Source organism: Phyllostomus discolor, chromosome 13 (assembly GCF_004126475.2).
Source record: "Phyllostomus discolor isolate MPI-MPIP mPhyDis1 chromosome 13, mPhyDis1.pri.v3, whole genome shotgun sequence".
In the NCBI taxonomy this organism is placed as follows: Eukaryota; Metazoa; Chordata; class Mammalia; order Chiroptera; family Phyllostomidae; genus Phyllostomus; species Phyllostomus discolor.
The window spans coordinates 74,850,565-74,994,743 of record NC_040915.2 but is presented as its reverse complement, the minus strand read 5'-3'; the positions used below and the strand labels follow the sequence as shown (position 1 = coordinate 74,994,743).

The following is a 144,179-nucleotide window of genomic DNA, read 5'->3' as shown; positions in this document are numbered from 1 at the left end:
TTCATGCTGTCCTTGGACAAGTGTTGATGCACATTTAGAGTTTCGACACCACTGAATTTAGTTACAAATATGTGACAGTCCTCATTAGGCTGCGACAATGTCCACTGTATCAGCTCAGACCACAGTTTCCAAAGACACATCCTTGGGGGCAGGTAGCGCCTCTCCAGGGAGGACTGGTGGGGTGGCCACGGCCAGTCTGCTCCAGTCCCTGAACTCTAAATGCCCTTCAGACAAGAACTAACCAAATTCTCCAGCAACAGTCTCCCACTGATTGGAAGTAAATCATTTCTTACCACTCTTCACAGGAAAATGAGCAATGGGAAGCTCCTTGTGTGCCGTTTGGTTAGGAATAAGTCTTTTTCCTAAATTGATAAAACTTTGAATCAGTACAGCAATGTTTAGTACATTCAATCAGTAGCTCACATGTTCTCAAAAGGAGTCATATGACAGATTTTAAACCCCAAATCCATACCAGCTTGAGGTGTCAGGCTAAGTATTTGGATTATGGCCTAGCAGAGAAAAAAAGTGTTTTTGCTTTTCAAAGCCTTTTAAGATATTAGGGGAAATCAGTGGTGAGATTATCCTTTGGCATATGTATAGGTATATATACTTGTACATATATACATATACATATATATATATATATATATATATATATATAGTTTTACTATGAATCTACAAAATAATTATATTAGCTCTTTATCCCTCAATGGGTGAGTTTCAAGGGAACATTTATTGGCTTCTAGCTTTAACTCCATGGAAAAGTTGCTTATCTGAAGGCTCATGTGGTTTGTGAAGCTCTCTGGAAGGTAATCTGTGTCCATTTCTTTGAACACTAACTCTACCAATTTGTAGAGAGTACATTTTAATAGCCTTGGAATCTCGGAAAGTAAAACAGAAAAGCCTTCACTGCTGTAAATAATGGGAAAATTGAGAGAGAGAAAAAAGGAGAGAGAGAATAGAGTTTCTTCTAAAATGTGTGATCCCTGTTACCTGTGCACCAAGAAAACTGAGCTTGTCACTTTAAGCATCAATTGTTTTTGTCTGGAGTGTGTTATCCAAGAGCCAAGTTATATTTTGGTCTAGGTTCCCTGCATTCAGTTACTAGTTTTAGGCTGGCAAGCAAAGAGGCATATTGCTACCCCTGGGATTTTGAAGACTGAGATAGCTAAGCCAAGAATCTAGGGAAGATATGTAATAAAGGATACAGTCTAGCAACTTGATGAGGGTTGTTTGTGTAGGTGAGTATTTTTTAAATATTTTATTTATTTAATTTTAGAGAGGGGGGAAGGCAGGAAGAAAGAGAGGGAGAGGAACATCAATGTGAGAGAGAAACGTTGATTGGTTGCCTCTTGCATAATGCCCCAACTGGGACCAAATTGGCAACCCAAGCATATGCCCCAACAGGGAATCAAAGTGGCAACTCTTGGCTCTGCAGGATGACACCCAACCCACTGAGCCACACCAGTCAGGTGTTTGTATATTTTTTGAAACTGCTATAAAGCCTGGAGAAAAAGAGAGAGGTAGGGAAAGAGTGAGGCTTTGAAAGACAAGAGTGTTCTCATCCCAGATCCAGCCGTATTAATACCATGGTTCCAAGAGACATCTTTGCTGACAAAATTAATACTCTTTAGAAGATCAAGACTGTTTTATAGCATTCACCTTCTCAGAGTCTCTAAGTACTTTCTTGTGTAATGGAGAGATGCACCCACATTGACAGTCCATTATTCACAGGAGATTGGATTACAATTCAGATTTCTGGGTTTCTGATCAAATTCATAGTGTTGTGTCTCACCTTTTCATTAGTGGTCATAAAATCACTTTTAGAGTTGTCAAATCTTTCAGTCTTTTCTGATTCTTTAAAGTTATTTCAGTTCTAAAGTTTTAGAATAAGAAGAAGGGGAAGTAAATATCCTTATATCATTTCACTATTTCTGTTTCCTATTTGGGAATTGAAGCAATTAGTGGCTAAATACTTTCCCAAGAAGGTTGTTATAGCACTGAGAACAGAATCTAGGTCTCTCAACCCAGCTGTTGGGAAGAAAAATGAACTAATATGTATGATTTGCCTTGAGTTCATTCAAAGTGAATTTGTGTAAATCCAACACATCATTAATAATACCCTGTGCATCTTGGTTTCCTCCAAGTAGAGCAGAGCTTCAAAAATATACAATTAAATTTACTTGCGCATTTGTAATGCATGAGTTTCAAAAGCATCAGTGTACAGAGTTAATATAACTAAAATAATATAGAAACAAATTTTGATACATATCTTTGGGACTGAGGTGCAAGGGCAATATCAGAATTGCTGCTGTGGTTACAAAGCACAGTGTGGTGAACAGGGGGCCCTCTGGGGAACTGCCAAGGAATATATTGAATGTGGAAACTGCTACTATGGAGACTTTAAATTTGGCACATTGGACACTTCTCGAGAAGTCTCTTTATGATACAAATAGCAATGATGTGAGGACCTCAGGGAACTATGTCAGAGGGAGCAAGGCTTACCCCAAAGGGTCTGATGCTTGGCCTTTTAGGAATGTGGGACTGTGTGCTCTAGTCCAGGCTGGCACAGAGCAAAACAGCTGTAGTTAGGGACCCATCTGCACTGCCAAATGGGGGCAGGTTAAGTCAATTTTTTTGTATTCTTAAGTCTTTAAAGATTCATAGTGATGTTTTGACTACTTACCCTAAGTCTAGGTTGTTCACTTTGTGGGCCCATGGATCTATAAACTTAGGTCTGTGTGATATTTACATGCACTGAGTAAGACTTGCACTGAATTAGATTCTGCTCTACTTAGCATTGTGCTTGTCACACAGTAAGTGTTTTACAAAGTATTGTTCATTCTGTACTCTCATGGGTATTTAATGTAACCTGGGATCATACTGTTACGTAACACAGGCCAATCAACTAATTATATATCGTTAAGCAATCTTTAATTAATGATTTTGCTCTCCTGCCATGAGTTTTATTACCTAAAACCCATATCTTAATCTTTATGGAAAAGTAAGAAAATTTCCAAGGCAAGAAAGGTGGAAAAGAACTTCGAAAATAAAATGAAAAATATATATATATAACCAGACACACTGAAATTAAAAACAAATTCATAGTAACCAGAGGGGAGGTAGGATGGGATAATGGGAGGGGAAGGGTGAAGGGTTTTCAGGAACATGTATAAAGGACATATGGACAAAGCCAAAGCAGGGTAGAATCAAGGGTGGGAAGTGGGGATGGCTGCTGTGGGGGGGTAGTGGTGGGTGGGGGTAAAATGGAGACAACTGTACTTGAACAACTATAAAAAATGTGGAAAAAATCTGGCTGATGTTCGGATTCTGTTTAAAATGTTAGTGCTTTGGGTGTTCCTTAGTAAACATTTAGGTGTCTACCTGTCAGTGTCTTTTTAAAGCAAAGTAAACAGAGGAAATAGGTTCAAAAACCAAAGTAAGGGAGAAAATGATTGGTAAACAATATCTTTGTCCCAACTAATCTGCACCTGCATATTTTTCTGGGTCCTAATGACTTTCTTTTCTCAGTACAATAAGACCAGTTTGAAGCATCAGGAAATCAGCTCATTCAGAGAATTCAGAGAACTGATGAGGAATCTAAATCTGGGTGTGGACATGGAGGCAGGGGAAAGATCTACAGCAGGCTCTCAAATAATGTTGTCTATTTCGATGTCTTTTTTTATGATGTTGATGAGATGCTGCAGAAGCTTTACTCTTGTTTATATCAATTAGCTTATGGTGAAATTGGTGTCATTATCCATCATATTGTTTAAGAGTTGCTGCAACTATCTACAACATTAAGTGAGAACTTATTTTGTAACTACTTCTTTTCTGTTTAAAACAAGGAAGAGATTATGCTTTAAAATGGCAATGTATCAAATTAACTTCTCTGCCCTGATCCAACCTGTTGTCTTCTCTGACTCCTTCAGATGCCTTCAGTCTCTCTTTCCTCAGGGCCCCTGCCCCTGCCACCAGGCACTGTAAGCATATTCACTCCAGATGTGTCACCCTGGGATTGTAATTAAGAGACTGCGATACAGCCCTGTATCTCTAGACCACTGCACAATGTCTGGAACACAGTAAACTCTGTGTTAGTTAAATATAAAATGAGTAAAGTCAGCATGAAGGTGAAATTTAAGAGTGATAAGATAACATGTATGTTCAATGAAGTTCAATTAGATCCAGACTCTGGGCTGGGTCTCATGCAACTGAAAGAGAAAAAGAAGCTTCACAACCATGAATTCTTCATGCTCCGTGATGAGTCTGACCGCTGGCCAAGTTATGCACAGAGTTGGAATCTGACCCTGGGGAAAACCAAAGTTTACATACACTTGTCTGGTCTGCTCCCTTGATCTTCAGATTCTATTTCTGGTTATAGTGATCCACTACACGTTGGTTTACACATGAACCAACGTAAAGAATATAGAAGTGAATGTTAAAGAGATATTGGACCTTGGCTTAGCTCTGTCACAGTAACCTTGAATGAAAGTTTACCTCTCAGATCATTAACTCCTTCAACTGTAAAATGAGAGTATTGGACTAGATGAACTCTTAAGTTCCCTTAGGGAAATTCTAGAATTGCACAGACCCATTTCTCTGTGTATATTCTATTTTCTTACAAAAATATTTTCTTAAAAGTTATTATATAGATTAAATTTGGATTTAGAAAATAAATAGAGCATATTAGGTGATGTTCAAAACTATTTAGAGTCTAAATATACAAAACAAGAGAAGAGAAATGTTAAATTTCTAAAAATGGGGTACCTCATCATAGTCAATTAGGTAATAGAAAGGGTATCCCCACTTGCCTGTCTTCAAAATCTCCTCACCCTTAAATGGAACAAAGAAAGTTTGACAAGATTCTTGGATAATAAGAAAGCATGTTGTTAGGAAGGGATAAGAATTATTCATTGCACTCAACACAAAGGGAAATGAAAGTCTAGAAAAACACAGATAACTCATTCAAGATCACACTGTAAGATGAAGTCAGGCTTGACCCCAGGGAACCTGCCTCTCACTCAGTTATGTCATCTGATGAAGACACCACCCTGGTTTCCTATAACCACCAGAGCATGGTGTCTTGGCCCAGTGGGACTGGGCAGCCCCCTGGCCAACTTGACTTTCATTAAGCCCTGCTGAAATCACACCTGCTGAAAATTTCTGTAATGTTGACTGTGAGAAAAAGCATGCACAAATGACCCACAGGCCTCTTTGGAAGGTTTCTTATGGTCCAAGGCACTTGCCCTGGTTTTAGGTCAGGATATTTGATTTTCATTCCTTCCTCTATCACTTTAGGCTTTTGCACATAAATTTCTTTCTTTAGGATTCAAAAGACTAAAGAAACTTCTGAAGGATACAATGATCCAATTCAATATACATGAAATATTTTAGAAGAACTTTTGTCTGATATTAATAGCTACCTTAAAAAATTACCCTTACCTACTTTTTATGCATATGTATACACTTTAATATCTATATTATAATATACATATGGATGTCTATTAAAATATATATATAGATGTTTATATACATGTATATATGTATGTATATTAAAATGTATAGAGTATACACACATTCTAATAAAAATTCTAATTTTTATTTAGAATTCTAATTCTAAATTCATATACCATTCTAATAAAAATTATAAATGTATAATTACATGCACACACATTCTCAATTAACACAGCTCCATTCTAGGAATAGCCATAAAAGAACTTGATTGATTTCTCTTTATCTTTCTCCACATTTCTCTGCTGAAATATTGCCTTAACTTTTAAATGTAAAAGTGAAAGGAAAAGAAAAGGAAACTGAATAGGTTTGCTTCTTTAGGACCATGTTTATTTTCCCCTCATTTTTTTAAGAATGGGCTTGTGTTGGGGTATCTATGTTGTTAAGGAAAGAGAGATGATATGTTTCCCAAGATTTTTATGCAACAGATTTCTTTATATTAAAACCTGTGTTTTACATAAAATACTTGACACAGTACTATATAAATCTCTTCTCATTCTCTTATAGCTTGGCCAGTCATCTTTTAAAACTGCCAAGACTTTTTGGCAAACAGTTGCTCCAGTGTTTCCAGGAGCATACTCAGTACGTAGGAATATAGAAAATGTTTATTTTTTATTATATTTTCCTGCCTTAAAACCAAAATTAAGTTCTTTAGATGCAGAAAAGTCTTTACTTGTAAAGATTTCAGGATCCCCATGCAGTTTAAGAAATGTGAAAAGGAGGCTCTGCAAGCAGCCTTCCTCCTTCCTTGGCCAAGGTTATGGCCAGTCAAGGTCACTGGGGATTCATTGCCTGGAGGTTCCACCAGACTTCTGCAATGCCCACCCCGTGACTGTGGTTCTGATTATAGGTCAGGGGTGGGATTCAGGTTATAGAAAGAAGCAGAGAAAGGGGATACTGGACAGGCTTAAAGGAAAAACCCCCAAACACCTTTTCCATTGTCTTTTCTTTATCCTCCGCCCATAGATTTAGCTCTTACTCTAATAACTAAGTTCATAAAAGACTAATAGAATTTCTATTTCTTTCAGTAATCTTTTTTAGAATCTACAGCTTTTCCTATAAAGGAAAAGAAAAGATTGACTTATTTACAACACAATCACGATCTGATTCTTCACTTTGAGCAAATAAAGACGCCTAGTAAATGGATTGTGTTATTTAAAATTGAAAGCTTATGTGAACAAACCACCACTCAGAAACAAGCTTATCAAAAGTACAGAAAGAAAACGAAACCCTTTCGACTAAACAAGGTTAGAATGACGTGCAATGCTGAGTGTACACTTTAATAGAGTGATTGTTAACAGTACGACAGATATCTATTGCCAATGCACAAATTAAATACACTCAAAGCCATGAAAGGACAGTGGTGCTGCCCTGAGGTTTAATCACAGGGTTTTTTGTTTGTTTTTAGCAAAATATATTTTTCCCATGAATTTGCAAGCTTAGTTTTAATTAAATGTCATTTTACTTTTTACTAGCCACTTTATCTTTTTTTTTCATTTCCTTATTTCTCTGCACAATTTGAATTAAAGACAGTGATTTGGAAGCATTATGGGTAAAAGTGGTTAGAAAGGCATGCTAAGAATTGAGTCATCTTTTTGAAATTAAGTTTATTTCTGTGTTGTGCAGCATAAAGGATAGGGAAAATTTGTTCTAATACTTGCTGTATCTGTCCTAGCTCATTTCTTTCATAGGTCCTCAGCAGAGGAATTATGTAGTAATGCAACTGGTGTTTTGGTTAAATAAGAAAGTCTCTGGAGTACACTTTCAGGAGCAGCACCCACGTTACAGAGGATCCCAGATTGCACATTGCAAGAGGAAACACTACTTCCTTAGACAACATCAGCTCTTTGTTGAAATTGGCAATAGCGCTCCAGTTGCAGGTAAGAGAGTGCATCCTGCCTCTGGATAAGCAACTCAGGGCATACTCTCAGCTTAGAATCTAATAGAAAGTTCTCTCCTGGACTCTGGCCAGATCCAGACAAAGCACAACACAGTCACTACAAAATGAAACTACCACTTAAGAAAGTGCAGAGTTTAACACCATTCATTTACTCATTCATTCAAAAAAAAAGTTTTTTATAAGGTGGCTCCTAGGAACTGTGCTTTGCCCAAGCACAGTGCTAACTAGAAAGAAAAACAGGGTTATATACTGCTCCCACTCCTACTATTCCCAGCTCTTACTACTCCTTGCATTTTCCTTGATATCAAGTGGTTAATCGAAAACACTCAACCAAAAACGCTTTTGAGGGTACATGTATTTATTCTATCTTCTACCTTCTTACCTTCATGTAGAATATCATTTGTCCAGGTTTGCATGATATACATTATTAATTAGTGTTAAGTCTCAACAATGTCCTTCTTTCAAAGCTTGGTGCTCAGACCACAAACAAGCTAGATCTACTGCCAAAAGTAAGAAAGATCTCCTACATTTAAAAGGCAGGGATGCTTTCTGGATTTTTTTACTAATGTGACCCATCCTGACAATACTTGCTTTATTTTTTAGTCAGAAAGAACCTAGATCTTCTTCTTGTGTGGAATATAATGAACAAAATAAACTGATGAACAAAATAAAACTAGAAGCATGGACACATGGAACAGACTGACAGATCTCAGAGGGGAGGGGGGTCGGAGGGACTGGAAGAGTTTAACCAAAGAACATATACGCATATATGCAAAGTTCATGGGCACAGACAACAGTTTGGTGAAGGTGGGGGCAGGGGTTTGGTGGAGTGGGACAAAGGGAGGGGAATGGAGGACATCTATAATAATGTCAGCAATAAAAAAAATTAAAAAAGAGAAAAAAGAGAAACCTAGAGTTGTGGATGCCTAAGAGAATCATTCCAACAGAGACTAAAATTTCAAGAAAGAATTGATCAGCTCTCTTGTCTGGCTCTCCTAAATGATCTCCTCAATGATGTGTTGCAAACAACTTCCCCAGAGTAATAGCACATTTCTGACCACAGTACTGTTTACAAATAAATAAATACTATTTTTTTTTTACATTGGGGATGCCTCAGAAGCATCTTGCTTTAATTGGTAGGCTAAAAATCATAGAAAAATGTGTATCTTCCTTTCTAGTTCTTTGGTTAAGATGTATTGGTAAATGGTACATTATTCACATTTATAATTGGGGAAAGCCCGGTTATCATACACAACCAAGATCTAGGTGACTTGCAGAGTACTATTGTGTTGAAAGAGAAAAGAGCCTGAAGGTTGAAGCATCTGAGTTAACAGCAGCAGAGAAGCAATATGATGGAAGCTTGGGTTTCATATACCTTGTGTCAAGGCATACGGAGAGGTAATGTGCCTTGCATAAATTAGCCCACAAAATTTTCTAAACTGAACCCATATGGAGCACACATAAAGATAACATCAGGTCTAATAAAAGATCCTCTCTTTTCACACCAAGCCATGGAGATTGCTTGAGTTACCATAGCCTTGACCTCTCAATTCCCTTTATGCTCTTCAGGTAGGGATTCAGGAACCAATTATGGCCAGTGATGTTCCCAGTGAGCCACATCCAAAATGCAGTCATCTGATGTCATCAAATGCATGCCATGGTGAGGCACAGCACACTTGGAGAGTAGTCTGCTTTGGATCTTCTATGCTACTTCTGAACATTTATGCTGTAGGCAGAGCAAATACCCTGGGAATACTTGGGTATTTTTCTAAGCTACAGAGATTCAGCTCTCAATTTAGGGGGACAATAGAACATTCAATTTTATCAAAGTTTAAAGGTATTGGGGAAGTCCATCAAGTGTCATATAGAAGAACAAATGGGCAAAAGTATGACTGAACCAAGTACATGGATAATGGGATCATTCAGACTTGGATGTGAGACCCAGATCTGCCACTGAATAACTTTGTTGACTTAGGTGAAGTACTTAACTTTTCTGAGCCTCAGTTTCCTAACCTGTAAAATGGGGATAATGGCTTCTATGCATAATTATTATAAGGTTAAGTGAGATAAGAAATATAAATTGTTTATCACCATGTCTGATACATAGTAAGCACTCAGTAAGTTAGTTCCCTTATTTCTCTTCCTTTATTGATACATGCTTTCCCAGTTTCCATTCAATGTCTCTTCTCTGAGCTCATAGAATATTGATTTTTCTGTTCTGTTCATCGAGTATATTTGATAGTTTCAAAAATTATTCTAAACATATGACATAGGAATATGAACATCAAATAATATTTCCATTATTGTAAAAGATGCTCTAATCTACTGAGAAATGTTAGAAACCTGTTTCTATAAGTATAAATTAGACAACAATAAATGGAATAATGTAATACTTAAGCATGAGAATATTCATTATGTGCCAAGTATCATCCAAAGAGGGAGAGATTCAAAGGTACGCAGGATGCAATATTTAAACTTCAGGGTGCTTATTTAGTATAGGGAGAGACATATGGACAAATAACCTCGAAGGAAGGTGGATAGGATAAATTACACACATAAAGTAGTGGCACAAAGGACGAGAAATTACCTGTATTGGAGGTGTCAGGTAATGTATCACAAAAAGAAGATATTTAGACTAGGTGTCAGAATTCAGATAAAATTAAAAAATTCTTGAAACATAAAACTGACACATATGAACCAGAAAATCTAAATAGCTTTACATAAGAGAAATTCAATTGATTATCTAAACCTTCCCACCAAGAAAATTTCAGATCCAAATGGCATCAGTCACTGGTCTATCAAATATTCAACTAATTTAAGAACAAGAAGAAGCAAAATAAAAAGAAATAAAACAAGTCACTACTCAAAAAAATGCACTGGCAATAAGTATGTAGCTATCAAAAATCAGCTTGAATATAAATAGCTTAAATGCTCAACCAAAAGACAAAAGGTAGCTGAATGGATAAAAACAAGACCCATATATGTGCAGTCTCCAAGAGACAACCTCAGACTGAAAGATACACTCAGAATACAAGTAAGGGGATGGAAAACGATATTGCATGTAAACAGAAAGGAAAAAAGCTGGGGTAGCAATATTTATGTGTAACAAAATAGACTTTAAAACCAAGGCTATAGTAAGTGACAAAGAAGGACACTACATAATGACAAAGAGAACAATCCAACAAGAGGCTATAACCATAGTAAACATTTACACACTAACATAGGAACACTTAAATATGTAAAGCAGATCTTCATGGACATAAAGGAGAGAGTGACAGAAATACAGTCATAGGAAGGGATTTTAACATCCTATTGACTACAATGGAGATATCTCCCGGACAGAAAATCAGCTAAGAGACAATAGCCTTAAACAACCTACTAGATCAAATGGATTTAGCTGTTATCTTCAGGGCATTTCACCCCGAAGCAACAGAATAGACATACTTTTCAATTGCACATGGAACATTTTCTAGGATACAGCATATGTTAAGACACAAAACAAATCTCAATAAGTTTAATAAGATTGAAATCATATCAAGCATCTTCTCTGACCACAATGCTATGAAACTAGAAATCAATCACAAGAAGAACACTGAAAAACAAGCAAAGACATGGAAGCTAAATAACATGTTATTAAACAACAAATGGGTCAACAATGAGATCAAGGAAGAAATCAAAAGATACCTTGAATCAAATGAAAATGGGAACACAACAACCCAAAATCTGTGGAACACAGAGAAAGCAGTCCGAAGGGTGAAATTCATAGCATTAAAGGCATATCTCAAGAAACAAGAAAAAGCTCAAATAAACTATCAAACATTACACTTAAAGGAACTTGAAAAATAACAATAAACAAAGCCAAAAGTAAATAGAAGAAAATAATAAAGACCAGAGCAGAAATAAACAAAATAGAGTCTACAAAACGATACAAAAGATTAATGAATCCAAGGCCTTGTTCATTGAAAAGATAAACAAGATTGACAAACCTTTAACTAGACTCATCAAGAAAAAAAGAGAGGACCCAAATAAATAAAATTAGAAATGAAAGAGGAGAAATAACAACTGACACCACAGAAATAGAAAAGATTATCAGAAAATATTATATACCAACAAACTGGGCAACTTGGATGAATTGGATAAATTCCTAGAAACATACAATCTTCCAAAACAAAATCAGGAAGAATCAGAGAATGGGAATAGACAGATTACACCTAGTGAAACTGGAGCAGTAATAAAAAAATTAAAAAAAAAAAACCTCCCAACAAACAAAAGCCCTGGGCCACATGGCTTCACAGGTGAACTTTACCAAACATTCTGAGAGAACTAACACCTCTCCTTCTCAAACTATTGTTGGCCAAAAAGTTTGTTTCTTTTTTTTTCTGTAAGATGGCTCTAGTAGTGCTTAGTTGTCTTTAACTTCATTTGAAACAATTTTGTTAGATTGTATTGAGACAGCTGTCAATCAGCATGCATTTTAGAAAAAAACTTATCAAAATTGGTGAATTTTTGTGTAACCACTTTAATATTTATTTATTTTAGAGAAGAGAAGGGAAGGAGAAAGAGAGGAAAAGAAACATCAATGTGTGGTTGCCTCTCGTGTGTACCCCACAGGGGACCTGGCCTGGAACCCAGGCATATGCTCTAGACTGGGAATCAACTGGTGACCCTTTGATTCACAGACCGGCACTCAATCCACTGAGCAACACCAGTTAGGGCCCATTTTAATACTGAAGGTGGAAGAAAATACACATTTTTGTCATATTATGTTTTTTATTTCAGGAAAGCTAAAAATGCAACTGAAATTCAAAAAAAGGTTTCTGCAGTGTATGGAGAAGGTACAGTGACTAATTCAACGTGTCAAAAGTGGTTTGCAAAGATTTGTGCTAAAGATTTATTGCTGGATGATGCTCCATAGTTGGGTAGACCCATTGAGGTGGATAGCAGTCAAATTGAGACATTAATTGAGAAAAATCAATGTTATCCATGCAGTAGATAGCTGACATAATCAAAATATCCGAATCAATAAAGTTACTGGTGAAAATGAAAAATGTGTCTTTAGTCCTGGCTGGTGTGTCTCAGTGGATTGAGTGCCGGCCTGTGAACCAAAAGGTTGCTGATTTGATTCTCAGTCAGGGCACATGTTCCCTGTGCCCTGCAAGCAAGGTCCCCAGTTAGGGGTGCATGAGAGGCAACCACCCATTGATATTTCTCTCCCTCTATTTCTCCCCCACGTCCCCTCTCTCTACAAAAAAATGCATAAAATCTTTTTTAAAAAAGAACAGAAAAATATGTATTTTATTTTACAGAAAAAAACCATACAGACTTTTTGGCCAACCCAATATTTAAAAAAATTCAAGAGAAGGGAAGACTCCCAAGCTCATTTTAGAAAGCCAGCACTATCTTAATTCCAAAACTAGACAAAGACATGACAATGAAAGAAAATTATAGGCCAATATCCATGATAAACATAGATGCTAAAATCCTCTAAAATATATTAGCAAACTGAATATAACAATACATAAAAATATATGCCATGATGAAGTGGGATTAATTCTAGGGATACAAAGTTGGTGCAACATTTGCAAATCAATCAATGTGACTCAACACATAAACAAAATGAAAAATAAAAAGCACACGATCATACTGATAGATGCAGAAAAACCATTTGATAAAATCCAGCACCAATTTATGATAAAAAACTCTCAGCAAAGTGGGAATAGAGGGACCATACCTAAACATAATAAAGGCCATTTATGATGAACACACTGCCAAAATCATACTCAATGGGCAAGAACTATAGACATTTCCCTGAAGATCGGGAACAAGACATGGAAGTCTGCTTTACCACTCCTATTCAACATAGTACTGGAATTCTTAGCCATAGCAGTCAGACAAGAAGAAATGAAAGGCATCCAAATTTTGGAAAAGAAGATGTAAAACTTTCTTTGTGTGCAGGTGACATGATACTATACACAGAGAACCCCAAAGATTCCACCAGGAAACTACTATAGTAGTTTCTTACATGGCACATAAGAATAAATTCAAACTGAATGTATTAATGACTTAAGTGAATTTACCAAAGTAGCAGGATTTCTGAATAAAATTAATATTCAGAAATCAGTTGTATTTTTATATGCCAATAATGAACTATCAGAAATGGAAATTTAAAAAGCAGTAGCATTCAAGATTGCTTCAAAAGGAATAAAATACCTAGTAATAAATCTAACCAAGGAAATAAAAAAAAACCCTGTAGTTGGAAAATTGTAAGACACAAGAAAGAAACTGAAAAAGATACAAATAAGTGGAAGTAAGTACATACCATGTTCATGAATAAGAAGAATTAACATCATTAAAATGCCCATGCTGCCCTGGCTGGTGTGGCTCAGTGGACTGAGTGCTGGCCTGTGAACCAAAGGGTCTCCAGTTCAATTCCCAGTCAGGGCACATGCCTGGGTTGTGGGCCAGGTCCCCATTAGGGGGTGTGTGAGAGGCAACCACACATTGATGTTTCTCCCCATCTCTTCCTCTCTCCCTTCCCCTCTTTCTAAAAATAAATAAAACCTTAAACACACACACACACACACACACACACACACATACAATGTCCATGCTACCCAAAGCATTCTATAGATTCAACACAATTTTTATCAAGACTCCAATGAGTATTTCACAGAACTAGAACAAATATTTCAAAAATTTATGTGGAACTAAAAAAGGCCTTGCATAGCAACAGAAATCCTGAGAAAGAAAAACAAAGTTGGAGGAATCATACTACCTAATATCAAACCATATGATAAGGCCATAGTAATCAAAATAGCATGGTACTGGCATGAGAACTGGAACATAGATCAATGAAACAGAATAAACCCAGAAACAAACCCAAGTTTTTATAGTAAATTAATATTTGACAGGGTAAGCAAACACAAATAATAGTCTAAATATGGTGTATTCAATAAATGGTGTGGGTGAAATTAGACAGATACATGCATTAAAATGAAACTAGACAACTTTCTTACATGATATATAAAAATAAATTCAAAATGTATTAATGACTTAAATATTAGACCCTAAGCCATAAAAATACTAGAAGAAAACATAGGCAATAAAATCTCATATATGCTCATAGCAATATTTTATCTGATATATCTCCTCAGGCAAGGGAAACCAAAGAAAAAAAATAAGCAAACAGGAATACAACAAACTAAAAAGTTTTTACGTAGCAAAGGAAACCATCAACAAAATAAAAAGACAACCCACTGAATGGGAGAACATATTTGCTGATACATCTGATAAGCAGTCCATATCCAAAATTTATAAAGAACATATAAAACTCAACACCAAAAAAAAAAAAACAAACAATCCAATTAAAACATAGGTAATGGACATAAATCAACATGTCTCCAAAGAGGACAAACAGATGGCCAATAGACATATGGAAGGATGCTCAATATCACTAATCATCAGAGAAATGAAAATTAAAACCACAATGAGATACCATCTCACACCTGTCAGATTGACTATCATCAATAAATCAATAAAGAAGTGCTGGTAACCATGTGGAGAAAGGGGAACCCTAGTGCACTGTTGGTAAGAATGCAGATTGATACAGCCACTATGGAAAGCAGTATGGAGATACATCAAACAATGAAAAATGGATCTGCTTTTTGACCTAGAAATCTCACTTCTGGGATATATCCCAAGAAACCCAAAACACTAACTTGAAAGAACATAAACACCCCTATGTTCATTGTAATGATATCTAATTCACCAAGATATGGAAGCAGCTCTAGTGTCCATCAGTGGCATTAACACAGTGGAATACTACTTGTCCATAAAAAAGAAGAGAATTTTACCCTTCGGACAACGTGTATGGACCTGGAAAACACTATGCTAAGTGAAATAAGCCAATAAGAGAAAGACAAATATCTTATGATTTCATGCATAGGTAAAGTCTAATTAAGAAACTGAACTAACAAGCAAAACAGAAACAGACTCAGAGAGAGCAGGACAACAGCTATGAGTGGTGGTTAAGAAGTGGAAGGATCAAGGAAAAAGGACCCATGCACATAGACAACAGGGTGGTGATTACAGAGGAGAGGAGGTTATAAAGGGATAAACAGTAATGGAAAAAAGTACAATAGAAAAAAAAGAAAAAATATTCAAGTAAGAAATAGCACCGCTCTTACATAATTCTTCCCAAAAATAGAGAGAGAATACTTTCAAACTCTATTTAACCAAAATTGGACAATTAAATACAGACCAATGTAATAAAATTGGCAATTACAGACCAGTATTCTTCATAAACATAGATGCAAAAATTATTTAAAAATTAATAAATCAAATCTAACAACATGAAATAATACATCATTACCAACTAAGATTTAATCCAAGAAACTAAGCTTGGTTTTATATTTAAAAATCAATGTAGTTCAGTTGTCTAACCTCTATGCTACACACCTGAAACAAATATAAAATAATATTGAATTTCAACTGTAATTGAAAAATAAAATAAAAAATCAATGTAATTCACTATATTAATAAAAATAGAAAAATCATTATTTTGATAGATGTAGAAAAATAATTTGATAAAATTGAACACCCAGTATTGATTTAAAAGAAGAAAACTCTAAGCATAGTAGGAATAGAAAGAAACTCTCCCAATCAGATAAAGGACATTCTGTAAAAAAAAACTATTGTTAACAATATCCTTAATGGTTAACTATACAATTATTTTCTCCTAAGCCTGGGAAGAAGGCAAAGATGCCTGCTCTTCCAACTTCTAGTCAACATTTCACTGGACATCCTGGCAATTGTAATAAAGAAAAAAAAAGCCACAGATAGAAAAAAAATTCCCACTATTTGTAAGCAGTACATTTGTTTATGTAAAAACATTCTAAAAGAATATATAACAATCACCAGAACTAATAACTGCATATAGTAAAATACAATGTTAATATATACAAGTCAATTAAATATTTAAATATCAGCAGCAAAATATTGAAAAAATTTAAAAATTCATTTATGTGCTCTTACATGCAATAGATTCCCTTTTGATTTTGTTTATGATTTCTCTAGCTGTGTAGAAGTTTTTGAATTTGATGCAGCCCCATTTGTTTGTATTTCCTGTTTCCCTTTCCCTAGGAGATAGAACAGCAAAAATATTGCTATGCAAGATGTCTAAGATTTTACTGCCTATATTTTCTCCCAGTATTTTTATGATTTCACAACTTATGTTTAAGTCTTTTATCTACTTTGGGTGTATTCTTGTGTATGGTTTAAGTTGATGGTCTATTTTCATTTTTTTTGCATGTACCCATCCAATTTTCCCAACACCATTTATTGAAGAGAATGATTTCACTCCGACATAGGCTCTTTACTGCTCTGTCAAATATTCACTGACTGACAATATAGCTGTGGATTGATTTCTGGGCTCTCTGTTCTGTTCCGTTGATCTACATGTCTGTTCTTATGCCAGTACCAGGCTGTTTTAATTACAATGACTTTGTAGTATAGTTTGATATCAGGTATTGTGATACTCCCTACTTGTTTCTTATTTCTCAAGATTGTTGAGGCTATTCAGGGTCTTTTTGGAGTTACATATAAATACTTGAGTATTTAGTTTATATTTGTGAAATATGCCACTGGTATTTTAATAGGAATTAAATCGAATCAATAGATTGCTTTGGGTAGTATAGACATTTTAATTATGTTAATTCTTCCAATCCATGATCACAATAAATGCTTCCACTTGTTTTTGTCTTCTTGTATTCTTTCTTCAATGTCCTATCTCCTTATATAAATTTATTCCTAGGTACCTTATTTTTTTCTTATAATGTTAAGTAGTACTGTTTTCTTAGTTTTTCATTGTTGGTGTTCTTTTTTAAAAGATTTTACTTATTTATTTTTTAGAGAGGGAAGGGAGGGAGAGAGAGAAACATCAATGTGCAGTTGCTGGGGGCCATGGCCTGCAACCCAAGCATGTGCCCTGGCTGGGAATTGAACCTGCAATGCTTTGGTTCACAGCCCACGATCAATCCACTGAGCTACGCCAGCCAGGGCTCATTGTCAGTGTCCTTTATTGGTGAGTAAAATTGTGATGGATTCACCAATGATACATATTGCATTAGTTTTCAAAATACATAAAGAACTATTACAACTCAACAACAGGAAGATAAACAATTCAATTAAAAAAATGGGCAAAGGACCTGAATACACACTTCTCCAAAGAGGCCATACAGATGGCCAATAGACGTAAGAAAAAATACTCAACTTCACCAATTATCAAAGAGATGCAAATTAAGACCATAATGAGATATCACTTGACACCTACCTGAATGGCCATCATTAACAAATCAACAAACAACAAGTGCTGTCAAGGACATGGAGAATAGGGAACCCTAGTGCACTGCTGGTGGGAATGCAGACTGGTGCAGCCACTGTGGAAAACAGTATGGGACTTCCTCAAAAACTAAAAGTGGAACTGCTGTTTGATCCAGGGATTCTACTTCTGGGAATGTATCCTAAAAATCTGAAAACATTAATCAGCAAGAATATATGCACTCCTATGTTCATAGCAGCATTATTTTCAATAGCCAAGATCTGGAATCAGCTCAAATGCCCATTGGTTGATGAGTTGATTAAAAAAAGCTGTGGTACTTTTCCACAACTGAATGATACACAGCTGTAAAAAAAGAAGAAATTTTTACCTTTTGAGACAACATGATTAGACCTGGAGATTATTATGCTAAGAGAAATAAACCAGTCAGAGAATGACAAATACCATATAATCTCACTCATATGTGGAATGTAATGAACAAAATAAACTAACGAGCAAAATAAAACCAGAAGCATGAATACATGCAACAGACTGACAGCTATCAGAGGGGAAGGATTGGGGAGCACTGGAAGAGATTAGTCTAAGAACATATATGCATAGCCCAAGGACACAAAAAAATGTGGTGAAAGCGCAGGGGAAAGGAGAGGGCTGGGTAGAGGTGTGCAAAGTGGGGAAATGGAGGACATCTGTAATAGTGTCAACAATGAAAAAAAATCCACTTATAATAGTACCATACAATTTAAAATTCTTAGAAATAAATTTTCAAAAATATCTTTGTCACGAGTTAAATTTGAGTGTCCAAAAGATACGTCTACCTGGAAACTCAAAATGTGAATTTTTTTTAGCAAAAGGTCTTTGCAAATAAAATTAAGGTAAAGATTTCAACATGAGATCATCCAGGATTAGTTTAGTTCCTAAATCCAATGGCAGTGTCTTTGTTAGCGAGAGAAAAGGAGAAGACATTGAGCTGTAGAAGGAGGAGACTGTGTGGAGAAAAGCCTGTCCAGGCAAGGCTGAGGTTGGCTGGCAGACCCCTGGAGCTAGGGGGACAGAACAAGCTTTCCCTCAGAGAGTCTGTAGGAACAAACCTGCCAATACCTTCCTTTTAGACTTTTGGCTTCCCACACAGTAAGAATAAATTTCTGGTGTTTTAAACTACCCACTTTGTGATAATTCCTAATAGTAGCCCTACAGACAAATATAATGTGTAAGATCTTTAGAGTGAAAATGACAAAACATTGCTGAAAGTTAAAGGCCTAAAGAAATGCAGAGATATAACAGGTTCAAAGACTGGAAGCTTCAGGATCATTACGATGTCAACCCCACACAAACTAAGCTATAGAGTCAAAACAATCTCATAGTCAAAACTTCAGCAAGGTTTATTTTTGGAAGAAATTAATGAGTTAATTCTAATATTTATACAAAAATACAAGGGCTCCAAAATTTTTACAGTAACTTATAAGAATGGAGGTTTTATACTATTTTATTTCAAGATTCACTATAGGGGTATAATAATAAATCCAGTGTGGTATTGGAGGATAAGACAGACACAGATCAATGGAAGAGAACAGAGTCCAGAAATAGATCCATACCTATATTGCCAATTGACTTTTTGGCAAAAGTGTTATGCCATTTCAATGGGGAAAAAGTCATTTCAACAAATGGTGCTATAAGAAGACAGATGTATATAAAAAATAAACATTGAGCCTATTTTTCTCCATATATAAATAATAGAGTTGAGTGTATAAGCTAAAACTAGAAATCTTCTAGAAAAAAATAGAAAAAACCTCCAAAATTGGTCAGTTAGGCAAAAATAATTAAGATAACACACAAAAACAAAGAACCGTAAGAGAAAAATTTCAATAGATTGGACTTGATCAAAATGTAAAACATTTGCTTTTTGAAGGACACCATTAAGAAAAGGAAAATACACACCACAAACTGAGAGAAAATATTTGTAATACAGATTACATGACAGACTAGTATCTAGTATATATAAAGTTCTCTTACAATCCAATAATAATGACAACCTAATAAAAATATAAATTTAAAAAAAGCATATCATAAAACAAATGGCCAATAAACACAAGAAAAGATGCTCAAAGTTATTAGTCATCAGGAAAATGCAAATTAAAGTCACAATAATATAAGGCTACTCACTTATTTTAATGGCTAATTTAGAAAAAACTGGCAATAACAAGTTTTCACAGAATATAGAAAAACTGGAACTCACATGGGTTCTTAGTGAGAATGTAAAATGATAATCTCTGTGGACAACTGGCAGTTTCTTACTAAGTTACTATACATTCACCATGTGACCCAACAATTTTAAACCCTCACAAAGATTTGTACGTAAATGTTTACAGCAGCTTTATTCACCATAATGAAAAACTTGAAACAGTCCAAATGTTCATCAACTGATTAGTGAAGAAACAAAGTGTTATAGATCCATCAATAGTACTCATCAATAGAAAGGAACAAACTCCTTACACATGCAACATATATGAGTCTCAAAATCTTTACACTGCATGAAAGAAATCAGACACAAAAGAACACATACTATATGATTCCACTTGCAAAAAACCTATAAAAATTCAAGCTAATCTATAGAGACGAAAAGCAAATCAGTGCTTGCCCAGGGCCAGAGCTAGAGGGCGAGTAAACTGCAAAGCAGTATAATGAAACTAGAAACTATGGGAGGGGGCCAAATTGTTCTGTATCTGGATTGTCATGGCTGTTTTATGGATATAAGCCTATCAGAACTCATCAATGAATGAAGCTGTGTATAAATATTGCATGTAAATTATATCTCAATAAATTTGCTGACCGTAATGAGTAGAAGGGTAACCGGTGGACAAGGGGCAAAGCAGGGCCTGCAGAGAGGAGCACATGAACAAAGTCACATAAGTGTGAATGCTTTCCCTCTGAAAATAATTTACAAATTCCCTCCAGGCAGCACGTCTGTCTTGTATGATATCAACAGTCCTTTCAGTGTCCAGAAACAAGGAAGGCAACGATGTTTCTGAATTGCAAGGAGTCTATTAACCATGTACCCATAGACAGCTGCTTAAAGAATGCCAGATCTGTTATCAGAAGACAATGCAAATCACAACTCTTCTCTATGCTTTTGAGACCTTGGGAAATCATTTTACCTCTCAAAGCCTAATCTGCAAAATGAAGATAATAATACGCTCATAGTGCAGTTGTTGTAGTTGTTAAAATAATACATATAAAATGCCTAGTAACATTTAAGTACATGATACATATCCATGTCAAATAGCAGAACTTCAAAGAACTGTTATTTCATTATTCATGTACTCAAATCTCTTATTATCTGATTATATTTCCCATATCAAATGATTTTACTATGACAGACACACTTATTTGGGGTAGGGCACAAGTAGGTTTAGAGTGGTAAGTATATAAAATACAGTTTACTCTTGTATTATTTATTATTGTATTATTATCCATAGCACAAGTATAAATCTACTTCTCCCCACTCTTCTTATCATGTTGGTCAATGGAATGCCCACAAATTAGAGTTCATTTTCATATTAGGATGGGTAGAACACTATCACCAAGGTAAATTTTTGAGAGACTTGGGGATTGCCCACACAGGGGTGTCCAACCTTTTGGCATCTCTGGGCAACACTGAAAGAAGAGTTGTTTTGGGCTACATGTTAAATACACAAACACTAATGAAAACTGATGAGCAAAAAAAAGGTTTTAGGTAAATTTATGATTTTGTGTTGGGCACATTCATAGCCATCCTGAGCCACAGGTTGGACACCCCTGCATCATCTATAACACTGCTGTTAGTGCAGGCAGTGGGAGCAAACTATTGTCTAAACAAAAAATAAGTAAACAAAAGATAAACAAGAGGTGGGAAAATTGGCTCCAGTGTGAATATTTCAAGGAGAAAGGAAAATCATGGTTGTCTCAAGGGTATACAACTGAAACCCAGCGGCAGGAGGTCCCCTGCTCACAGGAGGAATACATGTTGAGGGAAATTGCTAGATTGCTGGTAAGAAGTGACCAGACACACTTAGTAAAGGAAACATAGGCATCCCTTCTCCCAGAAACAAAATGGCTAATGCAATTAACCTTTCAAGATTGATTTATATGAATATTGGACTAAAATGGCAAAGTATGGAAGAGCACAGTTGTATTTGTGGAGAAATTCTGTGATTGAAGACTTCTAGTGAACTTTGTCATTTTTCCATGTTTCTCAGTATACTGGGGAAGAGCTCCTCATGAAATATAGGGAAATGTAGGTTGTTTTAAAACATTTTTGCTAATAAACTTCTTGCTTTTAATTATAATGCCTTTTCATTTGATAGCAGAGTTGAGTAGTTGCAACAGAGATCGTTCAGTCTGCAGAGCCTAAACTGTTTCCTCTGGGCCTTTATGAAGTTTGACATGCCCCTGGCCTAGACAACACAAAGGTAGATCCAGACATCGAAAAATCTACACTGATGTTATATCAGGAATAGGTGAGTTGTGCTCACAAGAATAAGAATGGCACTTTGGACTTAAAAGAAAACTATCTATGTCCAATAATAGGAATACAAAACAAAAATGAACAAAAAAAGGGCCAAATATATTTTTAGTTCTTGGGTCCTCAAACCACCTCTGCAATCCTACTAGAGCCAAAACCTTTAGGGAGACTGATTAATGTGAAGCTTGTGAAAATTGAAAGTACTTAATCAGCTCAGCCAAAAATGTCTTGTCAAATTTTCCTTTCTTCAGCATAAGATACACTGAGTAAACTGACCTTTCTTTTCACAAAGCAGAACCTGAATCTCAGCTTGGTGAATAGTTAGTTGTCAAACTATGCTCAATGCCAGATTTTTTGTCAAATATGAGATTCACTCATTTAAAGGGGTTGATAATATGGTATAGTGCAAAAAGTTGTGGCCTTGGAAGAAACAGACTGGTTAGCATCAGATCTTGGCTCTGTCTTTATAAATAATTGTGTGGCGTTGAACAGACTACTTAACTCTCAAACCTTCACCTGTAAAATGGAAATAATAATTCCTCAATGATGGTGTTTTGGGAAGGATTAAATATGGAATGCAAACAAAGTAGCTACTCAATGAATGTTATGACTCCCCTTCTCTGTCAGTATTCTAGGGGCAATCATACTCATTAAATGGTTATTCTGTCAACATCCCAGAGGGACAACTGCTCTCTTTAAGCTATTTATTTTAGGGAAGAGATTAACTTTTAGATTTGGCCTTAATTTGAATTTTTACCTAGATATATGATTTTTGTCTCTTCCTAGAGAAGTATATGTGTTTTGAAATACCCACTATGTTTTCCTAACTATTTTATACTGAATATGTGAACATTTGCAAAATTAATTTAAAAATTACTTTTCTTGAATAAAAGCTTTCTAGAAGTTTTTTTCTTCGTATGGTGTTATTGGGACTCTTTTTAGAATCAAATTCTTTAATCTTTCCTGCAACTATTTCATTAAGTGAAAGAAAAGGCTTTTGAAATACTGCAAACATATTCATAATTTAATGGAAGAAATTGTGCAATGAAATGGAAATTTAGTTTCAACATGCTGCTTAAATAGAAACAACTATGAGGCAATCTGTGTATTTCTGCTCTTGTCTCATTGAGGGGCAGGATTCATCTTTGGACTTCTGTCTGACTATGATTAATTCCTGAGGCCCCAAAGTCACTTGTGTCAGCAAACAGCATATAACTAAGCTCAAAGGAAATCTTCCATTCCTAAGACTGATTTTCATTTCCACCTTTGCTTGCTCACATATCCCCATTTATCACCTGACCTTTAGAATTTGGAACCACATCTATTTGCTTAGATTCAGTCCTCTCTTCTAAATTGCTCCTCTGTACTTGAACCTTAGTCTGCTGCCACCAAACCTCTCTGCTTAATTGAACTTCTGTCTCATTCCTTTCAGACAGTCCCGGTTTGTTGCTATGCACATCCTAGCTCTGTGGTGGTGGTTAGACAGACATGAGCAGAGCAAGATGATGAGTCAGGTACAGAGCTCGCCAGCAGGTAAAGCCTCAGGTGTCTAGCAATGAGAAAAACTGGAAAAACAAGAACCTCACCTCCAAGATGACCTTTCCTACCCTAGCATATCGCTGGTCAGGAGGTTCAGACCATCCCCTGACCTTTTTTCTGTCATGTCACTTGTCATGCAGTACACCCCATTGGAGGAGGAACAAGGGGCACAAGACTGGCCCCATGAGGCTCCCATCTGGGCCTTTTCATAACTCCCTGAACTCTTAACCCATAGGGGTAACATCAAGGCCTCAGCTGTGCTTAAGCCCCAGGCCCAGAAAAGAAGGAAAACCAAAGCTGACCTCAGGACCAGCTGCATTGACTAAGGGTGCCTTATCCTGGAGGCAGCCAATCAGTGGAGACGGTGACCCTGAAAGACACACCTGGAAAGCTGATGAATAATCTATTGAGATGTCTCCTTGGACCTCCCCTACAATCTCCACCCTTAAAAGCTCTTAGGATGGGGGTCACAGTGCAGTATCCCTCTAGGAAGTGCGCCTATACCTGTCCTGTCCCCCTGTTCTTTTTCCCAGGTGTGTCACATTGTCTTTCTGTCTCCTAAGCTCCAAAGGCCCATATTTTGTCTCTGTAGTTTGTTTCTTGAGCTTATTTCTTCTACTGCTCACTTCTTCCACTTCTATAACTCTCTAAATAGACTTTCTCTTATTGTTTGAGTCTTAACTCTGAATCCTTTCCCAGCCAGAACTCCAGTACTGAGGTCTGACCCCACCAGTCTAACACATGGTGTTGTTTTGCTGCCAATGGCATGGTGCTGGGTCTTTGGTCCCCCTTGGTTTCTAGTGTAATTATATATAGAATGGGAATGTGGTGCTCTCAGGCACTCTGCACAGATCTGTGAAAGACAAAAAGGCCCATTGGAGATAAACACTAGTTTAATTTGAAAGTAGAACAGACTCTCTTATTGATGGTGTTACTAGAGGTAATCTGAATGGTATCTTTGATCAAACTATTTCTATATCAGTTTTTTAAAGCCAATCTAGGAAGTATAACAAATTTTAAATCTCAAAATATTTTTTTCCTTTTTATAGTAGTAGCCTGGAGAAAGAAGAGTATGACCACATGCACATTCTTAGAAGAACCTAACAATATCAAAGGAAGAAAGGAATGCTACATATCACCTGACACATGAAAAGCCCACCTCAATACCAATAGGGACTCACAAATAACCCTCAAGAAGTTTAAAATAAACCCTGACTCTCTGAGCCAGCCCTGGTACTTCTTGCTCTTCTAGTATTAAAAGAGTTGTGAATTTTCAAAGTGACTCCATTTTCCACCTCTGCCCAAAGGCCACGTGTCTGGCTCTGCCTCTTTTGTGTGTGCCCCTCAGAGCACTGTTCCATGATTCATGGGACTGCCACTCTTTGGAAGCAATGAAAACAACACTATTCACACTGGTGGAATAAAAGAAACACTTTGGTTTAAGAAAATGACCATGAGTGAAATTTCAAAAAATATTTTATATGTATGTGTATATTTGGGAGAAAGCAGCCAAAATGGTAGTAAAATATTTATCTTTATTTTTAGAATGTCATATTATACTACATTTATATTTCATCAGATTGTTTATAGGATAGTCTGTATTTGTTCTCTATCCCTGAAACATATGCTAACTTTTGACCTAATACTCTGTACTGTAAATAGAACAATATGTCCTTCCCTCTTCTCCAAGATCAGTATTTCTTCAATCTTAACTTCCTAGAGCCCACCCTAGAGTGCAGAAATAAGTGAATCACACATTTTTGAACACACAGAGTCGTAAGCTGAGTGTTTCCCATATACAGCTAAAAACCTTTCTTTCAGAGTCCCACTCAGAACTGTACAGTGACTCATTTCACCTATACTTTATGACAATCTTGGTTAAGTTGGTTAACCAAGCCTGAAGATATTCTGGAGTAACAAATTACGAGTGAAGTGAGAGAGGAACCAAGAGGCAGGCACAAGAACACTGGGGAAATCAACAGCCAACAGCTGACTACAGAAATGAATAAAAGCTTTGGGTAGTATGGACATTTTGATGATGTTAATTCTTCCAATCTATGAACATGGTACATGATTCCATTTTTTTGTGTCTTCCTTAATTTCTTTCTTCAGTGTTTTGTAGTTTTCTGAATACAGGTTTTTATCTCCTTGGTTAGGTTTATTCCTAAGTATTTTATTTGTCTCATTGCTAGATCAAATGGGATTTATTTCCTGATTTCTGTTTCTGTATTAGATCAAGTATTTTTTTGGTGGAGTCTATAGATTCTCTGTGTACACTATCATGCCATCTGCAAACAATGACAGTTTTGCTTCCTCTGGTACATCATGATGGAATACTACATAGCAGAAAGAAAGAAGGAACTCCTATCCTTTGTGACAACATGGATGGAACTGGAAGCATTATGCTAAGTGAAATAAACCAGGTAGTGAAAGAAAATACCATATGATCTCACCTATAAGTGGAACCTAATCAACAAAACAAACAAGCAAGAAAAATATAACCAGAGACATTGAAATAAAGAACAAGCTGATAGTAACCAGATGGGAGGTAGAAGGGGATAATGGGGGGAAGAAGGGAGAGGGTTTTCAGGAACATGTATGAGGGACACATGGACAAAACCAAATGTGGTGGGATCAAGGGTGGGAAGTGGGGATGGCTAGGGTGGGGGTGATTGGTGGGGGTAAAATGGAGACAACTGTACTTGAACAACTAAAAAAATTAAAAAGAGTGAGAAGCAAAAAGCAAAGAGACACTTTGAGAGCACAGAGTTAAACAATGGCAGTTCCTAAGTGATAACCCTTAGCTATCAAGTGGCTGGTACAGGAAACAGTTGAAAGAAGCTGAAAAGGTAGAAGTAGTTGTGATAACTGGATAGGTAAGTTTTTGTTCTTATAAAAATTTGTTTACATGGAAGGTTTTGTTCCTGATAAAATGGAATAGCTGAGGCAGTACTGATATAATTGAAGAAGGGCTCATTCAACACTTTTGTTAGGCCACTTTACATTATTTTCTCTCTTGCTCTTGCATGTCAATCTTACATGCTCAGAGGGGACAAACCCATGTGGTGTTTACCCAGTGCATGCATGCTTACCATGAGCACAGTCAGTCAGGTGCTTGATGAATATCTGGTGATGATGATGATGGTGATCAAGAGTTTAATAACAAAGTCTCCTCTAAAGGCTGATTAATAGGCTTTTGAGTTAGGCTCATTTTATGATTTGGACATAATTTATCTTAGCCAACTTTGATTTTCAAAATTTTTATAACCACATTCACCATTTGCAACATTTTAAATAGATTTGCAAAGCTAAGAGATCCTTGGTTCAGTCAGAAATATTTCTTTTACAATAATAATCCATCTATGTGCCAGGAAACTGTTGGCATAGGTAACTAAATATTAATAAGAAAAGGGAGCAAAGAAAATCAGACATTATTAAGCATAATCAACTAGGACACCAGTCCCTAGGAGGCAGAGCTCAGGTGAGATTTGCTAGGAGCCGGGTTCCTAATAGACCATGGGAGGATACCAGTGGTTTGGGACCCCAGAACTAGGGGACATAGGCTTGCATCCTAGGAAGATACAGCTTCACACAGTCGCAAGGGAACCACCAGTCTATTCCCCACAGATTACTGGGGGAAGAGATAGAACGATAAAGGGGGAAGTAAGCACATGCACAAGAGGAGCAAAAATGGTGACCATAGAGGCCTGTCAGTCTAGCCTGGGAAAGGATCAAATTGGATAAGAGGCAGAACCCCAGGTGATTTAGGGAGTGGATTATTTAGAAGGTGGACCCAGAGTAAGCCTGCAAAATCTTGGGAAGTTGATTGGTTGTTTTGAAAATTGCCTGTTCCATCCCAAGCCTGAGATAATATAATCCTGGCTAGCAAAGACCTTCTCTCTCTTGCTGTGTAGTGTGAACTCACCCATTTGTTTCCATGTTTTCTTCTCTTAGCAACCATGTGGCCTTGGCAGCCACAGGGACCCCAAAGGTGGGCCCCAGTTGAAGCACAGCCTGGAAAACAAGCTAAGCTAGCTGGATGGTGAGAAAGGCTGGCCTGCACCAGCCTTGCCATGGTACAAAATGCCTGGATGCTGGTCCTATTTCTGGGCCTGATGAAAGCAAGATTAGACTTTCGACATGGCAGGATGGATGGAGATAGGACATTGGAAGCACAGGAAAATCCTATGATTTTGCATCTGGCGCCACAAATAAATCTTATCACAAGACCCCATTCTCCCTTGTGGATCCCCTGGAATGCTTTCTTCATGACACCTTAGAACCCCAGTTCCACTGGCAATAAAACCAAGGGATATTGACAGCTACTGAGGTCCTACTGTTCTGCCATGTCATGAAGGAGGCCATTTACATTTCCACTTGAATACAGCATTCCTCAGAAACCCCCTCTCTGTGCTAACTTAGGAGATGCAGTCTTAGGCTCCCATTAAGAGTAACTCTAGTGCTCTGGTTGGTATAGCTCAGTGGGTTGAGCATGGGCCTGCTAACCAAGGGGTTGCTGGTTTGAATCCCAGTCAGGGCACATTCCTAGGTTGTGGACCAGGCCCTCAGTGGTGGGTGCACGGGAGGCAGCCACACATTGGTGTTTCCTTCTCTTTCTCCTTCCCTTTCCCTCTCTCTAAAATTAAGTAAAATCTTAAAAAAAGAGAGTAACTCTAGTCTTTATCACCATTAAATCAAACACAAGAACAATAAAACCAATCTCACTCCAGACAGGATTTCCTTTACCAATTCTTTTGCTGCTGCCTATCAAGCCACCATTATTCCCGATTTAACCTATGGGAGTTTTATTTGATTTGCCCAAACTTCTCCTTCCTCAGATCCAATTTTAGTTACAAAGTTTTATTGCTCTTCTGTGGAATATGTGTCTTTTAGCTGTTATTTCCTCTCTACCTTTTACAATTGTATTTGGGTAAGTTCTTTGCCTTTGCAACCCCTGGATAACTCCAGCAGCTTTGCCACTAGCTTCCCCTTCTCCAGGTTTTTCCCCCTCCAGTTCATCTGGAGTGACATTAACAGAATACTATGCTTTAAATTCTGCTTTTATTTGACATTCCCTAGCCCAAAATCTTTATTGGTAACTTATGATATACCATTTTATATCCACATGACCATGATGCAAGAAAGCTCCACAACCAGTAAGATGTGACAGAATTGCTGTCATTAGCAACAATGATTATTCCTGGCTTCAGGACATGACCTAATGTGACCCATCTTTCCTGAAGTGTAGCCTGATTGGAAATTGCTCTCCAACATGCCACCTCATGGTGGCATTGGCTGGGTCAGGCTCACATTGTCCATGGGCATGTCTTGTTCCTCCCTCACCACAGGTCCTCTCTGTGGTGAGACACAGAGGCTGTGTCTCCCTCACCACAGGTCCCTCTCTGAGGGAGACACAGAGGCTGAAAGCACAGTGCAGGTGGGGCTTTCTAGATCGTGAAATGACCAGACACACATGAGTTGCCCAAGAGTTCTATTCTTGACCTTGTCTAGTTTATTTTATTAAAGTTTGGAAGAAAATAGATTATATTCTTATCAAATATGCAGATATTAAAAGCTATACCAGACAAAAAACAAAGTTCAAATAGAACTCTATCAAAATATGACAGAAATAAGTAAGTTTTGAATGTTAAGTTCAAAACTGCAACCTAACTGGGTAGGGAAAAACTTTTGTAATAATTTAGCAATTAGTTTTTTAAAGATTTTACTTATTTATTTTTAGACAGAGGGGAAGGGAGGGAGAGAGGGAAACATCAGTGTGTGGCTGCCTCTTGTGCTCCCCCTACTGGGGACCTGGCCCACAACCCAGGCATGTGCCCTGACTGGGAATTGAATCACAAGCCAGTTCTCAATCTACTAAGCCACAACAGCCAGGGAAATTCAGTGACTATTTAAAAATATTTCCAGGGGAAAAGGTTAGGATGAAGGTGAGGGCACAAGAAACCTGGTGAGGAGGAAATGAATTATTTATAAGGGAAACACAAACCAAGCCAATGGCTTTTCTTCCAAAAAAGCCAAAGCAATCTTAAGCTAAATTAATATAATTATGTTGTTAGAGCAAGGGATAAACTAGTTGTATGTTAGAATGAGGGATAAACTGGTTGAATTAATATAATTATGCCATTAGAATAAGGGAGAAACTAGTTGCATCGTTAGAATAAGGGAGAAAATAATCTCTCTAGATGACTGGACAGATTGAGGATATTTTCAATTCTGGTTACTGTATCAACTGATAAATACATGAAGAATAGTGAAGGATCTAGAAATCACACATAGTAGCTTATCTAGTGTACATTTTCTCTATAAGCACATCACAGTTTTTTGTGCTTAGAAACACTAGAAACACTTCAGTGTTAAACCTAGAGGCCATTTGAAACAGTAAAATCATCAATAAAAAGGGGGAAAATGTGAAAAGCAGTGTGTATAAACTAGATCTCAAGAAGGACAGAGTATGAGAGCTGTAAGAAGAAGGCAGATCATCGCCTTGTTTGACTTCAGCCAGGACTGTGTGCATCAGTTGATTGAAATTTCTCATTGCTCCATGCTTGTCTGCAAACAAGCATAAAGGCATGGCCAGTATCAATTTGGGTTTAAAATAAATACATTTTAGTCAGCTGGCAAATATGCAAGTATAGGAATTCATAAATAATTAGAAGTGATTGTACCTTTAAATACATGCATTGATTGTAAACTTGTATGTCCTTGCTTTCAGTGAATAAGTATACTGTTTGCACTTGAAATGATAAATTTAATTTTTGAAAAATTACAAATGGAGAACTCTTAAGTTGGCAGACCTGGAAGAAAGAGTGGGACTTCCTTAGTAAGACTTGCCCATTTTAGTATCACAATTTTCTTGGAGGTGGAGACAGTTCATGGAAATTTGTCTTTGAACCTTCATTCAGTTGTGGCTGTTTTAATTTTGTAATTTAGTCTATCTCACTTTATGGTCTTTTTTTCCCCACCTTACGTACACTGAGGGTCTTTCACGAACCCTAGCCTCATAAAATGATATTTATCTCCTTTCCATTTTTTCATCATTACATATGGTCATAAACCTGAACTTTATCATTATCTGGAACTGTCTCAACCTCAGGAAATCCCCTCTTAATTATTACATATCCACTCCTCCCTTCTATTGGATCTATTAAATTTCTATTTGTGACATAAAGACTCCAAAATTCCTCTGTTACCCCAGCCAAATCACCCTCTTTTAGCTGTATTCAATTATCTCTGCCTAGTCGGCAACACTTGTGAAACCATTTCAGTGATGTTTTCACTAGCATCGAAAGGTCTGTTATTTTTTTACCTTTTACACCTTCTCATTTTCCAAACTACAGTCTTGAGTAATCACCATTTGTTTCCTTTCCTTCTATTTCTGGCCAATGGAGTTTTTCTGAAAAAGTTTACACCACCATTCCATTTAAATCCAAAATGTATTAATTTACTTAATCAACCTTCAACACATTTTTACTATTTTTATTCTTATTCATCTGCCATCAAATCCCAATTCCACTGACAGAATCTGCCAAATATTCCCTCCTTTCTGCACACAGTGTCAACACTCCAGTTCAGACTGATACCCAGATCACCTGTCTATGATAATAACTTCTTAACTAGTCTCCTCACATCCTCTCCTGTCCACTTTATAAGGTAATTAATCATTTTAAAGTAGAGAGATAGTCAACCAACACGTTCCCCATAGCTACCTGGCAAAACTCCAAACACCTTTACATGCCATTCATATTCTTCCATAAAATGATTTCAGATTGTCTGTGTTAACCTCAAGAATGAATGTACCTGTTAAAAAAAAAAAAGAAAGAAAAACTAGTGGTTAATGGGACTCAAATTTATCAATAGAGCCTAGCAGTCATTGCTAACCAGGGCCCTCTCATGCATGCTGCATTTCAGGGAAAAGCCACAGACTGAACTGCAAGCCTCCTGCACTGTGCTTCTGCTGAGTTAACGCTTACTGGAGCATTCCTAGGATTGAAATTCAACTAATGAGACTGAGACTTTCCCTGTCCAATCAGAGTTGTGAAGCTATATCCTCATTTGCATCTTCACTGACTTACCAGAGTGGCTGTATTTTGGTCAGTCAAGATGGTGCTATTTGGCCCTGATTGGTATGGCTCAGTGGACTGAATAACAGCCTGTGAACCAAAAAGTCATTGCTTCGATTCCTAGTCAAGGCACATGCCTAGGCTGTGGGCCAGGTCTCCAGTAGGGGGCGCATGGGAAGCAACCACACATTGATGTTTCTCTCCCTTTCTTTCTCCCTACCTTCCCCTCTCTCTAAAAATACATATATATTTTTTAAAAGATAGTACTATTGGAGTCCTCATTTGTATAGAAATATCGCAATAAGGGGCTGGGGTGGGCACTCTTTCTAGATAAGCCAGATTTGCCTCTGCCTCAAGGAGTGCACTTTCAGTTTCCATCAAAATCTGCATTTCCCCAGCCAAGCTGTTACAGTGGCAATGTGACACCAGAGCCACCCTTCCCAAGGTGCCTTGCAGCTGAGCCTGTTTGACAGAGCTTTCTCACAGCCCAGTTATTCCACAGAATGGGTTGTTTCACGATTGAGCTGTTTTTACCTAGTAATTCTCCCTCCCTCACTGAATCCCAAATTGGGGACTCCTTTGGCCTTGAATTGGTGGGGACAACACTTGGTTGAAACCTTTTTTTTTCTACTAAGTAAATGTGCATCTTATGTCTAAGCCCAGATGGACTATTTTTGTTCCCAGATGGGTATTATGTCTCCCCAATCAAGTCCCGTATTTACTCTTTTCTCTTTATCAGCAATATTTTGCTTCCAATCTCTGTCACCCCAAATCTTACCTGTTCTTCAAGCACCAAATCAAAATATATGTCTTCCACAAAGCCTCCTTTGATTCTACAGTGGGAAATCCTCTCCTCATCTGACTCACCACAGCACTCTGGAATTGTATTTAATGCATTTGTATTTGTGAAGTTGTTATTTTGTAATTATTTAATTCTCCTTACTACATGTCAAGATATTTGAGGGCAGGAAATATATCTATCTTCCATTCACCACAATGTCTAGCACAAATGCTCATTAAAATACCATTTAAGAGTTGAATGAATAAATATAATATATATCTAGTAGAGTAGTCCACCTTATCTGTGGGGGGTACATTCCAAGGCCCCAGTTTGATTCCAAAGACCATATATAGTACTGAAACCTGTACAATACTATGTTTTTTCCTATGTATGTATAGGCATAGTAAGGCTTAATTTATGAATTAGGTATAGTAAGAGATTAATAATAATAACTAACAATAAAAGAGAATAATTACAATGATGTACTGCAATAAAAGTCATGTGAATATGGTTTTCCTCAAAACATCTTCTTGTACCTCAGGTACATGTAGATATGATGGACAAAGGAGTAATTCATGTACCACCAGGGTGGAGCGGACAGGACAAGATTTCATTGGAATACCATGCAATATAAAATTTATAAGTTGTTCATTTCCAAAAATGTCCATTTAATATTTTCTGACTGTGATTAACCATGGTTAATTGAAACAGTGGAAAACAAAACCAAAAATAACATTGACTACCCTATATGCCTAATGTGGGTATGTGTATAACATGTAAAATGTATGTATAATATAACCTATATATAACTGAGAAGACTGAACACATTGCTAATAGCCCATATTATTGATAAATTAAAATGTAAAATAGCCCTGGCTGGTGTGGCTCAGTGGATTGAATGCAGGCCTGCAAACCAAAGCATCGCAGGTTTGTTTCCCAGTCAGGGCACATGCCTGGGTTGCCAGCCAGGTCCCCAATATGGAGCACATTAGAGGCTACCACACACTGATGTTTCTCTCCCTCTCTTTCTCCCTCCCTTCTCTTCTAAAATAACTCAATAAATAAATCTTTGAAAAGTGTAATATAGACATGGTGAAAAGAAAATGTAACAGTAGTAAATTAATAATTATTTGATAAAGTGAAATATAATTGATTGGAAAAAACCAGTGGTCAACTATTATAGCACTAGCCCTTTAGATAGGGACTGTACTGAAATCCTTCCAGAGAGACAGATTTATTCATTTCATCCCTGTGATTAAAACAATAAAATATAATGTAATAAATGTATGCAATGAATGCTTAAATTGAATAGACATCACTAGACATAATAATGTAATGGCACATCACTTAATCTGAAGGACTTTTTAATTTTGATTAAGAGAAAAAAGTGAGTATCATCCATTCCATTCATACAATGAATACTAATAATTCACCATTATTTCTATCACTAATGTCTTCATCATAAAATATATTTTTTAATTAAAAAACATGAAAACTGTACTAGAACTGTAGCTCAGTAGGAAGCTACAACTGTGAAAATTCAGTAACATCAAAGCAAAACCATCCATTATCTTCACAACCATGATGGTTTTATTTACATCCAATGAGCAACGAAGAAAAGGGAACACCACGGAAAATTTCTTCCCCAGTAAGTTTTGTCCCATTTCAGGAAAATTACATGGGATTGCTCTGAAATAAAAATAAGTAATGAAGCTTAGTCAGTTCTGCTCTGATAAGTATTAAAATATTCCTTAGAGGCTTATTCTATGTACCAGTAGTTTAATGAACCCTTTAGTTTCTGGGAGCTCTCAACATCCTAAGGAAACTTTCTAAAAGCCAAGCTTCAGTTGTATCTCATTTTGACTTGACTTTAAAACAATTTCAGATTCAATCTTGTGCACTGAAACAACAGCAAAATGAAAGGAAAAATTTCTATAGATGCTATAGAATGTACTGCAGACCTTAAATGTGGGGTACAAACGTTACTTGAGTTTATCATTTACTGAATCACAGAACTGTAAAAATTATTTACTGAAGGAAAATATGGTTCAAGTAATCAACACTTATTAAGCAACTATTATGTGTCAGCCTGGTACTAAAATAATGATTAAAATGGTATTCACCACATCAAAAATATTCACAAAATCTATCAGTAAAATAGACATATGTAGCACTGATATAATATAATAGGGTAGCTGTTCGAACAAAGTTACTGTGTGAGGACAAAAGAAAGATCTGCCTGAAAGAGGTGAGAGGGGAAACAAAAATAAAGTGGCTTTTTAGTTAGACTTTGGAAGGTATATAAATAGCAAAAAATATATAATGTATCCTCAACCATGAACGCATTTCTAAGCAGTAATAAGTTGTAGGGCTACTATAATACCTGAATTATGAAAGTAATTGAGATAAATGATAAATTATAGGTAGACACCAAACTGAGATAAGTTAGTAAAATGACCTGTGCTCATGAGGGTGATATTTTCACTTAAATTCTAAGACTACAAAATGAAGACTATACACTACATTACACAGTGAATTTATCAGGGGAAGGGACCCTGAGAGACAGAGTGGGTGGGAGTGACCTTCTGGGGTTTTCAGCACGTACCATAAGAAAGCCTATAGAAAAATGATAATTTTTAAAGAAATGCTTTCAATTAAGGGTAAGCAACATGAACAACAGTGCAATAAGCAATAGAATGTCAGAAAGTGATGCATTATATTCATATGGCCATTCACCACAGTGCTGAAATAGTAGGGACTTCCAGATGTAAATCAGGACTGAAAGCAACAAACAGAAAAAAAAATTATTCAGAAGAATAAGAATTCTTAAAGAAGAATTCCTCAGTACCACCATTTTCATCACAAATGGTCAGCATCTATAAATCTTCTCTGAAAATAAAGAATGACCTCAAGTTAATCAAGTTGTCTTAAGAACATCATATATTAGCAATATTAGGATTCATCGTGTTTTCTCAATTGGCACATCTTACCTACATTCTTCTAACCTGTGTATGCCAGAGTGAGTTGGGCAAGTAATCTGTTGAGAAAGTAGCCCTCTGGAAGGAAGATCTCTTGATTGTCCCTATATTTATTTTAAGAGGGCATGAAATCAGATATGGAGATTTGATTAATAAAATTAAGAAATGTCAGTAATGACAATATACAGTTTTTATTGTTAGTATCATATAGACAATTCTAAGTATTACCTAATGGGGAAAACATAAAATGTTTGTACAACATAGAGGGAAAACACAATCTTTAAACTTGTTGTCTATGCCAACACAGTCCTGAGGAAGCCACTCTTTTATGCAAATATTGACCTCCCCCCAACTACTTCATTTATCTAGATAAATGTAGCCCAAGGCACAAAACCAGAATCTTATAAAGTAGATGCACAGTGATTATGCTTTATTTATCATATGTGTATTTTTCTATAAATTTTTATTTTTCTATCATTCCCAACATTTTTCACTTTCCAAGTACCTGGGATAGAATGTAAAATTAGAACAAACCAAATTTTCATTGAAGAGCTTGGTTTATTGATTTAACAGGAGAGCATGCTTATAATTTGCAGGTGGCAGAAAGCTAATTCATTTCAGGGGAATTCTGACATGTAAAACCTACACGTGAAGATGTGAGAGGGAAACTAGAGAGAATGTCTATGATTTTTATTCACTTACCCAATTTGGAAAAAAGTCACTTTAGTCATCCTGGCTCACTTTTTCTTAGCATTAGTCATACTGCATTTCCTTATGCTTGTGAGTGTGTTTCTATGTAAATAAACCATGTAGTTCACTTGAAGATAAAAGTCACAGTATTTAGAAATTATAAAGACCTATTAGATCATCCACTCTGGCCCACAAGAAATAGTCCCTAGATAGGGAACTTAACTGTTGATTTTTTCCAAGAGGCCAAAAGGAAAGAGTTGGCAAAACAATTTTCCACGTCTTTCCTTCTTTCTTTCTTTCTTTCTTTCTTTCTTTCTTTCTTTCTTTCTTTCTTTCTTTCTTTCTTTCTTTCTTTCTTTCTTTTTTTCTTCCTTCCTTCCTTCTTTCCTTTCTTTCTTTCTTTCTTTCTTTCTTTCTTTCTTTCTTTCTTTCTTTCTTTCTTTCTCTCTCTTTCTTTTCTTCTCTCTCTCTCTCTTTCTCTTTCCTTCCCTCCCTCCCTTCTTTTTTTTCTTTTTAAACTCATCTAATAGTGCTTTGTTCACTTCCCAAGAGGACCAGTAAAATTATCATTAAAGAGTTTCACTTATCAGGGAGACACAAAGTTAACTTATCTGAGTTCACAATGTTCCAAGCACTTCCATTTTTTTTAAGAAATGATCTTGCCTGAAAATATGAAGGGTGGGGAATCTGCTCTTTGAACTAGCTAGGCAGTTTCTTCATAGTAAAGAATACCAAAGGACAACAATGACCTGTCTTCCTCAGTCTATTTTCACTAGTTTCAGAGCAATTAGGTATTAAAACATTGTTTTGCACAAAGTAGGAAAAGAATATACTAGAATACAATATGATAGTAACTTACAACTTTAAAATCAGGTGTTTTCCATTTCCATTTGCTGTATTTCATGAAATTTGGAATAATTTTTAAAGTATGGAGAAATTTGGCATTATGGTAAAAGTTGAATAGCAAACCAGCAAAAGGAACCCCAAAGAAATACTGAAGGTACCTATTCTGGTAATTATTCTCTTTTACTCTGTAGTTTTGTTTCAGATGCCATAAACATTTTGTACTAGTAATTTTGCTACACATGTAAAAATTAGTCCTATAATACTACAGAACTACTTACTATTCTTAACATAGTTTAAAAAGTTTCAGTGAGCTCTGGCTGGTGTGGCTCAGTGGATTGAGTGCCAGCCTGTGAACCAAAGGATTACTGGTTCAATTCCCAATCAGGGCACATGACTGGGTTTTGGGCCAGGTCCCCAGTAGGGGGTACGTGAGAGGCAACCACACATTGATGTTTCTTTCCCTCTCTTTCTCCCTCCCTTCCCCCTCTCTAAAAATAAATAAATAAAATGTTTAAAAAATGTTTCAGTGAGAAAAGTAGACAATATATGATTATATTAATAATAGTGCAGTGATAACTGTTTAAACATCAAATTATTTTAAGCATCCATGTCTTGGCTTTAATATTGTACATATTGGCCTCTATAGCACTGCAAGCAAACACCTGAAAATATTTCCCATTTGCATGTGCAGGTATTCTGTTCTAACACCATTTATAAATTATTATGGACAAGGTAACCTTTGCAAAAATTAATATTCACTTGGACAGCCATGATTAAGTGAATATTAAACAAGCAATATATAGGCTATGTGCAATATGCTCCAGATGTTGTTATAACATTTAATGTTATTTAAAACTTAATTTTTTATTTTTCTTTAAAAGGGTATACTTTGTACATGTAGATGCTCAAATGAAAACAGGAATGCATTCTTTGACCATAATAACAAAATTCACATGCAACAGTGTGTTTGTCTCCTGTAAAAGAAGTAATGCAATTGCTCACATTTTCTCCCTCCAGGCTTCATGTCTCATATTATTAATGAAAGTGCTTACAAGTGCCAACTCCAAATTCTGTCTTAAACAATAATGGTTCATTATATTTAAACAAAGAAAGTGAAATTCTAGCAACAGTAATGCTAAAAATGAATCAGTTAAGTTTTTTAGCATTCATAATATATAACATTTCCATAAATTTTCTATTTATTTTCCTTAAGAAGTAAAATGAAGTTAGAATAGTATAGTCTGTGGTGTGGTGATGCCAGTAACTGCCAGTTCTTGCCCATCAACAAGTCCCAATTCTTTCACTGTCTTGGAGAGATTTGGCCTTGTTTGTTCTTCAATAGAAGTTACTGACTGCAAGTAAAGTGTTCTATTTTCCCCCTCTAATGTGGCTGTGATGACTGGAGATTTCACCTTCAGAGAAGCCCTATTGGTTAGATAATCCAAAACTTCCTGTAGTTTAGCTGATGGATAAAATGGAATATTTTGTGGAAGCTGGTTACAAGCTAGGTAGTTTTCCTTTCTCTCGGCTTCAAATGTGCATGTGTGCAGTGCATTCCACCACTGAAAACCAAGCAGCTACTAAGGTGAATATATGCACTGGTGGCTGTTTTAAAAACCTCAGTGGCACACACAGCTGCAATAGCTGCCTTTGGCTTCATTTCACTACCCTTGAGTGAGTCTAGATGCAACACCTCTAATATTATATTGTGATGCTCTCCCCAGGGATTTTTAGAAAATCCACTGAATATAATCAGGATCATCCCCATCTAATGGAATTCCTTCTCCAACAGGTTGTTCCTTAGGCCAAGCAATATCCTTGCATACTCTATACAGTGTTCTAGTAGCTTGGGCATAAAAGCAATGGTGCACATGGGAAAATTAACCTGTGGAGGATTAAGTTCCCGTGTGCATTCAACACAAGCAGTCATTCTAGGCAGAATCACTTGGGCATTTCCTTTAAAACCTTCTATACCCCAATCGATCAAAGGGACAATGGAGCTTAGATCTAATGCAGCATCTTCATAATTTAGAAGAGATATCAGCATGCCATTTGTCCATCTTCTGGCTATGACAGAATCCAGTTTACATACAATTATATGAAATTGCACATAGAAAGTATCACTAAAATCCTGGATCTTGTTGAAATGTGGAGCTATATTGCAGTTAGAAAGTCTGTCATTTAGAAATGCTGCAGCAACTTTAGCTTTTAATTCTTTCAGCATCTTTAGGCCTAAATAAAAACAGCCCATTTAAATTGGAAACATCTACTTTGGGTCCATGTTTGTAACATGAACCTGCCTAAAACCAGACAATGCCAGATTTTCCAGGAGCTCACATCCTAAGCTGCCAACTCTAGTGACTAGAACTTCACATAAATCTAACAAAAACTAGAGAGATTCATTGCTCAGTTCGAAATCAGGGTGTGTGTAGGGTCCAGGTTGCTTGAGGAACTTCTTCACATGGTTCTTCCCAGTGACCTTCACAGTGACCTTCCCAGTCTCCAATGTCTCCTCACCCATCATCAACAGCCATTTTCTCAGCCAGCAGCTCCTCTCTTTTCCTCCTTTTTTTCTCCAGCTCCTCGCCATCCCACTCTATAATTTTTAAATTCTATTTCAACTACACAGCTCTACCCAGAGTATATTCTGAAAATTATCAGTACTACTGAAGAGGTGAACATATATTTATTTATATATTTTAATATATAATAAGATTACATTATAATGCATCACATATTATATACTATTATATATAATACATGATATGTTATAAAACATATGCATTCTATAATATTATATTATATTAATATAAGTAAATATATTAACAATATTAGAGATGGGAAAAACTAACATAGCAAGAGATGAGTTGCTTATGTTAAAAAAAATTAGATCTAAATATTTTAACTAGAATTATTTCTCATCTATTAAACCAAAATTAACCTAATCCATGAAGTTAATCTTTATTTTTATCCAGGTAGAATTATCAGAGGGGCAATGATATTTGTGTCATGTGAGATTATTAAACATGCCATTGAAAAAAAAATGATGTGGTCCTGACTTCTTGAAGTCTATATCCTGAATCAAGAGCTTACATTCCATTTAAGCCTATAACAAATTCGAGGATTTCAGAGGAACTCAGTAAGACTCTCCAAGTGCACCGAGTGTGCACTGTTAGCTCAGCCCTTTGCAAGTATTGTAAAGACTTATAAAGGAGGTATTTGATAGGGTCCCTGCCCTTCTACAGCTTACTGTCTTATGGAAAACAACTATCTACTCCCCCATCCCTTATCTCTCACACAGAATGGAAATTGAATCACTAATTTCTATTTACATAGCTTATGTTGGCTTTAGGTAGAAATTTAGAATCCAGACAAGAAAAGAGCATACTCAAATGGGGAAACTGGGGAAGTTTAGAAAAAGAATTACAGTTGACCCTTGAACAACATGGGTGTTAGTACCTGAGGGAGATTGGTTCCAAGACCCCTACAGACACCAAAATCCATGGATGCTCAAGTCCCTTATATATAATGGAGTATAATAATGCAACAATCAGCCTCTGCAACTGCAATTGATTGAGTCCTAATGAGAAACCTGGGGATCTGGAAGACTAGCTGCACATTCATTCAAAAATACCCACTTGTACGTGGACCTACACCTTTCAAACCTGTGTTTTTCAAGGGTCAATTGTATTTATGAAGCTTGAGTGGAGTTAAGAGAGATCAACAAGGGATGGCAAAGTGTCCTAGAACTAACAATAGTGGAAAGTTATTACCACACCTAGGCCGGAGAAAACAAGAAGGAGTGGTTTTCAAGAACTGAAGAGAGAACTGGAATTACAAGATGCAGCCATCCTCAGTAGGGCGTGAAGCCAGGTCAGCCCCATCTCCTCCAGAAAGAAAGTCAGGGCTATCAGACACCCTGACCTCTACACTCTTCCTTGGGTCTCTGTGGGTGCTTATTTTTGTGTGAACACATTCAGAAGCCAGAAGGAGGGCACAAAAGATTGTTGAGGCAGCCCATGAAGGTCAATCACTGAGAACAGAATGGGATAACATAGAGAGATGATCTTGCAAAGGCAGAGAATAGTAAAAAGAGCTGGCTAAATTCATACAAATTCACAGAGTAATATATGAGGTCTGTCCTGAATAAGTCCAGCCATTGTCAATATAATGAGAATGGTTGGCATGACATCGATGTTACCTGGCAGCCAAGAAGAGTGGACTGGAATGTAATACATGAACAATGATGACTTCACTGTACTAGTCAGTGGAGGCAGTAGATGCCACTTACTGAGAATGTATACTGTGTGGCCATTACGTTCAAAATGACTGAGGGAGTGGAGCAAAGAATCTGCATCCAATTTTGCGTTAAGCTTGAACATTCCTCTGCAAGAACAACTTGAATAATTCAGAAGGCTGCAGTTATTAGCAACTGGTGATTGGCAGCTTTATTATAACAACACCCCTGCTTGTACATCACATCTGCTGAAATTTTTTGTGAAACATCAAATCACCGAGGTGACTTAGCCCCCTCTACAGCCCAGATTTGGTGCACTGTGACTTCTGGCTTTTCCCAAAACTAAAATCACCTTTGATAGGGAAGCAATTTCAGACCATTGATGAGATTTAGGAAAATACAACTGGGCAGCTGATGGCAGTTGGGAGAACTGTGTGAGGTCCCAAGGTGCCTACTTTGAAGGGGGCTGAGGTGTCATTGTCCTATGTACAATGCTTCTTGTTTTTTGTACCTTCTTCAGTAAATGTCTCTATTTTTCATTTTATGTGGCTCGATACCTTCTGGACTGACCTCGTATGTGCTGCATTCAGAACTAATTATTTTGGTGGATTGGTTAAGAGTAGCATTTAATTTACAGAAGAATATTTTGGTACTTTTCCATTGGATGAGATCAAGCAGTCAATATTAACATGAGTTTTCAACTTAAGTCATAGAATATAAGTGGCAAAATCTAATTTAACAAATATCCTGCCAAGTTGAGATCAATAATTGGCACTTCTTCATGCCAATGAACTTTAAGACATAAACTTAGCTTTATAATGTTGATCTTGAAGCATATAACATTCTGAATAATTTATAAATCTTAAATATTACATTGTATTTATAACACTTTTAGCTTTAAGCAGAATATAATCTTCACTTTTTAAACTTGTTTTTCATGTATTTTATATACAGCACTTTTGTTTAAAAAGAGATACATTGATTAACCAGAAAACTCTGCTTCTTGGTTTACTTCTCAAAAATTCATTTCATACCTTTCTGTTCAGTCTTTGGGAATGTATTCTCCTTTAGTTATGCTTGATTTAATCTGTTCTGGATATTTGTTATTATTCAATAATAAAAGGCTACAAAGAGATGTGAAGACTCTGGAACTTGAGAGGGTACAGAACACATGTCCTGAGTGCCCCTTTGTGTTTGAAGCTGCTGAGGAGCAGGTGACCAGGGCAGCATTTGTCCTAACACTGCAGCCTCACCATCAAGCATGATTTCCTGAATTTGGAATTCCAGTTATGATTTGAATTCTATATATTTTATTCACATTTTAAAGTGGCAACCACAGAACACTTGGGGTCTTATTCATTAAACAATGAGTCATTCTGGAACTCCTTTCCCTCTTTCCTGAAGTTGATGAATTTTACACATGAAATTGGGCTATATGTCGCATACAGCAAACGCGAGAACAAATATTGGAGACTTTTAGGGTATCAAAGATGTTGCTTTATTGGCCAAGTTTAACCTGTGCAGGGGCAAACTCTCAAAGTGTCTGGAGACACGGTACCCACAAGGGCTGCAGACGAGAGTCGCGCTGAGTGCTTACAGCTAAGTTCTTATATAGGGGTTTTGGTGCGAGCAAGCAAGCGTTTTACAGAAGCTGATGTGGCAGTTAGCTATTTGCTTACAGAGACCACGCGCGCAGGAACAGGGTAAAATTTAAATTTTTAAAACTAAACAAAGCATTGCTTATTTAGCATACCCAGGGGAGAACATTTGCACAACACAGGACGTTTGCTTAACTACATCCTGCACTCTGTCTCCCTTGTTAGTTCCTTTTAGCTACAATGTGGTTCCTATTTACTAAGGTCACATTTAGTTCTTAATTTCCTTGTTCCCAACACTATACTTGTTGCAACTGAACCAACAATTACAGTAGTAGCATTGCAGTACATCAGTCTGGTTTTGAAACATGTCTAAAAGTTTTCAGTTCAATGTGAAGCTGAATGCAATCTCCACTTGCTAACCACCATCTCAAAAGCCAGATTGACTTGTAAATGATAGTGTATGTCCTCCAAATGTTTCAAAGACTATTATAACATAGAAAACTTGATAATTACTTGATATATCTAAGCTGTGTAGAGAATATCCCTCAAACAGATTTTTGATCCAGAATTAATTAATTAATTAACTTATTTATTTATTTATTTTTACCACAGAGTGAAATCTTTAGGTCTTTAAGAAATGGAACATTTTAATTTTAGCTTCTGATTCATAATTTATAAACTATAAAACAAATTTTGTTTTAAATTCTATAGGAACAAGAAGATGCCTTGACCAAGATTTCCCTAAGGGACACTCTCAAGTGAATGAATAATAAACCCACTAAAATATGTTTGCATATGGTTTTTATATGGCCACAAAGAACACAGTCTACATTCAGGTAATTTTTAAGTACAAATCTCAGAGTAATTATAATGCATTGTTTTTTTCCATGGTTCCCTTTCACAAATACATTTACAGTCCCGATCCCTGAAGCATACAACAGAAAAGGCAAGATATACAAAAGTAAAATAGGAAAGAAAGGGGCAGCTGTGTCATTATATATGACTTCTGGTTACATTTTAGGAAATTCCCCATAAACTTCCACCATCCTTAGCTCTTTCCCCCAGTTTGCACCTTCAAAGGTTAAATCCCACATTCCCCTACCAGAACTGAAACTATTTATCCAACTAACAGAAAGAACATAGATGAGACAAAAACCTTCTTCTAGACAAGGCTTAAATCCTACCAGGAACAATGCTACATGAACTTCTACCCTCCTCTGTCCTTCTGTAAGCATCATACAGAGAGGGCTCTCATATTGTAAAGATGTCATATATATTTTCTCTTCACCCAGAGCTTCCATAAAAAGAGATCTATTTGTCTCCATGGTGTTTTCGCCATTAACAGTATCAGAGCCACAGAAACACAATGGGAGATGTGTTTTCTGTTAACCTCTTGACTCAGAGATGTCCTAATGCTAAACGTTATTGCACTTCACATTAGCACAGAACAGTGGGAGTTCTGTGACCAACGTGAAAGGATTGAGAATGGCCACAGAGCCTCTCCTGAGCTCCCCTCTGCAGTTGGTGATGGGCATGAAGCACATAATTTTTGTTTAGAAAAAGCACAAAGGAGAAGCAGGGAGGGAGGTGGTGAATGTCACATATTCTCTGTGTCCCTCTCCAGCTCAGCACTGAGGTGCTCTCTGCCATAAAGTGACATTTAGTGCTCTAACACACTCTGTGCACAGATACCTACCTGGGAGAAATTAATGTACTTTTATTTACTACTCTAGTGATCTGCAAGTCATAGAAGGAACAAGGGGATTAGTATTGACTGTTTGCTTAGGATACTTTTTCCATTGCTTTAATGTGGTTTTCAGTGTTTATAGCTTATTGTGGAAACTATTATTCCAAAGTGTTCCTTACCATGCTGTTCATGTCTCTTTCACCATACAGAAATGGAAATGGGAAATCCTCATCTGCGTTACAAAACAGAAGGATATGGAGGCTTATATGTAAGATTCTCGTCACTGTTATCTAAGATTCCTGAACAACAGTCCCAGAATTGCAAAATATTCTATATTAAAGACACCTCAGAAATTATCCCTTCTGGGTCTACATAATTGGATACTGATGTTCAGAAAGCTTAAATGATTTGGGTATTGCAGAACCAGGTTTGGTACCTGCACTCATGCTCCATCCTCCCACCCCACCCCCAAATAAATTCTGTTTACATGAACTATTGAAGGGTGCTTCTGTTGAATGACTGAAAAATTCTTAGGACTATACTCAATGTCACAATGTCACTACTTCTAAAATGCAGAGTTCACAGTGCTGCATCTTAAGGTTCTGTACTAGTAAAATGTACTAAGATATTTTTAAAAGATAAGCTGTGTGACTACAATTAAAAGAGAAACTTGCTGTACCTTTCTAAAGATGAGAAGCTGTCTCCAAATTTCTTATCCTCGCTTATATGCCTGGACATCTGGAATTTACAGGCATTTGATGATGTAAAACCTTGCTATCCAGTAGTGTGTCCCAGGCACCCACAGCATCAGACTTACTTAAGGATTGGGTGAGATGTGACTTTAAGGCCTCTTTCAGACCTACTTAATCAGAATCTACATAGTAACACGTTCTCAGGGGATTTACACTACTAAAGTTTGATAAACACTACTGAAAGGAAGCTTTCAATAGAACTTGGAAGTAAAACTGTTAGAGAAATGATCCATCAAAGACCACCAGAGATATGTTTAACTCAGAATAGAAAAACAAGTGTTTTGGTGGGGTTAGGATTTGGAGAGCAAGAGGTAAAGGGAAAATAGTCTAGTGGGATGAGAATATTAATGAGGTAGGGTGTTACTGTATTTTCAGTCAAAGCTTGCCATAGGTATTTAGAAAACATATATTGGTTGAAATAACAAAAACTCAGTCTACTCATTTCTCATTGGGTCTTCTGAAAGCTCAGAGAAGACAAGGAGCCAAAGTCAACTTTGAGAAGGTGAATGTCCATATGAGAATGTCTTTGTAAGTGAACACTTACCCAGTACAAGATGGGGACTAATTGCACTCTCACTTATTAGTTCAATGTATAAACCAAGTCAGGAAGAATGTGATGTGAAAATAAGGAACTGCAGATGACCTGTCTTCAAGAAAGTTTGTAAACTCACTACACTAACTGGCCAGAGCCTCTTTAAATTGTGTCAGCAAAACACTCCCTGATTGGTGAAGAAGGTCAAGATTTCAGCAATGCATTTATGTTTTGAAGCTTATTGATGAGCTAGAAAAGAGCCAAATCAAATGACCACATTTCGAAAAATTAAAATAATATTTACTGGGCATATACCCTAAGAATCCCAAATCACCAATTCAAAAGAACTTAGTTACCCCAATGCTCATAGCAGTACTATTTATAATAGCCAACTGCTGGAAACAGCCTAAGTGCCCATCAGTAAATGAGTGGATCAAAAAACTGTGGTACATTTACACAATGGAATATTACATAACAGAAAGAAAGAAAGGAGGAACTATACCTTTTGTGACAGCATGGATGAAAATACAGATTATGCTAAATGAAATAAGTCAGTTTGTGAAAGACAAATACCATATGATCTCACCTATAAGTGGAATGTAATAAACAAAATAAACTAATGAGAAAAATAGAACCAGATGCATGTAAACATGGAACAGACCGACAGTGACCAGAGGGCAGGGTGGAGGGGGATAATAGTGGAAAGAAGGAGAAGGGACTAGTCAAAGAACATGTATGAATGACCCATGGACATGGACAATGGTATGGGGATTGACTGTGGGAGAGGGGATTTGGCTGGGCTGAGGAGGACAAAAGGGGAAAAATTGGAATAACTATAATATAATAACAAGTTTTAAAAATTAAAAAAACAAAAATTTTAAAATGTGAAAAATAATATCCATGTATATTATTATTATTTATATCACCATGTATACAGATATCATCATTTCTTGATATTTTTAAAAAATGTAGCACTCTGCAATATTTTATTTCCTTTTTTTAAATCCTAGGATTAATTCTCAGAATATACTATGGTTATTTGTATTAATGGTATGTTTGGAATATATGGGACAAAAAATTTTTCTTATTATTTTTTATTGTTCAAGTATGATTGTCTCCATTCACCTCCACTATACTCCCCCAGCCCAGCCATCCCCACTTCCTATCCCTGACCCAACCCCCACCTTGGTTTTGTCCATGTGTCTTTTATAGATGTTCCTGAACACCCTTTCCCCTTTTCCCCCATTATCCCTTCCCATCTCCCCTCTGGTTACTGTCAGTTTGTTCTTAATTTCAATGTCTCTGGTTATATTTTGCTTGCTTGTTTGTTTTGTTGATTAGGTTCCACTTATAGGTGAGATCATATGGTATTTGTCTTTCACTGCCTGGCTTATTTCATTTAGCATAATGCTCTCCATTCCATCCATGCTATTGCAAAAGGTAGGAGCTCCATTGTCAGATATAAAATTCAGTGAAGAGTTTCTAAAAAGAAATACAACATGTGCTCACTAATGAAGAAAGTAAAGAATGAACACTTTGAAGAACACTTTAGCCATCCATTACTGCTAAAACTGACACAAAGATATGTCTAATATGGCCTCCAACTTTTCTTTTTCTTTTCTCTCCCTATCCCTCTCTTTCCTTCCTTCCTTCCTTCCTTCCTTCCTTCCTTCCTTCCTTCCTTCCTTCCTTCCTTCCTTTCTTTCTTTTCTTTCTTCTTTTCTTTCTTGTAGTTCACAAACTCTTTGTCCTATCATGGATATTTGCTGAAAAACACAGGAGTATGACCCCCTAGACACCATAGCCATTGTGAAAGCAAACAGGGCATTATTTAAATTCTGGTAGATATAACCTTACTACCAAATTGCCCTTAGGAAAAATGACTGTATTAAACCACTCAAATTTATGTCTCCCAAAAGACAAAACTTCATTGCCTTGTACAGGAAGGTAACTTGAATAAAAAAATTTTATAAATATATAAACAGCACTAAGTAGGTCCTTATATGTCAAGTGGCTACAGATGTTTAATACACAAACTCTTAGCAAGCACAGATACAGGTAACAGCTATGGTTCATGTCAAACTCATAATAAATGTGACAAAGTAATGACAGTATCTTTTAGAGCAAGGCCACAGGCCCTTCCAAAGGATAAATGAATGAGCTAACAGATGAAGACTGTACAGGAGACTTAAAGTCTTGTCCCCAGTTCTGTGAGCAGACTTTCAGAGTGACCTAAAACTAACCCTGAACCTTCAGCTGTGTTTCATCATGAAACTGGGGCTAGTTATCCCTGACCTGTTAGTACAGCAACAATCACTGCAACTCACTGTGAGAATATTTGAGCATGGAATCACAATGGTAACAATATTGGGATCTCATTTTTTTAAGGTAGATTAGAGTGAGCTATAGCTAGAAGCTATAAAATCATTACCTTTTATATATGTTGTATATTAAAATGCTGGAAAATAATTAAATAACCTCATTAGGTACCTTCTGACTACCTGTCTGTATTTCTACTAAAATGTATCAGGGCTTGGAGCAACCTTAATCTAGCCAACACTGTTAGATTCTAGTGCTGGTTTGTTGCTCATGTATTCTGTGGAGATTGTGTGAGTTCTGTCCAACTCAGGCAAAATGCCCATAGTTCATAACATTGCTTATCACTGTGAAATGACTAAGCCTTATATTCTAATATAATCAATCCCCACATTATTATCATTCCAGTCTCTTGGCATTTTTTCCAAGAAGTTCATTGGATCATGTCTCATTAACAGGGATATAAATAGCATTCATACAAAGACCAGTTTAGCTTAAAACCAGAAGTGTGAATTCATAAATATGGCTCTTGATCTTGGGAGCTTCCTAGGTGGAGGGTGTGCAATTACTTGCATTTGATGAAATTTGAGAAAGTGCAATGTGATTGCAAAAAATGGCTCCCATTTGTGATACGTTCCTCAGTTCATGCCCTTTGCCATAAAACTTTGTAGTGTCTCCCACTACAGCTCCAGCCTTGGTCATGTGACTTTCTTCGATCATGATATATTAGCAAACAAAACAGGCAGAAACTTGCAAATACTCAAGTCATTTGGCTTGTTTTTGTCCTTGCTCTTCTGCTTTTACCATGAAAATGTGCTAGGAGGAGCCTCTTGGAGGATATAACACATTGAGTAGAACTGAATTGTCTCTTCATCCAGGTGACCCCATTCTACAGCTTACAGCCAGAATGAATGAGAGAGAAAATCTGTCCATTCTATGTCTCTTAGCCACAGCAAGATGTATATTTCTTGTTGTATGCCACTGAGGTCTTGTGTTATTATTATGCAGCATTATTGTCACAATGGATGACTTATATATTGATTTTCTCAAAGTCTTCCATTTTTGGTAAAACAGAATTCAACCCCAAGAAATAGAACATGAATACAGCGTGGGTACAAGAATTAAGCAAAAATTGAATTCTAAAATACCAGTAAAGTGATTGTACCCAATCTTACCTTTCATAGGCTTCCCTAGGGGGAAAAAAGACCCGAAGGAATCATGCTTTGTTCTTGGCATGTTGCTTTGTGCAAGACCCAAGGAAAGCTAGGAGGCTGTACAGTTATCTCCCTTGATGTAATTCTAAACTATACAACCTACTACCTCAACCTGGGAACATGCAGTCACAATGGTTGGAAAGCTACTATTTCTTAAGCAATAAAATTGGAAGTTAGTCTTATGAATATTCTTCATATTGTCACCTATTTGGGCCATTCATAAAGGACAACGCATGAAGGGGTCTGACATTAGGGAAAATAACACAAGAACCTTGGTTTTAGATTATTGTGCAGACAAAGAAAAGAGGAAGTACTTGGGATTGGTCTTCTTGACATTCTCTGTGCTTGAAAATTATGGTAATTTTATATAATGGCACTTGTCCTGATCAATGCAATATTTAGACTTGGACAATTGAAAAAAGGATTAGGAAAATAAATGTTTCTATTGTGAAACTGAAAAACTTGAATTTCTAAAAGATCAATTAACAAGGTGAAACAGCTTAAAAGCCAGAAACAGTGAAAAGATATAGACAAGATTCTGAGTAAAGTAAGTATAAAGCACTAATAGAAGATATTTTGGACATTCACTCAATAGTATCAATCATATATATTACATAATTCATATAGTCATAAAGTGCTCCTCCTTCCAGAGTTGAACGTTTCAGCACTTTCCATAAAGTCTGTCCCCAATAGTTTATTTAGCAACATATAAAATGTGGCTGTTATCGTCTTTATAATGTATGATGGTAAATTTCCCTATTTGTTCCACTAATTTTTAATCTGAGCCTTCCTTTGTGTTCAGCCCCAGTGAGATGCTGAAATAGTAGACAGGCTCACAAACTTGGTGACATCCCACCTCCATGTGAACTCATATTTAGTCAGGTTTGTATTTTCCGTGAGGACTGCTCTGTGGTCTTTGATGGTCACCATTCTTCATTGCTTTGCCTGAGCCTGATCTTGCCTTGTAGAAGCTGTTCACAAAACATCTGGGCCTAGGCATTTACAGATGGAGGAGTCTCTGAGAACATGGGATACCAAAGGGTGATAATACTACGGTGCTCGTTGTGTTGAAAAGATAGATCCAAAAGCTGTAGATTTAGCATTTCTCCACTAACCTGGAAAAGGATTATTTTCTACCCCTGTGTCCTCACACCACTATCACAGGGTGGGCAACTTCTTTGAGGAGGTGACCTCTGGTGCCTGGTTTGGGAGAAGCACTGGGAAGTTAGTTTCATCAAGCAAACTCTCATGCATCCCTCAAACCTCAACTCAAACAGTTCTTCCTCTGATAATCTCCCACTTTCACATACACATGCATAAAATAACCTAACACCATGGCATTGTTTATATGTCTGCCTCCTTCACTAGATACTGAGCTTTTTGAAAATAGGGATGAGCCACTCACTTTTGCAAATTCAGTACCAGCTGCATGCCTACTACTTAACACACAGTAGAGATCTAAAAAAAATATGTTTGTGTACTGACTAGTGTGGCTCAATTGGTTGGATGTCATCTCACAAAGTAAAAGGTTGCCAGTTCAACTCCTGGTCAGTGCACATGCCTGGGTTGCGGGTTTGATCTCGGGTCAGAATGCTAAGAGAGACAACCGCTCAATGTTTTTTTTCCATTGATGTTTTTCTCTCTCTTTCTCTCTTCCTTACCCTCTCTCCCTGAAAGAAAGAAAGAGAGAGAGAGAGGGAGGGAAGGAGGAAGGAAAGAAGGAAGGAAGGGGGAAAGAAAGAAGGGGGGAGGAAATGTTTGTTGAATGAAAACAAAAATATGAATGAATGAATGTAAGAATGAATGAATATGTATGAATGAATGAAGTGCGAGTACCAACCTAAAGTTAGGGGCCAGGTGATTTTTATTTTTGTGAGGTCCTTTGTTCTTCCACTTATATTGTAACTTCAGTTAGAGTAAAATGAATATGCTATTGAGATCCGGGGGGGCGTGGATGAAGGATGGCTAAACTCAACCTGGCAAGTTTGCCTTAAGTCCTGATCTCATGTGGAAATTCAAGAGGTTAACTGTGCTCTGGCTGGTGTGGCTCAGTGTATTGAGCAACAGTCAGTGACCAAAAGGTCACTAGTTCAATTCTCAGTCAGGACACATACCTGGGTTGTGGGCCAGGTCTGAGGTAGGAGGTAAGTGATCAATATTTCTCTCGCATATTGATGTTTCTCTCCCTTTCCCTCTCTGCCTTCCCCTCTCTTAAAAATAAATTAAGTACAATATTTTTTTAAAAAGTTAACTCTGAGTCTTCTGCCTCTAGGTACTTATATATAAGATTTTTATATTCGCTGGGATATTAAAATAAAATATAATTCATTTTCATTTGAATTTTTTCATTTTTCTTGTATTGACTATTTCCCTGATTCTGTAATCACCCTTTAGAATGAGAAATAAAGCAATAGAGGGCAGATGAGAGTTAGCAAAAGAGGATACAATAAAGAGAGGATAAGTTTTGATGTGCTAAAGTGCTAGTGCATTAGCCTAAACGTATAACTTACAGATCTTTCAAATGTCTGAAAATAAAAAGAATAAATCTTTCTCCATGTATAACTGCTAGTGGTCAAGATAAAAGGATGTTGGTCCTGGAATACTAATGGCTTTCAATACTCTGCTCTTTTGCTTGTGTGAATTTTCCTTGTTTATTACAAAAACCGCTTTTAGCCTATTACCATGTATTAGTGCAATTATGGCTTATTACATAATTAGTGTAAATATTGTAAGACATGTAATAACAACATGTCATTATGATATGGAATGATGTGACAAAATGTCTCATTGAAAAGAGGAAATATAAACTAATATAAGGAGCATTATAGGAGAATCGTAGTTATAATATTTTTAGTATAGAAAATCTATTGTACTTTTAACTGTAAAAAGATATATCCCAAACGTGTTCTGAATGCATGGAAGGAGACCTCTCAGTCTATGGACAATTGCGGTCTTAAGCACTACCAGTATCAATCCCCCCAGATGTAGAAATAATGACCTCAAACAACACCACAAGTAGTTGGAATTACAAAAGCAGGGACTCCCCATGAGTAAACATACTCTGTATTTGATTAGGTTCTCGGAATTGGACAAATGTTAGGAAAACACATGATTCATTAAAACATCTGTAAGAATGTGAGACATGCAATTCTGCCAAGGGGGCTCCTGACCAGATAATTAGTTTTTTGAAGTAAGAGTTATAGCTTAAAGATTTATGTTGGGAAAACAATATACATTCTACACCTAGATAGTTCCTCTTAATAGTTCTAAATTTAATGTGTGAAAGATTCCATTCTTTTATAAAAATTAGTTTATAGCCCCAATCTTTAGCAAAGTGCTGAACAAATAGTAAGCATATTACAAAGGGTTTGTTGAATTAATGAGTGAATGAATCTTAAAAATTTTCAAGCTATAATGTAATATATCAAAGAAAATATCACTCTATTATAACTCACACTTCATTGATGTATGATGGCTATAATAACCTTTGAAATTTTTGAAGAGTCTTTATATTGACATCTCTGTAAAATTACAGCACCAATCACGGAACAAGAAATTCAAAAATCTTTAAATTACAGAGGCTAGGTGACATTTGAGGAGGTTAATACTACGGTCAGGAAACAGGATCCACGGGACCTAACAAAAACTGAGGAATGATTGGTAAGCACATTAAAAAGTAAATTATATTAACTTAAAATTCAAAGTTAATTCTACCCTATACATGCCATTTTCTCTCAAGGTAGAAAATTCAATTTATTGATTTGGAATACAGACAAGTACTCCTTTCATAGCTAAATCTCAGTTCCCCTAGCTCCCTCAAATTCTGGTGATGAGCAGTGAATTACTTTAACAAATGAAATTCCTGGAATAATTTTTTTTTCTATTTAAAAAATATCTAAATTATTTTTCAGTAATACAGTACAATCAATGTATTTTGATAGTAATGATTTAAACATTTTAATAAAACAGTTTGTTTTATCCCTATTCTCTCCACACCTCATGCAATCATGACTACTGAAATATATTTCAGTGTTTTGGAGGAAAACCAGAAAATCTGCAGCTTCCTGTAGAATATTTTGTCCATACTAAGGGAGTCCCAAAGGAATAATTAGTATTTATAGCACCATTCATTCACATCGAAGAAGGGAAAAATACTGAATTTCTTCATAATGTAAAATATTTAATATCCTGTTCCTCGTAACAAGTGTCCAGGGGCTTTGAGCTTTCCACTAGAATGTTTTCTAGCCAGGCGAATCAAATGTCTTAGGCCTTTAAAAAACTTTGAAAAAATTGACTGTACTGTGTAATCATTTTTCTTTTGGTTTAAAAATGCTCATTAAAAGAAACAACCTGCCAGTCACTTACTGGCCATCCTGCAGTCCTATGTCATCCTTGAGCAGGGCACATGGGCACCTACTGTCCATCCTGCAGTCCTGTGTCATCCTTGAGCAGGGCACAAGGCACCTACTGGCCGTCCTGCAGTCCTGTGTCATCCTTGTGCAGGGCATATAGTTAGCTCAGCCTCTTTTGGATTCATGAACTCCATTGGTCCCACTGGTAGCACACTTAACAGCAAGTTAAAGAGATGATGAGACATGATTTGCCTTTATCAAATGTACAGTGTTTATCAGAGGTAGGTACAAGTTTAATTTGCTAGAGCAGTTTATCCATTCTCCGTCAACCACATCACAAAGAGGCAATGTAAAACCAAACAAGTATGTTGCTTGCTTAATGGGTGGATAAAGGCCTTGGGCAAACAATATACATGATACACACCAATGGGGACAGTGTTGTTGGCTTCTGGATGTAACAGTCCATCACTCTATAAAAAAGCAATGACTTCCTGGCACGTTGGGAGTGAAATTAACAGACAGCCCTCCTCAATGCTATGCAGAACAAACATAAACAAAATGCATATTCACAATATCCTCTGGGTGTAGCATTTGCAGAGCTTGATATTCTACCCTTCAAACATATGTGATGTTATCAGGGCCTTCCTAATTCTAACATACAAAATTTAACTTTTATATACTTTATAAAAGAGTTCTAGTTGTCTCTGAATGATATGGCTCTTAAGAAGAGATAGCATTTAATGAAATGAAATGTATTTTTATTTCAAACTTTCTGCTGATGTTAATTCAATAACTGTTGTACCTTATATTGACTATTTTTGTTATTTTAAAAAAAACTTCACATAAATGAACAAAAGTTAAGGGGAATTCCTGGCACTATGTTGGAACGCAAAAAGGAATACAAAAGTTAGAAGTCATTCAAATGGATCAACTTTTCACCCTGGATTCTGTTTATAGACTCTCAGCTCACATTGTTGGAATGAGACAAATGTAGCCAGTTTTGCTTGATCTGTGGTCAGTTCGACTTTCCAATCTTGGCACAAGTGGTGACATTTAAGAGGCAAAGGAGGAAAATAATTTCAAATCCAGGCCTTTTACACATGGTGAAGACACTGGCCAAATATGAAGTTGGGCCTAAACTGGCCATTACTTTTTTATAATGTTTTCTTACAGTACAGGATATATACAGAAATATAATAGCAAAGCACATTTATTCCTCTCATTAATTTTATTTTTGAAAGATAAGGACGGATTAGAAGTCACTGAGACAACAAAAATGTGAGGAAGAATTGCTACAAAGTACAGCCCAAAACAGAGTGAAAAGGGGTCTTGTACACAAGTCAGTTTATTGCCGAAAACAGATTATAACTTTAAAAACATTAATCAAACTTACAGAAAACCAAACAAACCCTTGTTAGTGTATCTATTTTCTCATCACTCAACAAAAGGTTGTCTGAGTAACCCAAATTTTTGCTGCCTCATCTGCAATCCCAGACTCTCAATTTGATAGGGACATTAGTTATAAGCGATAAGAGAATTGAGGTCACAGTCTATAAATTAATTATTGAAGAACCTCATTCATTCAGAACAGAAGTCTCCATTTCTCCACATCAGGCCCTCTCTCTCATGTCTACCATTATTAAAGGAATCTAGGGGGAAGGGAGGGAGAATAATGGAAATTTGAAGGGATATTGAGTGAGACACAGGCAAGGCCCATGGTCAGTGAGATTGCCTAACAGACACATACCTATAGACACAAGCTTGTGTGGACTATCACCACAAGTTCGGAATCTACGGGTTTGTGGCAACAGGCCTCAGTATCTTTCTACTCTCGTTTGGGGGTTTGACAATGTCTGAAAATAAAACGTTAAAGCCATTATTTCCCAACCAAAGATCCTGACATCCTATTATTTTATGCTAGAAATGTAAAGATATCATCTTGGCTCTTAGAGAGCAAAAAGTTAAGCAGCATCATCTAAGCTCCTCCCCATATACATCCCTTTGTTTTCACACACTACAGATACAGTGGCTTAGGTGAACCTCAACACTGTACTGTTGAATATTACAAAACACTAATTTAGTTCAGTCCTCAACACACAATTTTGGCAAAGTGATATCAGTATAGGAAACGCAGTGGAATAAAGGAAATTCTTTAACTTGTAGGAAAGAAAAACACTTCAGAGCCCACAGGCAATTCCATGTTTTAAAATATGTAATTACATGAAAAAAAGATGGTGAAGCTGTCCGTTTGCATTTGCATTCTGATAAACAGCTGGAAGAAACTAGCAGCACCCACCAATGAGGCTGTAAGTATTTTTTAAAAAAAACTATTCTAGAGGAGATTTGCAGCTACATTAAATTGGAAAATTCATCTTTAAGAATAGTATGTACTTTTGTTCTTCACCCTCACCCTCACCACCATTATTCATTCAAACACCAATACTGAGCAAGTGTTGGCATATTTAATAAAATTTGTTCCAGGAAAGAAATTATTTAATTGCTTCCCCCCAGAACTGTTTGAGGATGTGTGGAATGAATCTGTTTCTGAATCTTTCTCATACTAAGATTTCATGTGTCAACATAATATCCTTTCTTCAAAACCAAATTTCTAGTTATGAGAATGGAACATCCAAGACACCAACCTTTCATTAAATGGGTTACTTTTGTGAATTTTATTGAAAACAACGGTTTTAATCATAAGTACTCTTCAAGGACACATGATACAAAGTGAATAATCCCCCCTCCCTATATATTGGGAAAAACATATACCATCATCCCTTTGCAGGACCTACATAGAAACATATTTTCATTTTGTTAGTAACATCTACAAATCCAGGCTCTCAACAAATTATCTCCTTTGCCTCAACATATGAACATTCATTCCTTTCTTAAGAATCCATGGAACTTCACTAATGACAAACAAGATGAGATTAATTTGGGAATTATTCAGAAAAAAGAGCAGGCCATTTTTTATAGAACCTAAAGATGAAAGCGAGAACACAGGGACCCAGCAGTAGGAGGAACAGAGAACCAAGATGCAGTCATTCAGAATGGCTTCCATGTCTGCCTGCTTCATCATGGCAGAGCTGTCTGTGGGCATATAGTTGCATGGAATCCACTGGTGATGTAAAGTTGTCAAATCTCAGAATTTAGTTGCAGCTTTGTGACTTGACTTTTAGATCCAAAACTGACAGTATCCCAAGGGGAGGAGGAGGGGGATAACAGGACAGAAGAGGGAGGGTCTAGTCAAGGAACATGGATAAAGGACCCACAGTAACGTACAATAAGGTGGGAACTGACTGAGGGAGCAGGGGGTGGGCAGGGCAGGGAACAGCAATAAGGGAAAAACTGGGACAACTGTAACTGAACAACAATAAAAAAATAATAATTTTTAAAAAGAAAAAAGAAACAACAATAGTAGGTGGAAGTGTAATCCTAACCAGTCTCCTCAAAATAATCTTCATTTTATCTTAAAATGTTCCTTTCCTTCACAAAATACAAGATTTTAAAATAAACTCTGAGCTTCTTGTTTTCCTTTGATCTCTCTGACAGAGGCATGGGGCCGGAAGCATTTGTGGATGGGCACAGTGAATACAGTTAGGGGTTGTTAAAACATGTGTGACATAGGAGCTTTTATTAAAACACAAACAAATAGGCCCAGCTGCCAAAGTGATGAGAACTAATTGTTATTTTCAAATTTATTAAAATATATAACACAATATTTGTTAGCAGTGGACAAAAAAATTGTCAGAATGTTACATTTAGTCATTTAGTGGCACCACCTTCATAAATTTGCACCTCAAAGTTGATAGAAGGGGGTTGAATGCTGTGTTTCAATTGGGACACATCTCTGAATATTTTTATTTTTTGACAAATATAGGACAGAGAGAAATTATATATTCCAAATGGTTTGCAGCACTAGCGTCTAAACAATCCAATTTTAATCTCAGAAAATAAAAGAGAAATCAGAAGATGCTCAGGCTACAGGAAGAAGAAAAAAAGGGAGGGAGGGAGGGAGAGAAAGAAAGAAAAAAAAAAGAAAGGAAAAAAAAGAAAGAAAAGAAAGAAAGAAAGGAAGGAAGGAAGGAAGGCAGGCAAGCAGGCAAATACTGACCTAGTAGAAGAGTGGTTTGTTTGGGAATAGCTATTTTCCAAAATGTTAATTGAATATCTCCTTCAGGAACCTTCTTTGTGTTGAGGAGAAAAATAAGGGTTCTTTTCAGAGCAAAGTTTGTCTTGCTTTATTAAAGCAAAATTTTGTGGGGCTCTTTTAGATAATAATATTAATACTTAAGTTGGAATATAAGGCAATTCCTCTAAACAATGGCAAAATCAGTATACAGTAATTTGCCAAATGCTTAATTGATACAAAGTTCTTCAATAACACTAAAAGGAAACTATGTGCTGAGCTATGTCCAGAAAAAGTCCAGCCATTGTTAATGTAATGAGAACGGTTTGCGCTACATCAATGCTACCTGGCAGCCAAGGAGAGTGGACTGGAGTGCACATGAGTGAACAATGCTGACTTCACTGTAATAGTCAGTGAGGGTGGTAGATGGTGTTGAGTGAGCATGTGTACTGTGTGACTGACGCATTCAAAATGATTGAGTGAATAAAAAAATGAATCTGCATCAAATGCGTCATTAAGCACAAACATTCCTCCCCAGAAACTATTCAGATGATTCAGAAGGTTGCAGCTATGGGCAATTGGTGATTGGCAGCTTCATCATGACAATGCTCCTACTCATGCATCATACCTTATGCAGAGATTTTGGTGAAACATCAAATCACCCAGGTGACTCAGCTCCCCCAACAGCCCAGATTTGGCACACTGCAACTCCTGGCTTTTTTTTAAACTAAAATCATCTTTGACAGGGAAGACATTTCAAACTATTGATGAGATTCAGAAAAGTAGGATGGGGCAGCTGATGGCTATTGGGAGAATTGGGTGAGGTCCCAAGGTGCCTACTTCGAAGGAGACTGAAAGTGTCACTGTCCTGTGTACAATGTTTCTTGTCTCTTGTATCCTCTTCGGTAAATGTTTCTATTTCTCATATTACATGGATGGATACTTTCTGGACAGATCTCATCTATCATGATAGTTGAGCTCGAATTTTAGTCATGGGACATGCATGGAGAGAGTACCATAAAATGTATACAGTATTACCAATCTAGGACTAGAGTTAAAGTATCAATATTATTATTATGCAATTTATATAATAAGCCCAATCTTCCAAAAATTTAGATCATATGAGGGAGTTTTTAGACACAATTCTCTAATATTTACATTTTTAAATTTAATTACCAAAGATAGAATACATAAAGTTAAAGGACAGTACCTACTGGTTTCAGAGTGAGTTCTGCCAAAACTCACTGTCAAAACACATCAGCAAATGTTAAGTATTCACCTTCAAAAAACTTTGGAACCCCCATATAATTGAATGCCAGGACTGCCATACTCATTGGCTATGGATATTATCAAAGTAGTTGCTATTCTTGAACATCAAGTTTAAAATGCAGTTATTCTTCATAATTACATCACTCAAGCACACCCTAAAAATTTGCAATATTTGAGGATAGAAGTTTGAAGAAAATTATAGGAAAATACTATTACCTGAAAAAGTAACTTCTTATGAATTTTATTTTTTAAGCCTGTTGTCATCTTGGTAGGCCAATATCTTCAAACTATCCACCCGTGTCTGGAAAATAGAATGATATTAAATGAATGAAGATTTTTTTGCCCTGTTTTTGGTTGGTTTCTTTTTGTCATCCAGTTGTTTTGTAAAGATGAATTAGAATTAATGCAGAATGATAATAAAAAGGAACACCAGAAACTGAAATAAAAATAATGTTCGAAAAATACTGAGAAGCATTATGTTTACCTCATCTCCCAAATGACACATGGCATAAAGGTTCTGAAAATAAGTGACTTTCACATTTTTCCTGGAATTTCCCTGGCTACAAATGAACCTTGAGAATAATTTTACCAGAAAATGATCAACTAGAAATATGAGGTGTTAGGATACTCTCAAATTTCAGTGTTTTATACCAAACTGCTCATTTGCTAAACATGATTAAGAGATAGACTATCAATAACTAAGACTGAATATGGTATAAGTTGGACAATCATTATTACCTGACATGATATAGCATCATTGAGACATCGTTTAAACTTTTTGATTCTGAAATTATTCCGGAGTCATTATTTCTCTCTGCTGAGGGAGCTGTTAAGAAGTGCAATATCTGACTGTGGTAGACTCATAAGTCTGCCCTCCGTCCACCACAGCAGGATTCTTGGCTTCCATTCCACCATTCCTTCAATGATGAAGACACAGGGCTTTCTTTTTCTTCATTGTTCCTTTACCAATGGAAGGCACACTCACTATGCAGTTGATTGCAAAATGGAAAATGTGTTTGAGTTTTCCCTAGCTCCTGACTTGAACACCGCATCCATGGTGATGTCCTGAGAACGACACCAACAGAAAGACGCCCTGCCCTGCACCATTCTTCTTTAAAAGATGTGCCTCTTGTACAGGATTTGAGCAGATCTCCTTTGCCCCAAGGGGATAGAGCTTTGCCACATAACAACTTTTTATAAGGTAAGAACGGAAGGAAGGGAGGGAGGAGGGAGGAGAGGTAGGAGGGGAACAGAGAGAGAGACAGAGTGAAAAGAATTAAGAGAAATAAGAAAAATGAAACACAAAGTGAAGGAAGGGAAGGGAAGAGAAGGGAAGGGAAGGGAGGGAAGGAAAGAAAGAGGAAGGGAGGCAGAGAGGAAGGAGAAAACCTCAGTTCTACCCTTTGGCATTCACTCTGACATCATGAAGCTGGGGTGACAGCTAGTCTTTGGTCTCCCTATGGTTTTTCAGTTTTCCTGATATTTTTTCTCTCACTCTTTCAAGCCCTTGTTTTTTTTTGTAGCAAAATCTAATCACTTTAACAAAAAACACCAAGCAATCCTTGTTTGAGGGTAATTCATTGTTGCCATGTGACACACATGCTGTATCCACCTGTGATACTGCCACCACAACACCAGACCCATATGGGAGTGTCTTTCAAGCATTGCAATCAGAGGCTTCTGACACCAAAGCAGCTAGCTGAGGTAGAATTGATCTGTGCACAGGACAAACTGACCAGAAGTGTGCAGGGGAGAATGGGGACAGGTAAAGCAACCACCATGTTTTTGTGTTCCTTTCAAGCAAAGGAAAAATTAGAAATTAATATTTATAATCTCTCTACCACACAACCCTCATATTAATAAGTAAATATATAAATAAGAAAAAAATGTGGGTAGGTTGACTAAAGAACAAAGACATGAAAATGGCATGACAGAATAAGATAGACTGAATAAAAACAAAAGATGCCCTTAGATTATCTTAGCTTTTTTGTAATTTAAAAGCAACATTAAACCTACTAAATATTCACTTACCACAGATGTATAACAGAGATCAACTATTTAAAAGAAAGGAATTGGAGGCAAATTTGCTGTTGACACACTGCATGAAACAAAAAGGAAAGAGGCTGCCAGTAACAAGTTGTTTCGCAGGCAGCTGGCTCAAGAGACTACTTTCACTTTTGGAAGTGATCAGTTTGCTCCGGATGACAGCTTCTTTTTTTTTTTCCTTTAAAAAAGGCAAACATGAAGCTAACCTACAATTTCCTGTATTGGTAAAAAAGCCAGAAAGTTTATAAAAAATAAAATTAAAATACAGAAGGCCTACATTTTGATATAGAAACATGAGATATATATTGTTAAAAGTCAGGTGTCTGTCTTTTTAATATAAATGAACTATTTGCTGCACAAGGCTTTCTATATGCCACCTAACTTTAATGCTTCTATATTCAAAACTATGGTCTGCTCCTGAGAAAGCACAACACAATTAGATTAGAAAGCTATGAGTTAAACGAGAGTACAGGGTAGTTTAGAAAAGAACTGAGGATTAAATCACTTGAATTCTATAAGGAAAGAGATGTGCAATATGCAAAGAGTTAGTATTGTCTTAGAGCCTTGACTGTATAACAGTGGGATTGTTGTTTAGGAAAAAGTACAAAAGAGCCTGGAACCGCCATAATACTTTCAAAAAGAATCAACTATCAAGCATAAGACATTAAGTTCAGCTGAAATAGAAAAGCCTTTGCCTTACTCACTTTAGGGTATAAACTCCTTGGAGGAGGCCCCTGCAGGGCCAAGCAACCTCTCCCTGCACTTCCTCCTAAGAGAGGCCAGCTTGGCTCCCCCAAGGCTGGTCCAGCCACTCATTTCCACACCTCCCTCTTGGTGTAGAGCAGCAACACACATCCAAATAAAATATGATTTTTTTATAGGGTTCCTCAACTAAAGTTTGGAAAGAAAAAGTTATTATCTAAGTTCTTGCTCTATACTTCCGCCCAAACCTATGGATCCCATCTCTGCCTCCCAGCCCTCTATCTACCCCTCAACACAGTCCCACCCCAAGCCTCTGCTTTCGCCCCTCCTCCACCATCCTTGCATTCCCTCCCCACCCCCCTCACACACACTGTGCTTCTGGTCCAATCTGGTGGCCTGCTTAACAACAGAATGACAAGCAACATCTGTTTGTCAAAGAGCCAAAATCAAACCTTAATTTTTTTAGCTAGGTTTCTTTTCCTATTTTTCCCTGCCTTTAGAAAAAATATTAAGACTTTTATTCAACATCAGCTCCAAGGAGGCACGACTACACACCACCTACAGCTATTGTGAGGTAAAACAGTTTTCAGTAAAATCATTACAGTATTTCTAGTTGTCTCCCCTGAGTGAGCTTACTCGCCATCAAACCAACTAACTAGATTCCTAAAAGTATTTTTTAAATAGTTTTAAGATATTCACCTTCTGAGTAGAATCATGGACCTTTTGTGTTTGTGTGCATGGAAAAAAAAAAAAAAGGGAGAAGACCAGGCAGAAGAAGGAAAGCAAGAGGAGGAAGGGGATTCGGCAGTGTCTGCCGGTCTGCAGCAGACAGGCGTGGCTACAGCGCATGGGCACGCAGGCGGCAGGCGGAGACCGCTCAGCTGTGGCCCTCACACCCCGTCGGTCCCCCTCGGAGACCAGAGATCGCAGTCTGCAAAGCTACCAACAGTTCGCAGGATCACAAAGTAAAGGAGCTACCTAGGAGAGGGAGGGTTTTTTTTTGGTGGGAGAAGAGCTGCAAGGAGAAAGGCTTTGCTAACCAACTAAAATAGTTTCATCCTCCAGAAGAGAAATAGGGGGATGCTAGAAACTCAACTCCTACTTCATCCAGGGTTTGGAAGAAACCCACACACATTAAGGGAAAAATAAATTCGGACAAGTTGCCAAGGAGACTTATGTAAACTCCAAGCACAGAAACATTTCTTTGCTCTCCCCCCATGCTCCATCTTGTATTCTGATCACGCTGCTCTGCGGCAACATTGCACTTACTTTCTGCATTAACCCTGGCCTTCACAGCGCAGACAAGCAAAGCACACTGGCTGTATATATTATCATCATTCAAACTTAGCAAGGTAAGAGGGTGTCCGTGTGTGCATGTGCCCTATGCACATCTATGTCATAGTAAGGAAGGAGGAGCAGATGTTAAACAAAGAAGAGTATTTAGACTTTGTGTTTGGGGAGCAGTGGGGAAAGGAGAAGGTGAAACATCTAGCACTGGAAACTTCCCTTTGACTGCGGATTCCATTCTTTCTCCATGCTCCTAGACTTTTCCCCCTCCCACATCTCCAATTAAACACCTATGACCCCATGGCAGAAGTAAACAGGGCTTGAGTCCTTGCAGATGCTGAGATAGGGGCCCAGGCTTCTGCAGAAAACTGTGTGCTCCACAAGGAGAACCATGGCCCCCTGCTCAGGAGGGTGTCCCAGGACAGGTCATCTTTCTGAAACAAACTGGACAATTCTAAAACCTTTAAACCAAACCTGTTTAGATCCTAAACCAGCTAGCATTTCAGAGGACAGACTTCAGACCAATATCCCCGCTCAGGTGCAGAAAGTTCCTCCTACACCAACACATCTTTAACAGTAGTCGATATGTGTCAACATTTGATTTAGGGGAAAATTGAACATTTTCTTTCAGGACAGACATGTTTTACTGTAGAAGCCAATGTTTTTCTTTCTCAGCAACCTGTACTAGAATTTTTTAAATCTTCCCCCAAACAGAGGTGGTAGACAATAAAATAGCCTAAATTATTGCTCAGGGTATGGGGCAAATCAATGTCATGGTTGTCTGTGTATTTGCATGTTTATATGTTTATGTGTGTGTGTGTTTCCCTTCCTTGCTGTCAAGAACAGGTTAGCAAGACATACACCAAGGGGAGTATACAGTGAGCATCTGTGTGGTCCCTTCCCAAGTTAGAAAATGTCACAATGTCTGCCCACCAGCCACATCAGAAAAGTTGCAGTGAGGGGCAACCTACCAAGCCTGCTGCTGTTTTAGTCACAGTTCTCAGGGGTGGCCGTGGGTCAGGGGTTGGTAAAGGGGTGGAAGAGTTTTGGCACTCAGTGCATAGAACTGTGTGTGTCTGTTCATGCTCTAAGAAGGCTATGTAGTGTCCATTGCTTTCCTTTGCTAAACTTTATTTGCTTTTCACACTTCAGAGCTAAACAAGCTGTGTTGCCTCAGTGGAAGTAAGGCAGCCTGGCAACTCTGGTGAGCAAGAGGGAGACTTTTTGCTGCTGTCATTCGTTCTCAAAGAAGGACACAGCCCTGGCAGCCAGCCCTGCTTACCCACTCTTTACAAGTGACTTCATGAAGCTGGGCCTGGATTCGAGGGAAGGGGCAATCATTAGAGTTCTTTGTGGCCTTGTGCCTGTTAGGTATATTCTCAGATGTTTTGTGGCACTAAGCCACCATGACTCAACATGAAAAATGAACCTTGATGAAGAAGATCAGGGTGAGCCCATCCCAGCAGGCAACTGGGCAATTATCCTGTGATCTGGTTGGCCTGGGGGCAAGGGAACAACACCTGCATTTTTCATTTGTCCAGGAAGCTGCAGTACTCTAAACCCCAGGAAATCCTGCCTCATTGCCTATTGGTCTGTTTGTCCTATCTGCTGGAAGTGGGAGGGCTATCTCACACTAATGTAAAGAACATTTGCTAGGATACTGCAGGATCCTATGTCATCAAAGAGAGGAAGAGCTAAATTAGAGGATCAATGCAATAACTAGTCCTGTAGTGGAGGATCCTTTCCATCTAGACTGTCAAAAAACACTTCCCTTTATAAGCTGGCTTACTGCTTTCTCAAATTCCCAAAGAACAGAAAAACATAGTATATAACTTTCATTACATCATCCCCTGCCTCCCTCTAAACCTCTCAACTTTTTTTTTTGTGGGAAAAGAAAAGAAACGAAGTAAATAAGTGATCAACACGGTAGGCTAGCCTGGAAGAAAAGACTGCATCAGATGTATAAAAAGTCAACTCAATGACTTTCAGATAAAAAAATATATACTTTTCTATTCATGTTAGAAAGAGTTTAAGAAGTCTGTTCTTTGAGATGAAGAAAAAAGAAATAGTCATTAACAGTGGCTAGCAAACAAAAAAATGTTGTCAATACCACATCTCAAAGTATAAAGTAAGACTTCTTTTTTAGCATGAATATAGGTACATACATATAGATATATATACTTGCCATCCAAATCTCTCACCGTTAGCTTTGAGGTCAAATATCACATTTTTTCACATTTGTGAACTGACTTTTCCTTACTCTACATGAAATTCATTTATATGTCCCATACACAGGGTAAGAAACAGAATGTTTTGCCTCTTCATCTTTTAGGAACTAATGCTTAGGATTGTAAAATGCTTTACACATCATTTAGTAGTTGTCTCCTAAATCTAGTTGGTACCATTACTCCACATTGCAGTGAATAGCTACGTGGAAGGAAATTATATGTCTTTCCAAAGCTCATATATTATTGCAATGGTAGCATCAGAATTAAAGGCCCCCTCTACTCACCACATTGGAGAGAGGGTCCTCGGTCAGGCTGAAGGAATTTCATGGGGCCCTTTCCCTCACTCTGCCTTACTTTTCAGTCAGCCATTCTTTATCACCTATAATCCAAGATGCAGAAAGCACCAGCCACAGGTACTCTAGTAGCTGCCATCTTGGGGCACCCAAAAGAATAAGCAACCAAATGCTCGTACTAGAGACTGATGACAGAAGTCAATAAAGGATGAGAAAGGTCTCCAGCAGTGTGTCCTAGTTAACCAATACAACCATGAATTCCAGTAACTCTGATCATGAGTGGCAGATAGATCATAGGTCCAATTCTGCCAAAATAGTTTTAGTCTATCTAGACCAGGACTAAAGTCCGTCTACCTATATCTGAGGTAACTGTTAGAGCTCACTGAATTTTTATATGTTTTTACATATGGGACAGGACTGAGGAATGGATACATTTAAGATGCAAAGAGGAGGATATGAAGTTCAAGGTGTCCTGTGTAAACAGTTTACATATTTTCTATGTAATCCCAAGGCATGTGGTTACTAAGTATAATTCTAAAAGTAACAGTGTCATTCAGATGGCATTCAAGGGGGTTAATCTTCTTGGGTAGGATTAATGTTCACAGCATAATCACATCTCTGTATTTTCATCTCACACAAATAATTTTATTTCTGACATTTAATATGGACCAGACAATGCCTTAAGGATGGCTCATAAAAGCAGGATCATATTTCCCATCTTTTTTGGTGTGGTATTTTGGGGTGGGGTAACTGAAGGGTGAGTCTGCTATCCCAATTTAATAGTTGTAAACAGCAAAGACTAGCAAAACCCACATAGTCCAAACCCATTCTTGAGATATTTAAATTATGCCATGGATACCAGTCACTCAGGATACCACCTTTCTCATTTTTATTCTTTAAAAATTAATTCTCTATGACAACTCTGACTGACTGGTAGGGGATGCCTGGAATACAAACTGAGAATTCTGAAATCCTGTCTGATCTCTGTAAGAATGAGTTTAATGAGCACTTAGTAAGTTGTCACTGCCATGGTGGAAGGAGGCTGAGGATGACACTTATACCAAGTATCTGCCATTCCTGACTGGCCTCAAACTCCTCTTGTAACAGCATTTCTTTTCTTTTTTTTAGTGTACATTTTTTAAAGATTTTATTTATTTATTTTAGAGAGGGAAGGAGGGAGAGAGAGAGAGAGAGAGACATCAATGTACGGTTGCTGGGGTCATGGCTGGCAACCCAGGCATGTACCCCTGACTGGAATCAAACCTGCGACACTTTGGTTTGCAGCCCACGCTCAATCCACTGAGTTACGCCAGCCAAGGCTGTAACAGCATTTCTTTTATCTTCCTCATGACAATGAGGAAGAGCTGTTCAGCAGCCTCAGTGTGATAAAATTTTGGGATCCCTAGAAGGTATTGTTGTTATGATTGTATCTCTGGACATTCTTGCTAATAAAGAAGGAAATTGTGTTAATTTTTATCTTGCATAAAATAGTTCTTACAATTTTTACTCAATCTTTAGAATAAAGACTCCTCTCTAAGCAATCCATTTGACCAGATTATCATTCCCAGGAGAAATCCTGGGAAGCTTGGAAGGTCCCTAGAGCTGAGTAGGTGAAGCAGGAGCACAAGAAGACACTATGATGAGATCTGAGTGCTTTCAATCCTGCAAACTGACTCTGTTCAAGCTCCCTTGTGCTAAAAGGTTAGACAACTATGGCTGAGCAGCACTAAAATCAATAGATGCCTTTTATTCAGGACACTCATCCACAGACAAACTTCACCAGAAAATCTTAGGCTCTGAAACAACTTTGTTATTTAACTGAGATCTCACTATATTAATAGATTCACTAATAAAGTCCTATTAGAAGGTAAAGCTTCAGTGGATGGCCCTGGTAATTAAAGTCCCTTTTCAGGAATATAGGCTTAAGAGAACCATATCAGGGTTTTTTGCATTCCTATTCACCTTGCTGTCTCTGGAGAACTCTTATTCAACATAGTACTAGCAGTCCTAGCCACAGCAATCAGACAAGAAAAAGAAATAAAAGGCATCTAAATTGGAAAGGAGGAAGTAAAACTGTTATTCAGAGATGACACAATATTGCACATAGAAAACTCTAAAAAAAAAAAAAACACCCAAAACTACTAGGGCTAATAAATGAATTTAGTAAAGTAGTATAGGATACAAAACTAACATTCAGGAATTGGTTGTATTTCTATACACTAAAATGAGCTATCAAAAAGAGAAACTAAGAAATAATCATAAAAAAAAAAAAAAAAAAACTAAAAATAAACCCTATCTACTACAACAGAAGAAAAAACAAAAAAAGAAAGAGGTACCTAGGACTAATTTAACCTAGAAGCTAAAAGACTTATACTTAGAAATTATAAAACATTGAAGAAAGAAACTGTGGAAGATACAATTAAGTGAAAGTATGTACCCTGTTCATGGATTAGAAGAATCAACATCATTAAATTGTCCATACTACCAAAGCAATGTATACACTCACTGCAATTTCTATTAAAATTCTAATGGCATATTTCATAGATTTAGAACAAATATTCCAAAAATTTACATGAAATCAAATAGATCCCAATAATCTCAGCAATTTGGAGAAAGAAACAAAGTTGGAAGGACTGCAATACCTAATATAAAACTATACTACAGGATCATTGTAGTCAAAACATCCTGGTATCGGCATAAGATCAGGCATAAAATCAGTGGAACAGAATAAAGAGCCCAGAAAAAAAATCCCATGCCGATATGGTCAACTAATATTTGACAAAGGAGGCAAGAGCATGTAATGGAGTAGAACAGTCTCTTCAATAAATGGTGTTGGGAAAATTGGATGGTACATGCAAAAAAATGAAAGCAGACCACCAACTTATACCATACACAAGAATAAACTCAAAATGAAATAAAGTTTTAAATGTAAGTCATGAAACCATAAAAATCCCAGAAGGAAACATAAAAAGTAAAATCTCAGACATCTTTCATAGTAATATTTTTGTCAATAAGTCTCTTAGGGCAAGGGAAATAAGGCAAAAAAAAACCACAAATGAGCCTACATCAAACTAAAAGCTTCTGAAAGTAAAAGAAATCATCAACAAAATGAAAAGAATGAAAAGGAAACCTATATGGGAGACCATATTTGCCAATGATACATTGGATAAAGGGATAATTTCAAAAACATATGAAAAATTTATACAATCTAACATCAACAAGACAAACAAGTCCAATTTTTTAAAAGGGGCTAAGGACCTGCATAGATACTTTCCATAGTGAAACAACCAGATGGCTAATAGAAATATGAAAAAATCCTCAACATCACTAATCATCAGAGAGATGTTAATTAAAACCACAATGAGATATCACCTCACATCTGTCAGAATGCCTACCTTCAATAAATCAACCAACAAGTGCTGGCAAAGATGTAGAGAAAAGGAAACCGAGGTGCACTGCTAGTGGAAATGCAGATTGTACAGCCACTGTGGATAACAGTACTGAATTTCTCAGAAATTAAAAACGGAACTGCCTTTTGACCCAGTAATTCCACTTCTGGGAATATATCCTAAGAATTCTGAAGCACCCCTATGTTCATAGAAGCATTATTTGCAATAATCAAGATCTGGAATCAGCCCAAGTGCCCATCAGTGGATGAGCAGATAAAAAAACTGCAGTATATTACACAACAGAGTATAACACAGCCATCAAAAACAAGGGAATCTTACCTTTCGCAACGGCATGGATGGAACTGGGCATTATTTTGCTAAGTGAGATAAGCTAGTCAGAAAAAGGACAAATACCATACAATCTCACTTAAATGTGAAATGTAATGAACAAAATAAACTGATGAACATAATAGAAACAGAGGCATGGACACCTGGAACAGACTGACAGCTGTAGAGGGAATGGGAAGGAGGTGACTAGATAAAAGACTGAGAAGGGATTAGTGAATAAACATATATGCATGACCCATAGACACAGATAACACTCTGGTGATGGCCAAAGGGAAGGCGGGGTGGAGGATGGCTTGAAGTGGGCAAAGGAGGGAGAAGTGGAACATTTGTATTTGTGTCAATAATAAAAATAAAGGGCATAAAACTCCACATTTTGGGCTGTGAGGTCTACCTTCCCGGGAAACAGGGTGGGATTCCCCTCAGGAGCTGTCGAATACTAATTCTAACCTGTGAAGAAGTCAGATTTATTTTCAGATTTTTGAGATGACAGAGAGGACATATTCCTACACTAGGCCAAAGGAAACTCAGCACAACAGCCTGTAAGGTGGAGATCTTCCAGTGCTTGAAGGGAGGTCATCAATCCTTTCATGGACTGAGCTGAATAGTTAGGGCTCACAGCTTCTCGGAAGTGAGACCATTTCCTAGTCTATCTTCCATCACCACAGAGGACTACAGATGGGTTCTCCAGTTCTTCCTCCCCTCTATACATTTGGCAAATGTAAAGGAAAGTCAGTCTACCAGATGGCTTCAGTGAATCTGTGTGAATACAGTGAGGGATTAAGATCAAATCACTGATGAGTTTTCCTTGTGGATCTGGAGTCCCCAGCAGAAGTGATGACCACAGGGGATGAGCCTCAACCTTTGAGGTGGGGTTTTCCCAGAGATTTAGAGGATTGGCCTAGAAAGGGGAAGCCTGGTTGGAGCTCGAAATAAAAACTCTGTCTGAAACAGGTTTACACAGCATCCCCCAGGTAACAGAAAATTATGAAAAATTCCATGTGGAAGTCAGTTTAGCATCAAAACCTTGGTTTCTGCACAGCTGTAAGTCCTTTTAATGGTGATGAGATTGGCTTTACCGTGGAGTGACTTAGGAGTGTGACTGCCCTAACAGGGCAATGGAGACATACAAGCTAACACAAGCTTTCTCCATACCTTGCTCAGGCTTCTTGGGTGGTAATGAGAGCAAGGGGAAACACAAGCTGTGGGATATCCCTCATCCTGAGTTATTACCACCAACGGCCACCCTGTGCAGGAGTGTAAACGTGTGTCTGCTCAGCTGTTGCTTACTTTCCATAAATTTCCAGGGAGATGTTACTATTAGCTGCTGAATCCCAGAGCTGGATTTTCTTAGCATGTTCACAGCCCCTACAGGCCAGTGATTTTCAACCTTTTCATCTTATGGTGCTTACAAACTAATTACTAAAATTCTGTGGCACACCTAAAAACATTTTTTGCTGATATGATAAAAATACAGCTATAATTGTCAGTCATTCACACTGGATGGCTATTGTTATGTTGGCCTTTGTCATTTTTTTACTTGGTAATTAAAGGGAAAAGAGGTCGGTGCCCCTAACTAAATAGTCAAGTATGACATGTTTTAAAAATTCTTGCGGCAGACCAGTGTGCCTCTTGTGACACATGGCAGACAATGACACCACCGAATCCTCAGTAAGCCAACATAACAGCCTGAAAAAGAGAAACGCTTGCTAACTGCCTTTCTTACAACATATGGCCTACTGTCCTTGCTAATGCTAATGTGATGAAATTCCTATCTAAGCATCTAGCAGAGGATTCCAAAATAGCACCAACTCCATTTTGTATTTTCTTTTCTCTTTTTTCTTAGCTTTCTGCTTTTACTAGAGTCCTGCTTTCCTGCACACCACATATCTCGGAATGGGCTGTACCAGATGGGCTCTTAATCATAGTAATCAGCTGGGAAATTAAATGTTTAAAAGTCCAGCTAGTCTCCTGAATTTTCCCTCTGAGACCAGGGCCTGAGTTGTCCAAATGTCCGGTATGAGACCCAGGCTGCATTTTAGACAGGGGTCACTGTGATGGACCCAGTGTGGGCTTCATGTTTACGGTCACTGTGTTTGTCTCTCAGAAATGACTGCAGCACAATTCAGTTTTCTTTTGATTCTGAAAGCTGCTATTAATTTCTCCTATTTACAAAATATACACCTCATCTAGAGGAGCTCAACACATTTACAGAAATTAACCAACCTTGCAACACCCCTGTCAAGTAGGCAGGGACTAGGTATTACTTTGATTCCAGAGGAGAAACCGAGGTATTAAAAGGGGGAATTCCATTGCCTGCCTTGCCATTGCCTATAGACAGGACCCATATCCCACTCACTTCTAGACTGTCCTAAAGCTGACAGATGAAGTATGAGGTCTGTCAGAAGGTATCCAGCCTTTTTCAGGTACTATGAAAAATAGAGACATTTATTGAAAGAAGACACAAGACACAAGAAACATTGTGCATAGGACAATGGCACCTCAGTCCCCGTCAGAGTAGGCACCTTGGGACCTCACACCCGTTCTCCACCTCACCATCAGTGCCCAGTCATATTTTCCTGAATCTTATTGATGGTCTGAAATCTCTGTCCTTTCAAAGGTGATTTAGTTTTAGGAAAAGGTAGAAGTCACAGGGGCACCAGATCTGGGCTGTTTGGGGTGGGGGCTGAGTCACCTGTGTGATTTGCTCTTTTGCCAAAAAAATTCCCCAAGAGATGTGAAGCATAAGCAGAAGGTTGTTGTGATGAAGCTGCCAATCATCAGTCACCCATAACTACTGACTCTGAATCATCCAGTTTCCATGGAGGAATGTTCAAGCGTAATGCAAATTTTGATGCAGATTTATTGCTCTACTCAGTCAGTATTTTGAATGTGACAGCAACACAGTATACATGCTCACCCCAATGGGGTCTACCACCCCCACTAACAGTACAGTGAAGTCATCATTGTTCACACATGTGCATTCCAGTCCACTCTCCTTGGCTGTCAGGTTACGTTGATGTCACACAACCCATTCTCCTTACACTTACCAATAGCTGGACTTTTTCCAGACAAACCTCATATATTTATTTATACTGTACTCATTACCTTATTATTCTAGTATTATTTGGAATATACAAAAATCATGCTGTAAGATTCTGGTGTGTCAATATCATGTCTTCTTTCTATGAATCTCTCCATAAGTGTGTATTACAGGGGTAGTCTAGTGGGTGATTGACACATGTGAATGACTGGTTTGTAATAAACCTATTCCTCTTTTTAGAGTGGCTTTCTCCTGCTCTTCCCAGAGGACTCCTAGATGCCTCTCACGTCACTCCCCAGATGACTTTGAGTTTCTAGCTGCATCTACACTTTTTGCTGATATCCTAGTACTCCACTGAGCATTTACCCCATTCTACTACAATTATTAGAAGGAATAGGGGATTTAAGATGGCGTCGGAGTAGGAAGGAGCAGATTCGGCTTTCCTCTGCTCAGGGGAGAAAATCTTGACCGATCTATGGAGTAGAAAGGCAAGCAACCAACATATTTCAGCATTTTTGAAAACAGAGGACCAAGGATTGTGGCAGAACCGAAAGAACAAAGAACAGATCTAAGGGGAGTGCTGCAACAAGGTAGGGTCCCAGGACAAGTGTGTGGTCCCGGGCCTGCAGCCTCAGCCCCGGGCCGCAGCTGGGTTTGCCATAGGGTCCTTGGGAGAGAGCCAGGTCAACTGCTCCCTCCCCAGCTGAGCAAGGTCTGAGCGGCCGAGCAAGGTCTGATCGGCTCTGGGAGGAATCCAGGTGCTGGCAAACCACACTGGGTGCTGTGAGCACCTTTGAAGGCGGTGGACACCGGAGGGGCTGAGTTGTGCAGCGGACCCGGATCCCACGGGTCACCGGTCTGGCTGGAGCGTTGGTGGTGGAGAAGCCAGGCCATGGTGGGAGAAGCCAGGCCACTGTGGGGAGCGGCGGGCTTGAACGGGAGGAATTTCTCAAGAGGAAGGATGTGAATAGACACAGACACTGTTGGGAATTCTCCTAAAGTGATCAGTGGCTCCAGCCTCTCTGCTATTCAGCTGTGGGCGCACCAGCATGGGCGCACCGGCCCACCTGGCACACCGGCCCACCAGTGGACGGGCGCACTGGTGGGCGGGCGGTGCGCACCGGCGCACGGGCATGCCTGCAAGGAGAGCATCCCCGCACACCAGCCCACAGCAGTAACCCTGGGGAAAGACCTGATTCCCACACCCAGGGCCCAAGGCTGAGGAGCCAGTGCGAACTCCACTGACCAAGGAAGAAAAGCCAAACAAATCATCCTTCAGCATGCCTCAACCAGCAAGAGCAGAAAAACCGGTTTGGCCACTTTGAAATCAAGAGACTTTTTAATTTGATCCTATTTTTTTTTAATTTTTAATTTTTTAAGTTTTATTGATTTTATTCTCTTTTGATTTCTTTTTCCTCTCTACCTGATTTTCTTGTTTTATTCCTTTCTCCTTCCTATCCTCCAATTTATCTCTTCTTCCTTCCTTCATCTGCCTTTTCTATTTTTTACTTTTTGAAATTTTTTCCTAAATACCTACAAGTGAGACAAATCCTGGATCTGTGAAAAGACCAAAGTTGAACCCAAAGAAGGGGCATCACAACAGCTGGGACAGTGAGATAAATGTCACTCTGCTATTACAGAGAACCTGCAAGTTATTGCGTATTTGTATTATTATTTTTCCAGTGTTCCTACATCTTTTTTTAATAGTATTTTTATATCCCTCTTCTTTTTGTATAGCCTGCTTTGCTAGGCTGGATATATTGTATGACCTGACAGCTTTCCCCTGATATCTCTTCTATACTGTATTACTAATCTACTGTCCTTTAACTCACCTGTGTCCTATCAGCACACTACTCAATGTTCTGTACTCCCTATTCTTGTTACCTAGATCTCATAGACTCTGTCATATGAATGTTGCCATAATATTATTGTAAATAACTGCTGTTCCATGCAATTGTAATTACTTCACAACACCCACCCCCCCAGATCTTAGCCCATTTCAAAGTTTCCTGAACTCTATTAACTATACTGGTTAACTCTATTCTCTCACACACTACACCTATTTACTATCCTTTACTCTCACCTTACCCCAGAATCTGACCGCCCACAACCTTCCTGCTTTATAGATCCAACTCACAATCCTTCCTCCCCCAACAAGAGTCTTATCTTCTTTCCATCCTTTCTAAAAATCATCTAGCTGGGTGGCAGACCACGGTTAACACTACACATAGTGAAAGGATTCTCCTATATCTTCCCTACTTGCTACTACTGTCAATAGCATAGAATTCTTGGTGCTGTCTTAAAACCCTTTTACCTTCCCATTCCAATTGATGACAAAAAAGAATAGGTGGAGGAGGTGAACACCAGGATACCCACTGGAAGAGGAAACCCAACAACAAAAGAACCACTAACAGATAACAGCAGGAGAAGGTGAAGGAGGGAGTAGTAACCACACAAACCTCAATCCAGGACCTATCTGGAAATACAACTAAACAGTAGAGACAGTACCCAATACAAACAACTGAAAAAGATTTCTTTAAACCTTGTACACACAGAAGAACCAGCTTCAACACAACCTTCCCTCATAGCACAACAAAATACAGAAGGTGGTGAACAGAGTGACCCTCATTTAACCAGCTGGTGGGAAGGAACCACCAAAGAAGGACTCAACAACAACCAAAACCCAAAGGCAAACACAAAGCCAACTTAAACGACAGCCCAAGACCAGTGAGCTTGGGAGATCAAGGAAACAACACCACTGAAACTCACTGCTATTCTACTAAAGAAGTTCACAACATAAACCCAGGGAGCCAGAACAGATCATTATCAGAAGCTGAGGCGAACAAGAAGAGTCTCACAAACAGTGGGAAGACAAAGAAATAATCCCCAAATGAAAGGAAAGGAGGAAGCCTCAGAAAGAATGCTAAATGAAATAGAGGCAATTCAACTATCAGATATTGAATTCAAAGCAGTGATTGTCAGGAAGCTCAATGAGCTCACAATGAGCTACAAGAAACTACAGGGAAGCTACAATGAACTCAATGAAAACTACATCAGCATAAAAAAGGAAATAGAAACTCTCAAAAAGGGCCAAGAGGAAATGAAGAATACAATTTTCTGAAACTGAAGAACACAGTAGAAGGAATGAAAAGCAGGAGATCGGATCAGTGAGCTAGAGGACAAAGTAGAAGAAAACACCCAGAAAGAGCAAGAAAAGGAAAAGAGGCTCAGAAAAAATGAAGAGGGATTAAGAGAAATGCAAGACAATATGAAATGTAATAATACCCATATAATAGGGATACCAGAAGGAGAAGAAGAAGAACAAGGGATAGAAAACCTAGTTGAACAAGTAATGATGGAAAACTTCCCTAATTTGATGAGACAAAAAGTCACACAAATCCAGGAAACACAGAGTCCCAATCAAGAGGAACCCAAAGAGGCCCACCTCAAGACACATCATAATTAAAATGGCAAAATTTCAAGACAAAGAGAGAATCTTAAAGGCAGCAAGGGAGAAGAAGGAAGTAACATACAAGGGGGTCCCAATAAGGCTAACAGCTGACTTCTCAATGGAAACACTCCAAGCCAGAAGAGAATGGCAAGAAATAATCCAAGTAATGAGAACCAGAGGCCTGCAACCACGACTACTTTACCCAGCAAGGCTCTCAATCAAGATAGAAGGCCAAATAAGAAGCTTCTCAGACAAAAGAAGTTTAAAAGAATACACCTCCACTAAACCAGCTCTGCAAGAGATGCTAAAGGGACTGCTTTAAGGAAAGAAAGGAAAAGAGAGAGTGAGAGAGGATCACACGTACATAAAAGGCAATGAATAAGTACCTGTCAATAATAACCTTAAACGTAAATGGATTAAATGCTCCAATCAAAAGACATAGAACAGCTGATTGGATAAGAAAACATGACCCACACATATGCTGTCTACAAGAGACCCACCTCAGGATAAAAGATCTGCACAGGTTGAAAGTGAAGGGCTGGAAACAAATTTTACAAGCAAATGGACAGGAAAAAAAAGCCGGGGTAGCAATACTCATATCTGACAAAATAGACTTCCAAAGAAGGACGATAAAGAGAGACCCAGAAGGTCATTTCATAATACTCAAGGGAAGAATTCACCAAGAAGACATAAACATAGTAAATATATATGCACCCAACATAGGAGCACCTAAATACATAAAGAAAATCTTAGAGGACTTCAAGAAAGATATGGACAGCAACACAATTATTGTGGGGGATTGTAACACTCCTCTATCAAAAATGGACAGGTCTTCCAAACAAAACATCAACAAAGATATTGTGGAATTGAACAATACCCTAGACGAGCTGGGCTTTACTGATATTTACAGAACCCTCCATCCCAAAGAAGCTAAATACACATTTTTTTCAAATGTACATGGAACATTCTCAAAGATTGATCACATGATAGGACACAAAACAAGCCTCAACAATTAAAAAAAATTTGAAATCATACCAAGCAATTTCTCGGATCACAAGGGGCTGAAACTAGAAACCAACCACAAGGAAAAAAACCCAAAACACTCAAATTCATGGAGATTAAACAGCATGCTATTAAACAATGAATGAGTCAAGAATGATATTAGGGAAGAAATCAAATGGTTTTTGGAAACAAATGAAAACGAACTCACAACAACCCAAAACTTATGGGACACAGCCAAGGCAGTCCTGAGAGGGAAGTTCATAGCAATACAGGCCCACCTAAAAAACTTAGAAACATTTCAAACAAACAACCTAACCCTACGTCTACAAGAACTTGAGGAACAACAACAAAGACAACCCAGAGCAAGCAGAAAGAAGGAAATAACCAAGATCAGAGCAGAATTAAATGACATAGAGACTAAAAGCACAATTCTGAAGATCAATGAATCCAAGAGTTGGTTCTTTGAAAAGATAAACAAAATCGACAAGCCTTTAAGCAGACTCATCAAGAAAAAAAGAAAGAAAACCCAAATAAACACAATCAGAAATGAAAGAGGAGAGATTACAACAGATACCACAGAAATACAAAGGACTGTAAGAAATTACTACAAAGAACTGTATGCCAAGAAATTTGAAAACCTAGATGAAATGGGCAAATTTCTAGAAAAATATAATCTTCCAAAACTCAATAAAATGGAAGGAGAAAGCCTGAACAAACCAATAACAGCAAAAGAAATTGAAGGAGTAATCCAAAAACTCCTAACACACAAAAGCCCTGGACCAGAGGGTTTCACAGGAGAATTCTACAAAGCATTTAAGGAAGAACTAACACCTATCCTTCACAGACTATTTCAAAAAATCCAAAAAGATGGAAGACTCCCAAAATCTTTTTATGAGGCCAACATCATCTTAATTCCAAAACCAGATAAAGACACAACAAAGAAAGAAAACTACAGGCCAATATCGCTGATGAACATTGACGCTAAAATCCTCAACAAGATACTGGCAAACCGCATCCAACAGTACATTAAGAAGATCATACACCATGACCAAGTGGGATTCATTCCAGGTATGCAAGGATGGTACAATATTCGCAAATCAGTAAATGTAATACATCACATAAACAAAAGCTAAGACAAAAACCACATGATCATATCAATAGATGCAGAAAAAGCATTTGATAAGGTACAGCACCCATTTATGATAAAAACACTCAGTAAAGTGGGAATGGAGGGAGCATTTCTCAATATAATAAAGGCCATATATAAGAAACCTACAGCCAACATCATACTCAATGGGCAAAAATTAAAATCTTTTCCACTAAGATCAGGAACAAGAAAAGGATGTCCACTTTCACCACTTCTATTCAATATAGTACTGGAAGTTCTAGCCACAGCAATCAGACAAGAAAAAGAAATAAAAGGAATCCAAATCGGAAAGGAGGAAACAAAACTGTCACTGTTTGCAGATGACATGATTGTGTACATAGAAAATCCTATAGACTCCACCAAAAAACTGCTTGACCTAATAAATGAATTTGGCAAAACAGTGGGATACAAAATCAATATCCAGAAATCAAAGGCATTTCTGTACACCAACAATGAAACAGCAGAAGCAGAAATCAAGAAAAAAATCTCATTTGAAATAGCAAAAAGGAAAATAAAATACCTAGGAATAAACCTAACCAAAGAGGTAAAAGACCTGTATTCAGAAAACTACATAACACTGAGGAGAGAAATCAAGGAAGACACAAACAAATGGAAATATATACCATGTTCATGGATTGGAAGAATTAATATCATCAAAATGTCCATACTACCAAAAACAATTTACACATTCAATGCAATACCTATTAAAGTACCAATGGCATATTTCACAGACATAGAACAAACACTTCAAGAATTTATATGGAACCATAAACGACCCCGAATAGCTGCTGCAATTTTGAGAAAGGAGAGTAAAGTAGGAGGGATCACAATACCCGACACTAAACTATACTACAAGGCCACTGTAATCAAAACAGCCTGGTACTGGCATAAAAACAGGCACATGGACCAATGGAACAGAACAGAGAGCCCAGAAATAAACCCAAGCCTCTACGGTCAATTAATATTTGACAAAGGAAGCAGCAACATAAAATGGAATAAAAATAGCCTCTTCAACAAATGGTGTTGGGAGAACTGGACAGCTATGTGCAAAAAAATGCTCGAAACTGGAGCACCAACTTACACCTTATACAAAAATAAATTCAAGGTGGATAAAAGACTTAAATATAAAGCGTGACACCATTAAAGTCCTAGAAGAGAACGTAGGTAGGAAAATCTCAGATATTTCACGCAGAAACTTTTTTACTGACTTGTCTCCTAGAGCAAGGGACATAAAGGAAAGAATAAACAAATGGGACCTCATCAAAATTAAAAGCTTTTGCACAGCTAAAGAAAACAGTATCAAAATAAAAAGAGAACCAACTGTATGGGAAAACATATTTGCCAATGGTACCTCAGACAAGGGTTTAATGTCCAAAATATATAAAGAACTTACACTACTCCACTCTAAGAAGACAAGGAACCCAATTAAAAAATGGGCAAAGGACTTGAACAGACACTTCTCCAAGGAGGACATACAGAAAATCCAAAGACACATGAAACTATGCTCAATATTGCTAGCCATCAGAGAGATGCAAATTAAAACCACAGTGAGATACCACTTCACACCAGTCAGAATGGCCATCATAAACAAAGCAACAAACAACAAGTGTTGGAGAGGCTGTGGAGAAAGGGGGTCCCTAGTGCACTGTTGGTGGGACTGCAGACTGGTACAACCACTATGGAAAGCAGTATGGAACTTCCTCAGAAAACTAAAAATGGATCTGCCTTTTGACCCGGCAATTCCACTGCTGGGACTATATCCTAAGAACACTAAAACACCAATACAAAAGAACATTTGCTCCCCGATGTTCATAGCTCCCGATGTTCATAGCAGCACAATTTACAATAGCTAGGTGCTGGAAGCAACCTAGATGCCCATCAGTAAATGAATGGATCAAAAAACTATGGTACATTTACACAATGGAATTCTATGCAGCAGAAAGAAAGAAGGAGCTCCTACCCTTTGCAACAGCATGGATGGAGCTGGAAAGCATTATGCTAAGTGAAACAAGCCAGGCAGTGAAAGACAAATACCACATGATATCACCTTTAACAGGAATCTAAACAACAAAACAAAAAAACTAGCAAAATATAACCAAAGACACTGAAATAGGGGTCAGTCTGACAGTGACCAGAGGGGAGAGAAGAGGGAATTTCAGGGAGGAATGGGTAGGGTTTACAGGAACAAATTTGGAGGACACATGGACAAAAACTAGGGGTGAGGGGTAATGGGGGAGTAGGGGGGAGGGTTGGGTGGGTTGGCTGGAATGGGAGTAGGTGGGAGAAAACTGTACTTGAACGATGATTAAAATAAAATTTAAAAAAAAAAGAAGGAATAATAGTGAGAATAAAGTACCTTGAGACAGACATGTCTCATTTTGAATCCTAATTCTGCCATTGTGTGATCTTGGACAAGTAATTAACTTTTGTCTATCTGCTCATCTTTAAAACAGGGATAAGAATATTAACTTCGGACTCCATCATGAGACTATTTGTAGTAGGATAAAATATAAACAATTTCATATTTGTCAATATGTGAATGGTTAAATACATGATGGCACATGAATATTGGGAAATACTCTGTAGCTATTATAAAGAGTAGGCATATAGAAAGAAAGAACAGGTAAAGAAATACTTCCAAGACATATTAAGTGTGATGAACAAGTTGAAAAGAATATTTATAATTCTACACATAGGAAAAACTCTCAGATTGTGTTGTTATTATGTTCAGGCTTCTCTAAAGGTAAGGAATGAGATAAACTGTATAAAACATTTGGCTCCTTGGAGGTGGAGCTGTGTGTTAGTTAATCTTTGTATCATCTCTGGCTCCTGGTACAGTACCTGAAATGTCACAGGGGCTGATTTCTTGAGTGAAAAAAAAACCCAAAACCTCTCAATGAATGATGTAGTCGGGAATTAATTGTTGTGTTAGGGCATAAAAGCACTCATTTGCACCACAAAGAGTCTTATGTATTGTTTGGAATGTTTCTTAATATAGGGAGGCAGCATAGCCCTTTCAGAAGAAATTGATCATGAGGTCTAAATTCAGGTTACATGTGAGAGTAACATGATTGCCTTACTAGCACCCTGATGGGGACCAAGCTCACAATCCAGGTATATGCCCTGACCAGGAATCAAAACAGTGACCTTTTGCTTTGTAGGACTACACCCAACCACTGAGCCACACCAGCCAGGGCCAGATTAGTGCTTTTTAAAGTGTGGTCTCACAGCACTAGCTGCCAAGTCAGTCAGGAAGGGTATTCATCGCACAGATTACTGGACCTCCACCCCTGATCTAAATCTGATTCTCTGATATTATGATTCAAAATCTGTGTTGTAATAGTCTCATTTTTATTTAAAATAGAAGTTTAAGAATAATTATTTATATCCTGTTATGTCTTCCTGTTTGACTTTGGGCAAATCAGTAACCTTTCCAGAATTCAGCTCCTTCTCCACATCATAGATGCTGGGCCTCAAATGCTCTTTTAAATTGTAAAATTCTATGCCCATAATTAATCCAATTCCCTGAGTTTAGGTAGGCCTATACATAAGCCATATATAATGAACTATTTGTACCAGGTTTGAATTGTCTTTGGCTCTTTGGGTTATCATTTGGATACTATTCAAATTCAGAGGCTGCTTATTTTTTATATTGGTTCTTAATGGTTAAAATATATAATTATTGTATTTTAATACATATGTGCTGGAATTATAGTACATTAACATAATGTAATCGCTTTATGAAATAATGCACAATGCACACACACAAGGGGAGACGGTATGAAGACCCTGGAGCAGATACTGAGAAGAATGTTGGGAAAGATTACTGAAGAAGGTCAACAGAATGTCTCTCCCTGGCCTGAAATATGAATGGAAATAGAAGAATGTGTCCATCATTTTCATGGAGATTAAAATCCAAGAACACAGATGGTTGTGTTGAAAATGGACTCCCTAGCATGTTTTATGTGTAGCAGACTGAGAAATGGCAAATGATAGCATCCTCCAATAAATCCCACAGGATTTCAGAAGACAAAATCCAAAACCAAATTATTTTCTCCTTTAGTCTCCAGAAGAGTTTTATAGTGTTGCCAAGAAGTTGCTCTGAGTCTCAGTAAGAATATTTTCATAGAAATTTCTACCTAAGGCAGGGACTTTGTGGTCAATGAATCTGTACTTAGTGTTTTCCACCCTATTAATCAGGTGAGTTGTGTTGGGCGACTTCCTTAATCACTCAGAGACCCAATTTCTTTATGTATAAAAAGGGAATATTGAGATTTATTTCACAGGGTTATTGTGAGAACTGAATGAAGTAAGACATGTAAAAGTGTCTAGCCTTGTGTCTAAAACAGTAAACATTCAGTCAATATTTAAAAGAAAACACTCCTCTTTATACAATGTATAGCAGATAATTGTCCTTTCGCTTGTCTTGTCTTCCTCACAGAAGCTTGCAAGAGTGGTGATTTAGGACTTCAAGAGGGTCATGCTATTCAAAATTTTCAAATTGCTTTCATTTTAGAGTTTCTATGTTATTCAACTTTGCTTCTTATTCCCTTTATTGATTACAATCAAATCACACACATGCAGGATGAATCCTTTTGTTAAAACATGGTCTCTGAAGACTCTTTCAGAGGCACCTTGATACCTGTCTTATAAAGGTGTGAAAGCCAAGTCTACTGATGCCAGCACGGGTCAGTGACTTTGAGGCTGATGAATTCCTAGAGCATGGGCCCTGCACAGCACATCCTAAGTACCAAATAAATATGCACTAAATGAACACAAGATCTAATACTTTTAGATTCTATAAAGCAGGGAACAGACTTAAAAATTAAAGGTTGATAGTGTATAGATAGTAGAGATAGAAGGCTAAATGTGAAAATTCATTGGAAATCTTAGGTCAGAATGAAACAAGTCATCTGAAAATATGCTATGCTAACCTAGATTATTGGAGTTATTTAGACATTTCTCATATTTTCACTAAACTCACACTGTCACCTCAAAAATATCAAGATCTTTTAAAAATTATAATGAAGAAAGTTAAAACTCCTGAATTTAAAGTCACCATCTTTGGAATATTTTGGACCTAGAAGCAGGAGACAGACATCACTGACAGCTTTTAGATTTGGTCTCTGCCTTTTTCACTATCCCAAACCCTTCCCCTACTCTCTCTTACTCTCACTCCATTTGCACACATTTACTTTCACTTTCAGGTATGATTCAGACACTTGTGTCTTGCCCTGCACTTTCTCAGAAGCAAGTTTCGCACCTTTACTTTTCACTACCATGTACCCAGACTGGCCTAGTGTTGCACACACAGTAGTACAGAAAAAATATATTTGTTATATAAATTATATACTAGCTAAAAGTATCAGGGAAAGTCCATGTTGGGGGAGAAACTCACTGTATTACCTCTCCTAGCCACTGCAGTCATTTTGGGGGAACCCCACTATTTCATATTTCTAGGCATATATTACTGATATAGTTCATGTATTTTTTTTCTGTTCGTTGTTCCATGAGCTGTGACAGTCTCCATGTCAGGTTAATGTCTTCCTCCTCTGCACCCTCCCACAAAGCCACTTCAAGGCTACACCCACAGTGGTTGGTGATTCACTAAGTATGGCGGCCTGACTCAGAACTAGCATGGTCAGTACAACCCACTCCAGACCTTCCAAGGAAGTAGGGACCATGTCTCATTCATGTTGGCAAGTAGTCCAGTGCTTGACACATCAAAGACACCCCATAAATATGGACTGAGGAAGGCAGAGTGGAAGTATAAATGAATGACACTCAAAAGAAAAATATTCAAATGTTTCTGTGAAGCCAAGCACACAGCAAAATAAATGAATGTGCTTTTCAGTCATTTTGTCCTGTATTCATTCAACAAATATTTATTGAATGCCTAGTTGGTGCCAGCAATCAGCTCGACACCAGAAGCTTGAAGATAAATCACCTGTGAGTGGTAAAACAGGTCTGCATGGAACGTCCACTCTGGTGGGGAAGATAAATGGTGCACAAATGTGTGTTGGCATTGCCAAAAGGCAAAGAGAGGGGACAGTTTTTCTCGTGGAGGTGAAGGAGACAGTGGATAATTGAGGAGAAATGAGGAAAGGAAATAAGAAATTAAAGAATACTCGACACAATTTGTCTGCCCCAGCAGCAAGGAACTTCTTGTAAAGACAAATGTACTCAGAACATTGGTCACTCTTTAAAAGAATTGTTTAGTGTGATGACAATCCCTGTATAGCAAATAGACATCTTCCATACACAGTGATATTGACTTGCAGCCAGCTGAGATGTATGAGCCTAGCCTAGGCTTGATAATCCAGCCTAGCATTCTCACACGACTGACTCACTTGACAAACTCAGATGCCTGAGCTCAGGTGGGCTGACCGCCTTGGCCTTGACCCTATGCATGAGTTATTTCTGTTGTTTTCATAAGTACTGGCAAGGGGAAGCTCCTGTTTCTCTTGGTTTTTACAGAGATATCCATTGAATTTCACCTGGCATTCAAGATACTATTCTGTACCAGGGATTCAAGCTTACTTAGGAAGACTGGCAGGAATAGAGGGTAAGGAATAAAGGCATTTGAGGAATTATCAAGATAGAAGCAAATACTAAATAAAGCTACGTGAAAAAGAAACCCAAAATGAGTTATAATATTGACTTAGAATAAACTCAAGTTCAAATGCAATCACTTTGAACATTAAGATGGGTAATAGGAAAACCAGGATACTCTAGTATTTGACCACCCACGTCTTTGATCTGGCACTAATAAATCCATTCCTATTCTACTTTTTTTTTTAACTGCCTTTAACCATCCTGGCCTGCCCAATGGCAGAAGTGCAATCTCAGACTCTGATCCCCACATCTGTGAAATGGAATCTTTGCTGTTGGTATGAATAGGAAATATTGGAGCGGCCTTTAAGCTCACATATGTGGACATGCAAATGAGTGTATCTCTCTATTGGCCTGTATAGAAAAAGAGTGCAAGGAAGCAAGAAAATAAATCTTCATACAGAATAGTCCTTATCACCAACCATGTCCTTTTATTCAGTTCCTCAGGGTTTTCTACCTGCTTTGAAGAGTTCCATGTAGAAATGCAGAGGCTGACATGACAGCCAAGGGCTTCAAACAAAGCCCCACTCCTTACGTGACAGTCTGGATAAGTTGCTTAACTTCCTCATACTCAATTTTTCTCATCTAGAACATGTTAACTTGGAGAGTAAGTAAATTAACTGGCACCAACAGATGCCCAATAAATATTAATTACTTTTTCTCATTTTTTTAATAAAAATACAAAGTAGCCCTGGCTGGCGTAGCTCAGTGGATTGAGCGCGGGCTGGGAACCAAAGTGTCCCAGGTTCGATTCCCAGCCAGGGTACATTCCTGGGTTGCAGGCCATAACCCCCAGCAACCGCACATTGATGTCTCTGTCTCTCTCTCTCTCTCTCTCTCTCTCTCTCTCTCTCTCTCTCTCCCCCCCCCTTCCTTCCCTCCCTAAAAATAAATAAATAAAATCTTTAAAAAAAAAAAATAAAATAAAAAAAAAATAAAAAAAATAAATAAAAATACAAAGTAAGGACCCATGCCATGTGTTTTTTTCTATGTTTTTGTAAGACAAGGAGGATTAAAAAGCAACATAAGAGGTGATAAGGAAAACATACCTAGATACAGTACTGAGTAATCGAGGTGAACACAGGGCTTTGAATAGCAATAAAGGAAAGAAGAAATACACTATTTCTTTGGAGGATAATTTCTTAGACCACTTGCTTTGAATGCCAACATCTTAGGTTCATTTATGCCTCACAAGAAGCTGCTATTATAGGCAGCTACCCTAGCTGCATAGCTACCTTTCTCCTAACTTCTCAGGTGAGTCCTCCCATTGGTGTAAAAGGCTCTAGAGTTTCTCATAAAACATGTTACTACCCTTACTTGGTGTCAGCCCTAAGTCAGGCAGTTCTGATTTTGCTTGCAGTTTATTTTATGAAAGGTAAGAATGACAGAAAGAAAGAAGGGTGCACATCCACAAGACTTCTGTGGGCTCCTATTTTTCTGTCTGAATGGGTATAATTGCAAAGCTCAGCCTGTAACACACACTCATAAAGGCTCATTCAGAAGCCTTACAATAGCCAAGACATGGAAACAACCTAAAAATCCCTTGATAAACAAATGGATAAAGAAGTTGCCCATTTATTAAACAGAATAATTATTCAGCCATAAATAACACAAGGATATCATACTATTTGTCACAACATGGATGGATGTTGAAGGCATTATGCTAAGTAAAATAAGTCAGACACAGAAAGACAAATACTGCATGATCTCATGTGTATGTGAGGCACAGAAAAATGACATGTGTAAACTCACACAGTCAGGAAAAGCAAAGCCAGAGTCTAAGACAGAATCAAGAGTCTATCTGACTTCCAAGCTTACCCTATATTGCTCACCCCTGATCAAGTTCAATTTCATATTCAAAGTCAGAAATCAAGTTGGAAAAGAACAATGAACTCTTCAGACCATTTACTTCATGTATAATAGTGACTCTTACTACTTGCTCGTTTTCAGATGCCTATAAGAATTTTATGAAAGCTGTAGGCACTCTCCCTAGAAAGAAGCATATACAGGGTGAGGCAAATACAGGTTTACAGTTGTCTGTATGGAAATAATGCAATAATTAATAAATAATAATGTAAGAATAAATTGTTTTGCATACCCACATCTGTAAACCTATTTTTGCTAGTCCTGTATGTTCTGTAATATTTTTTGTATGTGTATTTTTAATGGATGTCCAGACTCCTCAAAACTAAGGCTTAAAACCTATGCTCTGAAAGCTGTACACCTCATAGAGATGGAACAGGTAGAAATGGCTCTTTGGCCAAACCAATCAGGTTCATACAAATTATGCAGTATAGACCTTGGCAGTGTGTCTCAGTGGGCTGGAGTGTATCCTGTAACTGAAAGGTTGCTGGTTCTATTCTCAGTCAGGGCACATGCCTAGGGTGCAGGTTGATCCCTGATACCAGAGCATATGGGAGGCAACCAATTGATGCTTCTCTCTCATGCTTCCTCTCTCCTTTCCTCTTTATAAAAAGCAATGAAAAAAATCCTTGGGTGAGGAGAGGATCAAAAAAACCCCACATATCCATACATGTGTATATATGGATACACATATATATACACAATTCTTTACAAGAATAGAAATCACCCATAAATGGAGCTAGTCATGATAGACAGCTACCCCAAATTATAAAGTATTTACAAAGAACACAAGTTACAACCTGATCCTTGCTGCACCTTTGAGTGGAAATGAATGCCAGCAGCAGGGTCTAAGGGAGTAGGAAAGAATGTTGCTAGTATAACTCTCATCCCTATAGTTGGGCTGTGCCCCTTAGTCATGACCTTAAGGCTCAAGGAATCATCTGAGCCAATTCCAAACTGAGTAGCCATCTCACATAGCCCACAGCCCAGCAGGATGCCACCTCTAACCCTGCCATCGTGACATTGCCATCTGCAGCAGCTGAGCTGAGCGTTCTCAAGACACAATTTATCATACCTGAGATGATCCCACTCTTACATAAGAATCACCTGTCACTGACGCATAAACTTCAGTGCCTACCTGAGCCAAGGGTTATCAAGGTTTTAAAAAATGTCAAGCATATTTCCTCTTTGTGAGCTCTGAAAAATCTCTTGCCCTCATGCGCTCCTCAAAGAAGACTGCAATTTTTCTACTTTCAGTTTGCATCACTACTGTCAGGGGAAAGATGCTGTCTGAATGGCTATAATTGCAAAACTCAGCCTGTAGCTTTAGAGCCACTGTCTTTTTGGAGGTTCTGTTCAAGTTATGACCTCAGTGTTCAGTTTATGTTTACCCTCACAAATTTCACCTTGTTCTCAGGATCTGCCAAACTAACTACAAAGCAAAGCCTTGACTCACATTCTTGAAGCTGAGAGAGATCAGTACAACAGGACGCTGTGTGTCACTATGTTGAAGGCTGCAGGCCTAAGAAGCAACACAGGAATAGCCCTCATATTTAGATAGCACTTTGGTAATCTAGAAGATTCTTCTGGCTTAAGACCTTGGAGTTGTCTGTGAGCAAAGAAAAATGCCATTTAAAAGTGATAACATTGGAATGACAATGGATGGGAGGGTTTCCAAAACAACAACAACAACAACAACAACAAAAGAGACAAGAAAATTACCTAAAATGAAGCCTTCTTCTTGCACCAGCATACCTTGATGAAAGGCAGAAGAAAAGGACTTTGAAGCCAACATAATGACCTTTCTGTTTGGGGAAATATAAATAGTAATTCCAACAGCCTTCAGCTTTGAGTAAGTTCTTCACTTTTGTCTGAGAGGTAAAGCGGTTCATTCCTTGGGGAAAAAATTAAATATAGAATGGTAGAACATGACCTTCTCACTGTGGTTTCATGATGTTATTATGAATTATTAGTAATACAAAGATCATTCAATATAAGTTAACAAGATTTAACTGAGTATCGGCCATGTACCCAAGGCTCCTCTGGGAGAGACAAAGAAGAAGCATGGCATGTTCAGTCTTCAAGTATCTTAACAACTTCTCAAAGGTTTACATGTTCCATTTGAAAGCCAAGCAGGACATACCTGTTATGTTTTTAAAAATATATATTACTTCTCACCACTAATGTAAGCAACTGAGTTTGACTGAATTTGCTTGTTTTTATACTTTTACTAATACAAACTATATATGTATTTTTTGTCTTGTTACACATGTCTTCAAGGAACCCCACTTTGGCATTTATAGATCTTACACTGGCTTGAAGTCTGGTTACATGTCTGTAGGTAAACATGAAAGTTAAGTAAAATCTTTTTGAATTTTCAAGAAAATGCATGCTTGTAAATTTTGAAGTTCCACTCAAGCATACTCTCTATATGATATAAAAGAGAACTAAGTGGATCTATTTTTGAAAACCGCTCAGTTCCTGAGGGTGCACATTGGTTAATATTGTTGCACATCTATTGAGCTCTGGTGCTGCCTCAAGTTAATGTCCAGCCATGGGTCTGCATCTCCTGTGTGTACTTGTTTTTCAGACACAAAGTCCATAGTCAGTGATGCTGTCTTCCCCAGACTTGTTTCCCTGTGAAGTTTTTCCAAGACAAATCACTAATCAATTGATTATGCATAATAATCTTTTCCAAAATACCCTTTTGATGCAAAACAGAACTTTCCAGGAAATAAAAATGTTTCAAACAAGGTCCTTCCAATAAAAATTATCTTTATTATGACATGAACGTACATTTATTAAACAGAATAATTATTCAGCCATAAATAACACAAGGATTACCCTTGTGTTACTTGCCCTAACTGTTCTATGTGAATATGCTTGTGTGTACTTTCAACTACATTTCTTTAAACAGATAAGAATGATGTAATACATGGTATACCCATTAATAAAATTTGCCAGTCACATTAAATATCTCTAACCAGCTTATTAAATGATGCACCAAGAGTTTGTGTACATTTTTACTTAAGGAATGACATACTATTTTGCCATGTTTCCTTTCAATAACTCAAAGCACCATTTGGGACTTTAGGTGTTCAGAATTGAGTTCACTATATTCTTCAGTTCATAAAATGTCAAAGTACCTTTATATCCACTAGCTGTATGGTGAACACAGCACAAAGAGAAGCTAATATTTAGGGCAGGGGTGTCAAACTCATTTTCACCAGGGGCCACATCAGTCTTGAGGTTTCCTTCAAAGAGCTGAATGTAATTGTTGGACTGTATAAATGTAACTACTCCTTACCTAGGGGCAAGGAGCTCTACATTTGGCCCGTAGAAGGCAACCTTGAGGTTGATGTGGCCCCCGGTGAAAATGAGTTTGACACCCTAATTTAGGGTGACCAATCATCCTGGTTTTCCTGGACTGCAGAGGTTCCTGGGACATGACATTGGCAATGGGAAAGTCCCAGCAAAAGGGGAACAAGTTGGTCATCCTTTGGATATTATAATTCCATAGTTGGAGAAACTGAGGTACAAAGGAGCAATGTGTTTTGTCATGTTTATTCAGCAAAATAGAAGAAAATGTGGGACTTAGTCTTCTGTCTTCTAACAAGAGCATATTTGTAAGTAGGCAGAGCCCTGCTATTTCCTGTATACTTTACTTTCACCTGGAACCATAAGAAATCCAATGTCATCTTTGCCTTTCTCATGTGCCACTACTCCAGAACTGCTAGGTTGAAATACTAGTGAACAGGGCCCTTTGTTGATACCTCACATTATTCAGGAAGAATGTCATTGCTCCTTTGTGTTTGAGAGTGGAATTAGAGAGGAGTATAATTAGCAGAGCTCTTGAGAGTAGAGGAAATACTAGTATAAAGTTCTGTTTACTCCACCAAGTACCTCTTAGGCCACCAACTATCTCTGGTCCTGACTGGGCCATGTGTGATGTCATGAAACAAATCAACCTAAAATAACCTCAGGAAAAATTACCAGTTGGCCACCTTTTGAACCACAATGTGGTAACAGCTAACATTTATTGAGGGTTTACTGTGTTCCAGGTCTTGGGCTTTACATGGATCCAGTCAATTCAGCCCCATAATAATTTCATGAAGTAGCAACCAACGTTCCCATGTCATAATTCAGAAAAATGAGGCTGAGAAGGGTTAAATAATACACCCCTTATAAGCACATAACGGACAAAAAGTTGGCATTTGAATTCAAGCCCAGGCAGTCTGACCCTTGAACCAGCGCTTTTAGCCATGCATCTTAACACTTTTAATAAAAATAGCAGAATGTCAGTTTCCAGTGTCCAGTCACCCAGATAGCTCTTTGTCAGGAAACCTAAGACTAGCTAGACCACACATCCCTGAAATGCACAGCAGGTGTGTTGGTGCTAGCTGTTCAGGTCAGAAAGCATGACACTTTCTGGTCATAGGTATTAAAGGATATGAAGGAAAACATTTCACTCTCTGAACTAATTCCAGGGTGAGATAAGTTGCCCTGACACATTTCTATTATTTCTTCAATATCTCTATTTTCTTTCTGAAATATGTAAATACTATATCTTAGGCTTCTATGAGAAGGGACTGGGTAAAATAATGGTAAAGAACAATGCAAACCATAGAGTACTTTGTACAATCATCTCATATATTAAGGAGCTTCCAAAATAGTGATTTATTCTAAAGTCCTTGCAAAGCAAATGAGACACAGCTGCTAGAACACTCTGTGAAGAGACAGAAATTCAGCTCTTTAAAACATTCAAGAGGGGAAAACATATACCTTAAAGTTATCCCAAAGATGGACTTTACACAGAGCATAGAAGTACCATCATTTTTCTGCATTTAATTCTAGAAGAGTTCCAGTATTGCAAAGATCAAACAAGGCAGTCAGTCTCCAGAAACCTGGGGAAACCCATTGCTCTATGCACATTTGCACTACAGTTAGGGATACAAAGTATTCTCACATGAGGAGCAGGGAGGTGAGGAAGCCAAGCTCACTGGCTCTTCTCAATCATTTCCAGAGATAAGCCTGTTGGGGAAAAAAAAGGGGGGGGCTTGTTCTAAACTTAATAAAAGTAAGACTGAAAAAGAAGAAAAGAAAGTACTGAGGGAGGATGAGGTGTTCCTGGGATTCTATGAAGCATTCAGAGTGACTCACCGATTGCCAAGGGGCAGCAACAATTAAATAGGTTTGTTGAAAGAACTCTAATAAAACCAGCATTCTCTGTAATCTCAGGCCAAGAATCACCACTGAAGAAGATGTCCAACAATGCATCTGGGGCGGGGGGCACTGTGGTTTGATGGAAGTTGCTTGGGTTGAGTCACAGACTCCTCAGATGAAGTGGACTAAAGCTGGGGGAAACAGTGTTGGGCCTCTGCCCTCCTTCCTCATTTCTCTCCTTCTCTCAGGGGATTTCAGCCCTTCTGCAATGAGCCAAAAGGAGCCAATGAGCTAGCCACTGGAAAGTAAGAATTTGTCAGACAAGAGCAATCAAATTTCACTTGTAGCACAAAGTATAAAGTATACACAGTGTATGAGCAAGTCCTGAGATGGGGAGGAGTGAGACTTGGGCAGGACCCTCCGAGCCTGTGAGAACCTGTGGTACAGGTACCTGCCTCCAGGTGGGAGAGCATCGACATTGTGACAGATGGAGGTGGAGCAGATTTTTTAAATTCTTCGGGGAAAGAGAAAATCACAGTTCATTTTAGCAACTAATCTAACTAATGCCTGTCTTTTGTCATCGAGCTTTGTGCTAAAATGAACATCAGTTTCCCCTGCTCTAAACTAGTGTTCACAGACATAAATGGGTCATTTTTCCCATTGAAAAGTGAAGAGCTTACATTTTTACATATTAAGAGAAAAGTTATGAAAGGGTTAAGAACTTGATATTTGACACTTTCATATTATTTTTTTCCAAAATGCTGCATCGATTTCCTTTTTGTTCTGCCATAAACTCAAGTGTAAATATTACATTTTATATGTCATCAAATGAATTCATTGAATTTCCCTTATATTCATGAACTGCATATTCTATTTGTCAGTTGCTCTGCCAGCCAATTGTTCTCCTTCATTTATAAATGAAGCTGCTCTGTGTTAAATAACTGATTGCCAAGAATGAAGGGGTATGGCACTAGAATTCTCTAAAACCAGTTAAAACCAAGCTACTACCATTTAGTTTTTCCCTTAAAAAAAGTTCTGTTCTACTTGATTTCCTTTCATTTGGAATAGAAAATTTTAAAAGCTAGGATGAATTTTCTTTTTTTTTTCTGTTTTGGCATTCTTTGAGGAAAGAAAAGGAATGTTCTCTCTTTCATCAACCAGAACAATATTAGGTTGAGTTTGAAACACAACCAGGTTCCAGATGAACTATATTATAGCTTTCTGAAATGGGAAGAGCTTTTTCTCTCATGAATAGAATGTGAGATTTTTTTCCCCTTTGTCTTCAACCTTTGTTAATACAAAAGTATGAACCAGGTATACACACATTTGGAAGCATGAATTAAGTCTCATGGCTGATAGCAAAGTAAGCTGACCCCTTGATTCTTACCAAGCCAGCAAAATGCTCCTGAATTTGAGGTGGGTTTAGGTGAGCAGTTCATTATCTTGTACAGCAAAAAGAAGAGTGGGTTAGGGTGCAGATATAGAAGTTCTGACACAGACCCTGCCTCTGAGGCACTTAATACTGGAGACCCTGTGTCCTAGATCATTTAATACCCATTTTTGGCTGATATTGTAAGTTCCAGCAGAGTAAATAAAAGAAATAGTGAAGACAGTTGGTTTCCATGCTACAGAAATCTTGGAGCAGCAAGAGTTTTATCACAAGGTGTCCCAAAGTCCTCACACTGGACATGCACCATTCAGTCACGGCACCAAGATGTCACCTGTGCATCTTGTTGATGAAGAGCTTAAAAATGTCCTATCATGTCCTACTAATATTTCATACCCAGAACAAAATGTGAAGAAACCATGTAAAAATGGTATGCTTGCAGAAAGGTAACGGGAATTGGAGCTCAGCCAGGGTCAGAGAAGACTAAAAGCTATTTGTGAACAAATTATATTGTATAATTAAACAACAGAAGCAATGTTCAGATATATTTCTTAACAAAGACATCTTAGAACTAGTATGTGTCCCTTGCATTATTATCTTTTTTATCTGAGTGTGAGGTTAAGTTTGGGGATCTACATTCTTCAAAGCACTAGCTCTTCTTTAGTAAATGTTCATGTTCAGTCAATAACCTGATGTGACTGAAAAGTGGAGACCTAATTTCAAGTCTCCATTTTGCCACTTGCTGGCTTAATAATTAAAAGTAAAATTTTGGGAGGAGTGGGTTAGTGGTGAAAATAAGACAAGCTCATATAGCATTTCTTGAGTGAGTCAATGCTTTCCGTAAAGTATTGAGACCACATCTATCATCAGTCAACATTTCACTTAAGTTCCTGTAATGTACTCAGAGTGTCACCAGGTCCTGGGGATATGCAAGTGACTGTAACAAAGCGTTGGTGTTTTCTATTCTATTATTAGGATAACTGAGGAACACCCTCAGAATAGTAACCCAAAATGACCAGAAGTGTGAAAAAACTGGACTTAAGAGAGCTTTTTAAATGAGTTGAGGTTTCTTGATTAGAAAAATGAAAAGACTAACAAGTAAGCTTTAATAACTTTTTAAAGGGTTTATAATGTCATTTTAAGATACACTTAGGTCAGCCAATATGAGAGCAAAATAGAGATTTGGGGAAGAGAGCAGGATGAAAACAACTTTCTCTAAAAGAATACCAGAGCAGCTCTGCTAAAGATGCTTAGAAAGTGATTAGCTAATTCTTTCTCTCAATGGGTTTAAAGATAGAATAAATTTTTTTTACGTTCTACTTCTAGAATTTTGTGAATGGTAACTAGGCGGACTGAAAGTCTTTTTTTTTTTTCTTTTCTCTCCATGTTTGGCTGATATGTTTAATTCCAGATTTGGAAACTCATGGACATTTCTATGAAATGTATCACAGACCATGTTCATGACTCACTATGAAAAAGACAACTGTGTAAATTATCTTGCCAGTGAAAAATCCTTTGCCCATCCTACACTTTTTTTCATAAAAAAAACTTCAGTTGTTTTTTCCCTCTCTGATTCATATCCCAAAGAAGTCAAATCACAAAATGGCTGTGTTTATTGAAAACAATCTGCAGCCTACCACACTTGAAGAATGTCAGGTCTTTTTAATCTGGATGCTCATTACCTTCCCAGGAAAGTTTTTCTTCAGAAGAATTTGGTGCCATTAAGACAGGGAAAACAATCAGAATATCATTTCTACACAAAAGATACGCATTACGGGCCTTTAGCCAAGAATTCTACAAAGTTCCTGTCAGTGCAATCATTTTAAAGATGAGAATTAGCAGACAATGAAAGTTTATTTGAGCCCACTGGTGTCAGGAATGCTAGGTATTCTTCTACAGTAATAGTTGACATTAATTAAATTCTTAATTAGGGATGAGGTGCCATTTTTATATTTTACAAGCATTACTTCATTAAATGAAACTGTTTCACTAGATAAATACTATTACGGAGCCTAGCTCACAGGTGAGAAAAATGAGGCACAGAGAGATTAACTAACTGGCTCAAGATGATGCAGCAAGTAGGAAGCAAACATGAGAGGCAAATCCAGCACTCTCTGACACCAGAACTTAAACTACAACTTCATTTAGTCCTTTAAAAAGAAGTAGATATAATATTTCCATTATGTATATAAGAAAAGAGAAGCTCCAAGAAGATAAGTAGCTTAATCAAGAGCACAAAGATTATTAATGTTTTTTTTGTCCTGAGATTTCAATTCAGGTCAGGTGGACTCCAACATTTGTGTTCTAGTCATGTAATTATTCAACCCAAAAGATGAGTCAATATCCTCACTCATATTCACTACATATAAATTATTCTTAAATCAATTCAAATAACAAATGTTTGCTTTGTACAGATCACTGCATATAAAACCTTAAAGATAATATAAAATACTTAAGTATACAGCACCTACCTCCAATGAACTTTAAGTTTTAGTTGGCAGAGAAAATACACAGAAAAATGGAGAGGTCAGTTGCAAAGCATTGAGTAACTGTAGAGAAAAATAACATCCTATTAACTGAATAAAATCTTAAAAAGTGCAGGAGAATGAAGGGAGAAAAAAGTTAATCAAAGAGAGCTTCTGAGAGGAGGGATAGAATAAAGGGCGTAATGCAACCGAGGTAGTTCTATTGCCTAGCATCTCTCTGGCTATTTCATGGGTAGGAAGAAGAGATACTTCGGACAGTCTGAAGAAAGAAAATACAACCTTAGCACTTACTGGGGAGTTTCTGTTGAAGCTCTGACTCATGACCATGGAACAATGGAAAGGTGGAAGGAGAGGAAAGGATATTTCTGTGATTACAGCTATTAAAACTATTAGCTGTTACTCTTTCTCTTGGCAAGCAGGTTTCCATAGGGCCCTATCAAATACAAACTATAATAGTTATAAATCAAGTCCCAACTCCTTCATAGAAGGGTAAAAAGGCAGAGGGGAAAAGAGAGGAAAAGTCAATTTCAACATTTTTAAGGGATTTTCCATAAAATCTATCCACTCTAATAGAAAAGAAAAAGAAAACTTTTTTTTCTGAATTAACCTTAGAGCTTTACTGAATAAGTGGACTAGAATGCTAACTGTTTATTTCACACCCCTGCCTGAAAAACCTTCAATTTAATAATTAATGGGATATTTGAAAGCACCTTTGAGGTGGTAAACCTGTATTCTTCATTTCAAGGTTGTATGTAAGCTATGCTCAACTTTTCTTCAATCTAAGGCATAGATTTCAGCTTTCAATAGGACTATTTACTGAAATTTATCTAAGAACATAGTTTTCCATACAGTCTATGGAAAAACAAGAGGTAACAGTATGCTAATGAGTAAATAAAACATTTCAATTGTGAAATAACTTTGGGAAAGCTGAGTTTTTTTTTTCTTTTTTGCAGCCTTAGATTAGTGTTTGTGCAACTCATTTAACCTTATAATACCTTTTTACTTATATTTCATAGACCTAATGTTCTAAGAAAGGGACATGTTCTCCATCTTTATATAAGTCTTAGCACCTATCAGAAGAGTTAGGCACACAGATATTAAATAATGGGTGGAGGGCAGGGAAGACTACAAGCTGGCCATGACTTAACTCCATATTGGGAGTGGTGAGCCTCCACTTCTAGGCTTTCTAGGTTTACCCTTGAACAAGAGTGAGTAACCAATCTCTGATGTCTCATCTCATGCTTTTCAGGATCACCCTCAGAGCAATACAGAAAGGCATGGAAGTCAGTCTCTGCAATGATCAGCTCAGGGGTGGCCTCAGTGGGGAAGGTGGGAGACCAGGCAGAGCTTTACACCCAGGGGAGAGCCAAAGACTCTTGAAACTAAAGGAACACACAGTGAAATTATTTCCACTGTTTGCCTGAACACGCCATGTCAGTTAAATTTTAATGTTTTGCCCACAGTCTTTGAGATGTGCTCAGAGTTCAGATTACTTTAGCAGGTCATTCTGTATCTGTTGGATGTATTTCCCTGCTCTCTCCCACACTTGACCGGAACATAAGATGGACTCATACAAAATACAAGGGAATTAAACTTGTTCAGATCCTTTGTGTGTCATGTGACTCTTTTAAAATGCTGCCATTGTTTATAATCATTTAGAGAAAAAATTAAGACAATGAAGAGGAACTTTTACCTCTGAGTTCTATAATGAGAAGGAAATTCCTAGGTTGACCTTCTGTCTATAACTTTGTATGAGTTCTTCACTTGGTAGACAGAATACTTTATAGTCATAATATCCAAATGACTTAATTGTTAGCACATCACATGTGTAGTTGTCAGTCTGCCTATTCTGAAGTGGTGTTTCTTTGCCTTATCCTCAGAGTCAGGAATGTATAGAAAGCCACAATCAACCCATTAACATATTATGCATTTTGCAATAGCATCAATCAAGATTATTAGCCAGTAAATACAATTAACATATCTCTTAATATGAATATCATATCTTGTCATGTAACTATATTTATATACCTTTTCATATCTTCTAAATATTCTTGTCAGTTAATAAATCTCCGTTTTGCAGATAAGCAGATTTAAAGAATAAATTTGTCTAGTACTTTATATTTTACTAAGTACTTTCATTTACATGTCATATTCTATCTTCAGCATAACTCTGAGAGATGAATCTTAGTGTCTTTGTTTTACAGTGTAGAAATTAGAAATTGAGGAATTATCACCAGTTAATACCTGGCAGTGTGAGGCTGAAACCCAACTCTCCGATTTCAGATTAATCTCTGCTGGCTCCCCATGTAGTGAGGTAATACATGCATTTTCTGAAAGATTTCCTTCATGACTCATGGTGATCTCAATCTCTTCTAGCCTCCTAATGCATTGTGGTATAAAATTAGAACTTTGTCAGAAACTGTCTTATTTTAATTTCATCTCTGTCTTATCTATACCATTCAAACATAAGCCTTTGATTATATTGTAACTTCAGGCATTTCTTGAGCTCTTACAGGCTGTTTTTACTGCAAAAAATTCTTGCCACCTCTAAACCTCATACCTTAATCCTATTTGACAGAACCCAGCACAGGCCAATAGTGGCCCCCTTCTCTTTCTTGAAAAGTCTCTCTGGCCTTCTCACCTCTTCCCTTGCTTCAGGGAAGACACTCTCCCATGTGCTCCTATAACATCAGTGCTGATTTCTGGTGAACCCATCACACTGCACTATATTGCAAACATCTGTTTATCATATATTTCCCCCCAGATCTTGATTGTCTTGAGAACAGGGATCTTGGGCTACTTCTCTTGAATTCCCAGAACCCATCACACAGTAGGCTATCAATAATCAATAAATAAGTGAACTAATAAAGTAACACAAAACCAATGAAGGCAGTTAGTGACTCAGAGAAGTTCCCAGTTTCATAGGGAAGAAAAATCTATCAACAGACCATAACAAACAACATGAGGTGTTGTATTTCCCCAGTATAGATGGGTTCAAGGTGCTCTGAGAGCATAAACAGGCAGGGATTCTGCTGCCCAGGCAGTCAGCCCTCAGATATGATGAAGCTGAGCATGGTCTTCCAGAGGAATAGGAGATCACTAGGACAATATGCATGAAGCAAGAGGAGTAGTGTGCAAGTGGTCAGCAAACAAAGACAACAGGCTTAGTGGTGCTCTACTTTTTTGTTGTATAGCAATCCCTTTTCTGCCCTCTCTCCAGCCAAACTCATGGTTCTAAAAGCAGCTTCCAGTCAAGGTGTCTTGTCCTCCTGCCCAGAGGACTGCCCAGAGGTTTTGCAAATTTCTCTAGGCTCACAGAAGACACAGACTGGAGAGTAAGGTGGTTCTGAGAGAGAAACCAAGGACAAAGTAGGAGGAAGTGTGTCATAGAAGTGCTTGAGTCCCTGATTCTGGCAATTTCTGGAATCTGGTATATTCCTATCCTTCCTTGAGTTTTTTTTTTTTTTTACTTTGACTAAATCAAGCTGAGTTTCTGTCACTAGCAAGCACAGAATCCTGACCTACCCTAGGACCTTAAAAAATCTTCCACATCAAGCAGAGAAAATGGGCACAAAGTAACTACTCAATATTTTATTCCTCAAATATACCTTTTCCCATAATCTAGTTCAATACTTTTATTTAAATCAAAACACAGGCCCTTGCTGGGTGGATCAGCTGGTTGGAACCCATAAACCAAAATGGTTGCAGATTTCATCCTTGGTCAGGACACATATGGGAGACAACCGATCCATGTTTCTCTCTTACATTGAGGTCTCTCTCTCTGTCTCAATCAATGAACAAACATATTCTCAATGAGTATTAAAAGAATAAAAAATAAATAAATGGAGACACAGGATTAAGTACTTTTCCCAAGTCCACCCAATTCTACTCATAACAGAGTTTACACTAGAACCTGAAATCTCTTCTCAGAGCAGTGTCTATTCAGCACAGACTGCTTCCCTTCTCATTTGTGGCTAATTAGTCTCAAGGTAAGTGGTGATCACAGGATTCATATTTGGTGAAAAAAATGAACAAATAATTTATGACTATAAAGTGATGATACAATTGTTTTTTTCATTCATTCAACAAATAGCCTGACCTGCACCTACCTCTGTGGTAGGTGGGTATTTTGAGACAAACAAGGCATGCTCTTTGATCTCTAGTTCACCAGCTAGAGTGAGAAATAATAGGACTTACCAGAGTTCCCATACCATCAAATCAGCCATCTGGGGAGTATTTTACTAATTACTTTTGCAGCTGAGAGTTAGCCCCTTCTCAGTCCATTATAAACATAACAAAATGTCACCTCATAATGTCACAGCTGCATTTAAATTTATTTTTAAACAAAAATGATATCACTCAGCCCTGGATGATGTGGCTCAGTTGGTTAGAGCTTTGTTTTATAAACTGAAAGGTCATGGGTTCAATTCCCAGTCAGGGCACATGCCTACGTTGCACATTCAGTCCCTCGTAGGGATGCCTATGGGAGACAACCGACTGATGTTTCTCTCCCTCTCTTCCCCCTTCTCTAATATCAATAAACAAATCTTCAGGTGAGGATAAAGACAAAACAAAAAATTATATTCAGCTGGGCCAATTATATGTAGCACTTTGGTTTGTGAAGATGCAAAACATTCTCCAAAGAGAACATCACTGTAAAAACAGTGATGTTCTCCTACTAAGTGTATTCAAAAGAATATGCTATATAGGTTCCAAGAGCTGTAAAACAGGAGATACAAAACTGTTTCACCTAAGGCCAGGCAACATCACTGCCCTGAAGGGAACTATGCCATTCAGGATGAGTATATTTTTAATGTATGGCTAAAATAATTAGTTCTAGAATTTATATTAAATTTCCTGATAGGCCTGTATCTTTTTACAGGTAGGTGCCAGGATCACCTTAAGTAACCTTGAGTCCTTTCCAGCTCTGTGTTTCTACAGTTGCTTATGTTGGACTCTCCAAGCCTGGAATAGGCTTAAAAGCTATTTCTGTCCTATTTCTCTTCCTTATATAGGTCAAATCTCATTCCAATGAGTACCACAACCACAACAATAACTACCTCATGGCCTGGCTATTTTAGATAGCCTGATAAAATGAGAATTAAGTATGACCTCCAAGCCAGAGTTGGCTGATACAGAATTTGACCTCAATATGATTTAAGTGAAAAGGGAGTCAGTGTCTTAAGTTTTTATTTTCATGACACTGGGCTTTGCAGAACAGTTAGACTGAAAGTACAGAAAAGTGATTAATGAATTTAAACTACACTACTCACATTCCTAAATCAGTGACTCCATTTGCCTGACAACAATGAAAATCCAAATGTCTGGAGACTCAATCCTATGAGTCTCTGTGTGAAAATGGTGCCTATCTTCTGTCAACTCCAGCCAGAGAGTGTCAAGGCAACTTTCTCATCATATTTCAATTTTATTAATAATACGTTTTCTTGTTGTATTGGTATCCCCAAAGCTGAGGTGCCTTTTTCCATTCTTTCCAAGTAGAGCTGGATATATACTTCTTCTTGCATATGTTCTTCTACTTTCTTAGAATTAAGTGCTAGTTGCAGTTCTTGGTAATTTTTCTCTACATGAACGTACTGAATGAATTCTCTGAAGGTAAGGACTTATTGTTTGGTTTCCAGATGTATTTACTATCTGGTTCCACTTGTTACAATGTAAACTCCAGAAAAACATGGAATCTCACATATAGTACACTGCTTATCATATAGTAAATGATTTATAACTATTTATTAAATTATTGAATGAATACATGATGAACAGTCATTCTTTAGGACCCAAATATGATGACTCCCAAAGCAGTTATGGGTCTTTCTTCTGGCCTTTAGTACTGTTTGTATTTTTATATAACAGCATTTATGTCATACTCTACATATTGTTTATGCTATATCTGATTTCCCAGATAAACTGAGAAATATTTTATGGCAATAAATATGTTTTATAACTCCAGGTCCTATGTGTCTCAAAATAGTAAGAGCTCACTAAATGCTTACGATTTGAATGATTAAATGAATGAATAAAAATATTTCTATTGTAACAATGAACACAAATGATTCATGATTTAACATCATATCTCAAATTCTGCCTGGACTCTAGAGCTTTCCAAACTGAAAAAACCATGAGTCACAGGGCTTAGAGGGGAGGGGTGTTTGTTTGTGGAGGACTTGTTTCCCAATCTCAATGAATCACATGTATAATCACCCCAAGTGCATCCTGTCTAAGGAAGTAACCAAAACCCCTATTTCTGGCTCCAATGGCATTTTGGTTTTATGAGTAAATGCCACTGGCATGCCCTTAAACAAATGCCCTCAGAAAGACCTCAGCCAGTGCTGTAGCCTCTGAGGGTAAGATTGCAGAGGAGCATCCTTGTGAAGAAGCACAGAAAGAAGGGGTCACCATATTCACTTTTGCTGTAACCACTAACTGGTGGCCTTGTTCAAGTTCTCTGAAGCATCTGTCACACTCTTTCCCAAATCACAGGTATGATCATGTTATTCTCCTGCAGGAAAATAACTTCAATGGTTCCTATTATCTAAAGAATAAAGACCAAACTCATTGATCTTCAATTCTAAGCTCTCTAGAACCTAGCTCTGACCTAATTCACCAACCTTATCTTCCTCCACTCCTCCATAAACATATGCTCCAAACAGAATTAATGACTTTCTGATCACATACAAGGTCTATACTTTGCCTTATGACTTTGCTTCCTCTGTTTTCTCCTACTATGCCCACCTCCTTCCATTTCTGTATGTTTGAAACCTATATAATATATTCCTTGAGTCTCACAAATGCCACTACTTCCACAATATCTTCAGTGATTGTCCAATAAGGAAGATGAATTCCCCTTTGAGCATGCTCAGACTTAATCTGCACTCCTATTGCTTATTTTCCATTGCTTATTTCTAATGTATATTATAAATACACATGAACTAGTTCATATTTCTATTAAATCACTTCCTGGAATATATTCTAATCTTAGCCAGTGTGATTGTACTTTAACTCCTGACAATGTCAGCCACAGTGGACCCTCAAAATACATGTTGGCTGAGTGGAAAAATGGAAATAGTTCAATTATTTAAATCCTTATCCTTGGTTTGGAATCTTTAGAAAAAGTTTGGCATAGGAGTTTCTCATTCTTGTCTCTCATGTTTTATCCCTTACCTGCTTTCCAAGAAAAATATTATGAAAATCTGAGACATTCAGTCTAAATATCAGAGTAGGTAAACTGTGCTTTCCTCCTCCCACAACCACATCAAAATTACATGTAAGGTATAAAACAACCAACATTAATAACCACATGAAGACTAGCTGAACAGAATTCCTATAACTAAGGATTTAAGGAAGAATCCATGTTGAAACTGGCAGGAAGGGTGTGGACAAAATAGGCAGAATCCAACCCTCAGTGTGGCAATTAAGAATCAGGTAAAATCTCTCCATTGAGGACCTCCCTGCCCTGGGGAGTAAGAGGCCCAGCCCCACATGAGCTCCAAAGTCTAAGCCATCAGTGCCTGAAAGAAGAGTCCCTTAACATCTGGCTATAAAAACCAGTAGGGATTGCATCTGAGAAAAACAAAAACCTGTTAAAGATCAAAGCTCTTCTCTTAAAGGGCCAGCACACAACTGACTTGGTCACAAACCTACTGGCTCTAAGTTCCAGTGCAAGGGTACAGCTCAAAAAGTACCAGGGACATATCAGGAAAAACTGAATTTACTAACTTCAGGGCAAGGATTGGAGAGACAGCAGTTGAGGTAACTCACGTCAGGGACAGAAGTGCTGGCAGGCTCCACACAGTTCCTTTGCTGAACTCTCCTCCAACCTATCAACCTGAAACAGTGAGCACAAAATCTGAGTCTCTATTAACCTGAGTAACACCATTCACCCTGCCCTGATGAGTCCCTGAGAGTCCACCCCACCAACTCACCACCTGGTCAGAGACTCTTCCAGAAGCTCCTTCATACAAGCAGCCTGCATTGGCTCCTGTTGTAGACTTTCCCAAATCTCTGAATGTTGCACATAACCCAAACAAGCAGTGGCCAAATTCAGCAGGCCTTCTAGCTCTTGCTAAGAGGCACAAAGCCCAGCACTATCAGCACTCGTCTCAACTTGCACAGCAACTCCCATCAGGTGACCCCAATCTGACATAACTTATGGCCATCTAGGTTTGGAACACTCTTCAACTAAGAAACCATAAGCCCAGCACAAATGGCAGCTGGCCTCAGTTCATATTATGGGGCCTATAAAAGGGTCTTAAGCCCAGTAGAGTGGTAGCTGACCTTGGTTTGCATCATAGCCTCTCCAAGTATCTTCAAGTCCAGCACAAGTGGCAATCAGCCTCAAATCATTTTGTAGCTCCTTCCAAGAGGCCCTAAGCAAGCACAAGTGGCAGCTGACCTTGGCCTGCAATGAAGCCCCTCCCAAGAACCTCCAGAAACAACACAACCAGTGATTGGCTTCAACACACATCAGAAAATCATACAACCATCTCCATAAACAACACATTCAAAGATCAGACTCAGCTAGTACCAGAGCCCTGCTAAAGTGATTTCCAGTCTGTCAGGTCAAACCCCACAGAACAACTCATTTGTTATAGTCATGTCCAGACCTCACAGTCAATGAGTGGGAGGGTCAAACCCACCCAATGATGTGTCAACAGCAATTTAGGCTCAACTAAAACTAGAGGGCACACAAAACCCATACAAATGACACCCCTGTAGCTCCTGGCTGAGTTGAACAGGACAACTGTGCTGCTGAGCCCTATAGGACACCTATTACATAAGGCCACACTGTCAAGACTAGAAAACATAACAGGTCTACCTAATACATTGAAACAAATACTGAACAGCAGCCAAAATGAGGAAAGAAAGAAACATGTACAAAATTAAAGTACAGAACAAAATTATAGAATAAAAACTAAACTAAATGGAGACAAGCAACCTACCAGATGAAGAGTTCGAAATACTGGTTATAAGAATTCTCATGAACTGAGGGGAAAAAATTATGAACTCAGTGAAAACTCAGTATAAAAAAGGAAACATAAAACATAAAAAAGAATGGTCAGAAATGAAGACTACAATAACTGAAATGAAGCCTGCATCAGAGGGAATCAACAGCAGATTATACAAAGTTGTGGGTCAGAACAGTGATCTGGGAGACAAGGAATCAGAAAACAGCTGGAATAGAAGGAAAAAAATTTAAATGATAGTTTAAGGGACTCCCAGATCAATATCAAGTATAACAACATTCATTTCACAGAGGTACCAGAAGAAGAAGAGAGAGACATAGCAATTGAAAACCTATTTAAAATAATGATGGAAAACTTCCCTAACCTGAGGAAGGAAATAGATATATAATTCCAGGCAGTACAGAGAGTCCCAAACAAAATGAACAAAAAGAGGCCCACACCAAGACACAACATAATTAAAAGGCTTACCTTAAAGACAAAGAGAGATACTTAAAAGCAGCAAGAGAAGAACAGTTACTAATAAGGGAGTTCCCATAAAAACTGCCAGCTGATTTCTCAACAGAAAATCTCTAGGCCAGAAGGGACTGCCACAAAATATTCCAAGTGATGAAAAAAAAAAAAAGCAAACTGCATCCAAGATCACTCTACCCCAGTAAAGCTCTGATTTATAGTCCAATGAGAGATAAAGAGTTATCCCAACAAGAAAAAGCTAAAAGAGTTCATCACTATTAAACCAGTATTACAAGAAACGTTTAAAGGATGTCTTTAAGAGGGAAACAAAAGACCAAAAATAGGAATAAGAAAATACAGAAAAAAATCTCACCAACAAGAGTAAACAGTACAAGCAGAAAATCAACCAACTATAAAGCTCATACAAATTTAAAACACAGAAGTAGAAAGACCATGTGTAATTAAAATATTAAATTAAGAAATATAAACAAACATACAGCCAACATCATATTCAATGGGCAAAAATTAAAATCTTTTCCACTAAGATCAGGAACAAGACAAAACTGTCCACCTTCACCACTTCTATTCAATATAGTACAGGAAGTTTTAGCCACAGTGATCAGACAAGAAAAAGAAATAAAAGGCATCCAAATCAGAAAGGAGGAAACAAAACTGTCTCTGTTTGCAGATGAAATGATAGCATACACAGAAAATCCTATAGACTCCACCACAAAACTGCTTGACCTAATAAATGAATTTGGCAAAACAGTGGGATAAAAATTCAACATCCAGAAATCAAAGGCATTTCTGTACACCAACAATGAAACAGCAGAAGCAGAAATCAAGAAAAAAATCTCATTTGAAATAGCATAAAGAAAAATAAAATACCTAGGAATAAACCTAACCAAAGAGGTAAAAGACCTGTATTCAGAAAACTACATAACACTGAGGAAAGAAATCAAGGAAGACACAAACAAATGGAAACATATACCATGTTCATGGATTGGAAGAATTAATATCATCAAAATGTCCATACTACCAAAAGCAATTTACACATTCAATGCAATACCTATTAAAGTGCCAATGGCTTATTTCACAGACATAGAACAAACACTTCAACAATTTATATGGAACCATAAACGACCCCGAATAGCTGCAGCAATTTTGAGAAAGAAGAGTAAAGTAGGAGGGATCACAATACCTGACACTAAACTATACTACAAGGCCACTGTAATCAAAACAGCCTGGTACTGGCATAAAAACAGGCACATGGACCAATGGAACAGAACAGAGAGCCCAGAAATAAACCCAAGTCTCTACGGTCAATTAATATTTGACAAAGGAAGCAGCAACATAAAATGGAATAAAAATAGCCTCTTCAACAAATGGTGTTGGGAGAACTGGACAAGCTACATGAAAAAAAAATGAAACTCGAGCACCAACTTACACCTTATACAAAAATAAATTCAAGGTGGATAATAGACTTAAATATAAACTGTGACACCACTAAAGTCCTAGAAGAGAACGTAGGTAGGAAAATCTCAGATATTTCATGCAGAAACTTTTTTACTGACATGTCTCCTAGAGCAAGGGACATAAAGGAAAGAATAAACAAATGGGACCTCATCAAAATTAAAAGCTTTTGCACAGCTAAAGAAAACAGTATCAAAATAAAAAGAGAACAAACTGTATGGGAAAACATGTTTGCCAATGATACCTCAGACAAAGGTTTAATCTCCAAAATATGTAAAGAACTTACATGACTCCACTCTAAGAAGACAAGCAACCCAATTAAAAAATGGGCAAAGGACTTGAACAGACACTTCTCCAAGGAGGACATACAGAAAATCCAAAGACACATGAAACGATGTTCAATATCGCTAGCTATCAGAGAGATGCAAATTAAAACCACAATGAGATACCATTTTACACCAGTCAGAATGGCCATCATAAACAAAGCAACAAACAACAAGTGTTGGAGAGGTTGTGGAGAAAAGGGGACCCTAGTACACTATTGGTGGGACTGCAGACTGGTACAACCACTATGGAAAGCAGTATGGTATTTTCTCAGAAAACTAAAAATGGATCTGCCTTTTGACCCTGCAATTGCACTGCTGGGACTATATCCTAAGAACACTAAAACACCAATACAAAAGAACATTTGTACCCCGATGTTCATAGCAGCACAATTTACAATAGCTAGGTGCTGGAAGCAACCTAGATGCTCATCAGTAAATGAATGGATCAAAATCATATGGTACATTTACACAATGGAATTCTATGCAGCAGAAAGAAAGAAGGAGCTCCTACCCTTTGCAACAGCGTGGATGGAGCTGGAAAACATTATGCTTAGCAAAACAAGCCAGGCAGTGAAAGACAAATACCATATGATCTCACCTTTAACAGGAACCTAAACAACAAAACAAAGAAGCAAGCAAACTATAATGAAAGACACTGAAATAGAGGACAGACTGACAGTGACCAGAGGGGAGAGAAGAGGGAACTTCAGAGGAGAATGGGTAGGGTTTACAGGAACAAATTTAGAGGACACATGGACAAGAACTGGGGAGAGGGTGGTGATGGGAGGGAGGTCTGGAGGGTTGGGTGGGTGGGCTGGAATGGGAGTAGAGGGGAGAAAACTGTACTTGAACAATGATTAAAATAAAAAAAAGGAAAAAGAAATATAAACAAACATAGAAAGAAGGTAAAAAATGAGAAAACTATAAAAGTGGGTGTGTAAGTAAAAATTGTAGTGACTTTAGAATTTATTCAAACTTAAGTAAACATCAAATTAAAGTAGACTACTATGCACTTTGCTTAGTATATATGTAGCACATAGTAAAAACAAACTAAAAATCTATAAAAGATATATAAGAAATAAAGAGTAAGGTATCCAAAGTAAGCTCTACAAAAATTCATCAATATACAAGAAAAGAAAGCAAGACTGGTCACAATGGAGACATAGGTAAACACGGGTCACCTCCTCTCACAACCATATTAAAATTATAACTAAACTACAGGACCACCATCACTCATAACTGTCAGAAACAACTGAATGGAAGTCTGACAACTATGGACTAAGAAAACCACATCCATCCTGATTGGTAGGAGAGGCAGAGATAGGGAGAAACAGAACAGGCTGGTCCTATACCCATGTGTGGTCAATAAAAATTCAGGAGAGATATCTTGTGAGTGAAGGGTCCCAGCTCAACAACAGCTCTCACCCCCAGTCCAGGGTTCCAATACCAGGAAGATAAGCCCCCATAACAGCCAGCTGTAAAAACCAGTGGGGTCTGAGTCAATGAGGGGAATACTGGATTTCCAAGAAATGCCTCTTTAAAGGCCCACACATGGACTTACTCACACTCACTCCGTCTGAGTTCCATCACTGGGGTAGCAGTGTGAAAGGTACCAGGGGCATACGGGGAGGAACTAAAGTGTCTGGCATCAGGGAGAGAGCAGGGGACATGGCTTTCTACCAGACAAAAAAGAGGGCACAGGCCACTGTTCCTTTTCTGAGCTCTCCCCCCACAGAGCCAGCAGGCAGGAGCCATATCTGAGATTCCATCAACCTGGCTCATAGAGTTTGCTTCACTCTGTGGAATCTCTCAGGCTCTGCCTCACCCAACTTATGGTACACTCAAGCTGTTAACAGTGGCTTTTCCATATAAATAGCTGGTCTTGGCTCAATTCTCACATCTTCCTAAATCCTCCCAAGCAAGTAATGATCAGCCTCATTGAGCCCCCAGACCCCATATCTCTGGCTAAGTGGGCCTGGGCCTGGCACTAGCAGCAGCCAGTTTTGGTTGCCAGTTTGGCCTCACTTGGGAACCTCCAAGCCCACCATAAGTAGCAGCTATTTTCAGATTGCTCAGTAGCTCATGCCGGGTGGCCCCAGGTGGAACACAGGTGATGGCTGACTTGGCCAGCATCACCCGGGAAACTCCAGAGCTTGTACACCCATTGGATGGCTACAGACCATGTTGGAACACCACCATCCTGTCCCTGCACAGCTGATCCTCCACAGAGAGAGGAGGTTGGTGGTCAGTGGTCACAGCCAGTCCTTGCAACTGACTGGCCTGCTAAATCTCTCCCATTGACCTGCCAACAACAATTGAGGCTCAACTACAAGAGGAGGGTGTACTCATCCCACATGGAGGGTGAAGCTCAAGTACCCAGCTTGGGTGATAGGGGAGGCTATGCCACTGGACCCTACAGGACACCTACTACATACATTACTCTATGCTACCAGGACAGGGAGTCATATCAGCTCTACCTAATACATAGAAACAAACACAGGGAGGCTGCCAAAGTGAGGAGACAAAGAAACATGGCACAAATGAAAGAGCAGATCAAAACTCTAAAAAAAGAGCTCAGTGAAATGGAGATAAGCAATCTATCAGATGCAGAGTTCAAAACACTGAATATAAGGATGCTCAAGGAACTTAGTGAGGACCTCAATGCATAAGAAAGATCCAGTCAGAAATGAAGGATATATGAAGGATATACTAACTGAAATAAAGAACAATTTACAGGGAAACGATAGAGTGGATGAAGCCAAGAATGAAATCAATGACTAGGAACATAAGAAAGCAAAACAAACAAACAAACAAAAACAACAAAAACCCCCCACAACCAATTAGAACAACAAGAAGGAAAAAAAAAAAAACCCAAACAAGGACAGTGTAAGCATCCTGTAGGACAACTATAAGCATTCCAAAATTTGCACCATAGGGATGCCAGAAGAAAAGAAAAAGCAAGAAATTTGAAATCCATTTGAAAAAATAATGAAAAGAAAACTTCCTTAATTTGGTGAAGGAAATAGACAGGCAAGTCCAAGAAGCACAGAGTCCCAAACGAGACAGATGCAAGGAGACCCACACCAAGATACATCATAATTAAAATGCCAAAAGTTAAAGAGAAAGAGTATCTTAAAAACAGCAAGAGAAAAGCAGTTAGTTACCTACAAGGGAGTTTCCATAAGACTGTCAGCTGATTTCTCCAAAGAAACTTTGTAGGCTAGAAGGGATTAGCAAGAACTATTCAGTCATGAAAAGCAGGGACCTCAGCCAAGATTGTTCTACCCAGCAAAGCATTCATTCAGAATTGAAGGGCAGATAAAGAGCTTGCCGAACATGAAAAATCTAAAGGAGTTGACCATCACCAAACCATTATTTATGAAATGCTTAAGGGACTTATTTAAGAAAAAGAAACTGGTCTGGTGTGGCTCAGTGTATTGAGTGCCAGACTTCCAACCAAAGTGTCATGGGTTCAATTCCCAGTCAGGGAGCATGCCTGGGCTGCAGGCCAGGCTCCCAGTATGGGGTGCATGAGAGGCAACCACACATTGATGTTTCTCTCCCTATCTTTCTCCTTCACTTCCCCTTCCTCTAAAAATAAATAAAATCTTTAAAAGAAAATTCCAAGCATGCCTAACTTTAAAAAAAGATCAAAACTATGAACAATAATGGTAATACATACATATCTATCAAGTGAATCTAGAAAAAAAAAACTAAGCAAACAAGAAGAACACACAATCATGAATATGGGGGACATTTTGATGGTTTCCAGATGAGAGGAGAGTGTGGGGGAATGTGTAAAGAGGTGGGGGGGGATTAAGAAGTACAAATTTGTAGTTACAGAATAGGCAAGGGATGTAAAGTACAGTATAGGAAATGGAATAGCCAAAAAACTTATATGCATGACCCATGGACATGAACAGAGGTATGGATTGCCTGAGGAAGTGGGGGTGCTGGGAGGGGAGCAAAGGGAAAAAATTAGGACAACTGTAACAGCATAATCAATAAAATATAATTTAAAAGAAAAAATAAACAAGAGATTAAAATAGAACTACAAAATAATCAGAAAATAATGAACAAAATGCCAATAATTATGTAACAATCAATAATTTCTTTAAATGTAGATAGACTAAATCACAAGATATAGGGTGGCTGAATGGATTAAAACAAGACCCATACACATAGTGCTTACAAGAGACCCAGTTCATATCAAAAGAAACACAGTGACTGAAAATAAAGGGCTGGAAAAAGATATTTGATGCAAATGAAAATGAAAAAATAAGCTGAGATAGCAACACTTATATCAGATAAAATAGACTTTAAGGCTTTTAATAGCCTAAATCAGATAGACTTTAAGGCTATTTTATCTGTACCTTGAGATAGGTACAGATACAAAGGGTGTACCTTGAGACAAAGGGCATTTCATAATGATAAAGAGATCAACCCAACAAAAGAATAAAACCCTTGTAAATATTTATATACTCAATGAGAAGCACCTAATATTTAATGCAAGTGTTGACAGATATAAAGCAAGAGATCAACAGTAAGACAATAAGAGTAGGGGATTTTAACACCCTTTAACATCAATGAAAATGTTTTTTAAGTATTTTTATTGATTATGCTATTACTGCCTTTATCCCCCCCTCTGCCCTGCCTCCCCAACCCTTCAGCATTCCCCCCTAGTTTGTGTCCATGGGTTGCACATATAAGTTCTTTGAGTCCTCTGTTTCCTATACCATTTTTACCTCTCCCTATCTATTTTATGCCTACTAATTATGCTTCTTCTTCCCTGTACCTTTCCCCCTCTATTCCTCCCTTCCCCTTCTCCACTGAAACCCCTCCATGTGATGTCCATTTCTCTGATTCTGTTCCTGTTCTAGTTGTTTGCTTAGTTTTCGTTTTCATTGTTTGTTTTTTCTTTTAGGTATATTTGTTGATAGTTGTGAGTTTGTTGCCATTTTACTGTTCATATTTTTTTACCTTCTTTTTCTTGGTAAGTCCCTTTAACATAATAATGGCTTGGTGATGATGAACTCCTTTAACTTGACCTTATCTGAGAAGCACTTTATCTGCCTTTCCATTCTAAATGAAAGCTTTGCTGGATAGATTAATCTTGGATATACGTCCCTGCCTTTCATGACTTCAAATACTTCTTTCCATCCCCTTCTTGCCTGCAAGATTTCTTTTGGGAAATCAGCTGATAGTCTTATGGGAACTCCTTTCTAGGTAACCCTCTCCTTTCCTCTTGTAGCTTTCAGGATTTTCTCTTTGTCTTTAATCTTGGGTAACTTAATGATGATGTGCCTTGGTGTGTTCCTCTTTGGGTCCAACTTCTTTGGGACTCTCTGGGTTTCCTGGACTTCCTGAAAGTCTATTTCCTTCAGCAGATTGGGGAAGTTTTCTTTCATTATTTGTTCAAATAAGTTTTCAATTTCTTGCTATCATTCCTCCCTTCTGGCATCCCTATAATTCAGATATTGGAAAGTTTCAGGTTGTCCCAGAGGTTTGTAAGACTCTCTTCACTTTTCTGAATTTTTGTTTCTTCATTCTGTTCCAGTTAGATGTTTATTTTTTCCTTTCGTTCCAAATCGTTGCTTTGAGCCCTCATTTCCTTTCCGTCACTGTTGGTTCCCTGAATACTTTGCTTTATTTCAGTTTGGGTATCTTTCTTATGTTTTTTTTTTTTCATTTTTAAACCAAGCTCAATCAGTTCCATGAGCATTTTGATTACCAGGGCTTTAAATTCTCCATTGGATAGGTTGGCTATCTCATTGCTTAGTTCTCTTTCTGAAGTTTTGCTCTGTTCTTTCATTTGGGCCATATTTCTTTGTCTTGGCACACCTGATAAGTTGTAAGGGGGTGGGGCCTTAGGTATTCACCCAGCCAGAGCAACACTCTTTGTGGCACTGCCCGTGGGGGAGGGGCCAAAGAGGGAGCAATGCAGCTCGCCTGCTTGTCTCTAGTCCACTTTCTAATGGACTCTGGTGTGAGACTGGGAGTTTCTCCCACTGTGGCAACCCCTGCCATAGTCCACAGTCAGTTCTGAGTCTCAGTTTGGCCTTTAGGCAGCCCCGTCCACCCAGGCCCCCTGCCTCATTGTGGTTTTTCTGAGCCACCTTGTCTGCAAAGCCTCGTTGTGGATTCTTACTGGTCTGGTTGTTCTGGTTGATGTTTTTCTTTAATTCCTTGGTTGTCACAGTTCCATGCAGTTTTATTATCTGGCACTTCTGGTTGTTTATTGATTTTAGATTGGTTGTTATCTTCCTTTTGGTTGTGCAAGGAAGTGAAGGGTTTCTACTTACACCTCTGTCTTTCAGGAGTCCTCAATGAAAATTTTATACAGGCAGAAAAATAAATAGACATAGTGATATTAAATTATACTTTAGACCACAAGGACTTAAGTAATTAATATTTTAGAGGATTTATCCCATAAGCTTCAAAATATGCATTTTTTTCTAGTACACATGGGACATTTTCCAGGATAGACCATATATTATGCCACAAAATATCTCAATAAATTAAGAAGATTGAAATGATATCAAGCATCTTCTCTGATATCAATAGTATAAAACTAGAAATTAATTATAGGAAGAAAACTAAAAAACACACGAATATATGGAGGCTAAATAACATACTACTAAACAATGAATAAGTGAACAATGAGGTCAAGGAACAAATTAAAAGATTATTTGAGATAAATGAAAATGAAAACACAATGACCCAAGTTTATGGGACTCAGCCAAAGCAGTTCTATGAAGGAAGTTTATAGCAAAACAGGGCTACCTCAAGAGCAAGAAAATTCTGAAATAATATCACTTTACATCTTCAGTGACTAGGAAAAAAGAATTAAAAAGGCCCAAATTCAGTAGAAGAAAGAGAATAATAAACATCAGAAAGGAAATAAATGAAATAAAGTCTAAAAAATGTAGAAAACCTCAGTGAAACCAAGAGTTGACTCTTTGGAAAGATAAAAAAAATTGGCAAAACTTCAGCCAGACTCATAAAAGAAGCAGTGAGGACCAAAATAAATAAAATCAAAAATCAAAGATGTGACAACTAACATGACAAAAATAAAAAGGATTAGAAGAATATACTGCAAAACAACTGGACAACCTACAAGAAATGGATAAATTCCTAGAAACTTACAATCTTCCGAGCCTGAATTAGTAAAAAGAAAAATTTTAAACAGACTAAGAACTACTAATGAAATAGAATTAGTAATCAAAAAACTCAGTAGAGCAAAATAAATAAGCAAAATAAGCAAATAAGCAAAAGTTCTTTTACCACACATTAAAAGAACTAAAACCCATCCATCTCAAATTATTCAAATAAAATTGAAGAGGAGGGAAGGCTCCCAAACCTATTTGATGAGGCTAGAATCATCATGATCAAGTGGAATTTATTCCTAGGGTATAAGGTGGATTCAATACCCACAAATCAGTTAACATGATACTCCACAAAGACATAATGAAGGATAAAAATTATATAATGATATAAATAGATACACAGCCCTGACTGGTGTAAATCAGTGGATTGAGCACTGGCCTGGGAACCAAAGGGTAGCTGGTTTGATTCCCAGTCAGGGCATATGTCTGGGTTGCATGCCAGGTCCCCAGTAGGGGGCACTCAAGAGGCAACCACACATTGCTGTTTCTCTCCCTCTCTTTCTCCCTCCTTTCCCCCTCTCTAAAAATAAATAAATAAAATACTGAAAAATAAGTAGGTGCAGAAAATGCTTTTGACAAAATCCAACATCCATTAATGATTAAAAATTTGCTGCATAATGGGGATACAGGGGACATACTTCAACATAATAAAGACTATACATGACAAACCTTAGCATACAAGTTTGAAAAGCTAAAAGCTTTTTCTTAAAGATTCAGAATAAGACAAGGATATCCATTTCACAACTTTTATTCAGTATTGTACTGGAAGTCCTAGACACAACAATCAGACAAGGAAAAATAAAAAGCATCCAAATTGGAAAGAAGGAAGTAGAACTGTCATTATTTGTAGACAACATGATACTATATATGAGAATCCTAAAGAATCCATCAAACACTATTGAAACTAATAAATAAATGCAGTAATGTGGCAGAAAAGAAATTTAATATTCAGAAATTGGCTACATTTTATACACCAATAATGAACTACTAGAATGAGAAATTAAGAAAAGAATCCATTTTATCATTGCATCAAGAAGAATACATTACATAGGAATACATTTAATGAATAAGACTAATACTCAGAAATTTGTAAGACACTGAGGAAAGAAATTGAGGAAGACACAAAGAAATGAAAGCATATACCATGCTCATGGATAGGAAGAATTAACATTATTAAAATATTCATACTACCCAGAGCAGTCTAAAAATTTAATTTAATTCCTATCAAAATACCAATGACATTTTTCAGAACTAGATTATATAATTTTTGAAATTTATATGAAACCACAAAACGCTTCAAATAGCCCTAGCAAATTAAGAAAAAAGAATTAAGTTGGAGTTATCACCACCTTATCTGATACCAAACTATACTGCAAGGCTGTAGTAATCAAAAACTGTGTAATACTAGGATAAAAACAGATACATAGATCAATGGAAGAGGAAGACCCACAAATAACATCCACACATATATGATCACTTAATCTATAACAATAGGCAACTCTATACAATGAGGGAAAGACAGTCTCTTCAATAACTACTGTTAGGAAAAGCTAACAGATACATACAAGACAGTCTCTTCAATAACTACTGTTAGGAAAAGCTAACAGATACATGCAAAAAAATGAACGACTAGACCACTTTTATACACTGTATAAAAAATAAACTCAAAATGTATTAACAAGTGAAAATGTAAAACTCAAAACCATAAAACTGCTATAGGAAAACATAGGCATTAAACTCTTTAGCGCCACTCTTAGGAATATTTTTGTATGTTTCCCTGAGTAAGGAAAACAAAAGAAAAAAAATAAACAAGTGGGACTACATCAAACTAAAACTTTTCACAGAGAAGGAAACCATTAACAAAATGACATCCTACTGAATGGGAAAAAGTATTTGCTAATAACACATGAAAATATGCTCAATATCACTAATCATCAGGGAATGCAAATTAAAACCACAATGAGGTATCACTTTATACCTGTCAGAATGGCTACCATCAATAAATCAAGAAAACAACAGGTATTTTCGAGGATGTGGAGAAAAGGGAACCCCTGTGCACCATTGGTGGGATTGCAAATTGGTGCAGCCACTGTGGAAAATAGTATGGAGTTTGCTGAAAAAAATAAATAAATATAGAACTCAGACCCAGCAATTCTACTCTGAATACTTACCTGAAGAAATCTAATACACTAATTTGAAAAGATACATGCACCCCTATGTTCATTGGAGTATTATTTATAATAGCCAAAGATGGAAGCAACCTAAGTGTTTAAGGATAGATGACTGGAAAAAGAATATGCAGTACATGTATACAGTAGAATATTACTCTACAGTAGAATATGGAGAATATAGTCTTTATAAAGAAGAAATCTTACCATTTGCAACAACAGGGATAGATCTAGAAGCTGTGGTAAGTGAAATAAGCCTGTCAGAGAAAGAGAAATACCATGAATTCACTTATATTTGAAATATTAAAAATAAAATAAATGAACAGACAAAACAAAAACAAACTAATAGATAAAGAGAACAAATTCATGGTTGGGAAATGGAAGGGGGCTAAGGGTATAGGTAAAAAAGTGAAGAGATTAAGAACTATAGTTGTTAGTTATAATAACAGCCATAAGGATGTAAAGTGCAGCATAGGGAATGTAGTTGATAATAAGGTAATAGCTAGATATTGTGTTGGATGGATACTAGATTTATCGAAGTGATCATTTTTTATGGTATATGAATGTCTAATCACTATGTTGTACACCTGAAACTAATACAGTATTGAACATCAACTGTAAATAAAAGTAATTTGAAAAATAAAACAAGAATAAAAGAAAATATTTTGTTTCTGCTAACAATTTGTTTTACATCTAGGGATCTCAAAGGCAATGTCTTCATTGCAGGCGTCCTTCCTCCAGATATCCAGTGCCTTGCAGCCACTTTGTGAGTAGATTGAATGAGCTTGGGAGAAAAATATGATTTTGATAACAAAGTGAAATAAATACATAATAAAGATGGGCTTTGCTGCTTCAGAAAGCAAACTTTTAAAAAGGTTATATTCCAAAAACAAAGGCTTTTTTGTTACTGGTTATTTCAGACTGTCCATGCCACAGTGCCAATTTGATTCTTGGGTGAACATGGTTCTTCAGTGTGGATAGTGAGAGCTGAGGCAGTAAGGCTTAGCTCTGACTGCAAAGCACTTTGGTCTCCTTTCTGTGTGGTTATGAGCACAGTAACACAGAAGTCGACTGAAGTTAAAATCACTCAGGCCAAGGTGAGATAAAGAAAGAACAGAATTTCAAGAGTCTTGTTTGCTCTGCTGTCTTTGACAACAGTCACATCTGGGCATCTGAAGAAGACAAGCAGCTGTTGCTGCAGCTGAGAGCCACCTGCCCTCCTGCCTCGCCACATACTGCAGTCAGGGCAGCATGGGTCCCACCTGCACCACTTAATGACTGCATGACCCTGGAAGAATTTGCAATCTCTTCATCAGTTAAGTGAGGATAATCATACCAGTTACAAAATAATATGGTCAGATTTTATAATCTGTAAAGTTCTCTTTAAACATTGGTTGGTGTTATTCATTCAAAATAACTAGCTTTAGATACCCTATACCTGGAGTTAGTTGACAAACTGTTTGTGAAAACAGCCAAATAATAAATATTTTAAGCTTTGCTGGCCATATTTTCCCTGTTGTAATTACTCAATTTTGCCTTTGTACTAAGGAAGCAGCCATTGGAACATGTAAATGAAGAGATGTACTTTATTTCAATAAAACTTTATCTGGAGAAACAAGTGGCAGACTAGATTTCATCTATGGGCTGTATTTGCAAATCCCTGCTCTACATCTTTGCAGAAAATAAACACATGAAGCACACAGAGGGACATATCTAAAGTGCTTCCCAGGGTGAAGACTGACATTGTCAGTTTTTGTGAGCAGCTGTCCTAATATTTTCAGAAATCTCTGTAAGGTACTTTCCAAATTCAAAGTTTTAGTTTCATATCTTAGCATCACCATTTTCTTCATCATCATCATTTTGTACCCAACTGAGAATCATCACCAAGAAAGGCATAAAAAACACTAGTTTTCTATACCTACTAGTCAGCCATACTCTGTTCTGCAAAAGACAGCCCTGATTATTGTTAAACAAAATATTAATCATACTTGTGGTGAAATGTCGCTATATTTTTTAACAAATTGGCCCTTTGAGCAACATGAATTTTAATGGATCGGTTTATTAACCTAAAGGTTGAGCCAGAATGAGAGTAACCGAATGATTTGTTCATAATTAGTAGTATTTATAATTATTTTACTTGGAAAAATATCACCTTAGATGTCATGATGTTTTTTAATTGCTTCAGATGAGATTCAAAATAATTGACTTTGCAAATGTATTTTAAAGAATTCATTTAAAAACATCCCAAGCTGCTGAGAGTCATCTGGAGGAGGCGAGATACTGATATCCATTCCTAGGAACAGGGAGAGATTGATTCATTTTTTTAACCCAATGAACAGTGAGCTGTGGTTGTTTCTAGACTCTAAAATAGCTGAGATGCTGATGTGGTGCTGTGCTTGTCCCTCTCCCCCATTAAATCTGCTAAATGAGTATGTTCTTTGAGTAGTGGCTTGTTTTTGGTCAAATATATATTTGTATACATTTTGTATTAAAAGGGGGGTAAGTACATGCTTGATAGGAGAAGAGATATATATGTGGTTGGTGGTTTCAGAAAAATACAGTCTATGTACATAAATTTGTGCATCTCATCACATGATTTAGACAGTCTTCAAGATACGTAGGTATAGGTTGTAAACTTAGCATCTCTAGAAATATTCAATTTTTCAGTTGATTGGTGAAGAAGAAAAGAAGTAGAAGGATACATTAACATCTGAGGAGATACAGCTTTTAAAATAATTATGGTTCTGAAATATAGGTAAATAAGTCACTAATAAGAAGCATGCAGCAGAATAACGATGATGATGATGTCTTATAATTATATAACACTGAAGAGTCACAAACTTTTGGTGTGTTCATGTGTGATTTCGTGTGCACCTCCCATCCACCTACATTTGAATGCAGGAAGGAAGGGTAGGACCAACTTCATTTGACAGATAAGGAAGAGAAGGCTCAGTGAAGCCAAGGGGTCTGCCCACATCTTCACTGCCCTCCAGCACATCACACTGCTTCTGGAACCCAAGGAAAAGGTAAACGTGTCCACAGGGTATCAAAGCCAACTTCAGCCTTCCTAGGTCGATCGAACTAGCCCAACCCAGAGAGTATGCACCCAGTTTCCCATTTGAGACATTTCAATGAATTAGTATCAAGAATATCCCAGGCAAGGAATATGGTGATGGGACAATTAGCCCTGTCTCTTATCTGCTTCTCCCAAGCCCTTTCACCTGCTCCTGTGCCTGAAGCACTTGGTGACATGTCTTCAGGCAGCAGTGCCCAGGACATAGATAGGTCACTCTCCCAAGCAGCCAAGCAGATGCCATCCATCACTGTCTGCATGTTTGAGAAACAGAAAAGTGTAGCCAGTGCCGGGGCGGGGGGGGGGGGGGGGGGGAGAACATTTGAAGGTAGCTAAAAGGGAAAGAACAGCGTTTCCCACTTATCTGCCAAGAAGTTTCCTCCAGAAAGTGCTGTGGAAATCGGGGTTTATGTGTTTAAATTCCTATACACACACTCACACATACACGCTCACAGGGCCCTGCAGAGCTCAATGGAAAAACACCCAGGTGAGAGAAATAAGGGTATATTAACTGATTAATTGTTATCTATTGTTTCTGTAGCAATTATAATCTATTACGAGCATTTATTCATATTGTCATACTCATTCAATCCTCAGAAAAATCCTTTAAGGTTTATTAGTAATATATTTTTCTCTCCCTTTTGTAGACCCCCCCCCCAAAAAAAAAATAGGCGATCCAATGTTTTCTTGCTCAAACTAATTTCACAAAATGGCAAGTTGACTTCTGACTCCTAGTCCATAACCAAAAGCAACGGTGAGAGATGAGAGACGGAAGGAAAGAAGGGGGACGTCTGAAACATGAGTTTAGAGCAGAGAGCCTGAAAACATCATCAGACCAAAATTCCTTCTGGTTTAGGTCAGAAGTGCCGAGTTGGTGTGGCTGCATGACACACAACCAGAAGGATAAGGCTGACTTTCAGGCACACCTGCTCATTTTGCAGCTGAGCATTCACTTTCAAACTCCGGCCTCTGATGTCCTGTGAAGTTGCTGGGGCAGCCGAGTTGGCACCAACTTCAAACTAGTTTAAGTCTCTGATTCACTTCACAAATATCCTCTCCAGATCCAGGGTCAATCTTTGCATCACAACCTACAAGCTTTTTTTTTTTTTTTTCCTCCTTTGCGGCTCCTCCCTTTACTCTCCAATCTCCTAATTCCTCTGCACCGCCTTCCAGTCTTAGTCTCTCCTGACCACCGCCCCCACCCCCCAAACTCGTGTCTGCTCCATGTGCAAGCCCCACCATCAGAGGCTAAGCGCCTCTCCACCAAGCTCCCCCGCTACCCTCTCCAGGCACTTACCTGGCGCTCGAGGCCTCAGGCATCACCCGGCTGCCCTCAGACTTCTTGGTTCTGTGTGTTCGATGCCGCCAGCCGGCATCCAGGGCCTGGGAGCCATGCAAGTCCTCAAGCTCTTTGTCACTTTCATCCTTAGTTTAAAACACTATTAATAACGACAAACAATAAAAAATGGCATTAGCTGCGGCTCTCGCCGCAGTCTCCTGAAGTATTATCTCACACCCCACCATTGCAACAAAGAAATCTCACAGAGGAAAATCAGACGCCAGGAGAAAACTTCACTGCTGCACATTCCTCCGCCCTTCGGGAGCGCCCCCTTGTGGCAGATGGGGAGCATGGCAAGGCGGTCTGGGCCTCCACTGGGAGGCGGGTGACCGGGAAAGGGTGCAAAGGGCTTAGGGTGGGTCCCCGGGTGTGGAGTCCGACTCCAGCCGTGAATAACAGCTCCTGTGTGCACTGCACTCAGGGAAAAGCTTTGGGGAGACCGCGTCCCTGAGTCCGGAGGTCTCCGAGGCCAGGTGAGTATGGCCTGAATCACAAATGTGCACAGCTCACACTCTGTGTGGGACGTGGTGATGGCAACCGTTTGCCTCTGTCCCGGGCCCGGGTCCGTCACGGCACCAATGTATCACAAAGTCGGACGTTTCACACAGGGCCGTGCTGGGAGACGGGCGTAGTCTCCGCTGTCTGAGTAAAGCGTGAGTGTCCAGTCTCCTGGAGTCTCGCCAGGGTAAGCACACAGACTGTTGGAACTCTGGAAACTTACTGCTCCCCACCTTGATGCAAACAGACTGTATGTCCAAATACTATCTTTCTGCAGAGAAATATAATCTTATTCATTCTCACTGACCCTGATAGGCAGATAGGAAATCAAATACATCACTCTTTCAGCAAACAGAATCAGAGGCTCATGCAACCAAGTAAAGAATCCAGTGCACTAAGAAAGAAAAAAAAACCCTGGAGATGAGGGTTCAGGTTTCCCGACTTTCTGCTGCCCATGTGTTCTGACCATGCTCTGTCTCTGGAGAGCAGGGGAAATGATGCTCGCTGACTTCCCCAGTGCAGGGCAATGAGTTGTCCCATTAAGGAGTGTTGATTGGCTCCCTGGCCATGAGGACAGCGTGCTGGGTGTGACACAGAGAGGCACAGACTGAGGCTGCAGGAGAGGATTTACTATTATGTCAAATGTCAGGGGAACAACCACTGGTTGTATCGGAATGTTCTTTGTTCACCAGAACCAGTAGTGGGACCTGAGTAAGAAAATTTGCAGGATGCCAGAAGCGCTCAGGCCAGAGTTCACCACATGTCTTGTGAAACATTATGTCATCTCGCCATCATGCTAATTCTGAGATCTTGGCTGTTAAGTTAACTCCAATTTTATAGATAAAGATACTGAGTCCTGGGTGGTTAGCATAAAGTAAGAAGCAGAGACAGAAATCAAACCTAAATCTAAATAAGCCTAGGGCTCTTCTCAGCACATCACATTGCTTCCCTGACTCTTCTAGCCATCCTGTGGAGGGAATTCCAGCCAGAGGTCAGTAGAGAGCACATCACATTAATTTCAGCAGACCACATCTCAGGCCAGTTCCCACAGATCTCTGTTATATCCCACTACTTTCCTGATACTGGTGGCAGCTCTGTACTGAACCACACAGGAAGACTAAGCTTGGAGTAAAATCATAAAACTCCATTCATTAGAAACCACAGGTTCTTCATGGGCTCTTTCTCCATAAACATTATAGACACTGTTGTCTATAGGCAAAATGAGCAATGTGCTGCTAAGATGATGATGATAATGAACATGATGAAATGAAGACAAGTCAATACAAGATACTTATCATGAACTCAGTAAATATTTCTTAGGTCTACATTGGGCTCTGGACTGAATATGAAGAAAAGCAACCTTCCCTGAAGGCAATAAACTTTGTCATAAACTCACATCAAGTAAAGAAGAGCAACAAGGATTTGGAAAATTCAAGGAAAGCTGCAAAAACAAAACGAAAATCATTTTCATGCACATGGATCTAAACTGAGGACCTTCAGAGATAAGACTGCATGAAGGAAGGAAATAAAAGTCCAGAAGTACTTCTCAAGGGGAAAGGGTCAGGGGGCTTGGGGCATGTAAAGGATACTGATTGGATCAGGGTTTGAAGAAGAGAAAATCAAGTGGGGTGGGAAAGACAGTCTTGTTCCCCTTTGGGCTGCTCAGAGCATCCCATTCTGCTCTGAAGCCCACACCAGGCAAAATAGAGCACACGAAAGTATAGCAACCCCAAAGTAAAGAAGAGAATGGAAATCATATCATGAGGAATTTGGAAAACTGGAAATGTTTAGGCAAATAAAGATAAACTCCATATAGAAACTAATTACTGTCTCCAAATATCCAAAGGGTTCTCAGGTAGAAGAGGGATGAGATCTGTTCTGCCAAGCTTAGAATGGAGTAGAAAGGAGCAATGGGGATAAACTTCAAAGAGAATGCATTTTGACTCACTAGAAGAAAAATATTCTGCTTGTTCAACCCCAAATTGGAAAAATCACTTCCTGTCTGGAGAAGACTAGAAGAGCTCTGCATCTGCAGCCCCTTGGTGAAGGAAAATACCCAAGCACAAAGGCCTGTTGTGCTCAGATAATCCTTGGGGCACCTCCATCTGAGACCACTTGCATCTGTAAATAACCTGAGGTTCTAACAGAAAGAATGAACCAAAGAAACACCTGGAATCCTCACACAGAGCATTTAACTCCCATTGAGAGATGTCGTGGTTTAATATGTTCAGTGATTACCTAAATCCAAAGTGCTTGTTGCTTCTTCCTCTCTTTCCCTCAAACAGAATTATGTACTCTACTGTCTAAGGTAATTCTCATATTTAAGTACTTCCTAATGGGGACAAATGCCCATTAGTAGAGTGGAAAACACAAATAAAAAGGCAAAAGTCCTATACTCTGATTAGTTTAAAAGAATCTTTTGGTTTTAAAAGAGCCATTTAGAAGCTATCTTATCAACAACCTCGCTGCTCATGTCTGAATTTCTGCCGTATCTTCCCTGATTGACTATTTTAACTGATTTCTGTTTGAGTGTTGCCTCCAAAGCTAATTTCATCATAGATCATTTTCATGGAGAAATAAGAAAAATATACTCATGGAAATGCATCAATAAGACATGGAAACAAAGAAAAACAAAAATGGTACCTTTAATATGCACTTTGTTAGAGTTTAAATACAGAACCTAAAATTAATCAGGATTGAAAAAGTCAGAATTATAGTAAACTTTTGAAAATTATCCCCTGCAGTTTGAGTGGCCACTACTTATGACACATAGTACTGGTAAAAGGTGTAAGTGAAATCATTGCCCATTTTGCTATCTTTTGCACATATATGCAAGTATTACAGTGCAAGTTGGGAAGGTAAAAAAAGGGGCAGGATAAATAAAAAGTTTAAGACTACTAATAAAGAAAAAAGAAACACTATGGACCTTTGAGGTGTGCTGGTATGTGGTTTTATTTGGGATTACTTACAGAGTATAAATTGGGATATATGTGTAAAAATGAGTAGAAACCTGGCAGGTGGATGACATGAGACATGGAGAATTGACTTCTAGACAGACTTTCAGTAAAGATGAAGGAGTAGGTAAATGCTATGCTTGAATCCTCCCATAGCCACATCAAAATGTGCAGATCCCTCCTGAGGAGCAATGGGTCCTGGCCTACATCAGAACTCCCATCCCAGGCTTCCAGTGCCAGGAAGAGAATTCCCCATAACTTCTGGCTATGAAAACCCATCAGGGAATTAGCCTGAGACAGAGGAGTCCTAGGAGTTCCTCAAACAGGGCTTATACACAGACTTACTTGATGACAAACTTACCTGCTCTGAGTTCCAGTGCTGGGGCAGTAGCTTCAGGGCACAAGAGACATGCAGGGAGGAACTGAATAGTCTAGCATTAGGATGAAGACTGGAGGGTCAGCTTTCTCCCAGGCAGAAGTTCTGGCAGAGGCCACTATTCATTTTCTGACCCCGGCTCACACTGTTCACCCCACCCACCCAATTTGCAGACCCACCTGCTCCACTTCCAGTGGCTTTTCCATACAACAGCCTATCTTGGCTCATAGTGTAGACTTTCCTAAATATTTTCAAAGGTTTGAAAACCCCAAACAAAAAGCATCTGGCCTCTGTGTGATCCAGGTCACTTAGTTCGTAGTTTGGTCTCCCCCATGTACCTCTAAGCCCAGTATAAGTACCAACCATCTGCAAATCACTTTATAGCTCACACACCAAGTGGCCCTGGCAGGGCACACAAGATCATTGATTTTGACCAATACCTCCTGGGAGGCCTCAGAGCCAGTGCACCCAGTGGCCAGTTTCAGATTATGATGGTGTGCCACCCAACCACATCCATACGTAACACACTCAAGAGAAAGACTTGGTATGCACAAGAGCCTGTTAAAGCAAGTTCTGCTTCATGAGGTGAGCCCCTGTGCAGCTGATCCCCCACTGTAGTCATGGCAAGTCCTCACAGCCATGCAGGCAGCAATCAAGGCTCAGCTACAACAGGAGGGTACACACAGCTCACACTAGTAGGGAACACACTTAGAGGTCTCAGCTCAGGTGACTGGGAGGCTGTGCCCTATAGGACACTTACTACATAAGCCCACCATACTAAGAATGGAAAGCATAACAGATATGCCTAATACATAGAAACAGACACAAAGAGGTAGCTAAAAATGGGGAAATGAACAAAAAAGTCCCCCCCAAAATAACAGCAGAAATCTTTAGAGAAAGAACTAAATGAAATGGAGGCAAGCAAACTAGCAAATATAGAGTTTAAAACAATGGTTATAAGGATGCTCAAGGAACATAGTGAGAATTTCGTATCCTTTATACGAAAGGATATAGAAATAATAAAAAATAACCAGTCAGAAATCAAGAATACAGCAATCAAAATGAAAAATACACTAGAAGGAATCAGCCATACATTAGATGAAGCAGAAGATCAGATCAGTGATTTGTGAGATAGAGGAGCAGAAAACACCAAGTTAATGAGGGGAAAAAAAGATAGTTTAAGGGGTCTGAGTCAACAATATCTGCATCATGGGGATACCAGAGAAGAAGACAGAAGGCAGGGAATTGAGAATCTATTTGAAGAAATAATGATGGAAATCTTCCCTCACCGGGTAAAGGAAAAAGACACACAAACTCAGGAAGTGCAAAAACCCCCAAGCAAAACAAACCCAAAGAGCCTACACCAAGACACATGATAATTAAAATAGCAAAGGTTAAAGACACAAAGAGAATCTTGAAAGTAGGAAAAATAAATAAATAAACAAGCAAAAAAAACAGTTACCTACAAGGAAGCTCCCATAACAATGTCAAGTGATTTCTCAACAGAAATTTTGCAGGCTAGAAAGGACTGGCATGAAATAGAGTGATGAGAAGCAAGGCCCTACAACCAAGACTACTCTATCCAGCAAAGCTATCATTTAAAATTAAAGGACAGGATAAAGCCTCACAGCTTCACAGATAAGATAAAACCAAAGGAGCTCCTCACCACCCAAAGCAGTGTCACAAGAATTGTTAAAGGGTCTTCTTTGAGAAGAAGAAAGTCAAGAAAATGAGTAATTAAATGGCAGTAACTACACACAATTATTTTAAATTCAAATGGATCCAATGCTCCAATCAAAAGATGTGGTAGCTGAATGGAAAACAAAACAAGACCTTTACCTGTGCAGTCTACAAGAGACTCACTTCAGATCAAAAGACACGAAGACTGAAAGTAAAGGGATGGAAAAAGATATTGCATAAAAATGGAAACAAAATAAAACAAAAAGTTAGAATAGCAATACTTACACCAGACAAAATATACCTTAAAACAAAGGCTATAACAAGAGAAAAAGAAGTACCCAGGAATTCCACTTCTGGGCATTTACCCAAAGAAATTCAAAACACAAAAAGACGTATGTATCCATATGTTCATTGCCATGTTATTTACAATAGCCAAGATATGGAAGTGGTCATCACAAATCAATGGATACAAAAGAAATGGGATATATACAATGAAATACAAGTCAGCCATAATATAAGATGAAATACTACCCTTTGGGACAACATGGATGCATCTTGAAAATATTATTATAAGTGAAATAAGTCAGATGGAGAAAATCTAAAACCATATGATTTGACTCATGTGGGATATAAAACTGAAAGCAACAGATGAGCAAACAAGACAAACAAAAACTCATTGACACAGACAAGAGTAGGGTGGTAACCAGAGAGCAAGGGGTGAGGTGAGGTAGAAAAGGGTAAAGGGGGTCAAATATATGGTGACAGAGGAGACTTGACTTGGGGTGGCGAACACAATAAAATGTACACATGATGTATTAGAGAATTGTGCACTTGAAACCTGTGTAATTTTATTAGCCAATTTCACTCCAATGTATTTAATAAACTTAAAATAAAATAAAATAAAATAAAATAAAAATACAATACAATACAGACTGGTAGAAACATATGCTTCCAGGGTATCCCCTCTGAGGCCCACAGGGGGGCACTAGTGAGACAAGTCCTATGCTGCCATTCTGTAATCTTAAATCTTGAAGGCCAGTAAAAGGCCACCTTCCTTATGTTTTCCAGGGCCTACTGTCTTTAGCTAGCAGGACAACAAGGAACACAGAATTTTATTCCAAGTCATTTCTCATTTCATTGTTAAAGCTGAGGAATCTGTAACCAAAGCCTTTGATTTCTGAATACGGAAATGGTGACAAGTCAGGATAGGAGGTAATTTAAAACATGAAAAGTCAGCACTTTCTGTTAATTTTTTCCCTCTCAGTCCTTTCTCAAATTTGCCCCAGTTCTGTGTATAGACAGCCCCACTGACTAAAAGCAACCTGGTCATTATATATCACTACCAATAACAGTGGGGCTGAGAAGTGGCAAAGGAATTCATCCAATGGCATCACCCCCCAATGAAGTAAGTGTACACCTGTGTCTACCATCTGGTTTCTGATCTTTACTCACCCTATGTCAAAGCCATGATCTAACCAGAACAGTAGGTATGGGGTTAAGTTTACACAGCTAACAGACCACTGTTCTTCCCTCCTCACTTTTCAACAAGAAGAATGCAGAACCCTGACTGATGTGGCTCAGAGGGCTGGGCATCATCTCACAAACTGAAAGGTCACGGATTTGATTCCTGGTGAAGGCACATGCCTGGGTTGCAGGCCAGGTCCCCAGGTGGAGGCACGTGAGAGGCAACTGATCAGTGTTTCTCTCCCACATCAGTGTTTCTCTTCTTCTCTTTCTCCATCTGTTTCCCATCTCTCTAAAAATAAATTAAAAGTTTTTTAAAAATTATTAGAAAAAAAGTGCAGAAAGTTCAGTTCCTCCCCTTGGCTATTGGACAAATGCCCAATCTGATAGTGACTGTGTCACAATTAACTCCTCCCTCACCCATGCCCCTCCTTCATAGATACTTAGTTGCCAAGCTCTGTTCATTCTTTCTGCATTGTATTTCTTGAATTAGTCCTTTTCTTTTATTCCTGCTGCAATTATCCTTACTGAAGTTGTTATTTTTGTTCTTTGTTAGGTTCTTGCTATATCTTCCCACTTGGTTTTTGTATACTAATATCTACCCATCATAACCCATTTCTCATGTGACTTTCAGTTTAGTTTTCCTGATGCATGCCTCCAGTATCATCACTCTCTGTTCAAAACTGCCAGTGATACTGTTCACAGTCCCAATGTAGTGATTCTGCATTGCCTACCAACCAAAGTCCAACAAATGAATGAACAGCTTTATTCACAAAGATTAAATTGTCCAATGACTCACATGTTACCCTTTGAATAAAGAACTGAGACTCAGGAAGTTACTCAATCTTCAGCAGCCCATGCACCAGAGGTCAATTTCAATTTACTTATCCAAATGGCTTTTTCTCCTATATGATCAAAAAGTTTTTTCCTCTGTCTACTCTGAATGATTCCTCATGCTCTTGAGTTCTGCTGTCTTTAACTATTATTTGTTTGAAAACTGACTTCTACTCTCACAAATGAGACTAGCAAAGTAGAAAAGAAACAAGTGACTTCCAAGAAAACTACCAGAATACGGAGAGGAGAAGTACTAGAACTTAAAACTAAGGTAATGGATGTTTACGATCTTGTTGGTTTAAAGCCCTGCTTCTCAGGACCTCCCTGGTCTACAGATGATTATCTCGATTGTGGTGGGTGTTTTTTCTGCTATACTTATGCTCCAAGTACTCAAAACCTAAGTGTTTATTATGCATCGCCACAATCAGACATCAATCTGTGAGGACAGCAGTGGTTTAAATGAGGATATCAGAGTGATACATGAAGACTGTGGAAAGCAACTTGGATGAAAATGCCTAGAAAAATTACTCAACCACTTCACCCATCATTACAACATTGCTGTTTCTGGGGCTGCAGGAGAGACTCCGAGAGGCACTGGCTCGGAAGCCAGGGGGCTGTGGGGGGAGAGCTAGGCACCCCACACCAGGCACAGCTCTGAGGATTCCAGTGACAGAGAGCTTCCTGTCCTGAGTGAAGCATGGGCACAGAGGACACTCCTTCTACATGGGACTAGGACAGCCATCCCCCTCTTACCAGGAGCTGTATGGCTATAACAATAATAGCCTAGAAAGGTGAAGAGCTAACTTTAAAAATAAAATTTAAAAAAACACACAAATACAAACTCTAGAAGACAACTTATAGTTTTGCCTGATTATTTCATGGCAGTGCAGTTAGGAAGTTTTTTATCTAACCTGTATTTCTCATTAAGCTATTGTTTGTTTTATCATGCATTGCTCATAGCCTCCTCACAAGCAGAGAAACACTCAGCTGGCCTGTGGGCTTTACTAACAGAGCTGCTGGGAAAACCAAGGTTAAAAACTTCTGCCCTAACAAAGGGCCATTGAGCTTCACCCAGAAGAGAGCTGTGGATCGCACTTCTCACGCTGGACAGGCCCACCATCCACGTGAGAACAGACATCCCATCATCAGCACCACTTCCATCTACTAAAATAAATAAGTAAATAAAATCAAGATTTGTGCCCGCACAGCAACCTGACAGAGAGAGTTGCAGGGTCAGCATCTGGAATTAACTCTGCCTCTGTGTTCACAGCAGTAGCTCAGCCCAAACGCACAGTCAAGGCCAGAGCAAAACTGCTAGCCCCGGGAAGCAGTCCTGCATTCTCACCCACAGGCAGCATTGACCTTGCAGAACCGGGTGCTTTCTGAGGGCGAGGGTAGGGCCCGTAAGCAAAACTCTCAATGTGTAGCTGTACCCCAACTTTTTCCTTAAACATCCACAATTCCTACAATGTTATGAAATAAAACGCTACTCTCAATTAAAAAAAAAGCACAGGTGTGACCGTGTAAACAAAGTGAGACTTGGGAAGGCCAGGAGGCCCTTGGCTGTCTACCTCCTGAGCACTGTGCCAGCTCCCTGGAGCACTGTGATTTCTCAGGTAGCAAAGCAGGAAGTGGCCTGAGGGCCATTCCTGTCTGGTAAGAGACACCTTGAAGGCCAGAAGGAGGTGACAAGGGCACAGACCTTTCCAATCCATATTTGGGTTGCCTAACATCTCCTACCTGTTTCCTCACCTGCAAAATAGAGAAAATAAAGTGGCATATTTCACAGGATTGTTGAGATGGTTTAATTAGATAAAAGCCTGGAACAGAGGAGTGGCCATTTGATTTTCCTTCTTAGTTGAAATATTAGCACGGGACCTCTGAGGCAAAGTAGCAAGGAAAGAGTGAGGAAGACAGCACAGTGAGAGTGACTGCTACCCCTTGCAGCCCTTGCGATGCCCCCACTGGGCAGGGTGCAGAGCATTCTCCCATTCATCCCAGTCCCAGCTCACTCCCAGGTATGGAGCAAGGTGCAGCACCATGAAGGCCTGCCTCCAATATGCGCTGCGCCCCACTGCCACTGGGATCCAGAGGAGGCATCTCTGTCCAGCTTTTTGATCAGCATGCTTCCTGGCCAGCTTCTGGGTGCACACAAAGGCCCATTCAGGATGGCTGGAGTTCCGAATGCAAGCAGATGAGTGAGGGGCCCAGCAGGGTGTGAAGGAGCAGCACAGTGCCTGGCACCAGTGCAACGCCGCCTGTGGGCATGTGGGACTGCAAGGCTCAGGTCTCTAGCAGCAGTCTCGCTCTTTGTTTCCCCTCAAATTCCTTTCTCCGATGGTGGATGGTGGTCCATCGGGGAGGGCACCAGCTGCCAGTGCTGGGACGGAATGACCTCCCGGGAGGAGGCTGGGACTCCCGCTCCCATGATGCCAACCAAATCAGCAAGGCACCCATTGGTAACAGGCCATCACCAAATGGTCTGCCCTTTCCAAAGCATTTCTTTCTGGGAAAAATGCCTCTCAGAATTTTCCACTCTGGGAAGGTACTAAGTACAGCACAGAGGTGAGAAATAAGAAGTTAAATTAGTGCACAGAAGCCATCCAGGGCCTAGGAAGTGGCCCATGATCTTCACCCTTGGTTTTCTCATCTGTGCAATGGGGCCTGGCCAAACAATATGTTGCAGCTACAAAGAGTAGCTGCAGTGAGAGTTTCTAGGTTGCAATCTATTTTCTCCCAGCCAGCATGCAGGACCCAGTCCCACCCTTCTTCTGTGTAGCTGACTGGGTCTCACAAAGACCACCTCACTGAGGGCCCAGCCAGATGGCTTGGCGGGCAGCCCCAGAACATCTCAGACCTGGTGCATCAGGATGGGCCAGCTCTGCTGCTGGACAGCAGAAGCTGCTCAAAGAAACATGCCCCTTGGACCCAGAGTAAAATAAGATCCCCTCCTTCATCTTTCCACTCCCAAATCTACAAAAGGCTGTCCCAATCACATGGCAAGTCAAACATGGAACAGAAAACTGACATTTCCATGGGAATACAGCATTTCCAAGATAGATCAACTCAAAAGGACTGACAGGATTTTCTATGATCTAAAAAAGTTTCTGACTTAACAGGACTTCTGGCCAAGATGGAGGCATAGGTGGACACAAGGTACCTCCACGCACAACCAAGATAGGGACAACAACAATTTAGAAACAGAATAACATCCAGAAATGACAGAAAATTGATCTGATTGGAAGTCAGACAACCAAGAAGTTGAATTAGACCCACGCATCCAGACCGGTAGGAGGAGTGGAGATGAGCAGCCAGGCGCAGGTCGGGTTGTGGCTTGGAGAGTGGACTGGCATGTAAGACATCCAGGGTGGCGTGCAGGACCGCAGCAGGTGGACCCTGAGTGTACAGGCGGCAGCTGGCAGACCCTGGCCCAGGGGTGGCAACCGGCAACCAGCAACTGGCAGACCCAATGAGGTGGTGATTGCAAAGCAAGGCAGGGCGTGCAAACCAGGATCACAGCACTGGAAAATAGAGCCTCGGGACACTGATTGAGGACTCTGTGGGAATTGAGGTGCATGGAGAGACACCCATCCTCATGGGGGAGGTCCTTGGAGGGTCCCATGGCATGCACAAGCCCACCCACATGGGAATTGGCACCAGAGGAGCTCAGTTTGCTTGGAGGAAGCAGGAGAGGGGACTGAGGTCCCACTGAGAATGGAGAAATCACCATTGTTCCCTCTCGACCCCACCCCCACATACAATGTCACAACCCAGTGACTGGGGTGCCCTGCCCAGGTGAACACCTAAGGCTCTGCCCCTTACTGTAACAGGTGTGACCAGACACCCCCCCCCTGAAAAAGATGTCTCAAACAGAAGAACAAATCAAAGTCCCAGAACTCATCCTTTTAAGCGACTGAGAGATAACTAACCTATCAGATGCACAGTTCAAAACACTGGAGATTAGGATGCTCACAGAATTGGTTGATTTTGGTAGCAAATTAGATGAACATATGCAAGCTACAATTAGAGAAATGAAGAAAAGTGCATAGGAAACCAATAGTGATGGGAAGGAAACTGGGACTCAAAACAATAGAGTGGACCAGAAGGAAGAAAGAAACAACCAAACAGAAAAGAATGGAGAAATAAGAATAAGAATAAAAATAAAAATAAAAATAAAAATAAAAATAAAAATAAAAATAAAAATAAAATAAAATAAAATAAAATAAAAACAAGGAGAAGCTTAGGAACCTCCAGGACATCTTTAAACATTCCAACATCCAAATTATAGGGGTACCAGAAGGGGAAGAGGAAGAGTCAGAAATTGAAAACTTATCTGAACAAATAATAAAGGAGAACTTTCCCATTCTAGCAAAGGAAATAGACCTCCAGGAAGTCCAGGAAGCTCAGAGAGTCCCAAAGAAGTTGGGCCCAAGAAGGAACACACCAAGGCACATCATAATTACATTAGCCAAGGTAAAAATGAAGGAGAGAATCCTAAAAGCAGCAAAAGATAAGGAGACAGTAACCTACAGAGGAGTTCCCATCAGACTGTCAGCTGATTTCTCAAAAGAGACCTTAGGCAAGAAGGGGCTGGAAAGAAGTATTCCAAGTCATGAAACGCAGAGACCTACATCTAAGATTGCTCTATCCAGCAAAGCTCTCATTTAGAATAGAAGGGCAGATAAAGTGCTTCTCAGATAAATTCAAGTTAAAGGAGTTCATCATCACCAAGCCCTTATTTTATGAAATGTTAAAGGGACTTATCTAAGAAAAGAAGATTAAAAAAAACATGTATAGTAAAATGACAGCGAATTCACAATTATTAACAACCACACCTAAAACAAAACCAAAAGAAACTAAGCAAACAACTAGAACAGGAACAGAACCACAGAAAGGGAGATCACATGGAGGGTTAGCAACAGGGGGGTGGGAGGAAGAGAGAGGGGGAAAGGTACAGAAAACAGGTAGTGTAGATGGTAGGTAGAAAATAGGGGGAGGGCAAGAATAGGATGGGAAATGTAGAAGCTAAAGAACTTATGACACATGGACATGAACTGAAGGGGGGAATGTGGGTGGGAGAGGGTGTGCAGGGTGGAGGGGAGTGAAGGGGGGAAATGGGACAACTATAATAGCATAATCAATAAAATATATTAAAAATTTACTTAACAGAAAAAAAAAAATTTAAAGTTTCTACCTCAACTAACCTGGCTGTCCACCTTTCCTGGAATTCACTGACTGCATTTATTGATCTGGATTTCTCTCACACAATAGTAAAACTCAGTACAAGCATCACCTCCTCCAGGAAGCCTTTCCTGACTACACATTTGAATCAGTGCTCCTTCATTATTCTTCCACAATACCATAGGAACAACTCTCTAATCACTTAGAAAATGGCATTGAAATTGATTATTTGTCTCATTCTTCTCTGTGGTGAGGCACTGTACTTTATCTATCTTTTTAACTCTAGTTTCTAGCACAGTGTTGGTTCAATGTAAGAGCTTAATAAATGTTTATTGAACTAAATAGATGTATATGTATGCTGCATTAGCTCCCTCATTTGTATTTTATAAGAGTAGCCTGTATCTTTGCTTTCAGGAAGTTCTATCTCATATCTAACTGGACTTTCTTCTGCATACATACATTGTTACATTTTTAAAATTCAGGATACAACAGCCTCTTTCTTATCAGAGTAACAGGAGAAATCGCTACTATCACTCATTTCTTTCTACAAAGTCAGCTTTATTTTATCAGTTTAAACTAGGGATGAACAATGAGAATCTCAGATCTGGCAGTTTTTACTTTTAACAAAAAAATAGGAAAGGATTTTGAAGAAGAATTCTGAACAGAGAGAACCTGTTCATTCCCTTTTTTTCCCACATGTTTTTATGGTTCAAGTACAGTTGTCTCCATTTTCCCCCTACCCCAGCTATCCCTATTTCCCACCCTTGATCCTACCCCCTTTGGTTTTGTTCATGTGTCCTTTATACATGTTCCTGAAATCTTTCCCCCTTCCCCCCCACATTATCTCCCATCTCCCCTCTGGTTACTTTCAGTTTGTTCTTAAATTCAATGTCTCTGGTTATATTTTGCTTGCTTTTTTGTTTTGTTGATTAGGTTCCAGTTAAAGGTGAGATCATGGTATTTGTTCCTCACCACCTGGCTTATTTCGCTCAGCATAATGCTCTCCAGTTCCATCCATGCTGTTGCAAAGGGTAGGAGCTCCTTCTCTACTGAATAGAATTCCATTATGTAAAATGTGCCATAGTAGGTGTTTTTTTCATTCATTTACTGTTCATTTCAACAAGCTTTTGTGCAGTGCCTACTGTGTATCAGACTGTGTGTAATGGAAAATAAACACATTCATCTTTAACCTAGAATACAAATAATGGGGACACTTAATTTAATAAAAATTAGCACTCCCCTTTCTTTATGGTTTCTTTGTTAGCATCACCAAATTTGGTGTGAATGTAGCAAAATCCAGAGTGCTAAAAAACAAAAAACAGACATAGTTTCCAATTCCTGAGTGGCCCAATGAGAGAACATCAGTTGGGGAGTCTTGCAGAGGCATTAAAAAATAAATATCACATACATATGGACATTTACGCAAAAGGAGCCACTTGCAGTTTCTCTGCTGAGCAGAGCTGGCCTCCACTCACCACACAGTTGGGAAGTTGGCAGGAGCTGCTGGTCACCAGCCTCCACACTGGCAGGCCCCTCTTTCTGGCCATGGAGCTCAGGGTCTGCATGACCTGAGGCAAGTCATCTGGGGACATTTAGAATTCTGATCTAGTGAGCCAGTGGAAGCAGCATAGATTAGAACAGAACAGAAATCTGGCAGCCTAAATACCATCTGCTTGGTCTGAAGTTTTGGCTCTGGCTCTGGATGGGAATCTAGGGCCAGACTGGGAAAGCTGTTGCATTTGAAGCTGGTTACAGCAGGTGGCGCAGGAAAGCAAAAACCAACCCTCAGTGGGGCCAGAAAGAAAGTATGGAATTAACTCAGCTCCAGAGAGAAGAATGGAGCCAAGAAAGGCAAAGGATAGCAGGCTGCATGGTGCAGGAGAAGCAAGCTGCCAGGGGAAGAGTAGGACCAGATAGGGGCATTTCTCAGATAAAGAAAAGTCAAGATAGGTCCTCAAAGGTCTGAATAAAACAATTGGATGGAGCACTTTTAGGAAATTTGCAAAGAAAACAAAAGAGAAAAACAACATACAATATTAACTTTAGGGCAAGATAAATACTTCTAGAGTTGAAAGGCTCAAACCATTCTGACCCTGAGACAGTGATGGGTAAAGTATAATTCCCCAAAGAGCCTTCCTCTACCATCACCAACACAAAACCAAACACTGATAACGGGAAAATAAATAAATAAATAAATAAATAAATCAATCCCAGAAACAAAACACTTATTCTGGCTAGTAAAGCTCTTGAAAGCAGCATTTTAAAAATATTATCTACACCCTAAAGCTAGTAGAAAAGCCACCTTCTCAACTTCTTATCTCTGGAATAGCTGGCCTCCAAATCATTCCATTATAGGATAAGAAGAGCAAAAAAGTTCCTCTCTTCCCACACCCTCGGCTCCTCGGTTACTGCGTTCCAAAAGGCAGAAAGCACCTCTTTATTTATGCGGCACAACAAGCTGAAGAACCTTAAGCAGGTAAGTGTCCGAAGCACAAGGATAAAATATCACACAAGATACAGGACTGCCTCTTTCCTCTAAAATCTTACTTCCAAAATATAGAATTTACTTCATGCACTTAAGCCGCATACGTTGGCATGAGTACAAATCTTAGGGAATGTAAGGAATTGTACTTTTTTTTCCATTTTGTTTATTTTCACATTTTTACTTCTCTCACTGGGGAATGATCCCACATACTTGAGGTATGAAGTTATAGAAATCAATTTTCAGTGTCTGCTTTTAAGTACATATACAAATATGAAAAGTTTTGCATTGCTTTACAAATTGTTGAAACATTTGATGTGCTTGTTTTAAATCTGCAAAAAGTGAGGTCTGCTCAACTAGGACATTAGATGAGTCAGGGATCTGTCCTGGAACCTTCTACCTGCAGCTGATGGGGTGCACATCACTATTTCTCAATGCAGCAAGCACAGTGCATGGTGACCCAGGCTCCAACAAAAGGCTGAGAGCACACAGAAGAGAGGAAATGCCCTCTGGGTGGGCCCAGAGAGGCTTCATGGAAGCAGACACCAGAGCTGTTTCACCTGTCTGTGCTGATGGACACACTGGAGGGGTGTCCAACCTTTTGGCATCTCTGGGCCACACTGAAAGAAGATGAGTTCTCTTGGGCCACACATTAAATACATTGTGACACATAATCACACACAAAAAAAACCCTCAAAATATTTTAGGTAAATATACGATTTTGTGTGGAGCCTCATTCACAGCCATCCTGGGCTGCATGTGGCCGATGGGCCACAAATTGGACACCCCTTGTGTCCTTCCTCAACTCACCATCTTCCTTTTCTGAGTAATTTCTGGTCTTCTTTAAGAATCAGTACTAATATCATCTGACACACCACTCTCTGACCAGCACCTTGCCCCTGTGCATTTGTAGAAAGCCTGAACAAGTCTTATTCCAAGTACATGACATAAAAATGATGTTGGTGTCTCCATCCTTGTACTACAATATTCACTCACCACAGTGTAGACTCCTGTTTTTCTGATCCTGAATGTTTTTCCAGGTCCCTCTCCCCCAAAGTCCCTCCTAAGCAGAGTTGCCAGATAAAAAGAAACTGTCCGATTAAATTTGAATTTCAGATAAACCATAATTTTTAGTATAAGTACATTCCAAATATTGTTTGTGTTGTTGAATTTTTATTTGCTAAATATAGCAACCTTTCTTTTGAGATTGATGAGCTCCTGTCTTCTTCTCTACTCCCTACTTGGGGCCAGGGGCCAGGGGGCCATTCAAAGCTGCCAGCACACTGACCGTTCTCTGTAGCTGCCTCAGAAAGAAGGGTGGCACCCTAGTCCCCACTTCCAGAATGTTGAGAGAGCAACCTCAGTCAGTTTCAGATCCATTTTGTGTTTTTCCTCCTTTATTGGGTGTATTTATTCAATAGAAATAAACTTTAAATGTTGCAGTGTGACATAAAAATACTTGCTGAATTATTTTTAAACAGGAGGGTTATCACTCACTTTGGATTTAAATGTGATTTAATGAATTGTATGAACTGTATGACTCTGACAGTTTGAAATCTGTCAGATCTTTGTTTAATTTCAAAGTGTCGCAAGGTAGACATGGCAACATTCACCTCTTCAGTTCTTGCTGACTCTGTGTCAGCCAAGCCCCCTCCCCCACACCTCTCAAGAGGCCACCCAGATCCAGGTGAAAAGCTGAATATGAAGAAATGCATTTAATCCCATCATATGGTGTCCACCATTGGGAGATATCTTCATGTTCAGTCTGCCCTCTTTATTTCACAATTTTAGCAAATAGAATTTAAAACATGAAAACACAACATCTTGGATTCCTCTTGTAACTGGGTGCAGCTAAGGAGGGGGTGCTAAATAGGGATTTGTAATGGGGTCCAGAACTCAGTGTCTGGGAAATATTAGAAAAAAAAATATATATATAGGATGTCCTCACCCCAACAAGTCTGAGCTGGGGAATGGGACACATGGAGCAGGGCCATTGAGAGTTGTTTTGAAGAGCAACAGTTTTGCAGATAACGTTTAGAACTGTTGTTTAACATATCTATAATCTTTAACTGGTTTCATAGATATGTTAAACAGCTCTGGTCAGCTTTGAGTAGGTGGGATGGGAGAGACTTCAACCTATGATGTAACTGGGAGGCAACTCCCCCTGGTTACAGTGCCTGCGTAAGAGCTTGGAGAAGATTGGCTCCACACCACAGAGCCATGCCTGCCTGGATTTACTATGGCAGCCCAATAAAGCTGGAAAAATACAGAAATGCTGGCAGCTATGGCCAATAGTGGGAGGAGTTAGAAATGGTGCAGCAGAGGAAGATTGGTGCTGGGATTTAAACCCAGGCACAGCAGCCATGTGGTCTCTTTTAGGGACCATGAGGCTTGGGCAGAGAAGAAACACAGACTTCTATTTCTTTTTCTCAGGTATGGTATCCCGGACTGGGCAGACTGGGCAGAGGGGGGAGGAAGGACTATGCATTTGTGGGCTTTCTAAAGGACTTTAGGATCTCAATGAAGACATTTAGTTATTACTCTTAAATTTGTATAAAACTTTAAATAAATAATCCCTTTCCTTTTCACCAATCTCTGGCATTGAGACACAACTTTCAGCAATAGTATATTGTTCACCGCCCTGCCTTGGGTATGTTCTATAACACTCTAACAAATCCCATCTACTAACATTGTCATTCTTTCCTCCCAGTGTGAAAACTTGCAACAAGCATAACTTACAACAGCATTGTCCTAACTTTTTCACATCAGTACACACAGAAGATCATCACATAACTGGGGTATGTTGAAAAATATTTGGGAGATTTTATTTGAGACTTAGTAATAAAAATAATTAAATTTTATTAATTAAAATCTCCCAGTCATAAATCATTTTTCATTTTAAGATGTAAAAAATTAAAGTCACACCTGCCTCATATGTTATATAAGAATATAGGAACACATGAAATCAGAAAAAATGTAATGTTTATACAACAGGCAAGGCAAAGACCAGCATGATAATAAGACATATAACTAAGCAATGACTGAACTGATACAAGCATGCTGTAGTAGGAAGGATGGAGCAACATGAGTTCTCTGCGGCTGCTCCATCCAGGACACACTGGTGGCGAGGTCTCTGACAACTTTCAGACTCTCAGATTGTCACTACAGAATTTGGGTAGTTTATTTTTTTGAAGATTTTATTTATTTTTTAGAGAGATAGGAAGGGAAGGACAAAAAAAAAGGGAGGGAAACATGGATGTGCAAGACAAACATCAAGTGGTTGTCTCTTGCACACCCCTAACTGGGGACATGGCCGGCAACCCAGGGGTGTACCCTGACCAGGAATCACACCCACAACTGTTTAGTGGGTGGGACAACATCCAGCCTACTGAGCCATACCAGTCAGAGCAGAATTTAGGCAGTTTATAGATAAAGCCAAACAATGAATGTTGAAATAGAAGTGAAATTTCTAAAAAATTATCAAGTCCTATGTATGACCACTATAAGAAAATTATAACTATCTGTATCTCAGAAAATGCCTGAAAACTACCCCAGCACACCCAAACCAGCCACTGCACCCCAGGAAGCACTGCCTTGTGGAAAGAGAGCACAGTGCTCTTGCCCTCTGGCTCATGTCCAGTCCATTGCTGGTGCTATAAGCACAGTCAAAATGAGCAGGCATTGAAAAAGAGAAATAATTTTATTTTTCAACCAAATGAAAGTCTTCCCCACCTATTAAGGATAATAAAACACTGAAATAAGTTACTCATAAAAGACTCAAGGACTATATTCCACCCCTGACCTGCCATGGTGGGCACAAAGGGCCAGGACAACCATTCCATTCAATGCCACGTACAAAGCAACCATGGGACACCTAGCACCAAGCGAGCACCAGAGATAGAAAAAATGTAAAAATCTTGGTCCTTCCTAGGAGCAGCTTACAGTGTGGAGAGTGAGACCAACACAGAAGCAGGCATGCAAGGGAATCCATGATTTCGCTGAGTCACAGCTATGATGAAGTTCAATGATTCTTTCCTGCCACCCCCAATTATGCTATGATGAGACACATGATTTTACAAAGCATCTTTCTCCTGAACAATTCTCTTTTCTTTAAGATCTTGCCTTAAGTTTGAGTACTGAAAATGTTTTTCTCCTGCTGAAAAGTATGCCACTTTTTTCCTGCTGAGCTGGTTTCAGAGCTTGGAACAAAGGACACAGCACTGCCAGGTACCACTGGCTGACTCTGTCCTACAGGCCTAGAATGTAAAACACAGAGGACTAAAGAGTTGGCTTGGAAGTGAACCTGATAATTTTTAGAAAAAAAAGTGTATCTACTCATTCCACTTCCTAGGTCTCAGCAAGATTTCCTTGAGCACATGACTTTGAAATTGCCTGTCAATCCTGTGCCTTTCAAGACCTGTCTCCTTTAACCATCCTAGAAAGGTCACAGTACTGAACCATGTTGTTTTCTTGATTCTGTAATAAATGGCACACCTATTAGGGAGTTCCATCTGAGTCCCCAGCAAAACAAAATTAATGTGTGTGAATTAGTGCCACTTGTCTGCTCTGTGGAACAATGACAAAACCATGTTTTCCTACAACAGATACCTGACCCTTCTCTAGCTCCCATCAGCCTCTTTCTTCATAATGATCTACACCTCACCTCAACTTGTGTTTAGTTTTATAGTTTGTGAAAATATTTCAAGTGTACTTCTTCATTTGACCTTTGACATTTGGGCAGTAGATTATGTGAAGGTCTTATTTCTAATGTATAAAGGAAAAAATAAAGCTCAGAGAGTTAAATGTCAAGCCTAAGTCAATCAGCTAAAATCTGAAGGGGCATTTGTTGGACCAAGGTCTGAATGAGGTATACTTTCCAAAGTACTGTAACCAGTCAGTAGACAATGAGAGAGAAGTTTGAGAAGGTTAATGTTGAAGGAGCCACCATGTTCCCTTCTTTAACCTCCTACCCACAAGTCACCAGAAGCCTCTGATTAAAAATCTATAAATATCTGAATCACCTTTGGTGCATAGATTCTGGGAAAAAACTACAAGCATCCATGTACACACAAACACATTTATATATGGATAAAATTTACTATCATTCCAGTATTTAAAATTCTTTACCAGATTCCACATTATTCTTCTCCATGCAATAAGTACCAGAAACATAGTAGAAGCTCAGTATCTATTGATTGAATGAATAAATTAATGATTATCTCCTTCATCCCTTCATATGTCTCAGAGTTGTCCTCTACTTCATCCAGTCCCACCTCCTTGCTGTTCCTGCCAATAGCACTGGAGCATCCACACAGGCTCAGTGTAAGAGGATTCTAAATGTAACAAAATGGATCAGTACCAGTCAAAAATAACACAGTAGTTTCTGTGGTGCTGAACCAATACCTACAAATTCTAGCTTCAAGGATGACTGTAACAAATGACCGTTTTAATCCTTTGAGACAGATAATCCTTTAAAATAGATATTCAAATTTCATTTAATAGGTGAATACACATAAGCTTGGAGAAATCAAATAATTAGCAAAAGATCACAGAACTGGCAAGGGACAGAAGCAGAACGTGAACCAAGTTCTGACTGTTTAGTTTACCATTGTATATCTAGTGACTAACATGGTAATTGGCCTCCCTGATATTTCTTGAAAATGTCTTGTACACTCTACTTGGGGACCTTTGCACTGGTTATTTACTTGGCCTACAAGTCTCTCCCCCAGAAATCTGCAGGCAGACATATACCTTCCTGACACCTCCTCTAAGACTTTGCACATTTTTAGTTACTTAAAGATCCCTTCCCTCACCACCCAAAATTACAATTCCACCTTGCCCCCCACCATTTGAGATTCTCCTTATCCTACTTTGTTTTTTTGTAAGGCGTATCTTTTTGTATGTATCATAAAAATTAGTTATTTACTATGTTTATATATATTGTCTAAGTAGGTTTTGCTATGGTGTGTATGGATTTTTGTCTTTTTTAGTTCGTGAATGTATTCTGAACACTAAGAATATTGCCAGCAATATATTAGGGGTTCAATAAATATTTGCTGACTTGAAGGAATGAATGAATTGTAGTCACTCAGTTAATATTTGTTGAATAAATGAAGAGTCCAGACTCCTTACCTTATCTAAGCTAAACCACAAGTAGATTGCATTTGTTTAATGCCTTTTGTATGATAGGCCCAGTGACATAAGTGATCTCATTTAATTAGCTCTCAAATCCTTTGAGATAGACAACTGAATCCCCTTTACTGATGAAGATGTGTAGGCTCAGATAAATTAAATAATTAGCTGAATACCCTACCACTGTTAAGTTACAAGGCAGAATTTGAACTCAGTAGTGTCTAACTTCAAAGCTTGGAGTTCTCTCATCCTTCCACAGCCCTTCTCAATGTACTCACATGGGTATGAGCCATCTAGAAATGTGCTGCCTATACAAATGAAATATTGCCCCATATGAAATATGTATGTCTTCATCATTCATAGTCAATATTATTTTCCCATTGGACTCAGACACTACAGCATTCACTACCTAAGATGAGTCTGGTTATTTCTTCTGCTGTTCTAGAGCCAGGTGGCAGTGCCTGTAACTAGACTAGCCTGGTAATTTGCATTTCTAATCATTCAAGAATTTAATTAGTATCATGGTCTTAATCAAGCGCATTGCAAATACAGCTGATGTCATCAGAGCAGAATTAGTCTGAAAGAGAAAAGCGTTTTTACTGTCTGAGTCTGCCTCCATTGGCATCAGCGTGAAGGGTCTCAGGGGCTCATGAATGAGGAAAGAAACCAGCTTAAAATCTAGATTCTGTTATTAAAGACCTTTTAAAAACATTAGCTGGGAAAGGTTTTGGAAACTGTAACATAATTAAGGTAAAAATATGCAGGTAACAAAGGTCTATTGGTATATAATTCACACATCATGGCATTCACCCATTGTAACTGTACAATTTACTGATTGCTTTTAAATGTGCAGAGTTGGGCAACTATAAACACAATTTGGTTTTAAAACATTCTAATCACTCCACAAATTTTCCTCAAGCATGTTGCTGTCAGTCTCTGTTCCTAGTCCCCATTCCCAAACAACCTACCCAGTCCCAGGCAACCGCTGCTTGGCTTTCCATATCTATGAATTTTCCCTTTCTAGACATTTCATATCAATAGGATAACATAATATGAGTATTTTCATGTCTGTCTTTTTTCACTTAGCAAGTTTTTGAGGTTCATCTAGGTTGTGGCATGTATCAGTATTTTTTAACTACTAAATAGCATTTCATTGTATGGATATACCCAATTTTGTTTATCCATTCATCAATTCATGGGCATTTCAGTTGTTTCCATTTTCAACTATTCTGAATAATGTTGCTGTGAATATTCATGTATACATATTTTCATTTCTCTTAGGTAAATTTGTAGACTTGAATTGATAAGTCTTATAATAAGTTTTCATTTAACATTTTAAGAAACTACTAAACTGTTTTTCCAAAGTGGCTGTTTCAGTTTATATGTTTCCACCAGCAACACAGGAAGGCAACCACTGATTCTTAAAATTTCCTTAAATGGCAGAATTGAAAGTCTTTAACTTTTCATGCTTGATCTTTGAACTGTAACCTTGAATGAAATCTGTGAAATACCAAAATCACATTGTAGACAGTAAGAAGTAATTTTGCAAAGTAATTGAAATTAATGAATGTAGATAAGAGAAAGGCTTTGTGATGAGTAAGTGTACTCAAGGATAGTATTCTCAGATTTCATTTGCTAGAAAATTAAATCAGCCAATTAAATGAAATAGCGCTCCAGAAAAATCAGTTATATTAAATCATATAGATTGTGCATTTACCCAAATTTACCCTCAGATTTATATAACAAAGACACTGGTTTAATTTATATCTTTCCTCTTTTTTTATCTTCATATCTTGAAGAGACAAATCATTTTGTGGGCTTCATTTTTAGTTTAGTCAAACTGGACTGGGCCACTTGCTTGCTATCTTAGAAACTCTTGATAAAATATATGTCATCAAAAGAAAGATGGCACAAACAA

General features: G+C 38.3%; 1 long non-coding RNA gene and 1 pseudogene across 2 annotated transcripts; both read right to left on the bottom strand.

Annotated features, from left to right (window-relative positions):
* Positions 1-34,212: 34,212 nt before the first annotated feature.
* Positions 34,213-120,858, bottom strand: LOC118497976. 2 transcript variants are annotated; one of them, XR_004900504.1, is made up of 3 exons: positions 120,619-120,858; positions 59,460-59,544; positions 34,213-35,259 (listed from the first exon to the last, which is right to left on the bottom strand). It is a non-coding gene; the product is annotated as an uncharacterized LOC118497976 (long non-coding RNA). The 2 variants fall into 2 exon arrangements; XR_004900505.1 differs by having other exon boundaries at positions 34,213-34,332.
* Positions 37,856-39,846, bottom strand: LOC114509669 (annotated as a pseudogene).
* Positions 120,859-144,179: the final 23,321 nt, after the last annotated feature.